General features: G+C 40.3%; 3 protein-coding genes across 12 annotated transcripts; 1 reads left to right on the top strand and 2 right to left on the bottom strand.

Annotated features, from left to right (window-relative positions):
* Positions 1–17,336: 17,336 nt before the first annotated feature.
* On the bottom strand, positions 17,337–58,439 carry HELQ (helicase, POLQ like). 7 transcript variants are annotated; one of them, XM_027544920.1, is made up of 18 exons: positions 57,899–58,438; positions 56,229–56,946; positions 52,309–52,487; positions 51,274–51,474; positions 50,773–50,845; positions 48,449–48,546; positions 47,190–47,288; positions 45,468–45,613; positions 39,628–39,867; positions 35,093–35,234; positions 34,635–34,739; positions 29,973–30,195; positions 28,743–28,900; positions 27,320–27,418; positions 24,045–24,218; positions 23,486–23,599; positions 21,899–22,033; positions 17,337–18,566 (listed from the first exon to the last, which is right to left on the bottom strand). In XM_027544920.1, exons 1-18 carry the CDS (start codon positions 58,082–58,084, stop codon positions 18,459–18,461), a joined length of 3,198 nt encoding a protein of 1,065 aa, XP_027400721.1. In that variant the 5' UTR covers positions 58,085–58,438; the 3' UTR covers positions 17,337–18,458. The 7 variants fall into 7 exon arrangements, 6 of the variants coding, with proteins under 6 accessions (XP_027400721.1, XP_027400722.1, XP_027400723.1 ...); XM_027544921.1 differs by lacking the exon at positions 34,635–34,739; XM_027544922.1 differs by lacking the exon at positions 51,274–51,474 and having other exon boundaries at positions 18,459–18,566; positions 57,899–58,439.
* Positions 58,440–58,466: 27 nt separating this feature from the next.
* MRPS18C (mitochondrial ribosomal protein S18C) lies at positions 58,467–75,932 on the top strand. Of its 2 annotated transcripts, none has more exons than XM_027544930.1 (6): positions 58,467–58,607; positions 59,356–59,408; positions 61,593–61,676; positions 62,645–62,702; positions 63,204–63,263; positions 75,570–75,932. In XM_027544930.1, the coding sequence occupies exons 1-6, from the start codon at positions 58,508–58,510 to the stop codon at positions 75,572–75,574; spliced, it is 360 nt and encodes a 119-aa protein (XP_027400731.1). In that variant the 5' UTR covers positions 58,467–58,507; the 3' UTR covers positions 75,575–75,932. The 2 variants fall into 2 exon arrangements, with proteins under 2 accessions (XP_027400731.1, XP_027400730.1); XM_027544929.1 differs by lacking the exon at positions 75,570–75,932 and adding an exon at positions 63,348–63,464.
* Positions 63,554–82,723, bottom strand: ABRAXAS1 (abraxas 1, BRCA1 A complex subunit). 3 transcript variants are annotated; one of them, XM_027544926.1, is made up of 10 exons: positions 82,599–82,711; positions 82,087–82,220; positions 78,964–79,054; positions 77,280–77,316; positions 74,537–74,603; positions 72,197–72,390; positions 71,207–71,326; positions 70,149–70,233; positions 66,691–66,805; positions 65,596–66,318 (listed from the first exon to the last, which is right to left on the bottom strand). In XM_027544926.1, the coding sequence occupies exons 2-10, from the start codon at positions 82,210–82,212 to the stop codon at positions 65,882–65,884; spliced, it is 1,272 nt and encodes a 423-aa protein (XP_027400727.1). In that variant the 5' UTR covers positions 82,213–82,220; positions 82,599–82,711; the 3' UTR covers positions 65,596–65,881. The 3 variants fall into 3 exon arrangements, with proteins under 3 accessions (XP_027400728.1, XP_027400727.1, XP_027400729.1); XM_027544927.1 differs by lacking the exon at positions 82,087–82,220 and having other exon boundaries at positions 63,554–66,318; positions 82,599–82,723; XM_027544928.1 differs by lacking the exons at positions 77,280–77,316; positions 78,964–79,054; positions 82,087–82,220; positions 82,599–82,711 and adding an exon at positions 74,720–74,870.
* Positions 82,724–118,995: the final 36,272 nt, after the last annotated feature.

A 118,995-nucleotide genomic window follows, 5' to 3' on the forward strand; every position in this document is an offset into this window, starting at 1 on the left:
ACAGTCTTTTGGACTCTGTGGGAGAGGGAGAGGGTGGGATGATTTGGGAGAATGGCATTGAAACATGTATAATATCATATATGAAATGAATCGCCAGTCCAGGTTTGATGCATGAGACAGGATGCTTGGGGCTGGTGCACTGGGATGACCCAGAGGGATGGTATGGGGAGGGAGGCTGGAGGGGGGTTCAGGATGGGGAACACGTGTATACCCGTGGTGGATTCATGTTGATGTATGGCAAAACCAATACAAAAAATTGTAAAGTAATTAGCCTCCAATTTAAATAAATAAATTTATATTAAAAATAAATAAAATTATAAGACAGGAACACATTATTTGAAATCGACTTTGGAGGTCAATTAACATAGACAAGAGAATATTTTAAAAAAAAATCTTACCTGTTTGGGGCTTTGCATGGTCTTCTCTATATTTTCTGGGGCTATCTATGACACTAGGTTCTCTTCATGACAATGAAAAAGGGCATTATTTGGAGAATATAATATTATTCTCTATTGTTATTTTTTGAAAATTTATTTTCAAATGTATTTTAATGTAAAATATAAACATATTTTATCAGAATGTACTACTAACATATTTGCATCATCACAATTTATGATCTTTGATCTCTTTTTCAGGCTGAAAGAGATACTGGCTACTTTTGAAGTCAGTTTTTGAAATTTTTGAAACCACTTTTAAATTAACTTTTAAAATTAATTTTATTTATTTATTTTTGGTTGCTCTGGGTCTTGGTTGCTGAGCATGTTTTCTCTAGTTGCAGCGTGTGGGCTTCTCATTGCAGTGGCTTCTCTTGTTGCTGCCCATGGGCTTCAGTAGTTTTGGCTCTGGGGCTCTGGAGCGTGGGCTCCAATAGTTGCAGCACACTGGCTTAATTGCACTGAGGCACGTGGGATCTTCCCGGACCAGGACTTGAACCTGTTTCCCCTGCCATGGCAGGCTGATTCTTATCCACAGTACCACCAGGGAAGTCTATTTTTTTTAATTAATTTTATTGGAGTATAGTTGCTTTACAGTGTTGTGTTAGTTTCTGCTGTACAGCAAAGTGAATCAGTATACATATAGCCCCTCTTTTCTGGATTTCCTTCACATTTAGGTCACCACAGAGCACTGAGTAAGACCCTATGTTATATACAACAGGTTCTCATCAGTTATCTAGTTTAGTAGTGTGTATATGTCGATCTCAGCCTTCCAATTCATCTCTTCCCCGCCTTTCCCCTTTCATGTCCCAGCTTTTGTTCCCTATGTCTGTGTCTCTATTTCTGTTTTGCAAACAAGATCATCTGTACCTTTTTTTCTAGATTCCACATGTATTTGTTAAGACATTGGCTACTTTGATAGGCTCAAAACAGGCTCCAGGAAAACCATCAACACCATAGCCTTTGAGGCCAAGCCCAACAACCTAACTTCATCATTTTCCTCAGTGCAGTTCGAGCAGCCATCTCTGCTTGGCCAGGCACCTGGCAGAATTTGGCTCTTTGGCTTTGACCGTACTTGTCCCAGCACCTCGGAGGTGCTGGCTGTCAGGGCTGTGCTATCTGGGTTTCCCTGTACTGTGTATCATGCCACTTCTGGTCCACTGGGTGGCTCAGAGCTTCTTGCCAACACTGCAGGACTGATCATGAGAGCAAGTAACACAGGCTGTTTTGTCAATCTAGGACTAAGTATTCAATTCAGTTCAGTATAGTCGCTCAGTCATGTCCGACTTTCTGCAACCCCACGAATTGCAGCACGCCAGGCCTCCCTGTCCATCACCAACTCCCGGAGTTCACTCAAACTCACATCCAGAGTTTTCTCCAATGGGTCACGCATGAGGTGGCCAAAGTATTGGAGTTTCAGCTTTAGCATCAGTCCTTCCAAAGAACACCCAGGACTGAGCCCCTTTAGAATGGACTGGTTGGATCTCCTTGCAGTCCAAGGGACTCTCAAGAGTCTTCTCCAACACCATAGTTCAAAAGCATCAATTCTTCAGTGCTCAGCCTTCTTCATAGTCCAACTCTCACATCCATGCATGACTACTGGAAAAACCATAGCCTTGACTAGACAGACCTCTGTTGGCAAAGTAATGTGTCTGCTTTTCAATATGCTGTCTAGGGTTGTCATAACTTTCCTTCCAAGGAGTAAGCATCTTTTAATTTCATGGCTACCATCACCATCTGCAGTGATTTTGGAGCCCAAAAAAATAAAGTCTGACACTGTTTCCCGTTTCCCTGTCTATTTGCCATGAAGTGATGGGACCAGATGCCATGATCTTCGTTTTCTGTATGTTGAGCTTTAAGCCAACTTTTTCATTCTCCTCTTTCACTTTCATCAAGAGGCTTTTTAGTTCCTCTTCACTTTCTGCCATAAGGGTGGTGTCATCTGCATATCTGAGGTTATTGATATTTCTCCTGGCAATCTTGATTCCAGCTTGTGCTTCTTCCAGTCCAGTGTTTCTCATGATGTACTCTGCATAGAAGTTAAATAAGCAGGGTGACAATATACAGCCTCGATGTGCTCCTTTTCCTGTTTGGAACCAGTCTGTTGTTCCATGTCCAGTTCTAACTGCTGCTTCCTGACCTGCATACAGGTTTCTCAAGCCCTAACAGAAGCAGAAGATATTAAGAAGAGGTGGCAAGAATACACAGAAGAACTGTACAAAAAAGATCTTCACGACCCAGATAATCACGATGGTGTGATCACTCACCTAGAGCCAGACATGCTGGAATGTGAAGTCAAGTGGGCCTTAGGAAGCATCACTATGAACAAAGCTAGTGGAGGTGATGGAATTCCAGTTGAGCTATTCCAAATCCTGAAAGATGATGCTGTGAAAGTGCTACACTCAATATGCCAGCAAATTTGGAAAACTCAGCAGTGGCCACAGGACTGGAAGAGGTCAGTTTTCATTCCAATCCCAAAGAAAGGCAATGCCAAAGAATGCTCAAACTACCACACAATTGCACTCATCTCACACGCTAGTAAAGTAATGCTCAAAATTCTCCAAGCCAGGCTTCAGCAATACGTGAACCATGAACTTCCAGATGTTCAAGCTGGTTTTAGAAAAGGCGGAGGAACCAGAGATCAAATTGCCAACATCCGCTGGATCATGGAAAAAGGAAGAGAGTTCCAGAAAAACATCTGCTCTTCTTTATTGATTATGCCAAAGCCTTTGACTGTGTGGATCACAATAAACTGTGGAAAATTCTGAAAGAGATGGGAATACCAGACCACCTGATCTGCCTGTTGGGCTAAGTATTATAAACACTCAAAAAGAATGGAGGAAAAGAAGAAAAGCCAAGGAAGGTTTGGTGTCTAAATGTGATCTCAGTGTGTGTGTCAGTTATCAACTTATTGCCCATCAGCTCAAAAATCTACTCTTTGTTATCTGCTCTGTGGTAATGGGTTAGACCCTCACATCACTTCTCATTTGTGGAGAGCACGTTGTTGGGGTTTGTTAAGAGAAGACACTGGAAGGACACGCAGGAGGAAAGGGCTGTTCCTGGGTCTGGTTCTTCCATTTTATTTCCCCCAGATACACACCCCACAACCCAGACTGAAGCAGTAGGACTGCAGCTGTTTCCCTGTGCTGGAGGCAGCTAGGGGGACCCGGGTCTGCTTTGCCATCAGATGTACCACTGCCACCCTAGTTTCTGGGAGTGGGGACTGATAGCATCCCACACGTGCTGCCTTTGCTGGAGAATGGCCCTCAGCTACATAGCGGCTGCCTCGGCCACCCAGGAGGCTCTGCTACCTTCTCACTCACCCTGGAGTTGTCCGGTTGTCCAGTGACCGATGAAGAAGGGTACAAACAGCTTCAAAACAACTAATTCTGCTTAATATATAAACCTCTGACTTTAACCATTTAACTAGCCAGCTGCTTCTTTTATTGGCTTCTGTGTGTATACCACTAAACTTTTTTCTCCTGTTAATCTTTTGTCAGTTTAATTCACAGGCCCCAGGGGACTAAACATAAGCGGGTGGAAGAAAAAGTTTTTCCTTCCCTATAAAGGCTTTGGAAAAGAACTGCTATTTCATTTGTGGTTGTGTGGCTTGACTATGTGCAAATGCAAACTTCCCAGCTCATTATCTTAACAAGGATGGATGATTCTTCCAAATAAGATGTGATCATTATTGCTCTCATCAGCTTCTAGCCACTGCTGGACCATGTCTGATCCACAGATGTTCACAGTGACCCTTCTCTCCCTGACACAGGACTAATAGGCAGCACATTCATAACCTTGTTAAAAATGTAGACGTTTGCAAGGGAAGAAGAAATGAATATATGCCAAAGTGTCAGTATGAGTTGTTTCTGGATGAGACTATTTTTTTACAACTCAAATTTTAATTTTTAATATTGATTTTTATTGGAGATTTTTTTTTTACAATGCTTTGTAGGATCAGACCATTTTAAATTTCCTTTTTGGGGCTTTTCTTTATTTTCTAAATTTTTAGCAGTAAATACTGGTATTATAGTATAAAAAAAGCTCTTTTCTCCACACTTAGTAATATTTAAAAAACAAAAGTAAGTCATTAATCATATAAGGGAGACAATGCCCTCTAGATCATTCTTGCCTGCTGATATTTTGTTGTGTTTGTTTTACCCTCTATCCTGAATTGACATTGCTTTTTAAGTATTTACCGCATACTCAGCACTCCTTGCTCTTTGGACAGTTACATAAGTAGCAGCAGAAAAGTCATTTCCTCTGGGATTTTGCCATCTATGCAGTGGTTCAACTTTTGCCTCCCAAACCTGAAACCAGAGCTCATTTTACTATACTTTTTTGCAAAATAAAAAAATACCCCAGCTAATCACTATTTCATTCTAGAGCTCAGTTACGGGAATTGTTTTTATTAAGCATAGCTCCCATTAATAAAGGAAAGGAGACAATTTTAAATGAGTAGAATGATTTCTTGGAAAGAAATATGAAACAGGAAATCTTTCTTTTGAAACAAACGTGATTTGAAGGTCACATACAAGTTGTTTGAAAACAGTACTAATATTTATTACAATTTGGTTAAGGACAGGTTATAAGAAAGTTGAAACAAACAGAACTTAAACTGAATCAAGATGAAAAGAAAATCACTGTAAATTGGTATGCAATATCTTTATTAGAGGGCTTCCCTTGTGGCTCAGCAGTGAAGAAGCCGCCTGGCAATGCAGCAGACGTGGGTTCAGTACCTGTATCAGAAAGATCCCCTGGAGGAGGAAATGGCAACCCACTCCAATATTCTTGCCAGGAAAATCTCATGGATGGAGGAATCTGGCAGGCTACAGGCCACGGGGTTGCAAAATGTTGGACACAACTGAGTGACTGAGCACATCCTTATTAGAAAACCATGGACAAATGTTAGCATCCACATCTCTGAGTTTTAAAGGGTTTGAGCTTTAATCTCACTAATCAATTAGCATTGAGGAGGGAAATATAATTAAAAACAAAATCTCTTCACAGCCCAGAAAAACCCTCTACAAAGAAGAGGAAGAAAACCATTGCAGTATTGAATAAGTGTAAACCAGAATGCAAAGTGCAGGTTAGGCCATCTGCTAAGAGATGGCAGAGATAGAAAGCCACCTCACGCACTCACAACAGAGAGGGTGCAACTGATGGCGTTAGGTCGGTTTTTCGATTTTCAGTTGGGGACAGCTGACGTTAGGTGCAGCTCCTCCTGGGAAAGTGGGGGAAGGGGTGAGGGCTTCCTTGATGCAAATTTTTCTTTTAAAAAATATTTATTTATTTATATTTATGTATTTATTTGACTGTGCTGGATCTTATTTGCAACATGAGGGACCTTCGATTTTTGTTGCAGCCTGCAGGATCTTTAGTTGCAGTATGAAGTTTCTTTTAGATGTGGCCTATGGGATCTAGTTCCCTGACCAGGATTTGAACCCAAGCCCCGTGCACTGGGAGCATGGAGTCTTAGCTACCAGACCACCAGGGAAGTCCCCATGCAACTTTCTAAACTATGGCTCCCAGGTCCTTGGGAAAGATCCCCAAGTTGTGAAACCAGCAAGAGGCTTATTTAGTCAATAAAAAAAAAAAAGTATATATATACAGAGCAAGAAATTCTGAAAGAAAAGGAAAAAGTAAGTGTTCTCTTTCCAGCAAAAATTAAACCTCTTATTTGTCCTTACACATACTGAGGGGTAATTTAACAACTCACTTGTGTCAAATAATGAGCAAAAAAATGAAAAATGTAATTCAGCAAATGTGAAGTTTAGTTCCCACCCCCCTTTTTTTTTTGTTCGACAAAATGCAGAAACAAACATACCCTTTTCTGATTGCCCAGACCAGGGTTTTTAAAGGGTGGCACTATCAACATCTGGGGGGCCAGATAATTCTTTGTGGCGGGAATTGTCTTGTGGACTCTAGGATGTTTAGCAGCATCCTTGGGCTCTAGCCACTAGATGGCAGCTGGGCATCCCCTCCTCACCCAACCCATGACAACAAAAAAATGTCTCCAGATGGTGGCAACTGTCCTGGGGCGTGGGGACGGGAACCATCCTCCATTAAGAAGCACTGGCCTAGATGAATTATCAAGACACGCAACCCAAACAGGTAGTTGAGTCTAAGACTGGGCTGGGATGCTAGTAAGCCTTCTGCTTTCACTCCATGAGCCACACCTGTATGACGCATGTTACAGTAATGTTTGCTCAAGTGTGGGCTGAGCACTGCTATTCTCAGAGGAACTCAGATTCAGTCTTCTTAGTGGAAGACATCTCTCTACTAGCCCACCACCATCCAGCTTCCTTTTAAAAAAATAATAATAAACACCTTGATTGTCTTTCTCAATCAGTCCAGAGGGGTGGGTTATGACCCAAATCATTGTAGCTTTAGGGGTGGTCTTGTATCTAAGGACTGGTCAATTGTTCATCATTCTAGCTACCATGGAAAACATGAAAGAGGAATTCTTTTTCTTAGCTGTGAGGATAAGCCTGACTGAGAATGGAGGCAATTTTAGGGGAAGCAGAATTAAAGAAAACAGAGACAGTGTCTTGAGGAGAAAATTTGATTCCCGGATCTAGCCATGCCTGAAGCCATCTTCTGAATTCTTTGTTCATGTAAGTCATCACAGTTGCAACTGGGAATTCAGCAAGCAAGTGGCACACAGCACTCAGACTCTTCACTCTTTCCTCTTTTCCCAAATAGATCAGGGAGGTGGAGAAGGAAGGGCTCGTGGTCTTAACATCTTCCTCTAATCTACCTCATCATTGTGTTCCTACCTCTACTCTGAAGTTCCTCTACTTATTTACTCCTGTTATGGTAAGCTGGAATCAAGATTGCTGGGAGAAATATCAATAACCTCAGATATGCAGATGACACCACCCTTATGGCAGAAAGTGAAGAGGAACTCAAAAGCCTCTTGATGAAAGTGAAAGTGGAGAGTGAAAAAGTTGGCTTAAAGCTCAACATTCAGAAAACGAAGATCATGGCATCTGGTCCCATCACTTTATGGCAAATAGATGGGGAAACAGTGGAAACAGTGTCAGACTTTATTTTTGGGGGCTCCAAAATCACTGCAGATGGTGTTTATAGCCATGAAATTAAAAGACACTTACTCCTTGGAAGGAAAGTTATGACCAACCTAGACAGCATATTAAAAAGAAGAGACATTACTTTGCCAACAAAGGTCTGTCTAGTCAAGGCTATGGTTTTTCCAGTGGTTATGTATGGATGTGAGAGTTGGACTATAAAGAAAGCTAAGTGCTGAAGAATTGATGCATTTGAACTATGATGTTGGAGAAGACTCTTGAGAGTCCCTTGGACAGAAAGGAGATCCAACCGGTCCATCCTAAAGGAGATCAGTCCTGAATATTCACTGGAAGGACTGATGTTGAAGCTGAAACTCCAATACTTTGGCCACCTGATGCGAAGAGCTGACTCATTTGAAAAGACCCTGATGCTGGCAAAGATTGAGGGCAGGAGTAGAAGGGGACGACAGAGGATGAGATGGTTGGATGGCATCACCGACTCAATAGACATGGGTTTGGGTGGACTCCGCGAGTTGGTGACGGACAGGGAGGCCTGGCGAGCTGCAGTTCATGGGGTCACAAAGAGTCGGACACAACTGAGCGACTGAACTGAACTGAATAGTTATAGTTCATAAACATGCCTTCTCTCTGCTACTAAGTTCTATATTTCTGAAGGACCAGGACCTATGAGATTCACCTTTACATCCTCTGCAGTGCACAGCTGGCCCTCAATAGAAAGTACAGGTTGCATAGAGCAACTTCAGCAGGTACCAGATGCTGTGATTGACTTGTATCTGAAATCAAGGCCCTTCTGATTTCCACAGTTAAGATTAGAGGAACATTTTCAGCAACGTTCTGATGCTGAAAGCTGGGCCTGTTTGTCCCCCCTTTGTCCACTGGATTCCATCTTTCCTTTCTCTCTGTCTTCTTTACTCGTAGTTATGGACAGATACTGTGGCCAAACAGCTCATTGTCACTTTCTTTGCCAATCACTTCCTGTTTTTTTTTTTTTTAACTTGAGATACCTCTACCGTGCCCCCAGCAGCCACATGCATGAAAACTATGATTTTATGTTGAAGCTGAAGCTCCAATACTTTGACCACCTGATTCAAATAGCTGACTCATGGGAAAAGACCCTGATGCTGGGAAAGACTGAAGGCAGAAGGAGAAGAGGGTGACAGAGGAGATAGTTGGCATCACTGATGCAATGGACATGAACTTGGGCAAGTCCTGGGGGATGGTGAGGGACAAGGAGGCCTGGCGTGCTGCAATCCATTGGGTAGAAGAGCCAGACATGACTTGGCGACTGAACAACAGCAGCAAATAAGCAACAGCAAACTTCAGCGCTTAAATAGAACACCAGAAAAGCACGTGGAAGTCTCTTAACTCACAGTATGGATGTGACAAGTGGCCCCAGAAAAAAAAGAACAGAGCTCATTCTCTTCCAAGCAATTTGAAGTCCCTATGGAACAGTTTCCTGTACAATTCCAGCAGAGACCAGCCAGGGCACCAGTTTTCAGGAGTTGAATTCAAGCTTCTGATTCAACAGAGATCACCAAAGTTCCTGCAGAGGAGTGGAAATGTGGGACGGGATGCTGTTAGGGAAATTAAAATGGAGGAGGTCTTGTTCAGGCTTCAGAAGCAGGAAAGCAGGCTTCCAACCTGCCTGAACACTGGATGTTTCCATGCCCGCCTGCAAGCACAGCCAGTCAGGTGGTACTGTATACAAGAAAGGGAGCAAGTCTTGGAATTCTTGAGTCCTGGGGAGTCTGACCAACTCCTCAGGGTCTAACGAAATCCTGCGGCTGCTCACAAGATGAAACAAAGGTGCAAAAAGGTGAAAGGAAAACCAGAGCTGCATTTTTCATGCAAACTGATGATGAAATCAGTTTGCAGCCTGGGATTATAAGCGAGAGCCCCTGAAACTGCAATTTGAAGTCTCACCTGTTGGGTGGACGCACTGCCCACGACCCTTTCCCAACTGGGACTCCAGATTGCTGTTAACCAGGGACTTACCAGTGCTGTTCAAGTCTGAATGTAGTTTGGCCCAATTTGGTGATCTACAGGTGGCGCTAGTGGTAAAGAATCTGCCAGCCAATGCAGAAGATGCAAGAGACAGTGGGTTCTCTCCCTGGGTGGTGAAGATTCCCCTGGAGAAGGGAATGGCAACCTGCTCCAGTATTCTTGCTGGAAAATCCCATGGACAGAGGAGCCTGGTGGGCTACAGTCCATGGGGTCACAAAGAGTCAGACAGGAGCATGCAGGCACATATGATGTTACTCTCTATTGTTTCCATTTTTTCTCTTTTAATGATTGTATATTGAAATTTAAGTCAAATAATCTTCTAGACAAATACTTTGGCCACCTGATGCAAAGAACTGATGCTGGGAAAGATTGAAGGCGGGAGGAAAAGAGGATGATAGAAGACTCGATGGACAGGAGTTTGAGCAAGCTCCAGGAGTTGGTGATGGACAGGGAAGCCTGGCATGCTGCAGTCCATGGGGTTGAAAAGAGTTGGACGTGACTGAATGACCGAACTGAACTGACTCTTCTAGAAAAACTGAAACTGTTTATGTGTGTACTGAGTGGTTTTTTTTGGTAATGAATCCTTTGAACCCAAAACAAAAGTAAAGCTTTTGGCAAAACAGACACCTAGATCCTAGCCTGCCTGGCAGCCTCTACAGACATAAGACCCAGTCAGTTCCTCACTATGTGAATGAAACCACTAGCCACTGTGAACCAGGAACATGCCAATCATGCATTTGGAATAAATAATGGGAAAGACGTTTTCTCTCTGATGAATCGACAAGAAAAAAAAAAAAAAAAAGATGTTTCAGCAGCATCTGCTAGGATCTGCTCTTTTCGAGGGAAACAGCAAAAAGGTCACTTCCTAGTCAGTTTCCACCAGAAGTAAACACTGCCCTTGGTAAGAGAAGGGCAGACGCAGCCACGGCGGAGCTTGATCTGTACGTGGGACCATCTGGTGAAGCATCATACCACACTCATCTTTTTCTACGTACGGATTCATGCCCTCCTTTTGTGCTTCTCTCAAGGACTTTCAGCCTCTCTGGTGAGAACACGTGTTTCTCCGGCCAACAGCTTGGCAAAGGCAAGTCTTTTTGGCAGCATTAATGATAATAGGTGCTGGCATAAATCTAGGAAGCCAGGGTGCCAGGGAAGGCGTGACCCAATTACTGACAGCTGTTAGAGCCTCGTTTCTCTGCATTTTAGTGTCCCCAGCAGAGTGGCACAGACACCACCGTCGTTAACATTTCATTTTGATTCAGTGAGTCTGCACAGGCCGGAACAGCTAACATGCAGCCTGTCGCCTGTAAAAGTCCAAGCCCCCTCGAGGTCGCTCTGGACTGCACCTGCTCAGGCATGAGTGATGGGCAGAGGGGCCTTTTCACGGTTGTTCCAGTTTCTGAAGGCTTCCTCCCGCTGCAGGAGTCTTGAGAGGTGAACACAAGAGCTTTGTGAAGACCTGGAATAACTCCTGCGAAACCCTCTCCTACTCCTCTGTGATCACACTGAGAAAAAGAACTAAAATTAAAGACCAAGGCCTAGGTTTCATAACATAGATGGAAGGAAACAAAATATCAGCCTTAGTGATAGCACACTGTTTTACATTTTATTTTTTAATTTTTTGGCTGTGCAGCATGTGGGATTTCAATTCCCCAAGCGGGGATCAAACCCACACCCCCTGCATTGGAAGCATAGAGTCTTAACCACTGGACCACCAGGGAAGTCCCAGTGATGACATGTTTTAAAGTGAGCCAAGTGGTCATCTGAACAAATTCTAGAAAGTGACAGATTCTCTTCTTGACCAAATTTTAGATGGACTCATCTGAGCCCTCTTTTTGACCAGCCCTTAAATCTGGCCTAGAAAAACTGCAGACTCTCAGCACAATCGATTCTACCCACTCCCTCCCAAGCCCCCTCTAAAAGATTCCCAAGCACCTCATAGCTCAAGGCTGCCACCTAGGATGACCCCAGTCTCCCTTTTTCTCAGTCAGCCTGAGAAAACCACCAGGAGGATTACTGTTTATTCCAACTTAGACCTGGTAATAGACAGATAGGCCCCTGCACACCTCATCCCTGTCTGAGGAGTTACTTTAGAAGGCTGTGCGTGGCTTGCTCTATCTTGCACCACTACCTCCTGTCATAAAGATACTAGAAGCTTGCTTCTCCTCTGGATAAGCATCAGTGAATAAACAGAGGCTCTGCTGGAGTGCCCGCTCGTTCCCCATTGCCCCCTCATTCTCCCATAAAAATGCCCGTCACCTCTGCCCTTGTTCTTGTTCATGCAACCCCATGGACTGCAGCACTATCTCCCAGAGTTTGCCCAAACTCATGTCCATTGAGTCAGTGATGGCATCTAACCACCTCATCCTCTGTCATCCCTTTCTCCTCTCATTTTCAATCTTTCCCAGCATCAGGGTCTTTTCCAATGAGTCGGCATCTTTGCATCAGGTGGCCAAAGTATTGGCACTTCAGCTTCAGCATCAGTCCTTCCAATGAATATTCAGGACTGATTTCCTTTAGGATTAACTGGTTTGATCTCCTTCTGTCCAAGGGACTCTTAAGAAGTCTTCAACACCACAGTTCAGAAGCATCAATTCTTTGGCACTCAGCCTTCTTTATGGTTCAACTCTCACATCCATACATGGCTACTGGGAAAACCATAGCTTAGACTATACTGACCTTTGTTGGCAAAGTGATATCTCTGCTTTTTAATATGCTGTCTAGGCTTGCCATAGCTTTTCTTCCAAGGAACAAGTGTCTTTTAATTTCATGGCTGTAGTCACCACCTGTAGTGATTTTGGAGCCCAAGAAAATAAAATCTGTCATTGCTTCCACTTTCCCCGCTATTTGCCGTGAAGCAACGTGCCTGGATGTCATTTTGATATTTGGCAAAACTAATACAATTATGTAAAGTTTAAAAATAAAATAAAATTAAAAATAAATAAAAATAAAAAAAAATAAAACTCAAAAAAAAAAAAAATGAATGTTGAGTTTTAAACCAGCTTTTTCACTCTCCTCTTTCGTCCTTATCAAGAGGCTCTTTATTTCTTATTCACTTTCTGCCATTAGAGTCATATCATCCACATATCTGAGGTTGTTGATGTTTCTCCAGGGAATCTTGATTCCAGTTTGCGATTCGTCCAGCCTGGCATTTTGCAAATGTGCTCTGCATATAAATTATATAAGCAAGGTGACAATACACAGCCTTGATGTACTCCTTTTCCAATTTTGAACCAGTCCGCTGTTCCATGTCCAGTTCTAACTGCTGCTTCTTGACCTGCATATAGGTTTCTCAGGAGGCAAGTAAGGCAGTCTGGTATTCCCATTAAAGAATTTTCCACAGTTTGTCGTGATCCACACAAAGGCTTCAGCGTAGTCACTCTGCACTTAGTTCTGAATAAATTCTATCCTTACCACTTTACCTAGTGTCCAGCTTATCTTTGACAAAGCTCAGACATTTCTGCCCTAGGGAGCAAGGACCGGACAGACAGATCACAGTGCCAACAAGGCCAAGGTTGTGAACTTGATCTCCATATGGCTCACGGTCACACGTGTCCACCTGTCAGGTAAAGTTTCACCAGGGCTTTTCATTGATCACAAGGTGATCCAGGTGAGAACGTAGTGATGGTTCAGCACAAGTCAACTGCTGCTGCTTTTGTGGTTTCTAGTTACTGCTTCAAGAGCGCAAATATACAGATGATGTGGCTTGCAGCCTTCCCTTCGAACAGCTCAAGAAGACAATCCTCCTGTCGTCTTTCATGTCCCCTCTTCCCTACCTGCCCTGCTCCCTCTGTTCAGACATTCCCAGCCCTCTCTCAGTCTGTGGTTGACCTCTTTCACCAGTTCTCCCTTCAAAGACACTGCCTCCTACTTCTGTCTCTAGTGCATGTTAAGCATCTGTTACGTGGTGCTTCATTATGTTACTTTCACACCAGCAGTGGCTCACGGTTCGTGTACTTATTCTAAGTCACTTCACTTGTGGCCAACTCTTTGCTACCCTATGGACGATAGCCCGCCAGGGTTCTATGTCCACGGGATTCTCCAGGTAAAAATACTGGAATGGGCTGTTGCCATTTCCTACTCCGGGGATCTTCCTGACCCAGGGATCGAACCCCCGTCTCTTGTATCTCCTGCACCGACAAGTGGGTTCTTTACTACCAGCACCACCTGGGAAGCCATTGATGCTCTACTGCTCCTGAAAGAAACAAGAAGCAGCTATTCTCCTCTTGTTTTCCACCTGTAACTAAGCACATCCACACTATTCAGTAAAATGCATGTACATGTTTTCGTTGAGTTTTTGAATGACTCTAACAAATTTCAGCAAAATGCTGAATTCCTTCATCATTTCCAGAATGGGCGTAGACTCTCAAAGTACTTACAAACTTACACAGAATTAAACTCGTGTTACTGTACTTCATGTAGAGTGAGTAGAATGTCTCCAATTTTGTGTGTGATCATACAGTAATATTATGTTTTATTATAAAAGACACTGATTTAGCACACAGCATTATAATAGCTGGTTCTTTATACTTACATTACTGGTAGCCTACATTTCCCTAGCTTTATGCATATCTCTTTATTATAATAACACACTTTATGCCTCTGTGAAGACAGAAAACAAACTTAGGGGAAATATCATGGAATACTATGGCTCATAAAACCCCTCAGAAATTAGGGATGCAAATTCCCAATCTCCATGATAATCGGATCTTTTTTGCTGTTGCTTTTTTTAGTCAAGTAGGGATAGAACTTCTACATTTTAGTGAAGTTGTTGAAGGGATAAATAAAAAATCTTTTCACTGGAGAAGATGCAATTAATAAAAATGGGAGGTATTTACCATAGTTAACTTCTATAAAGAAGGAACCCTCTCTGTGCATAAATCTCCTTTGGGGGAGGTTTAATGATCTAATACATTTGATTCAGCTAGAGTAAAATCATTCATTTCCTCTGGAGTGGCAGTGTTAATTCTAATAGCAAAATTTTTATACATTACATACATATGCTCCCCTTAAAGAGAATTATCATATCTTCAAGTACTCCAAGTGACCATATATCACTTGGGCAACCACTTACAGAAGAGAGAGATCAAAAGACGATTTTATAAATGAAGCATGCTAATTTATCGCATCATATTTGTCATTACTTCATGGCATTTTAGGCAGGAGGAAGGCCTATTATATATGCTGTCTGCATATGATGATATGATATCATATGATGATATGCATATATATGATCAAATCCTTTCCAAACACACATAGGTTAGCCTGTAATGCGAATTTGTGTGTGTGTGTGTGTGTTAGTCACTCAGTCGTGTCCAACTCTTGGCGATCCCAGACTGTAGCCCACCAGGCTCCTCTGTCCATGGGAATTCTCCAGGTAAGAACAGTGGAGAGGGTTGCCATTCCCATGCGAATAAACACAAAGAAAGAACTATCAGTCTAATCTAGCTGTGACCTAGGCTCTGTTCCTTATCAATGGAGTGATCCTGGGCAAGCCACACTTTCTTCATTTGTAACACAGGGTAGAAACGATAATGTACCTCAGATTCCTCAGTAAGGAATCTCTAAGCATACAAAACATTTAACATATTGTTGGCACAGGGTTAGCCCTCATTAAAGGTTGGTTTATTGTCATCCTTATTATTTGTCATTGACAGTAACAAAAGAAAATGCAAATTTATCAGTATGATTCTAAATTACTGGAAATTGTCAAAGAAAACTAAGTATAACAATGCTTACATGTCTTTGTACTACTTTTTATCATATTGGTATGGAATCCAAAAGCTGCGGCGATTCTTAGTTATTCCTGAAAAAAATGGCACTTTGGATATTTGTTGAGAGGATAGCTGCATTTGAAATGCTTAAACTTGATCAAAAATTTGCTGTACCCAATAGAAAAAAAAATTTTTTTTCTTTCATTGGTGGTTGTTTAAGCTCATAATGCAAATCCAAAAAAGCTAGGACATAAGAAAGGTCGTGGTGAAGTTAAGCACTCAAGAAATGGGCAATCTTGCTCATAGCTTGAAAAAAATCCAAAAAGGAAAACTGGACAGCTACACAGGAATTGCTAAAATTTTAATGTGTTGAAGCTCAATACAAGGGAACTACAGGTACCCTTCTTGATGCTTCAGAGAAGTCAGATGACACCACCAAGAAGTCCACATTCAAATCTTCTCATTTTACCTAAAAGTTAAGTTGGTTTAAGAACACAGGTGGAAATTGAGCTGAATATTTTCCTAAAACGTGATGCAGCCGTCGTTTGAACGCCATTCTTGGAACGATCCATCTTCTCCACTGTGACTTAAGTGTCCCCTGTACTTCTTTGCCCACCACTCCTTCCCTCCAACTTCTGAAAAAACTAGTACAAAGCAAAAACTCTAGATCTTGGCCTCAGAGGTGGGCAAGGACCAATTAGACCAAAGAGAATCTCTTCAGGGATTTCTCCACCTGGGATGGCAGCAGAAAGCTCTTTCTGCTTTCATCTTGAAGCCACTGGGTCAGTTGGTCTAGAGTTGCCTGACAAAGAACAGGTGGCAAGCCCTGAAATGCTAGTCTCTGGTTCCAGTTGCTTGGAAACCAGTGTTATTACTGTCATGGTTTAAGAATGTGGCCACTATATTTTCTTTTTTGTTTAAGCTAGATATACCTGGGTTTCTATCAATCAAAACTGAAAAACCATGCTTATTACACATTAAATTCTTAAATGTCTTTGAATCTATTTTTATTCTCTATTGTGTTCCCACTAATCTACTTTTCTTCTCTAGAGCTGAACTGTCATTTTCTTTATATTTTAAAATCTCTTAGGGCTGATCAGCCATCACTACCCTTGGTACACTTTCAGTGGCTCACCTTACTGACACACTGATTGGGGGCAGGGCAGATGGTCCCAAACTGCAGGCACAGGTTTTCTAGTTTCTGAAAAGGTATCCCTCTAACCTGCTGCCTCTAATCTTAATAAATTAATGAAATAAATTATACATCAGCCTCATAAATTGATTAGCAAGAATCAGGGCTTACTTATAGCCTTACTCACTTGGGCAAACTAATAGAGCTGGGGTGTCTCGATTTTAAAACGCTGAAGGTTCGACTGTGGACCAGTGGACTGTGGACAACCTCATGGCTGAGTCCAAGCAGCCAGCAGGCGGCCAGCTTCTCTCTTACAACTTTTTTAGCTGCAACAAATGGAATACATGCAGTGCAGCCCAGGACTCCACCAGGGCATTAGGATGCTGTCCTGTACCTCACACGAGGGCACGAGGTGTGGCGATGTGATGTCATGCTGGAGGCAAAATCAAGGTCAGGTGAAAGAGACACTCAGGAAGGACAAAATGGGGAAAATTCTACCAAGGCCAGACTGTATAATGGTTAAGTGCACAGACTTTGGCATCCCAGGCGGCTCAGTGGTAAAGAACCTGCCTGCCAATGCAGGAGATGCAGGTTTGATCCCTGAATCAGGAAGATCCCCTGTAGGAGGAAATGGCAATCCACTTCAGTATTCTTGCCTGGGAAATCCCATGGACGGTGGACGGAGGAGCCTGGTGGGCCACAGTCTGTGGGGTTGCAAAGAGTCGACGTGACTGAGCATGCATGCATGGACTTTAGATTGGGATTGTCCAGGTCCGAAGTCCCTGCTTTGCAACAAATATCAATAGTACACGACCTTGGTCCAATTACTCTAATTTTGTCAGCATCATTTTTCCAACGGCATCTGCTCACTTTGTATCTTTGTGTTACATTTTGGTAATTCTAATAATATTTCAAACTCTGTCATTATTCTTACATTTGTTAATGTCATCTTTGATGTTACTGTCGCAAAAAGATTACAACTCAGCAAAGGCTCAGATGATGGTTAGAGTTTTTCAACAATATTTTTTATTAAGGTATATATGTTGTTTTCTTTTAGGCATAATACTATTGCACACATAATAGATTTTGGTATAGTGTAAACATAACTTTATTGGGAAGCCAAAAAATTCATATGACCTGTTTTATTGCAACAATCACTTTTTTGTGGTGGTCTGGAACTGAACTCATAACATCTCTGAGGTGTGCCCATATTACAATGAGCTAAATGTTGAGGCACAGAGAACTGAGACTGTGGATCTATCTGCAAAGTTGCCAATGGGTGTCTCAGACATGTGAGGGAAGCTTTAACTAAACCAGTTTAGTACTTATAAATAATAATAGTTATTACTCTTTTCCCAGTTTAACCAGTCATCTACATTTGAGCTAAGAATCAGAAAAGGGAGGGGGAAGAAGTAATATTTAAGTTGTGTTTAAAGAGAATCTTTAAATTATCAATTTGAGTAAGAATTCATTTTTCACAGAGGTCCTTACTTTGTGCAGCAAATTGTGTAGGTGCTATGTGGCATACAAAGACCATAACACAGGTCTTGGCCCTCCAGGGGATTTCAGACATTATATAAAGCATTATGAAGACCTGGACATGAGTGAGGGGCTCACAATCATTAGAGGAGGGAAAGAACCCATGGATGGGGTGGGGATAAGGCTGAACTTGGACAATTTCATACAGGAGACAGTATTTGAGCATTTTTAGTTGAAACAAAGTATATAATCCATTTTAAAGATAATTTTCCATGCACTTGGAATAGTTTAAGGCAGATAGGAAACAGTGGGTTTGTGAATCCCAGGGAAAATTCTGGGACTGCAAATAGTTAAGTTTGATGAAAGAAATGGGTAGGAGGATAATGAAAGGTCTGGTTGCAAAGGTACGCTGGGGATATGCTGGGAAACTTGGGATTTCATTTTGTGGTGGATGCCAGACTTTTGATTAGAGAAATAATGCATAATTATTTATGTAAGTATGGATGAGAGGACTATTCAAACATCAGCCACAGTTCTTAATATATATAGTTAAAATATATTTTTTTCATTTATAACTTATAGGAGAGCTTTAATAAAATGCATGTACAATAAATAATTCATACTTAAAAATGCTCCTCAGATAGCTTCATGCCTTTTCAGTAGAAGAGGCCACAAGACCAGGGAAATCAGAAGGCAATCTCAATAATTCTTCTACTTCTTCTTGCAAAGCCTCTGCTTTCTCATGCAACAGCATCTACAATTAAAAAATCAAGATGTGAAGCAAAAATATGCATTGTTAGGGAACTGCTAACATTTTACCACCATCTATTCAATACCTGAATCCTTATGTATCAGCATAATCTAGACATTAAAATTAATAATGAGATTGAAAAATGGTCACTTAAGAACAGCAATTATAGTAAATGAAGCTGAGGCATTTAAAGCCATTTTAGCTGATCACTACATTTGGTATACCAAAAATAACGGAGCTTTAATACTCTCAAAGGTTTGTTTTATTGAAGACTCAGCCACTTAAAATTAACTTTTAACCTATAAAATTTAAGACAGGTTTGAAAAAATTTAATTGGTTCTTAAAAATGTTACCCTATATATATAGATTTTATTAATCCTCACAGTTTAGTATGCTATCTTTTAAAAACCTATTGAGAGAGTTAAAGCTTGGGGCCCTTTAGGGATCAAACCAGTCAATCCTAAAGGAAATCAGTCCTGAATATTCATCGGAAGCACTGATGCTGAAGCTGAAGCTCCAATACTTTGGCCACCTGATGCGAAGAACTGACTCATTGGAAAAGACTCTGATGCTGGGAAAGACTGAAGGCAGGAGGAGAAGGGGATGACAGAGGATGAGATGGTTGGATGGCATCATCGACTTGATGGACATGAGTTTGAGCGAGCTCTGGGAGTTGGTAATGGACAGGGAGGCCTGGCGAGCTACAGTTCATGGGGTCAAAGAGTCGGACATGACTGAGCAACTGAACTGAACTGAACTGAACTGAAGGAGGAGGTGAATATACTGGCTCATGCTTTCCTTAAGCCTTGTGTGACAACGTATCTTGCCATATACATTAGGCTTTCTATAGGTCCTGAACTAATGATCACACAGCACAATGTCTTACTCATGGAAATGCTTTTCTTAGGCTTTATGTTAAATGATTATAATTGTTAAAAATCCTGCCTGGGAACCTGTTTCTCAGACTTGTACCCCTGATTACACAGCAACAGTGTATCCAGCCCAGAGACCTGGCCCTGGACCTATTCTCCCTGGCTCATCTTGCGCCAAAGTCATCTCAGGATGCATGACTTGGGAAAGGGGCTGGTGGAACTCTTACAACCTTGAGGTATTCTTTTTATCTGTTCTCAGCAGCCAGTTGAGAAGTATATAAGGCCCCACTTAAACCAGTGAGGCAGGTACTCTTTCTACCCACTTCTGATGTCTATGTCAGAAGCTTTCTCTGTTCTGTCACCTTAAAATAAAGTTTTGCACACAAAGCTCTGAGTGACTGAGAATCTTCTTTGGTCCCGGAGTTAAATCTTCTCCTTCAAAGACCACAAATCCAGCGGCACCATTTACCATAAGCTGTCACTATCAGTGTTTCAAAGAAAACTTTTATTCAAGCTCCTAAAACTAATATGGTTAATTTCAAAAGGAGCATAATAAACAAAGAAACTATTTCTAACCTATTTCTAAACTGGTACATAGTAGATGTCAATGAATATTTGAATAATGATTTTTCTCCTTTCTTTAAAAACAATGGAAATCAAATGTTGGTATTTGTTGCAGCTGGGTTTGTGTATATTGGTGTGAAATACTTGCATTATTTCTCTTACAACATTTTATAACAAAAAGCTCAATAAAAATCAGAGAAGAGTAAAGTTTAAAAATAAAATAAAATTGGAAGAAAAAAAAAAAATCAGAGAAGAAAAAAAACCACTTTCTCTACCAATTTGATATAAAGCATAACACTATGCACATTATTGTGCCTGAAGTTGTCTAATACTTTTAACATTTAAAGTCACTTATTAAATATTTTGACCATCGATACTGCAGCTCCCTTTGTATACTTTTTTTTTTTTTTGATGTGGACCACTTTAAAAGTCTTTATTAAATTTGTTACAATATTGCTTACGTTTTATGTTTTGGTATTTTGGCTGTAAGGCATGTGACATCTTAGCTCTCAGACCAGGCATTGAACCCATACCCCCTGCATTGGAAGGCCAAGTCTTAACTCCCAGACCACCATGGAAGTTCCCCTTTGTATCTTTAATAATATATAGTCTAACACTATAGTCTTGCTCTACTACTTACTGACTAGCTATGTTTCCTTGGGTAAATCACTTCATTTCTTTAAATCTCATTTATTTATTTATTCAAATATTTGTTAAACATCTACTATAGGCTGAATACCGTGCTAGGTGCTCCAGCAATAAAATAACTACAATTTCAACCCTATCAACCCAAAGAACTTCTTATTTAATAGGACAAGTTGTAGTGTCCTGAGAGGGCTGTCACGCAGATCAATCACAGTAATACAAACAATGGGAGAGCCTTTCAAAAAAGTGAGCTGGAAACTTACTTTTCAGTCAGTTCGATTTATATATGACAATAGTATAACAATGAACTTAAAACACACACACACACACAACTATACAATTTCAGACCACAAGGATGGAAATATAGTTGAGATCAAGAAGGAAATAATCCCTTGCTATTGAGTTGTTAAATTGTGTCCAACTCTTAGACACGATGCCATGGACTGTAGCCTGCCAGGCTGCTCTGTGCATTGGATTTTCCAGGCAAGAATACTGGAGTGGGTTGCCTTTTCCTTCTCCAGAGGATGTTCCTGACCCAGGGATTGAACCTATGTCTCCTGCATTGGCAGGTGAATTCTTTACTGCTGAGCCACCTGGGCAGTCCAAATAACCCCTAACTGCTGCATAACGGATTTACCCACATGGGGCAGGAGGGTAGTGACAAACTGGGTTGCAACTAGCAAAGTGTAACCAGGAGAGTGAATAACCTAAAAGTAGACTGTTGACTACAGGTGAAAGAAACAGAAAAGAGAAACCTTTGGGGGCAACAAGAGCTGTTTTCAAGCATGTGAAAAACCACCAAACGAACAAAAAAAGAGCCTGGTTGCAGAGGGTAGTACTACGATACCATGGTAGGCATTTTAAGGCAGCTTCATTATACTGGGATGCTGTTTGTAACACTGAGTCCAAAAATAGAACTTAGTTCTCCAGGTTGTAAATTCCTTGTCAGCGGGGGTGTTTAAAGGTGAGAAGACCAGATGTTGAGGATGCTGAGGAAAGGACTTCTGTGACAAGAGTAGTAGGAGGCGGAATTTAATGAGTTCAGAGTTCCTTATATGTCAGTGAACTCTTAAAAGTGCCTTTATTTTTTGGGAGATCCTTTTTCTCTTTTTAACAAGCCTTGTATCATAACATGTGCACTATTTTTATCCACATATGTGAATATATATTTTTGTGCCTATAGTTAATATGTCTAAAGTATAAGGAGATAACTGTAAAATATCATAAAGATTAAAAAATGCCTTGTTGGCTTACCTTGGCTGATGAAACAATTTGCTTGGCCTGGCGTCTTGATAAATGATCAATTGTCCTTATCAGCACTTCAGGATTTGCATTAGCTAAGTGCGTTAGACTTTTATAACCTGCATTGTATAACTGTCTTGCTCGTCCCTGAAAAGTATTTATAAAAATCATTAGGATCAGAATTGGGGATTAGGAAAAAATAATTAAGGATTTCACTGAAGGGAAAAATTCACTTGCAAGAGATAGGAATAAACTAAGATAATAAAGTAAATATGAAAAGATGACACATCAGAATCTGAAGGAATTTTAAAAGTGTTTTAAAAGAATTTTAAAATAATTTGGGTGGCTCCAATCTGACTGCAAGAGAGCTAGCTTTCTGTGCAGGTGAAGTCAATTGATGTGTGCTGCAATCAGAAATCGGAGAAGGCAGTGGCAACTCACTCTAGTACTCTTGCCTGGAAAATCCCATGGGTGGAGAAGCCTGGTGGGCTGCAGTCCATGGGGTCGTGAAGAGTCAGACACAACTGAGCGACTTCACTTTCACTTTTCACTTTCATGCATTGGAGAAGGAAATGGCAACCCACTCCAGTGTTCTTGCCTGGAGAATCCCAGGGATGGGGGAGCCTGGTGGGTTGCCGTCTATTGGGTCGCACAGAGTCGGACACAACTGAAGCGACTTAGCAGCAGCAATCAGAAATTAGAAACCTGGGGACTTCCCTGGTGATCCAGTGGTTAAGAATCCACCTTCCAATGCAGAAGATGTGGGTTCAATCCCTGGTTAAGGTTAGGATCCCACATGCTGTGGGGCAACTAAGCCCACGTGCCACAGAGAGAAAGTCACGTGCCACGACAGGTCCCACGTGCCACAATGAAGATACCCCACGCCCCAAATAAGACCCAACACAGTAAAAATAAATAAATTAAATATTAAAAAAACAGAAATAAAAAACTCCTTAGGGCACTTGGGGAAGGGGCATTAGTTCAGATCCCCAATCAAATGTTTTAGTTCAGTATCCCTAGAATGTTCTCACTATCTACACTCTACTCCCTGGAGTGTGTGTGTGAGTGTGTGTATGTGTGTGCACGCTTTCCCAAGCAGAATTCCTCTGGTTTAAGAACTTAATAACAGAATAAACAGAAAACAAGGGTTGATCAAAAATAGAAAGCTGAGAAACCAGCTGAGGAAACCTTCATCTCATTCTCTTAGAAAATGAAAATGACTCTCACTGCCACTGAGTGGCCACCACCTTCCACAAGCACTTTCTAAACTCATAGCAGGTGAGTCTCTGCTGGAGAGGAGGAAGGCACGGCACACACGCATGCTTGGAGCAAAGAGGGGTGGCGCGTGCACTTGGGGAGAATCACCCTGTTTCTACCGTTACATTTATCCACAAATGTGATTTTTCATCAGGACTGCTTCTGGATTGACAGGGATTTCGGGGAGGCCATGGCAGCAATTTATTAAAAACAAATACAACAGATTCCCGTGATAAATGAGCAATATGGCTATTGTTGCCACTTACCCTGTGACACAAAAGTAAAACCTGATTTTTCTGTGAGCTGAAATCATCTCAGTTGGGGAGCTAAGAAGTTACTAACCTCTAAAACCCCAGTCACTTCCATGAGTGGGATTAGCTCTGCCTTTACACAGTAGGTCAGCTTCTTGGTGAGTTCTCCCAAAAGGGCCCTGTAAACCCAGAACTCCTCAAGCTCCTGCAAAACACAGAGATTTGCAGAATTGAAATGTTGTAAGTTATTTCAGAATCCAGTATGTGTGGTAGGGGGCTTAGAAAGGACTCACCCTTTGGTAAACTCTGGAAGTTGGGAAAGCAAGAGATGAACAATGACTCTGAGCAAAATTACTATGAGGAAACATGGCAGACGTGGAGGGATTTGAACAGGACGCTTTTAGGATGAGGACAAAGAGTGTAAACTAAAAAATAAGTCAACAGGAAGAATTCTAGGGAGAGGGGCTCGGGAGAGAGGGAACACATGTATACCCATGGCCGATTCATATTGATGGCAAAAAACATCACAATACTGTAATTATCCTCCAATTAAAATAAGTAAATAAATATTTTTAAAAAGAGTTCTGTTCACTTTGACCAAAGCATCAACAAGACATGCAAAGCGTGTATCCTCTAGTCAATGGAATTACCTCACAGAAATGTAACACACAGGAGGAGAATGCCGCAGCTGCGGAGAGAAGGCTTTGTATATATCCTCGAGGCATGTTAAACTTTTCAGACACACTCCAAATGTTGGTCTCTTTGAGCAAAGTATAAAGAATGAAAGACAGGTACAGTCTGTTGACAATGTTCTTGTCCACTTTCTAGAAAGACATAAATAAATTCATGTATTGGACCTGCTTAAAAGGTACATCACATTCAAACTGGATAAAAGGGAATGAGAATGACGCTGTACACAGCAGGGAGAGGACAGAGTGGTTCTACAGAAACAAATCGAAGTCAAAACAAATGTACTTTAGGTTAGTTCAAAGTATTAGTTTTTCCAAGTCTATAAAAAAAGAGATAAGTCAAACTGTTTCCAATTTAAATTTCCTTCTGTAGGGAGTGTAGTGTGTTGAACTGTCCCTCCTCAAAAGATATACTCAATTCCTAACCCTTGGTGCCTCTGAACGTGACCTGATTTGGAAACAGAATCTCTGCAGATGTAATTAGCAAAGGATCTTGAGATGAAGCCATCCTGGATATATAGGGGGCCCTTGAGCCCATTAGTCAATGACTGATATCCTTATAAGAGAGAGGATGTGAGTGACAGAGAAAGTGGTGTGAAGACGGAAGGAGGTAGACTGTGGTGAGATGGAGACTACAAGGATTGCTAACAACCACCAAAGGCCACGGGAGAGGCAAGATGGCTCTTCCTCAAGCCTCCAGAAGGACCAGCTCTGCCAGCATCTTGATTTCAGACTTCTGGCCTCCTGACCTGTAACAGAATAAAGCTCTGTTGTTTTAAGACACCTGGTTTGTGCTAATTTGTGACGGCAGCCTTAGGAAAAGAAGACGGGACGAGAAGGAGATGGGGAAACCTTTATGTTTTCTGTAGAATTTAGAGTGTTGAGTGTTAGTCGCTCGGTCGTGTCCAGCTCTTTGCGACCCCATGGACTGGAGCCCACCAGGCTCTGTCCATGGAATTCTCCAGGCAAGAATGCTGGAGTGGGTTGCCATGCCCTTCTCCAGGGGATCTTCCTGCTGGTCTCCTGTATTGCAGGCAGATTCTTTCACTGTCTGAGCCACTGAGCCACCAGGGAAGCCCCAGGTAGTACTTACAGGCTGGGTGTATATATATACACACACACACACACACATATATACACATATATATTACCATATGTATATATGACTGATTATAAATTAGACAAATGTGTTTATTTAGATAAATATGTTAATAAGCTTGTTTATATTGTAAACTAAGAGTAAATATTAGCTTCTATGACTTAAACCTGGTCATGGTAAATAATTAATGTTTCCAGAAGTTAAAACACTGAAAGGGAAATGCTTCCTGTAGTTGATAATTTCTATTCTGTATATCTGCTTTGGCCTGTGGTGCCTAGTGATTATTTTTTGTGTAAAGTATTTCATAGCTAATACCAAGTAACTCAGAAACTGAGTAATGCATGCTTGAAATCAGAGAAAAAAAAGAATGAACTTTAAAGAGAAAAGGGAGGATATAATTTTAAAATATAAAATTATATCCTCTACTATAGTAAAAGAATGTTTAAGATGAGAACTTAGAATGTTTGAGAACTTAGATGAGTACACTGAAGGACATAAGAGTTTTAGATTCTGTATGTTTGATACTAGATCACCCTTTTAAAAGCTTTAAGCTGAAAAAGCATGATAGTTGAATAACAACTAGGAAAAGATCACTTTTTAATTTCCCAACTTTAATGCACCTTCATTATTAACTATAAATTGAGTCAATGGAGATTTTTGCTTAGAATGTACTTTCTAAGCCAAGAAAAATGACATAATTGTATTACATGGCAAGATAAGTCACTTTATGCCAATTTCAAGACCTTTTACAAGAAATGTTTAAAGTAAAGGTCCTTTTCAATGTGGAGAAATCAAGTAGATATTAAGCAAATAAGTTCTCTAGAAATTTGTTTAAAAAGATACTTCTAAAGTATTAAACTAATAACTTGTTCATTTGTAATTAAGATAAATCCATGCTCATACAATTTTAAATAATTATAAATTGAACAAACATTTATTGACATGTTTTATAAAATGTAACAAAAATAAATTCTGATTCAAGTTTCAACAGATGCATTATTGTAACATGATTTTATAAGTGTTTATTACTTATGAGCTTATGGTAATGAGCTCCAGATTAATTTTTTTAAATATATTTGAGTTTGAAACAAAAGGTTTAAGAAATATTTTTATTCAACATTCTGAAGGTCTAAACAATAGTTACTTCTGAGGTAAAAGGTCCAATCTAAATATTGACAACAGGAATACTGAAGTACCATGCATTTATACTTTTATGATACCTCAATACAGGGGACAGCTTCACCATTCAATTCAAATGTAAGTAAAATATCTTCCATTTTTCAAAATGAAACAGTAATATCTATATAAATTTAAAAGATATACAGGGAAATGGTAGGTAAGATCATTAGGCTTCAATGAAGATTAGATTACCAAAGGAAATGAAAATTGAAAAAAAAAAGTGTAAGTATTATGAGGCAGAAAATTATGTTAATTAAGGAAATGAATGTGTGTTTGCCAAAGAAATATTTTTACTTCTTGTACAGTTAGTGGCACATTCAGCACTTGATTCTTGTTTGTTGACTTAACTTTAAAAAACAAAAATATGAGATATCACACAAGAGTACTTGACTTCTCTGCTTCAACCTTCTAAAATGCTTTATGTACTTCAAGTACATTGGTAGTTCTTTGGGACAACGAAAAGCACCAACAAAAACAAAAATCCAAAAACTCGTCTTATGTTATAAGACGAGTGGATGTGAAGTGGACGCTTAAGAAAAAGTTTCTAGAAAACTTTTCTCCCATGAACTGAACTTATTTCAGGATTCTTTTCTATAACATTGTGAAAATATTTTACAATTGTTATGATTTAAACCATAATAAGGAGCCTAAGAAAAATAGATTAATAAGGTTTACCTTTTCCTATGCTAAGAGCCTTAGACATGCATGACTATTTTAGGAATACAAAGGGACACAAAAAAGGGCCATCACAACCACCCAGAAATAACATTATTTTTAAAATATACCTAAATTTCTGGTTTGCAAATGTTTTGAATAGTAAAGTGGTAATTATTTTACTAAAGACAAAAAAGTGAACCGAAACGATCAAACCAACAAAGGAGATGAGATGACAGCATTAATTTCTGTTACCTGAACTTAGCTATTTAGGAAAGAAAAAAAAAAAAACTATGGTACGTACCTTCCTAATAGCTTGACCTGATGCTTTCTTCCCAATAAAGTTCTCAGAGACTCCAACCAGAGCAGCGACATTTTGTTCTGCTGGACTGAGTTGGTTAAACTACACAGAAAAAGAATATAGAGAAAAATTAAACTGTAACTTTAAAAAGTCTGCCATTAACCAAATCTAGTAGTCATATCACATTTTCATTATGATAAAATCTATGAAAAATAACACAAATTTTACTTACAAGTATTGCGAGTATTGTATTACAAGTAATACAAATAACACAAGTATTTACTTACAAGTATTTTACTTACAAGCTTGCAATACTGAATGAACTTAAAAGACATGGCCACAAATACTGTAACCATGGTCTATGATTTTCTTGGATTGTGTTTATGTTTCATACGGGAGATGTGTGGGGAGGGAGAGGAGGGAAAGCTTTTGGAAGTAACTGCACTGTTTATATACATGTGTTTGTGTGCATGTGCTCAGTCATGACCAACCCATGGACTATGACCTGCCAGGCTCCTCTGTCCATGGGATTCTCCAAGCAAGGATACTGGAACAGGTTGCCATTTCCTGCTCCAGGGGATCTTTCTGACCCAGAGATCAAACCTGCGTCTCCTGCATTGGCAGGTAGATTCGTTACCACTATGCCACCTGGGAAGACCTGCATACTGCCACTGCCTGTTCAGAGTAAAATCACAGTAGACTGTACTCTACCACTTGGTTTTGTAATAGGTACAGCCAGTTCCACCTTGATACTGGTGATAAAGATGATTATTCCTTCTCAGGTATCAACATCACTGGGCTTGGTGTGACAGGACATGACACCGTGTGTGACTCTGATAGAGCTTTCATGTAATTAAACTCTCAACCATCAGCAATGGTTTTCTTTACATTTCAGGCATTAGAAAATGTAGTGGTCCCCACATCGCAAGAGTAACCACCTTGAGGGGATAGGGACCAGACATGGTCCTTTCTTCTCTTCTGCACCTTACTTTATTTTTTTGACAATGAACATGTTTACATTTAACAGAAAATATTTAAGTGAAACAAACAAAAAATGCTCTTGCCATAAAAAGTATTAGTCGCTCAGTCATGTCTGACTCTTTGCAGTTTCCATGGACTAACCCACCAGGCTTCTCCATCCATGGAATTCTTGAGGCAAGAATACTGGACTGGGTTGCCATTCCCCTTCTCTGGGAGATCTTCCCGAGCCAGGGATCGAACCCAGGTCTCCTGCATTGCAGACAGATTCTTTATCGTCTGAGTCTTTTTTCTGGCTATGAAAATATACTTGAAATTGGTCTTTTCATCTTTCAAAAGGCCCGATTTCAAATATATTTTAGTAACAAAAAAAATGAATAATCACATGATAAAAAATCATATTGTGATTAATTATTTTAGCCTGTATTGCAAAATCTTATCTTCTCACCTGCCTGAAGTATATCATCCAATCAGGGTCACACTGAGAAGCCATATCATAGGGAGTTGTTAAGTAGATTAGATGAAGAAGGCTTTCGAGCATAAGTCCCTCAAGACCTTTCTTCAAGTCTCTGTAAAGAATGTCACAATAAGCCAAATCTATAGTTCCTAAAAGAAAGACACAAAGAGTTCATTTTTCATAACCACCAAAGGAGGAAAGAGGTGATTTTAAAGAAAATCTGGTTTACCTAAACATAGAAAAAGTCTTGAGGGACTTCCCTGGTGGTTCAGTGGCTAAGTCGCCATACTCCCAGTATAGGGGGCCCAGGTTCTACCCCTGGTCAGGGAACTAGATCCCACATGTCACAAATAAGAGTTTGAGTGCCACAACTAAAGATCCCTCATGGCCAAAAAAAAAAAAAAATTCTTTACAATTTCTTACTATGTAACTTAGCACATAGTTAGGAGGTCATTTTGATATTATAGTATCCATCAACATTTAATAAGTACATACCTTCTGACCTAATTAATCTATTCTTGGGAATCTAACCTAAAGAAACATCTCCACACATATCCAAAAATACAGGAACAGAGATGCCCTTGTTTATAACAGAGAAAAATCAGAAACGGTGTAAATGTCCATCAATAGGGGAGCGGTTGAATACATTACGGTATCCATAGTATGGATGACTGTTGTACTAAAAGAAAATGAGGTAAATTTAAAGGGACTGATGTGTGAAGATGCTCATGATATTTTATAAGTGAGGAAAGCAAGCTGCCTCCAAATACTTATACTATTCAATATATATGTGTGTGCATGTGTGTGTGCTATATATATAGTACATATCTATATATGCATACATACATGTAACACAAACATAAATATACATACACAAAATATTTAGGAGAATATATATCAAATTGTTATGAAATTTACAGAAAATGTCTAGAAATTGCTACTGCTATTCTTGGTAGGATATTAAGATTTGTATGATTGCTGGGGGAGGCGAGCATAAAGAAGGGAGGATCATCTTTTCCTCCATGTATTTCTACAGTATTCTAAATTACTTGCAATTCAAAACATTTTTCAACTTTTAAAAATTGAAGTAGTTTAACAGTTTGTAAGATAAGATTATTATTATTAATATGAAATTGCAAATCTAATTTAGAGTTACAGAAAATTTCTATTTTTTCTGATGCATTTCCTCAGATTCACAGTCAGAGTCAGGTAAGCTCTTACCTTTAAAAGAAGCTCGTCCCAACTTTGTGATATGAAAATTATTTTGGAACTCTTCTTTGGACCCACACATAGTATCCTTTTGTAGAAGTCCTTTTTCTGTCAAGTATCTAAGTGATTCCATAGTTATTTCCCAGAGACTTTTTTCTTTCAACAAAACCTTCTGCTGAACACCAAAAAATGTACCACTCATAAAACGATATATGTCATCCAGGTTTGTTGCAATCTGAAACAATTCAGGATACCATTAGAGCAGCTTCTCTAATTCAAGGCATCATTTTGAATGAATAATTCATCAACATGAGGACTCATTTCCATACCTCAAAGCTATTCAAATAAAAAATCAATATAAAATCTACATAGTTGCATAAAGGTACTTTTATAATATTTTAAAATGACAAGAAAAAAAATTGAAGGAAGAATATATTTATCATATTTATACTCTTAATGAAGACGTCTACACATTTCTGATTCAAAAACTCCTTAGGTTTTTGAGTAATTTTTCACAGTATCTCCAAAGTTGTGCCCTCTGCTCACTCCCCACTAGTTATCACTAATTCCCACTCGGCCTCCTTCAGAAATCCTCCCTCCGTCCCCTTCCAGTCACATGTGAAAATATTCTTTAGCTCTAAAAATCGTATTAAAAAAACCACATATGGAAAACACAACTGGAAGTCTGCACTAAAGCAGGATCTGGCAATACTCTCCCTGACATTTTACCTGAAAATAAACAGCAGTTTTCTACCTCTTTTTGTCTCTCGCATCCCCATCTCCTTTCCTTGTTATTTTGCTGCCTTTTTTTTCTCCCCCCAACTCACTGTTTAAAACTTATAATAGCAATGGTGGTATTCAGACGTAGAGCTGACTCTGAGTGTGCATAACTTACAATAGCCAATTTCAATGAGATCAGCATGTTATACTAAAATATAGTCAATCAATGAGCATATTTCTGTTTCAATTCTGATGATATTTCAGTGGGAAAACTTAAGTAGTAATTTCACAGTAAACCAATATAAAGGGTAACAAAAAATATTATGGAGCAGGGACATTTCCTATTGCTTTTTCTCCTTTTAATAAAAGTCCATCCTTAACATAATATTCATTCAGGCTAAAACTGCACTTTTAAGATATTCAAGAACTGATACTCAGTTTATAGATTATCAACATAGTTTCTATATTGTTTTTTAACTGAGTACAGTTACTACTGGGGATAAACAAACAAACAAACCCCTTTACTTGATCCTTCTAGCTACCATCACATTATCTTTGTATCCCTCTGTAAAAACTTTCAGACATAGTGATTTTAACCCCCTGGGATAGCTTCTATCTCTGGCTTCTCAAAGCTGAGTTCTCCACTGTTGCCCCAACCTGCAAGTTCAGCCATGACCAACTCCAAAGCCAGACCATAATTCAAGTATTTACTGAATGCCAACCACATACCAGGCACTATGCTAGTCACTGGGATTTGGTGATACAGGAGAATAAACGTGGACCTGTCCCAGGGCTTCATTCCAGGGGGGTAAAGTTATCAGCCAAAGAAAGTCACTAACAAGAATACAACGACAAACTGATGGGTGTTTGGAAAGGAAAGAAGGGTGTTTCTATAAATAGCATCCAAGAGACTGACTGCACCAGGCGGTAAAGGAAGGCTTCCCCAAGGAAGAGGTGGTGAAGCGCAAGTCTGACAGTGGAGTAGGAGTGGGTGAGGGTGAAACGAGACGGAGAGCTGAGATGAATGAGCCCCAGGCTTGCAGACCACCACGGTAGAAAGGGCAGAGAACGTGAAATGCACACAGAAGGACAGTGTGTCTGGAGTGCAGAGTATAAGAGCGTGTTGAGAGATGATAAGGATGCAGAGAGAGGTGAGGCCAAATCCACACAGTGCTGCTGCTGTTGTTCAGTTGCTCAGTCATGTCTGACTCTTTGCGACCCCATGGACTGCAGCATGCCAGGCTTCGCGATAAGGGCTTCCCAGGTGGCTCAGCAGTAAAGAATCTACCTGCCAATGCAGGAGATGAGGATCCGATTCCTGCGTCGGGAAGATCCCCTGGAAAAGGAAATGGTAACCCACTCCAGTATTCTTGCCTGGAGAATTCCATGGATAGAGGAGCCTGGTGGGCTACAGTACATGCGGTTGCAAACAAGTCGGACATGACTCAGTGACTAAACAAGACCGTGATAAGGGATCTGGACTCAATCCTAACAGCAGTGGGAAACAACCGCTAACAAACTTTAGGCAGAAAGGGATTTATATTTGGAGAAGATCGATCTATTGAAGAATAATATGGAGAGGGTGTGGGAAGGGAGGGCACAGCTGATGCCAGACCAGCTGGGCGAGCATCACAAGGATCTAGGCAGGACCTCAGCACCTGGAAAAGAGTGTGCAAGCAGCCTATGTGACCTCTTTTTGCCTCGGATTCTTTTTTGTGTGAAAGCAGAACTATACTATTTCATTCAAAGGTATAAAAACATTAGAGATAAAAACATATCAAGTGTCTAGCAGGGTGTCTGAAACATAGTCGTGAGAAATGATCACTGGAGGCTCCCTGCGTCCCAGGGCGCGACAAGTGTTGTGTCGAATTCCTGCAGTTTCCATCTCTCCCACCAAAACCTAGTGTCCCCAAGGATGCCCACCTCCACCCTCCTGCCTCTTGACCTCACCCTGCCCTTGACGCCTCTCACCCTATCCCACTGGTTGTTTCTGTCTGGAGGACTTGACTTCTTCAGTTCTAACCCCAAAGATTTTTCTGCCTCTCCACCCTGTCTGTAATTCCAGCCTCCTTCCAGAACTAGGGCCCTGTGGTGAAGCCCTACCTCAACGTGCAGGAAGAACCCCGATGGCCTGTTCTTCTCAGCACAGGGCCCAGGAGCCTCGTAAGGGCAGGTTTGGAACAACAGCTGCCTACCGGCTAATCTCCTGAGCTGACTCTGCCTGGTCTTCTTGCTGCTGTACTTCAATTGTTAACACAGAATTTAACTGAAACTGTTGAGCCCTATGGATCTGGCATCGCAGGCCCATAAAACCAACCCTTGTGGCCAAGTCGGTTCCCCCAGGATTCCTGTACCTGAGTGCACTCGTCTCAAGTGAAGCCTCAATTCCATTGCCTTGCATGGAGTCCTAACTCATGACATACACGTATTTGTCAGATGTATATTTTCTTCCTGCCTTTTCACTGCTTAAGTAGCATCTTTTGAAGAGAATTGTAAAAATATGAGGTCTATTTATTTTTTTCTTTCATGATTTATGTTTTTTGTTCTCCTTATAAGAAATCTTTCCCTACCCTAAGGCATTTCCAAATAGATTTCAGTATTGATCTGTAATTTCTTTAAAAAAAAAAAAAAAAGAACAAAACCTGTTGAGATTTTGATTGGGATTGCACAGAATTTATAGACCAATGTCGGAAGAAGTAACATCTGAACAAAAGTGAGTGCTCCAATTCATGAAGATGGTATCTCTCTCCGTTTCTTTAGGTCTTGTTTAATTTCTCTCAGCAGTGTTTTATAGTTTTCGGTGAGTTTTAAGTGAGAGTAATTTACACAGGGTAACAAGAGACAGAGCTGTGACCGGGACACAGGTATGTGTGACATGAGAGCCCTTGCTCTAAATCACCACAAAACACTTGGACGATTTCTCCACTGATACGTGACTGTGCTCCAAGTCTTCAGTCTAGTATTTAAGCACTCTCTCCCATCCTCTCCAACAATGGCACACAGTCTGGCCCAACTTTTTCCACCCAACTTTCTACTCTTAGGTTATCTTCAGCCTTTCTCTATAGCTACAATATCCAGTCTATTGACTGTTATTCCACATCATCTTAAGGTTTCTCATCTTTCCATTTAAGTACCTGGAATGGCTTATTCCTTCCCTCTGTTCATCTAAAACCTCTATCACCTTCAATACTCAGGACTAATTCCTTTCCTTTTCTGTAGCCTTTGGCTCTTATAAAATGCCAGGGGATAAAATATTACACCATTCATCTGTAAGGCGACCAAAATGGTCTCATGATATCTTTTACTTATCAATTACCTTTGGAACTTTCACTTACACCAATTTGGGATAATAAAGGTAGGCTATATGATAGATTAAGAGTCCTGGTTTTTAGTTAGATAAAGCTGAATTCAAACCCTGGCTTTACCAGTTTGGGACTGAGGGACCTTGGGCACAAGAGAATAAGCCTAAAAAAGAGGTTTTACTCAAGAATAACCTGAAGAAAGAGAGTCAATTTCTAATCTTAGGGAAAAGAGTGTTTTCCCATTGTGCCCCACCCAACTTTTTTTTTTTAATTTTCTGCCTGATAAAAGCTATACTGACTTCACAAATGTTTATTTGTGAAGGACTTACAGGGGATCTTTTCTTACTAAGGCAGAGATGCTGGATTATCTGTCATTAGGACCCATGCTTCTAAGGCTCCTTTATCCCCCACAGTATCCGCCAAAGTCTCTTACTTGTAATGGATGCCCAGTTATTATTTGTTCCATACAATTCAAAGGATTAAAAATCCACAAATAAATCCAGTTTTAGATTTATCATGTCATAGACTGCTCTTTCTCACATTATATAGAAGTGAACATTTTTTTCAACTTTCTTTACAGTTTTCAAAACTTTTCAACTGCCACTGTCTCAAATAATAGCAATAAGATATAAAAATATTAAAAAAAAAATACCTTCAAACCAATCAAAGAAAGAAACAAAGTCTGGATTCCCTTGGTGAATTCCTGAACAAGATGGCTATAGCAGTTTTCCAATGGTTTGCTTATTAACTGCAATACCTACAAGAGTTAAAGCAATACTATGTTTCACATTATTATAAAAAATAAATTGTGTTCCATATAAAATTTTATAATTGCATACATCTTGTGGAGGTTGGGAGAAAGAAAAAACAGAGAGACAAAAAAATAAGAATTTAGCAGGTATCCACAGGAAAATGGAAGAAGATAGGGAAAATACTTTTCATTGAAATACAGAAGTATTCAAGCTACTCTTTCTAATGCTTAATTGCAGAGAAGAAGGAAACATTATTCAAAGGAATATTATTAATTAATTTTTAAAAGATGATATCAAAGGGCGAAATTAAAGACTGAGAAAACACAACAAAACAACCAACTAACAACCAGATTATTACCTGTTGCTTGTCTTTTTCTTGCAATATAAGGATACTCTCCCCAACAGAATCTATTCCAGCACGGCCAGCTCTGCCAATCATCTGTTTATACTGATTCCTCTTTAAAAATTCCTTAGCAACATAGGGTGCTCTTAATATAACTCTATGGAATTGATAAAATTAATTAAAAGTGGTATTAGATCTATACCATTAGCATCTATTTTTAAACTCTTCATTTCATTATTTTTATATGATATTCAATTTAGTGACATATTAACTCAAAATAGTACGTAACTACCATTTACCAGTAGTCTATATGTTATGATGTTCTAGGTTCTTTATGTACATTATCTGTTATCTTACAAAACTTGTGGTGATATTCTTATGTACTTTAATTTTCCTTTACAAAATGGTTGACTGAAGCACAGATAAATAGCTTATAAAAACCAACAAGATTAGTAATTAACAGAACCATAATTTGAGCTTAAGTCTGCTTACCTGCAAAGCTTACGATCAATCCACTATAGCAATAATCTCAAAAGGTTTTTGATTTGATACTCCATAAATGAAAAATCTGACCACGGGCCACTAACATATGCATATTTATTTATGAATTTGTATTGTCAACTACATAAAATTGCAGATTTATGTATACAGACGTCTATAGCCAGCTTTCCTGTTCAAAGGTAAGAGAAAACCTGTGCTATTTACCTATTCAACCAATTCCTTTATTTATAAATCTCAGTGGACAGACAAGATTATCGAATACATGAAGAAAACAAATGACACAGAAGAAAAACAATGAGAACATATAGAATATACATCTGACAGAGACAGATAATACAGGGAACAGAAAAGAACTTTAAAAAATTGAATTAATATGCACAGAAAATTCTGGAGGGTACTGTATTTATAGAAGAACAGAGTACTATAAAGAAAGAACAATAAAAGAAGAGAGTTCTTAGAAATAAAAAATTAATTCATTTAAACAATTCAACTGAAGAACTGAATAATGAATGAATATAGTTAGTGGGATATAATTAAAAACTGATTTTGTAATATAGAAAGTAAAGGAGTTACATAACTCATATAGACTGAAAAACATGTAAGAAAAGTTATGAAAATGAATGACCAATTTAATTGTCTAACTGAAGTTATAAAAGCAGCGAAACAGAGAAAATGGAAGGAAAGAAATAATATAAGAAATAACTGAAAATAATTACTCTAAGATGAAGAAAGGCATAAAACTTTAGACTGAACATGTACCCAATGGCTAAGCCCTATGAAATCAGAAGTAGCTAGGGACTTCTTTGGTGATCCAGTGGTAAAGAATCTGCCTGCCAAGGCAGGAGACACAAGAGATGTGGGTTGATCCGAGTCAGGAAGATCCCCTGGAATAGGAAATGACAACCCACTCTGGTATCCTTGCCTGGGAAATCCCAAGGATAGAGGAGTCTGGTAGGCTACAGTCCACGTGGTTGTGAAGAATCGGATGCAACTGAGCACACACATTACAAAATGTTGAGGTAAAGGAGTTCGTCAAGGCTGCATATTGTCACCCTGCTTATTTAACTTATATGCAGAGTACATCATGAGAAACGCTGGGCTGGAAGAAGCACAAGCTGGAATCAAGACTGCCGGGAGAAATATCAATAACCTCAGGTATGCAGATGACACCACCCTTATGGCAGAAAGTGAAGAAGAACTAAAGAGCCTCTTGATGAAAGTGAAAGAAGAGAGTGAAAAAGTTGGCTTAAAGCCCAACATTCAGAAAACTAAGATCATGGCATCCAGTCCCATCACTTCATGGCAAATAGATAGGGAAACAGTGGAAACAGTGGTTGACTTTATTTTTTGGGGCTCCAAAATCAGTGCAGATGGTGATTGCAGCCATGAAATTAAAAGACGCTTATTCCTTGGAAGGAAAGTTATGACCAACCTAGACAGCATGTTAAAAAGCAGAGACATTACTTTGCCAGCAAAGGTCCATCTAGTCAAGATTTTTCCAGTGGTCATGTATGGATGTGAGAGTTGGACTATAAAGGAAGCTGAGAACCAAAGAATTGATGCTTTTGAACTGTGGTGTTGGAGAAGACTCTTGAGAGTCCCTTGGACTGCAAGGAGATCCAACCAGCCCATCCTAAAGGAGATCAGTCCTGGGTGTTCATTGGAAGGACTGATGTTGAAGCTGAAACTCCAATACTTTGGCCACCTGATGTGAAGAGCTGACTCATTTGGAAAGACCCTGATGCTGGGAAAGATTAAGGGCAGGAGGAAAGGGGGACGACAGAGGATGAGATGGTTGGATGGCATCACTGACTCAATGGACATGGGTTTGGGTGGATTCCAGGAGTTGGTGATGGACAGGGAGGCCTGGTGTGTTGTGGTTCATGGACACGACTGAGGAACTGAACTGAACTGAGGTTAAAGAGAAAAGCCTACAAGCTTCTGGAGAGGAAAGCTGCAAGCCTACGTAAAAACGAAAATGTCCACCACTAGTTCCTTCAAGACATAGAAGAATACTACAAAGGCTCCTAAGGGAAAACACTGAACCTAGAATTCTGTTCGCTGCGAGGTGTTCAAGTGTGAGGCTAAACTAAAGACAGCTTCAACTATGCAAAGGTTCAAAAAATTTTATTTTCAATGCATCATCTAAAAAGAATTACCCAAGGATGGCAAAATAAAAAATAGATCACAGAAGGAAGATGTTGGATACAAGGGGCAGTGATAGGCAAAACAAAACAAAAAACCCACACAAGTATGATTTATTGGTAAGTTTAAATAATTATTGATTATAAGATGAGAGAAGTTGTTTGGTAGAAATCAACACAACACTGTAATGCAATTGTCCTTCAATTAAAAATAAATACATTTTTTTTTTAAATGAGAGAAAATTAAATATACAGACCTAACATTTTAGGTAACCGCAACAATACACAAGACAGAGTAGAAAAAATATACACATGCTAAGACTCTTGTAATGTTGAGCAGAGGATACAGTTATCAATTCTAAAATCATAGAAAACACATTTGATTACCACTGTTAAATTTTTAAGAGTAACCATTGCTAACAAGAGAAATAAAATATGTAACTTCCTTTTTTATTTCAACGATTGTTTGAAAAAATGGAATACTTCCTAAGTGACAGAGTTTGAAAACAAAAGAATAGAAAAAGATATAGTTGGCAAAAAATATATAGTTCTAGTGTTCAAAATAAAGTCATTCTGAGGAAAACAAGGACCTATTCTATTGACAAAAGGTGTAATTCAGCCATAGGATATTTGGAGTAAACTTTTATAGTTGTAAAATACAAAGCAAAAAATTGTAAAAATGTAAAGAGGAGAAGTTGATAACTCCATAATTACAGTGGAAAACTAACATATGTCTCTGGAACTGATAGATCAAAGAATTACAGAGAAAACAGAGGAGCTGATAACATGACTAATAACTGCGATCTCATTGAGATACATAAAAGCGCACACCCAACATAAAATATATAGTTTAAAGCTCTTGGATGATTTATAAAAATTCACCATTTACTTGAAAAAAAAAAAAAAGTCACAAATTTTAGCATCATCAATAACTAAGAGTGGAAATCAACTCCACAGGCCCACAGCTTTGGTAATAACTAAAAAGGTAAACAAGGATCTGCTGTTGCTAAGTCGCTTCAGTCGCATCCGACTCTGTGCGACCCCATAGACGGCAACCCACCAGGCTCCCCCGTCCCTGGGATTCTCCAGGCAAGAACACTGGAGTGGGTTGCCATTTCCTTCTCCAATGCATGAAAGTGAAAAGTGAAAGTGAAGTCACTCAGTCGTGTCCGGCTCTTAGCGACCCCACGGACTGTAGCCTACCAGGCTCCTCCGCCCATGGTATTTTCCAGGCAAGAGTACTGGAGTGGGGTGCCATTGCCTTCTCCAAGGATCTACTCTGAAAAAAAAAGATACTATTAATAGACTCAAAAGTCTTCATAGATGAGTTCTCTAAGGTGTCAAGGAAATCTCTATGTTAAATAAACTCTTTCAGATTAAAAAAGAAAATGGTCAAAAGCTTGCCAACTGTTTCTACATAACTAGAATAATAAACCCTAATATCAAAACCAGATAAGGAGAGGACTAAAGAAAGAAGCAATAATACTAGCAAGAGATGTACTAAGGGAATTCCCTGGTGGTCCAGTGGTTAAGAATCTGTCTTCCAATGCAGGGGACACAGGTTGGAACCCTGGCTGGAGAACTAAGATCCCACCTGCCATGGGGCAACTAAACCTGCTCACAACTAGAGAGAAGCCCACGTGCTGCAACAAAGAGGCCATGAGGGGCAAGTAAGACCAGACACGGCCAAATATAAATTTAAAAAGAGAGAGAGATCTACTAATGCCATTTTTCATTAAGATATTAAAGGAAATAAACCAAACAATCAACTCAGCAAATGCTGAAGAAAACATTTGATAAATCTACATTCATTACTGAGAAAGAATAAAACAATTAAAAAAAAACCTGTTGGCAAGCTGGGAACTGAAAAGCTTGGAGCCTGAGCGACAATGACTTGTATCTTACCTTCTCGCTGGTAGGTTAACACCTGCTGCGAGGGTGGATGTGCAGGTGAACAGGCAGAGGACCCCTGTGGAGTAGGCCTCCTCCAAGAGCTTCCTTTCGTCACTGGTTAAGCCACTGTGGTGATAAGCAACTCCGAACGGGATGGTGTGCCTTAACACGCGACACAGGTTGCCACCGCTGACATTCTTCAAGTTCTGAATCACCTCCTGTTTTTCTTTCTCTTTGTGCTTCAGATATTCCCTAGGGAAAAGATCTGTTGGAACCCTTGATCTTATAGGGAAGGAGCACCTACCATTTTAACTTTAGTAGCTACATGCAAACATTCTCCTTTTAAAATCGTGTTACTTTTATTGACCTAAGTACATAAAATGTTCTTAGAATTGTAATTCCGATTTCGTTAACAGGCAGTTTCTCTCAGCCTATTTGGGGATCACAAAGTCCTATGAAAATCTGCTTAAAGCTAAGGGAAAAAACAGATATTCACATTAATACAACACTTTGCATATAATTTCAGAGGGTTTCTGTACTTCCTGAGGTTCAATCCTGTACTTCCTATGAATTCATGAATGCTGGGTTCAAACACCTGCTCTAGACGTTACAATTTTTTTTTTCACAAGAAAATGCATCTTCAGTGAAGATGAACTGCTTTGTCATACATTTTCTTCTCTGAAGATAAAAATTATATATACTATTAAAGCATATGAATTATATGTAAAACACTGTCTAAATATTAGCACTTCAGAAGCCTCAGTAATATCCTACAATGCCTCCTTACCTAGAAGCACCTATTTTTCTCAATTCCTTTCTAGAAAAGAAAAAAAGGAAAGACTAAGTACAACTAACTCCTAATTGACTGTAAAGCAACAACTTCTGAACACCAGTCGCAAACAAACACAGCCTGTGTGCGTGCTAAGTCGCGTCAGTCATGTCCAGCTCTCTGCGACCCTATGGACCGTAGCCCGCCAGTCTCCTCTGTCCATGGGATTCTCTGGGCAAGAATACTTGGGTGTGTTGTCATGCCCTCCTCCAGGGGATCTTCCCTACCCAGGGATGGAACCCGTGTTCTTTTACGTCTCCTGCTTTGGCAGCTGTGTTCTTTACCACTAGAGCCACCTGGGAAACCCAAAAAATAGTGTCTAAGATATAAATATAATACACGCAGCCCTTGTTGCAGCAAGCTTCATGGAAAGCACAGACAGCTCTGGCTGGTGCTAAATGCACAAGTTCAGTAATTTCATAAGAAGCTGAGAAATGGGTGGCAAGGAGACAATGAAGAATGGGGCAGAAAGTGGTTGAGAGTCAACAGTGTAAGAACCAAGTGACAGCTGGGTAGGGAGCTATTGACTTTATATTACTATTTTCCAGTCAAGAGTTTGAGGTCCTGAAAGGGACAAATTCTCAAGGAATTAAGTCTTAAGGACAATTACCCTATACTTTAAGAGAAGGGAGACATTATTTGTAAATGACCAGATAAGACATGGATCTATGGAGAAGGGTTTTGTGGGGGGTAGTTGAGAAGTGAGCTGGGTGCTGAAGAACAGGTTAGAGGTGGCAGTTGATAGCTAAGCAAGAGGTAAACAGTACCGCCAGATTCATCATCTCCGAAGAGGAAGATTTAACTCCGGGACCAAAGACAGTCTCAGTCACTCGCAGCTCTGTGCAGATTTTATTTAAAGTGAAAGTGACAGAAAAAGCTTCTGACAAAGACATCAGAAGACGGCAGGAGAGTACCCGCCTCACTAATTTAAGTGGGGCCTTATACACTGCTCACCTAGCTTCCGAAAATAGATAAAAAATACTTCAAGACTGTGAGAATTTTGCCCAGACCCTTTCCCGTAACATACACCCTGGGATGATATCAACACGAGATTAGCCAGAAGGAACAGGTTAACCCAGAGCTCAAGGCTGTGGAAGTTTTTACCCAGACCTTCTCCCACAGCATACATCCAAAGCTCAAAAAAAGGCATGTCCTTGAACAAGAGATACTGATGCCTACAAGGACTATTTGTCTACGTCAAAAGAATGCGAAAAAGAAAGAATGCTGACCTCCTCCTTAAAGGGGCCTTAGGCTTAGACTCCTTATCAACCTGCCTAAGTTAACTCTTTCACAGTGAGGGGGTGGGGAAGTACATCATTGGCAGAAGGTAAAGCATGATCGCAGGCATGGAAATGAGTGGTTCAAAACATAAACAAAGAAGACAAGTAGGGACGTCCCTGGTGGTTCTGTGGCTAAGAATCTGCCTGCCAATGCAGGGGACATGGGTTCAATCTCTGGTTAGGGAAGATTCCATACGCTGTGGAGCAACTAAGCCTGTACGCCACAACTACTGAGCTTTAGAGCCCATGATCTGCAGCAAGAGAAACCACTGCAATGAGAAGCCTGAGCACCACAGCCAAGAGTAGCTCCTGCTCGCTGCAACCAGAGAAAGCCTGCAACAAAGGCCCAGCACAACCAGAAATAAATGAATAAAAGAAGACAAGAAGTTCAACTGGATGATGTGCAGGGTGGATAAAGAGTAGAAGAAATAAAGGTGAAAAACTAAACTGGGTCCGATTTTAGCCTGAATCTAGGCTAAGAAGCACTGTGGTATCACTATTAGGGAGACTTTTAGGGAAAGTAATACAATCAGAGCTTTGGCCATTGTCAGGAAATAGTGTTTAAAAGACATTCTTGACTTAGAAGTCCAAAGCACTAACAGCCATAAAAAATATAATTTTCCTTGAGGTTGACACAATCACTTGGGGAAAACTCTGCTTTAGTCTTTGCACATAAACACACATAATAAGCATATTCTAGGAGATTGCACTGTACCTGCTTCCTGTGAAAGTTATGATTAGGAGGCAAATAATTAAGGGTTGATACTCCATGACTTTCAAGAAATTATCTTTCGAAGATACTACTGAGATCAGAAACCATTTAGCCCTAGATTATATTCATCTATGTATAAATTACAGAAAAACAGAAAAAAGTATGCTCTAAATACGACAACATTTTCGTTAACAGCCACCAAGATGGGAGCTAAACTATTTTACTGTTTGTTGTTCAGTTGCGCAGTCGTGTCTGACTTTGCGACCCCACGGACTGCAGAACGCCAGGCTTCCCTGTCTTCACCAACTCCCACAGCTTGTTCAAACTCACGTCCATTGAGTCAATGATGCCATCCAACCATCTTGTCCTCTGTTGTCCCCTTCTCCTCTTGTCTTCAATCTTTCCCAGCATCAGGGTCTTTTCCAATGGGTTGGCTTTTCGGATCAGGTGGCCAAAGTACTGGAGCTTCAGCTTCAGCATCAGTCCTTCCAATGAACATTCTGAGTTGATTTTCTTTAGGATTGACTGGTTTGATCTCCTTGCAGTCCAAGAGAATCTCAAGAGTCTTCTCCAGCACCACAGTTCAAAGGCATCAATTCTTCGGCACTTAGCCTTCTTAATGGTCCAGCTCACATCCATACATGACTAATGGAAAAACCACAGCACTATATGGACCTTTGTAGGCAAAGCAATTTCTCTGCTTTTTAATATGCTGTCTAGATTTATCATTGCTTTTCTTCCAAGGAGTATCTTTTCATTTCAAGGCTGCAGTCACCATCCACAGTGATTCTGGAGCCCAAGAAAATAAAGTCTGTCACTGTTTCCATTCTTTCCCCATTTATTTTCCATGAAGCGATGAGACTAGATGGCCTGATCTTCATTTTTAAAGTGTTGAGTTTTAAGCCAGCTTTTTCACTCTCCTCTTTCACTTTCATCAAGAGGCTTTTTAGTTCCTCTTCACTTTCTGCCATAAGGGTGGTGTCATCTGCATATCTGAGGTTATTGATATTTCTCCCGGCAAACTTGATTCCAGCTTGTGCTTCATCTAGCCCAGCATTTCTCATGATGCACTCTGCATAGATGTTAAATAAGCAGGGTGATAATATACAGCCTTAATGTATTTCTTTCCCAATTTCGAACCAGGCCGTTGTTCCACGTCCAGTTCTAACTGTTGCTTCTTGATGTGCATACAGATTTCTCAGGAAGCAGGTAAGGTGGTATTCCCATCTCCTTAAGAATTTCCCACAGTTTGTTGTAATCTACACAGTTAAAGGCTTTAGTGTAGTCAATGAAGCAGAAGTAGGTATTTTTCTGGAATTTTCTAAGGATTTTGAGCATTATTTTGCTAGCATGTGAAATGAGTGCAATGTGCAGTAGTTTGAGCATTCTTTGGCAGTGCCCTTTTTTGGGACTGGAATGAAAACTGGCCTTTTCCAGTCCTGTGGCCTCTGCTGAGTATACTCAGGACATTTACCTTAAGAAAGCAGCAAGTAATATGGAAAATGTATTTTAGAGGAAATTTTCCTTCAGAAAGAGTTAAGTCCTATCTCTTTACAAAAGTATCAAGGGTCCATTACAATTCACTAACTAAAGGTTCCGGGGAACCAAATCAGTATGTCAATATTAAACATCAACATTTATGACCCAAATAAACTATTACCCCTGAAAAGCAAAATAAGTCAAGGGTATGACTTGACCAACAATTAATCTCATTTCACACAGTCAAAAGTCTGTCTTTAAATTTCCCCATCACTTAGTCAGGACTATATTACCTTATTCTAAGAAAACAAATGACTCACTGAGCATCCTTCAATGATAATTTAATTTCCTTAGGTTTTTATACTCTACATCATCATTTTAAAGTCAGACTCTGTTACTGAAATGGGAAACACTCCTTGACTTTATCCCAAACAGCGGCATCTTTGTGCTAGCCAATGAGTTTAACTCTGTATTAGGCCAATCTACAGCAATGGGATTGTGGGGGCAAGTGGAGGAGGGCTGGGTGAGAATCCAGGGTACTGATCTGTGTGTAGTCACATAGCACCAGCTCAGGGGCCCATAAGAAATCTGAAAAATATGCTAAAACAACACGTGGGACAAAAAGGTACAGAAAAAACTAAAACTGCTCATACTTAAGGTCATTTTATACTTACCTCTATAACAGAGTCAGTGCTAAGATATTATACAATTACAAAGCAGTACATTTCTTTATTATTTAGCAAATTCAATTCCAATGTCCACACAATCCAAGTGTGAAGCTTACTAAGAAAACAAAGGCTACAGTATTTAATTACAGAGAAAGTTAAGCTAAAGATACGATTAATCCCTACACTGGTAAGTCCTCTGATCACATAGCCCTTCATCCCTACAGTGATTATTGATTAGTCCTCTGATCACATGGGGCTTCCCTGGTAGCTCAGATGGTAAAGAATCTGCCTGCAATGCAGGAGACCTGGGTTTGATCCCTGGGTTGGGAAGATCCCCTGGAGAAGGGAATGGCAACCCACTCCAGTATTCTGGCTTGAATTCCATGGATAGACCATGGGGTCGCAAAGAGTCAGACACGACTGAGTGACTGTAACACTGATCACACAGGCCTTCGTCCCTACAGTGATTATTGATTAGTCCTCTGATGACATAGGCCAGGGGTTGACCTCGGCTGTATGTTGCACTTGCTTAGAAGCTTTACAGAAGAGTAGTACCTAGGTCCCACTCCCAAATATTCTGATTTGTCTTGGAGGTAGCTTGGGCGCTGAGATTTTAAAAAGGCCTCAAGGTGACTCACTGTGGAGCCAAGCTGCTGTATTAGTCAGCATTCTCTACATGTACCCTTAGACTTTTTCTCTGGCCATTTCACATCTGTGAATTTCACAGTTCAGCTCTTTTCCCTCAAGGCCAGGACCCTTAGAATCTAGTATAATAACTTAGCATAATGTCTGCAAAAAGTAATCAGTGCTTGTTAAATAAACAGAATACAGGCATGTAGATCATGATAAAAATGAAACAGAATATTTTTAAAAGATTAACATACTTGCTTAAACTTTTGCATATCATTTCTGCTACGTTTTCACAGTTCTTCTTAGTGGGACAAAAAACTAAGCAGGAATAACTGGGAATAACTTCTGTCACCAGTGCTACCAAGTGATCAGGGTCCATCTTTTTCAGAGTATCGGAATACTGCACAACAAGATTTAGGAACAAGGTAGTTAGCAACCATGAAAGCCTTTCACTTTACCAGTGTGCTCTGAAAGGTAAGTAAATCAACCATAACTTTGAACTTCTCATTTAATAAATATGACCATTTTTAAAAAAAGATGCAACTTATATTACAGAGCAAAATGTTAAGTCCCACTTTTGTTATTAGGGTTTTGTTAGGTGCATTTAATTTTAAATAAAGGAAGTGAAAATAATAAATTGTATTAATAACTCTATGGCCCGCCCATCTTCACCAAAGCAGAAAAAGTCCACAGAGAGAAACACAAATTGATCCTAATAATAGTCAAAGAACTGCATAAATAAGTTAAACCTCTTGCTATTGCTAACGGTTTTCAAAAACATATTCAATCATACCATAGGATATGTTTTCAGAAATACAAAATATATTTATCAAACAGACATAAAGAACTCAAAGAACAAAGAAAAATGTAAAGTTATTTAAAATCTTCTCACTTTATTTAACTTTACTTTACTGAAAACTAATTAAGATACAGATTTAGAATAATATATATTATTATAATTATACCTTTATACCTAATATACCTAATTATTATAATTATAATATTCCTTTATGTTATTGTTTAGTTGCTCAGTCGTGTCTGACTCTTTTGCAACCCCATGGGCTGTAGCCCGCCAGGGTCCTGTATCCATGGGATTTCCCAGGCAAGAATACTGGAGTGGGTTGCCATTTCTTTCTCCAGGGGGTCTTCCTGACCCAGGGATCAAACCCCTGTCTCCTGCATTGGCAGGTGGATTCTTTACCACTGAGCCACCAGGGAAGCCCAATATACCTTCATGGAATAATAAAACTGATGTAAAATTTCTTTCTCCCCTTTTAAATGTCCTCCACATGAAAACCACAGAACATTAGCACAGTAGACATCCATATTTTCATACGCCAATATCTGAGCTATAGAGTCCACAAATATTTCTTCTTGTATTACTGTTGCTGCTGAATGAATAAACATTTATGGGAAAGGTCTCCAAGCTTTCTTGGTCCATGGAGCCCCAAGGTCAAAAGAAGTATCTAACAGTTTGATTATTAGGTAGTCAGGTCCAAATAACAAGTATGCATTTCTTCACAAATAAGTAGACATCTGAATAACAACAAATGTCAGTTGAAAAAAAAATTTTCATTTCATTCTTAAATAACTATCATAACCCACTAAATGAGAAGTATGCACACCTGGGCCCTGCAGTCTTTCAAACCATGAAACCCTCATTTCCTGTTCCATATTGATTTTCACATGGTATTTGCTTACAGTAAGTGCAAAAAAAAAAAAAAAGAGAGGAAAAAAAAAGTCACCAACTTCACAAAGATATACTATCCTAGAAAGGAATGTAGTATGATCTAATATTGACATTGGAAACTGTCTTGAACCAGTCATTTGTATGGTGTCCAACAGATGTCCAGCATCAGCTTTTTTTCTCTGAAATACCTAAACTTTCCTATGGTACCCATGTGACTCCTTGTGGTGTGCCAGGGCAGCTGGGCACAAAGTCTAGGAACCTCACCATCAGGGATTATCAAGGTTACCTTGTAATTAAGGAGGCGTGAAAAAGTCATGCCATTCTCAGCTCTGCTGTTAACTTCATATATTGTGTCATTTATTTTCAGATATTCTTTTAATTCAACCTTGAATTAAAAGGACATTTGCAATTAATATCATATACAAATTCCTTTTTCTAGAGTTTCAAATTTTGTAAAATATGTTATAAAACAGTACAAACAGTTTAGCTTTCCTAAGGTATGCAGAATGCTTCAACTTAAATTTATTTCTTTCCCATTTAAGTTTCTTTTTCCTTTTAAATCAAAATAGGGATTACTATCCTTGAGGAAATACTTTTGAATTAAATAGCCACATATCTAAAAGGAAAATCAGACACTTGTATTTGTCACAAGAGGAAGTAAAGGTGAGCCAAGTATTCACACTCTTATCTTTTATTAAGGAGTTATTTGTGTTACTCCTCCAGATTTAAAACTTTATTAGTCACCAGTTTTAATGTGAATACCACCAAATTATTTTCAACTTAAGTATCTGTAGACAAAACAAGTTTGTAAATAGAGCTTACTGAATTTTTTAAAAAAATAGCATTGAGAAGCTCAGTGTACTATCCGCTGTACCACACAGCCACCCACAGAACGCCATCTAACTTGACAACTAAGGTCAGGAACTATCTCGTGAAAATTCTCACATTTGGTGCAAATGTAAAAACACCAAATTTAAAGATAAAATTTTGTGATTCTAAACAATTATTTTCTGAAAACCTATTTAGACACAGAGACTATGGAGTACATGTACATTATAAGCTTCTTTCAAATAACTATGAATAACATGTACTTATTTTCTTCAAGCCTTTTGGGAATACTGTTATTGGGGAATTTAAATTTATATCCATGTGAGGTCTTAATTTATTTTAAAAAAGCATTATAACTATCAAAACTTTTAATTTTTAAGGTAAACTTTTTTATGTGTTAATAACTCAAAACGTGAATCACTAAATTCTTACCAGATGAAAAAATTTACCTTACAGAATATAAAGTGGAAAAGCAGAATGGGTCTGAAAATTTTCATTCAGTAACTATTCACTGAAGGTCCGTGAGCTAGGCACCCATCTTGGCCAAGCTCCCTGACCCTACAGTGTATGCTCCCTACATACAGACTTGTTAGCATTTAGACACAGGGAGTGGCATTATGCGCCTTCATCATTCTCAGAATTTTTATATAGTACGTTTGCTACAAATATGATATGTAGCAAAAATGACAGATAACAAATCAAACCTTAGGTACATACGGGTCTAAACTGACTGGTGTAATATTCTGCTTGCAGGAACTTTTGTAGGTCTTCAACATTGTTTAACGTTGCACTCATACCAATAATTTGAGTCGTTTCTAAAAAAAAAAAAAGTATTGAGAAAAATGTGTTATTTAGTATATCATAACAGTAATTTTAGCAACCTTTTTATGTTTGTAATTTTTCCCGAGTGATGTGCGAAAGAGGGGGCAGGTAAGACAAACAGTTGACCGTGAACTAAATGAGGGTTAGGGATACCACCCCTCTGTACAGTTGAAAATCCATGTAAAACCTGTACCCGGCCTTCCTTATCTTCAGTTCTGCATCTCTGGATTCAACCAACCACAGGTCCTGTGGTACTGCAGCACTTACTACTGAAAAAACCCACTTACAAGTGAACCCATGCAATTCAAACTTGTGTTGTTCAACAATCAACTCTATAAAACCAGATGATTAATCTGGCAGATGATATTACTCAGATGATATTACTCAGAAGAGAGGTATAAGCTGGTCACACAAATTGGGAGCCATCAGAACACAGGAAGACTTTGAATTCATGAGTATGGATGAGAATTAGCAGAAACTGTATGAAGAAGGAAACAAGGGATGAATCTATGGTAACACCAATGTATACAATGAACACACTTAGCAAGTAGTGTCACAAAGGAGAACAAAAGGAGAAACTGAAGAGAGCCCTTTTGTTCAAATATCTATTAAGTGCAAGGCATTGGTGACAGAAAGACACATAAATATGTATCAGTATACTTACATAAATAAGTATATAGCAGCAGTGTACATAAGTATACATGTAAGTACACCGCATCAGTGTACGTAAGTATACAGCAGCAGTGTACATAAGTATACACATAAGTACAGAGTAGTAGTGTACATAAGTACACAGCAGCAGTATACATAAATATTCATGTCAGTACCCAGCAGCAGTGTACATAGTATACACATAAGTACCCAGCAGCAGTGTACATAGTATACACATAAGTACACAGCAGCAGTGTACATAAGTATACACATAAGTACACAGCAGCAGTGTACATAAGTGTATAGCAAACACATGTCCATTATGTGCAGGTACTATGTGAGATGCTTTACAAAGACTGACTCACACTGTCTCCACAGCAAGTCAGTGAGAAAGGTTCTATTACTATCCTCCATTTTTGATGCACAAGGAAAAAGAGGCACAGTTACTATACTATATACTGTACCTGCCCAAGGTCACATACAAAGTTAAAGTGAGCTAGGATTTGAATCCAGCTGCAGAGTCTGCCCTTAGCCATTACGCTGTTCTACCTCTCAGTGTTAACACATGATTGGTCTTACAGAAAGACAATAGGGAAACGAAGAGATAATGGTGTTTCAGCACCCAAAGGAAAAAAGAATGATGAATACTCAAAGATTGAAAAGAAATTAAGACAAGAACTATCAGTGTACACTGGATGTGACAAGTAGATGATCATTCTCCTTTCTTCCTCTGCTTTATATTTTGTCACTATCTGACACACTGTTTTCTTGTTTATCTGCTTATTATCTGTTCACTTTCATTAAAATATAGGTTTGATAAAGGCAGGGACTTTGTTTTATTCACTGCTACATCCCTAGCACTTAAAATAGGGCCTGACATGCAGTGGGTACTCAGTAAACATTTTTTAATCAATGATTATAAAGTGCTACAATCTGCCTAAATACCACTGTTATCAGAATTTTAAAAATAATTCTTAAAATCTGACCTTTAAGATTAATAATTTTCTATAAACTATTATAATACATAATAAGCTATTGCAATAGTATATAAAAATAGAGAAGACATTTAGAATAAATATTTCATATACATTTAGAGACTATCTGATGTTGCAAAATAACTCCTTAAAGTGACTATTTACAGACATTGTTCTACATGATATTGATGCTGGCAACAGCAGCAAACCTCCACTGTGCTCTGTCTGAGCATGGCTGAATGTGTTGGTCACAAGTGTTACCTCATGTGATTCTTACCATCCCATCATGCGGGTACCATTATTGTGCGCATTTTACAGATGAGGAAAGAGCGGTTAAGTCACATGCCAAGCACACAGAGCTAGTAAGTGGAGGATACTGATGGGGACATCTTCAAATGCTAACTTCATTTATCTTCATGATTCTACTCATGCATCCAACAAAAATGTATAAACTTATTTTAGAAATAGAAAACTAAGACAGAAAGCTTAAGCATCTTACTTTAGGTTACATAATCTAGCTAGTGATAGGATTAAGTCTTTCATAGGTCTCTTGATTATAAATCAACTAGTGACCACATCTGGAAAAAAACTTACTGCTGGTGTAGAGGATTTTGGCCAGAGTCATTTCCAGTATAGCCCCACGGGTTCCTTCACCAATCATGTGCAACTTCGAGATTAAAAAAAAAAGGATAAAAGTAAATCTGCATATAATACCTATATAAAACAAGCATATATTTGATGAAATGAAGAAGCAATGTATGCTTTATAACTCAAGCATTTTAGTTATGTACCAACTAGAGTACATATACATTATTTCACTGATATTTTAAGTTATTGAAGTTATCCCTAGGACAATGTCCTGGGATTAGGAATTCATCAGTACTACCATAAAACTGAACATATGGACATATATTCACTCTTCAAGAAACAACTGACAAAAAACTGAATTTAAGATTACCAAGCATGAAATGCCTTCATCTACATACTGTCTATATACTAAAATAAATTACTCATCCTCATAAGGTATCAAACAGATACACATAATAAGTGTTAGTATAATAAAAATGTTAATAATCAACAAACACAGTAACCAACCTCATCTACAACAACCAGACCCAGACTGCTAATTCTTCCAGTTTCAATCAAGGAGTTCACCAGACTATGTCCTTTTTCAATAGTGGCAATATATAATGATTTCTTTTCCCTTCTTTTAATTGGAGGAAATTTTCCTTTGCTTCCAGCATATTCCTCAACAAAGAAACCCAGTTCTATACCAAAACTTGACAAACCTGAAATCTAGAACATTAAAATAAACAAAAAAAGTCAGATAAATAAGAACTCTAATTATTAAATGTTCACAGGGATTTAAAAAAATCTAAAATAGTGTTTTGGAGAAGGCAATGGCAAGCCACTCCAGTACTCTTGCCTAGAAAATCCCATGGACGGAGGAGCCTGGTAGGCTGCAGTCCATGGGGTCGCTAAGAGTCGGACACAACTGAGCAACTTCACTTTCAATTTCACACAACGGAGAAGGCAATAGCAACCCACTCGTGTTCTTGCCTGGAGAATCCCAGGGACAGAAGAGCCTGGTGGGCTGCCATCTATGGGGTCGCACAGAGTCGGACACGACTGAAGCAACTTGGCAGCAGCAGCAGCAGCAAAATAGTGTTTAATATAAATCAATGGGAATAAGGTTACAGTTAAAACATACACATCTAAGAAATGTCATAATGTATTGACCCTTGCAAATGCCATTTTTAAACTATGTAATAAATAAATTTTAATTGTCTTTTCTGATATTAAAAAACATCAGAATAACTCATTTATTTTGATAGAATAATTGGTTAGTTTCTGCTTGAAAAAGCATGCTAAATATCAGCAGAACATTTGAAATGGAGTTTAATTCACAAGTTTAGGGAAAAAAAAACTCTTTCTTAAACAGGTAATTAGTATTAGAAGAGATTTTTAGTAACTACACCACACTGCTTCTGCATACCCTAAAAATAATTCTCCATCAATAAGGCTACCTCTTCTCAGTCAATAAAAAGTTCTTACATTTATTCTAGTTTTCATATCTGAACATCAAAATAACATTAACAAATACCATTTTCTTTAAAAAAAAAATCACACCTTTTCTTGAACAATTGCCACATATGGTAGGATCATTAAAACATCTCTTCGCCGGCATAGTAGTTCTTGTAGCATTAAAATCTCAGCCACGAGGGTTTTTCCACCACTTGTTGGCAAGGAATATATTAAATTTTTTCTTTCTTGCACAGATTTCAATGTTAAGCAAGTATGTTGCCATTCTGTGGAATTGAAAAAAAGAAGCTTTATTTTTCCCTTCTACAAAGTCTTCTAAAAAGAAAAAAGTCAAATCCTACCCTGTGTAGCATCTTCTCATAGTAATAAATGTAACTATATATAAATATAAAAAATCTACAATGCATGGTGTGTATACTTGTTCAGGCCTGGTTGGTGGGGTGGGCAACTAGTTTACCCAATTGCCAGCTGCAGACTGAGGTCTAAGATGCCACCAGGCACGTAGGCCTGCTGGACAAGAGGTACTGCCTGGGACATCAGAGGGGCTAAGGGGCATTTCAAGAATCTGTGTGAATTCTAAGGTCTTTCTCTTATATTCGGTAAGGACACCATGTAAGCTTCCCTTCCTCATTCACCCAACAGAGAAACAGAGCCAAGAGGGAAAAAAAAAAAAGAATTTACACAAACTTAGACCAGCTTTCACAGGGTGCTGGTTTGAATGGTCTGAATACTATTTTAAACCGATGAGAGGGACTTCCCTGGTGGCCCAGTGGTTAAGATTCCACACTCCCAGTGCAAGGGGACTGAGTTTGATCCCTGATGAGGGGATAAGATCTGGTGCAGCCAAAAAAAAAAAAAAAAAAAAAAATCCTTAAATTGATGAGATTGCTTAAACCATTAAAGACTAGGGTTATTAACCACGACATCTAAGGTTTCCCTGGTGGCTCAGTGGTAAAGAATCCACCTGTCAATGTAGAAGACACAAAGAGACATGGGTTTGATCCCTGAGTTGGGAAGATCCCGTGGAGAAGGAAATGGCAACTCACTCCAGTACTCTTGCCTGGGAAATTCCATGGACAGAGGAGCCCGGCGAGCTATAGTCCACAGAGTTCCAAGAGTCAGACATGATTGTGAATAAACAACAAAATCTAGTTTCCACAAGTTAGCAAGGTGGAATTCATGAAAAGGATTATATTAGATCCAAAACAAAATGTGAAAACTAGTATAAGTACTTTGTAGGAAAAGTGGACAATGTGGACCATCAAAAGTCTTCAAAATGTGCATTATATTTACCTCTAGAAAAATGGGCAAAAGATATGATAAGACATTTCACAGTATAGAGAAACGCAGATGGTTTATGAATACACAGAAAAATGCTCTACTGTTACCTATCAAGCTTGGCAAAAGAAATAAACCAATAAAAAGCATTAAATAACTACCTAAACAAAAAGCCCCCCACATGTAAAATAGAGTTGACTAGAGCAGGAAGAAACAGGCACTTCTGTGTATGGTTGATGAAAGTATAAACTGCTAGTCTTTTGGGGAAGCAATCAGCAACAAACATAAAACTGCATGCTGCCTTTGATCTAGCAGTATTGCTTACAGAACTCTACACTGACTGAAATAAAAAGCAAGTACATGTGTAAAGGTTGTGTGCAAGATGTTCACCATAGCATTGTTTATATAACAAAGAGCCAATAACAGGGTATAGACTGAATGATTACACAAGCATATGAACTAATTATTTGCAGCCTGAAATACATGCAAATGATTATGTATTTTTTACTTTAAAAGTATTTCAGGATTTTACAGTACGGGGAAATAATAGCCATTATTTTGTAATAACTTTAAATGGAGTATATAACCTATAACAATATTGAATCACTATGATGTATACCTGAAAACTAATATGTTGAGGAGGCTGCAAAGTTCATTTTGGTTTTTCCACAAGCTGCTATAATGCTGTAAATCAACTATGCTTTGATAAAAAATTTTTCAGAATTATTTAAATACATTGAATATTTAATACCTAAATATTAGAAAATACTTTAGGCTAGTATCACCCATTAGTTATCAAACTGCAGATGTTTATGTTAAACTACACGTCCACATTTTATCCAACTCAAGAGTTTTAAAGTATAAAATGACCAAAATAATAAATATTTAGAAATAACATTTATCTTCACATACTAAAAAAAAATTACATTAATTTAGTTCCCAATATTTTTATAAAATACTAAGAATGTAATTCTATGCCTAAAAGGCAAAAACAACAGTACTGTTTAAGGCTGATGTTCTCTAGCTCAGGAGCTCTCAAACTTTCTGCACATCAGGATCAGGAGGGCTTATCCGAGCAGAATGCCAGATCCCAGCCCAAGGTGCTGACTCAGGAGGGCTGTGGTGGGACTTGGGAATGTGTATTGCAACAGATTTCCAGGTGATGCTGATGCTGCAGTTAGGAACTGCACTTTGAGAAGCACTGTTTTAGCTCAATGAAAAGTAACACACATATTCATGCTTTAAATTGGTCGTATTGTCATCAGATTTACCAATATTGAGATTTTAAAAATTATTTACTAAAGTTCTTACTTTAAAGCAGTCACAACTAAAGTCCAACTTGGCAAGTTCTTGACACAACATAACTGGCAAAAAAATTATCATCCCTTTTTAAGGAACTAAGGCTCAGAGTACAAAACCAGTGGTTAAGCGACAGCGCCAGAACTCATCATCAGGTGCACAATCCCCAAGATCCCACATGTCGTGCGACAACTAAGTCCATGTGCACAACTACTGAGCCTGTGCTCTAGAGCCCGTGGGCCCTAGAGCCTGTGCTCTGCAACGAGAGAAACCACTGCAGTGAGAAGCCTGCACACCGCAACTAGGGAGTAGCCCCAGCTCACTGCAACTAGAGACAGCCGTGCTCAGCAATGAAGACCCAGTGCAGCCAAAGATAAATAAATTTTAAAAAATCTTAAAAAAAGAAAAAGATGAGTTAGGTAAGAGTCTTGTCCTGAGGGTAGGAGATGCAGATGAAACAGAACAAGGTGCTGGGAAAAAAAAATAGAGGGCATAAAAGTAACATCTACTTCAAGGACAATACACACCTTTAGCTCTTGAACTGCAAACCTCACAATTTAGTTTGTTAGACTCCTGCAAAGCCTTGTATTAGACTTTGTTTCCTGTAGTCCTACTTCTCCAACCTCAATGTCTTCCCCCTGAGATAAGAACCTATGTTTTCAGGTGGTTCATGTTACTTAGGAGTTTCAGAAGTAATTATGAAGCGATTTGTTGATAGCATGCTCTTTCAGGATGGCAGCAAGTATCCCTTCTTTGTCTAAAATGACACATATTTGAAAATATGCAAGGAGCCAGGGTTTTTGAAAAAATGTTACAAATCAGCTATTATTATTACTATTTCTCTGCATTTAAACCCTAATTTAAGCTGTCTTTAAAGATGTTTATTTTTAATTCATGATATCAATACTGACTCACTCAAGACATATGAGTAGTCAGAGGAATTTCAGCAACTACGTTTTGGTAGCAAAGTAACAGTCAGCCAAGGAAGCTAAGAAGACTGAGGAGCAGCCAGTCTAATTAGAAAAAAAAAAAAAGCCAGGAGTGGAATGCCAAGAAATGGGTGTTTCAGGAAGGGTCTGGTCAGTCATGTTAGGTAAGAAACTGAGAAGTCAGGGAAGAACTAAAGTCTCACTGGGTTTACACTCCAGTCATTATATAATAAGGGACAACACAGAACCCAGAGGCAGAATGGGCTGGGAATTATCTGAGGTGAGGAAAAGGAGACAGCAAGGATAACAGGTTGGAGGAGTGTGGCCACGAAGGGAAGAAAAGAAGTTCAATAGCAGCAGGATATGGATGGAAAGCTGAGAGGACTGAGTTTTTGATTTAAGGTGAGAAATAGGACCATGGATGCATATTTTTTCTACTGATTTGCACCAATATTATGGTAATGAGGGTAAATGTTTTTTAATTCTAGCAAAAAACATTACCATATAATTTTTCAATTCCCTTGAACTGAACATAAAGATCTCTCACTTTGCTGGGTAATGAATAAAAAGGACCAAGGTCATCTGATGATGACTCAATTGTTTTCTTAGCAACATTAATTTCTTCAGATAGGAGAGTCTCTTTGAGCTGTTTAGTCCTAGAAAATATTGGTGTTTGGGCTTTGGCATTTCCAGTCATGGTACTTTTTAGATGATCTTTCAGACTTTTTCCCCTATTTGCATCTGAACTAGTTCTGATTTTAGAAGAGGATTCAACAGTCTGCTGGGGCTGCTCTCTGCTATTAACGGGCAATTCCTCATTCACAGTCTTAGGAAAGGATGAGTTCCAATCTTTTTCTTCAGTAGATGGACCACCCAAATCACTGGAAGAGTTATGCAAATTTTCAAAGAATAAAACCTGAGAAGAAGGTACATCATACAAAATATCAGCTTCAGGTTCAATAGAGACATCTTCATGCCTGCTCTGGTTCTTTGTGTGGTCACCTATATTTAATTCTGTACAGTCACCTACAACAGTAACGTTGAGCGTGTTATGTTTATCACTTTCTGAACAAAGATCTTCATTCGCATGGTCTGTAGCATGGTTCCTATGTTCAGGAAGTTGCAAATACTTTTGTTCCAAGTCATCAACTTGAGCTAAAAAAGAGTTCTCAGCAAAACTATCATAGTCACCAAACATGTCCTCTTCACTGTCAATAATCTGGAAAGAAAACGAAAAGATTTATCGTGGAGTCCAGCTTCATTAAGAATAAAAGTTTCAGCTGAAAGCTCTCTTAGGTATATAATTGTATGGTCACATACGGATCACAAACCTAAATGTAAATAATCCTATAAAATAGATACTATTGTCCCATTTTACAGATGGAGATACAGAGGCCCAGAGACATTAAGTGACTGACATCAACTGCACTCCTAGGGATGCTGGGATCCTAATTCTTAAGCGACCGTTAAATCCTTTAAAATGGTAGCAAAACCAACGGCCATCTACTGGGAAGGATATTATCTCACTAGGAGTTTCTGATAATCACAGTACTGTTTCCCGTCCCATCTGCAGACACTGGCCTGCAATAAAATCATGCTTGTGTCACTGGGCACTCCAAGAAGATTGTTCTTAGAATAGAACTGAAATGGAAAGTCTGACTTGGGACAGTCTATAAACAGAAGAGATATAATTTGGGGGTTAATTTGGGGGTAGCAACATAGTGAAGGGATTAAGAACACAAGATTTCTTAACTTCTCGGTCTAATTTCTGTTGTAAAACCTGGATAAAGCAAATAGCTTAACAAAGCCCATAACAGGTCTGGGTACTTTGAGTACAAGGAGAAGCAAAAACTTGGAAGTATAGAAAGTATAGGACTTCGTGTCATGCCATTCCTTTTAAGTCTCAAGGTCTATGTTTCACAATTATATATATCTACGGGGGCTAACAGTGAGGATTAAGAGCGATAACAAAGATGAAGTAATAAGCCCAAGAAGGCTAGTAGACGACCTGTCAATTGCTTGCACCTGAGACAGGAACGGCCAAACTCGGGAGTTTCAAGGGTCCCGCCTTTCAGTGAGCATGCGCAGTGGGGACCTGGGTATATACCATCACTTCAAAGGTGGGAAATAGAACGAGGAACTCGGGAATCTGAGAGGTGATGGGGCTGTACCTCGACCGGCTGCACGTCCACGGTTTTCCGCCGCCGGCTCCCGGCCACCATCTCCTCGTCGTCCTTCTCTTCATCGCTGTGTTTAAGCTCTGTCGCGGGGGAGGCGGCAAAAACGCTGTCTAGACTAGGACGGTTTCTTTTGCGGACGGACACCCGCCTGCGGATGCGGGAACCACCTTCGTCCATGGCAGGGCCTGAGAGTCCAGCCCCAACTTCTTTTCCCGTGACCCAGCCGCCAACCCCCTAGTGGAGGGGTAAGTGCAGCAACAAGGGGAGGGTAGCAACAGGTGGAAGCTGCGATCCCCTCTCCATCCACCTTGGGGAAGGACCGCTTTGAGACCGGAAGCGGAGGCACCAACCTGGGAGCCCGCCCTCTCCTCCTCCAATCGTTAAGTGTGCTGGGCTGGCGGCTCGCCAAGCGGTGGGGGGCGGGGGTGAGGAGAAAGGGAAGGTACTGCGCGGGCGTATTGAAAACCCCACCCACTCTTTGAGTCCCAGCAAACTGCGGAACCTGTGAACCGAGTCCGCGGGCCTCTGGGGGAAGAACACCGGAAGGGACTTGTCAGGACGTTTTTGGAAACAGGAAAGGAAGGGGAGGAGCAAGGAACCATGGCTGCTGTGCTAGGTCTTTGCGGTGGGCTAGGGAAGAGAAAGTTTACGCGTTTCCCAACGGCTTTTGTCTGCCTCACAAATTCCGGGACTCGTGCAGGTAAAGTCTCCATATCCTATGCTCTTCTGTAGCACTGCAGCGGTTGGTTTAGGTCTAGTTAGGTCGTTGGAGTCGTCGCTGTTAGCTAAAGGACGCTGGTGTTTAGGCGATTGTTTCGCCAATAGAAGTGGGCATCAGTAATGGCCCGTATTTAAATGACTAGTATTTTAAAGCTGAAGAGGGCACGAGATGTCGTCCAGTACAGTGTTTTAACGTACGAGGAGCGATTCCCAAAAAGAGGCAAGGACTTGCCCAAGATCTTCAGGTAGACTTAGTAAGGAAGGAGCATTTTCAGAGTCACCTAGCAGCAAATCGCAGATATCCGAGAGCCCCAGATCAGGGCGAAATTGTGACATAGGCCACGGAATATATCACTTCTGCACTTTTATCTGCTTTGTGCTTTTTTTTGTAGAGTCTGTTTTCACTCTCCCTTTGGCATGACAATGCCTTTCAGTTTGCATTAAAATCTGTGTTTACCCACGGAGAGAAGGGAAAATAAATTTCAAGAACAGGTGAGAGGTTGTATGGCTAGGGGTATATATGCCGTTTTCCCAACGCCCCAGAAAACATTTTTATCCTAAGTCTACCACTGTCTCAAACCTAAAGGCCCTTTATTTTACTTTGTTAGTAATAATGATATAAACCTTTTACATTGTGTCCCTTAGTGCATCTTGCCTCAACAGAAACACAATCTTTCCTCAGCTGCTGAGCTAACAAAAAGTTTGTTGCTGTTTCTGTTTAATTGCAGTGCTGTGGAGAAGTTGTTCACAATGTAAACAGGTAACCAGCAGTGAGGACCTGGTAAGAATTTTTCTTCTTCCTTTTAATAAGGCATTTGCAACTAAGACCAGATTATGTCTTAGCTGTTTGAATAGAGTTCAGCTGAAGGACAAAGATGATAATTAATCTGAGTTTGAAAATTGTAATTTATTGATGAGTAGTCACTTAAGTGAACTTTGAAGTAAGAGAATTCCTAGATTCTTAGCAAGAAGCATGACTTCTGTAACACCGTATTTTCCTTTCTAGATACGTGCTTTGGGAATTTATAAAGGTAGTTGTGATGCATGCTGTACTTGCAGGAAGCCCAACAAAGGGGTTCTACAAACTTTACCCATACCTTGACTCCCTGTCCTCATTTCAAATTCAATTCTATTTTTATCTTAGTCATTAAAGGTTTATGTCAGGACGTTAAATAGTTTCTTCTAAACTGTAGATGTATGTTTTTTTATGGATTTCAAGTAGTAGCATTGGATTTAGGCCGTATAGCTTTTCTTGCTACATACAAAGACAATTTGATACTAGTTAGACCACGTAAGGGAGAAGGCAATGGCACCCCACTCCAGTACTTTTGCCTGGAAAATCCCATGGACGGAGGAGCCTGGTAGGCTGCAGTCCATGGGGTCGCTACAGTCGGACACAACTGAGCAACTTCACTTTCACTTTTCACTTTCATGCACTGGAGAAGGAAATGGCAACCCACTCCAGTATTCTTGCCTGGAGAATGCCAGGGACGGGGAAGCCTGGTGGGCTGCCATCTATGGGGTCGCACAGAGTCGGACACGACTGCAGTGACTTAGCAGCAGCAGCAGACCACATAAAGGAGAAGGAAATGGCAACCCACTCCAGTATTCTTGCCTGGAGAATCCCAGGGATGGGGGAGCCTGGTGGGCTGCCGTCTATGGGGTCACAGAGTCAGACACGACTGAAGCGACTTAGCAGCAGCAGACCACATTAAACACATAGAGAAGGGATAGTCATTACACGTGAGTTGAATGTAAGTTGAATTAGGAACATTTGAGGAATTGGAAGAAACGAAGGAACTCCTCTAGTCCCTTTGAGCATCCATCTTGGTCATCTAATTCACACCATAGTTAAGAGAGTAAATGAAATTACTAGAGCTTCTCTTTGGGTCCTTAAATCCCAGTGAGACTCATGAAAGCTAAGGGTTCCTCAGAAAAAGGCACAAAGCCCCATTTATTTGAAGTTTTGCATACAACTACAGGGGTTCAAGACTTCAAAGCCATTTCTAGATTCAGAATCTGTATACTGGAGACACCTAAAGTGATTTTAGGACTGAGGCTTTGTGATGGAAGCTTTAGAAGCAGTAGTGAACAAAGAAAAACCAAAAAGGCTGACACAAACTTATAAAACAGCCTGGGACTGTTTTAAATTGTTATAAAACAATTTTACACTACTATAAAATTGCAGTAAAAGAATAAACTTGTAGTATTACAGTAGGCTGTGGGCATACTGGGCCTCCCAGGCGGTGACAGAGGCAAAGAACCCGCCGGCCAGTGCAGGAGACAGAGAGAGATGTGGGTTCCATCCCTGGGTCAGGAAGACCCGCTGGAGGAGGACATGGCAACCCACTCCAGTATTCTTGCGTGGAGAATCCCATGGGCAGAGGAGCCCTGCAGACTACAGTCCATGGGTCACAAAGAGTTGGACATGATTGCAGTAACTTAGCACACACATGGAGGCATTGTCTTTTTGTAACACAAAAATAATCAGTAAAACATCTAGAGAAATATAGGGATGGATTTAGAGATACTATACTAGTTTAAGAATTGCATATGTTATCTGTTGTGCTGTTTTTCTTAAGTATAAGGATTTTTAGTCACCTAACAATCTGGGCAAAGCATTTTTAATCACTTATTGAAGATTTTTTTGCCTCCGATAAACCCTTTCCCCCCCAGATTGTATTTTTCACAGAATTGTCCTCAGTCAATTAATCCCTCCTTCGCCAAACTAAAACAAGATACTTGTACAAAATATATATGAATACTCTCAAACTTTAAAATGGTCTTTTTCAGAAATAACTGCTTTTCTTTTGTAAGCCAAACTGTTGTTATTTATTCATTTTAACAGTAAGAAAGGTACAACTAATCCCTTGGAGAGATTTAAATGTGGTACCCTAAGATTATTTTGATTCAAAGTTAACACAAAAAACATTTTCAGATTTTTGTTTTTTTTCCTTTATGCTAGCCTATTCCAATGGAAAATCCTTACAAGGAGCCTCTGAAAAAATGTATCTTGTGTGAAAAACGTGTAGATTATAAGAATGTACAGGTGAGATCTGGTTTTACTTCACTGTGATACTTGATTTGGGACTTTTGCTCTTTTATTAATACAGTAGAGAAGCAGGTCAGTTTTTATAATAGGCTTTGTGTAGGGGTGACTGTTTCAGCAGCTTTGTAACTTCAAATCTGGTTATACTTGCGTGGATAAGGCATCTGTTTTATTCAAATCGGAACCTCTGGGCTGTCCTTCATTGACTCTTAATCATCTCAGTGTGTCTTGTTTTTTCTTCGCCCCAAACCTCTGAACAGTAGCTCCCTGTGGCAGTGATTCTCAGTCGGTGGGGTTGAGTAGTTAGGGAAAAGCTCCTGTGTTGAAGTTGATATCTTACCTCACCACCAGTATCGCTATTTTGAATTCATTTTATCTGTGGTCGAGCGCTCAGCAGATTAAAAGTGGCAAATGTGGGGGAGGAGATGGTGTCGGAGTTAAGTGTACTGACAGTAGTATACAGTGATAGCTTCTTTGGTGGGAGAAAGCCCAAGAAACTGTAAAATGCAAGTGTTAGGATTAATCAAACAGAAGTAGCAGCAAATGGCCTGATACACCTGTACATCTTGAAGACCTCACTGTAGTCTGATATTATGGGATAGTCTATCACGACAGATGGAATGTTCTGTACCTTGTTGTAAGCAGCAGTGGTTTAGAAAAGTTATCTGTGGAAAAGTGAAGAAAACAGTTTTAGCACTGAAAGAACATGCTCATTAATCTGTTGTATAGACTTTTTTTTGACACACTGAGGAAGAGATGTTAATTTTCACAATTACTTTGGTTATTTTAAATAGAATGAACATAGTTCAGTGTTTTTATTCATATTTTTGAAGTTTGTCTAAAATTTATTAATCAGCCTTTTATAGCTTGAAGGTGATATAAGTTTTGTGTTTTGAAATTTATACAAGGTTGAATAACAAGTGTATTAACATAAAATGTTTTTCCTTTCCAAATATACCTCAAACCAGCTTTTATCCCAGTTTATTTCTCCATTTACTGGATGCATTTATGGAAGGCACATAACAGGTATTTTGTTTTCTATTACAGCAACTTAAATGTAGATGTCTACTCCTGTTATTCAAAAAAAAAACTGGCAGATTTTCAAATATTGCCACAAATTACTATTAGACCAAAAACTATGGGTACTTTGAGAAAGTCTCGTCTGAGGCCAAAAGGGTAATTATTTTGCATATCTTCTTATACTCAGTTAACTACAGGGTGACAACATGTAGAGAACTCGGGCTTTGCTGTTTGGGAAGACGTTGTAGTCATCCTCAGGCTCTCATTTAAACCAGGGGCCTACTGCCTGCAGGCCAAATCAGATCTGCCACTTGCTAAATGGCTAAGTTTCCACAATTTCTGAGCTACAAGAGCAGAATTGATGATGACAGAGACTGTGTGGCCCACAAAGCCCAAGATACTTACTCTCAGGCTCTATACAGTTTTCCAGTCCTTCTGTGACATTAATTGTCATGCATTTTGAATATTGGTATTTTTTTATGAATAAGAAAGTATTTTCTTTTATAGGTCTTTGTGGGAAGAAACAAAGAGAAATCACAAAAGCAATTAAGAGAGCTCAAATATTGGGTAAGAGCATCTGAAAAGCTGAATTATGCTAAACAAGATTTTCCTCATTGTCTTTTGTGAAGAACTTTCATTCTCTCTTCACAGGGTTTATGCCAGTTACATACAAGGATCCTGCCTATCTCAAAGACCCTAAAGTTTGTAACATCAGATATAGGGAGTAAATTATATGAAGTTATCATCAATAAATGTATTTTGCAGTAAGTGGTTGTGTGGTGCTAATACTGGCTCAAACTACTTAAACTATAAGATTTAATAACCACTGAGTAGAAAAACTAACAGGCTAAATCTTGTCAAACTATAAAGTATTAAGTTTTTAATTCTTATAGTAATTTGGAATAATGAGGAAAGCGTTTCAGGAGGGAAGCTTCCTCTTCATATCAGAATGTTCACTAGGTAAAACAGATTATTTAAAATGTTAATACTTGTCACATTTACATACACATATATTTTAAAATGTTAACACTTGTTACATTTAACATACACATACACTTAAAAAATTGTTACTGTGGGGTCTTCACTTAAATCTGGCCCCCCAGACAGTTCATACAACAGACTGCAGACAATGCGATGTCACACACGGCAGGGCTGACTTGCACTGGACTTGACTTTATGCCCAGACTCCGTGTTGTAAACAGGATTGTAGAGTATGGGTGCAGGACAGTGGAATGCTTACGTCATGGACAAATCCCACAGGACAGGGTGTAGGTTTGAAATTGTTAAGATTTCCTAACAAGCAGATAAGCCTGAGTAGGACCAGGCGTCTTCTCTCTGCAGAGATGTCACTTGGGGATGGACAGTGGTGCAGTCCATCACAGGACCCAACACTCAGCTCTGGACTAGTCTATCATAAACTAGAAGTGTCCTCTAAATAAGCCGATCCATAGGCATCTGTGCTATGTCTCATTCCAGTAATACAAACAAATCCCCAAATGACAGAGAATAATGAGAAAAAAATGTCTTACAAGCATTCTTTTTCTCCTTTTCATTCCCTGAAGGATGGGACATCAAGCTTATTTTAAAATTAGGGTTCAGACAGAACCCTATTTCCTCTGTCCTGCGCTTCTTATGTAACCAGTAAAGCAAACCCAGCAACTCATGATTTGCACACATCATCCCAGGTACTATGTGGATTCCATAAACACCCCACAGCAACTAATGTATGTTAGCACATAAATAAAAGATGACAGCACATTCATAGCTAATATAGAAAAACCATCACTTAGGAGTCACTGATGGAAGAGCAATGGTCAATGTGTGGGTTCAGCATTTCAGCCAGAGAGTAAAACATGAAGGCTTCATGTGATATGTCTTCATGGGAAATTCTGTTACAGAAAAGACATACAAAAACCAAACCATAAGAGTGCTCTTAACCAACCTCCACTAACCAACTCACTGAACAGGGGCTTTGCTGCTGCTGCTAAGTCACTTCAGTCGTGTCCGACTCTGTGCGACCCCATAGATGGCAACCCACCAGGCTCCGCCGTCCCTGGGATTCTCCAGGCAAGAACACTGGAGTGGGCTGCCATTTCCTTCTCCAATGCATGAAAGTGAAGTCGCTCAGTCGTGCCCGACTCTTAGCGACCCCATGGACTGCAGCCTACCAGGCTCCTCCATCCATGGGATTTTCCAGGCAAGAGTACTGGAGTGGGGTGCCACTGCCTTCTCGAACACGGGCTTTACATCCTCTTTAAAAACCACAAAGAAGCCTACAACTCTCTTTTATTTGTTGAGATCTGTATTACCAAGATTTTTTTTTGTTCCCAGACCTGTGTCAGTTCTGTTTTTGTACTGATGAATACAAGCATTAAAAAGAAGTTATTATTAAAATGAAAACCAACTAAAATGCTTTGAGACCTGATTAAAGACAACTAGCTTTAAGAAAGTCAAATCAGGTATGGTTAAGACAAATAAGATTGGGAATGGGAAATGAAAAACCCTAGTAGCATTTTGTACTTAGGCTGCTTTGCAAATTTCGTTCAAGAATCTAAAACTGGGACTTACATAAGTAATGGGTGTGATTTACATAGGAACTCCAATAGTGTTAGTTGCTCAGTTGTGTTCAATTCTTTGTGACCCCATGGACTGGAGAATGCCAGGCTTCTCTGTGCATGTAATTCTCCAGGCAAGAATACTAGAATGGGTACTCTTCCCTTCTCCAGGGGATCTTCCCAACCCAGGGACTGAACCCAGGTCTCTTGTACTGCAGGCACATTCTTTATCATTTGAGCCACCAGGGAAGCCCAGGAATTCCAATACATCCATTAAAATGTTCCTGGCCCTATAAAAGTTTGACAAATGAATATATACTTCTGCTTTATGTTAAAATGAAATCTCTGATAGACATCATCCATATTTATTTATATGTATCATTTGAGTCCCACCTAATGGGCTTTTTCACCTAACTGAACAAGTGCTGATCCAAACACACTGCATTACCAGGCTTGTTCTGTACTCAAATTCTGGACTGATTCAATTTAAAGTATTTTATAAAATAAATGCACTAGAACTTCCCTATGTGTTACTGCAAAGAGCTGAACACAGTAAAACAAACAAACAAACAAACAAACATTTGGCTTTCCCCTTCAGCTAATCAAAAATCTCCTTTGGGCCCAAAAGAATCAGAAGGTAGGAGACTGTGGATATTCACCAGAACCCTTCATTCTCTCAATCTCTTCATCTGTTTCTGGGCTGCTCACTGTGGATGCTTGTTCTTGGTTACTACTATTGGTATCTGTTTTAGAGGGTCTGTTCTGTATCCCTCCCAGCCGTGACTTCTTGAACTGCCACCCATCATCCGTGTCTGAGGCTTTCCTCTTGGTCACCAGCAGGGCACTACGAGCTGGACTAGCTTCAGGAAAGTCTGTGTATTCCACCATTAGGGTTAGATTGTCGACCCCACTGAGAGGGTGGGTGGTAGTACAGCTACTTCCAGAAATGCGCCTATTTTTCAAGGAGATAACACATGAATGAAGAAGTTCACAATCCGGAAAAAAGGTCCGTAAAGCTTGACAAAGCAAAATGTTCTCCTGAGGGTCTTTTTGGACATTCTTCTCTCCTAAACAAGGAAACAAACAGTTCAGCATACGGGATCTGTACTACAAAGCTCTTGTATTTATTTATAAGTAAAGTCAAAACGACTTTAAAGAATTCTACCAGATTACCTAAATTAAGAAAAATGATAATCCCAAATTTGTATGTCACACTATCCTAACAGGAAATTAAAGTTATATTTCTTAATATCAAGATAGCATAGCTACAGTAGCACCATGTTCTTTGTTGGGTGGGATTTAAGAGTATTAATATAAGTTATTTTTAATCCTCAGGTGGCAAGTTCATCATTTAGTGCAGTCACCTCATCCATAATTCAATCAGGGAGAATTTTCCTTTGAAGCAAAGATAGTAGTGATAACGTGAACTTTTTACTTACGTGTTGCTTGCATCTGTGCTTGTTTTCTTTTTTTAATTTCTCCTTTTAATCTGTTTACATCATTTAGTAGTTTTTCTACAGCTCTCTCACTGTGTTCTACTTTTTCACATATACTCTGCAGAATAAAATAAGGGCACAGCCAAAGTTCCAAATTGTTACTACAGTCTAGGTTCACAAACAATACAAAATCCTTCATGGTATATAACATCGATTATTTCTCTTTAACATTTTATTTTGCAGTTTTCTGAAGGAATAAGTTCCCACTTATACAGTTTTATCATTCAAGTTACTTCCTAGATAATACACAAAAGATATTTAACTTGCTTTGAAACAAATTATTTTGAGATGCATAGTTACTGCAAACGTAACATTAAGAAACTAACAATAAGTATGAAAAAAAGTAAATTGACAATTACAAAATAAAACTGATGATTTTAATTCCTGTAAAACTATTTTTGAAATGCAGAATGGTCTTAATGTGTCATTTGACTCAGTGATTTCATTTTGGGAATATAGATAAGAAACATTTATATATGATGATGGTTCTCAGTATCAGATCAAAAACAACTAATTTCCAATTATAGTGTAGTAAGCAAGAGAGTTCCAGAAAAACATCTATTTCTGCTTTATTGACTATGCCAAAGCCTTTGACTGTGTGGATCACAATAAACTGGAAAATTCTGAAAGAGATGGGAATACCAGACCACCTGACCTGCCTCTTGAGAAATCTGTATGCAGGTCAGGAAGCAACAGTTAGAACTGGACATGGAACAACAGACTGGTTCCAAATAGGAAAAGGAGTACATCAAGGCTGTATATTATCACCCTGCTTATTTAACTTATATGCAGAGTACATCATGAGAAACGCTGGGCTGGAAGAAACACAAGCTGGAATCAAGATTTCCGAGAGAAATATCAATCACCTCAGATATGCAGATGACACCACCCTTATGGCAGAAAGTGAAGAGGAACTAAAAAGCCTCTTGATGAAGGTGAAAGAGGAGAGTGAAAAAGTTGGCTTAAAATTCAACATTCAGAAAACGAAGATCATGGCATCTGGTCCCATCACTTCATGGGAAATAGATGTGGAAACAGTGTCAGACTTTTTTTGGGGGGGGGCTCCAAAATCACTGCAGATGGTGATTGCAGCCATGAAATTAAAAGACGCTTACTCCTTGGCCATGAAATTAAAAGACGCTTACTCCTTGGAAGAAAAGTTATGACCAACCTAGATAGCATATTCAAAAGCAGAGACATTGCCAACAAAGGTCCATCTAGTCAAGGCTATGGTTTTTCCAGTGGTCATGTATGGATGTGAGAGTTGGACTGTGAAGAAAGCTGAGTGCTGAAGAATTGATGCTTTTGAACTGTTGTGCTGGAGAAGACTCTTGAGAGTTCCCTGGACTGCAAGGAGATCCAACCAGTCCATTCTGAAGGAGATCAGCCCTGAGATTTCTTTGGAAGGAATGATACTAAAGCTGAAACTCTAGTACTCTGGCCACCTCATGCAAAGAGTTGACTCATTGGAAAAGATTCTGATGCTGGGAGGGATTGGGGGCAGGAAGAGAAGGGGATGACAAAAGATGAGATGGCTGGATGGCATCACTGACTCGATGGACGTGAGTTTGAGTGAACTCCAGGAGTTGGTGATGGACAGGGAGGCCTGGCATGCTTCGATTCATGGGGTTGCAAAGAGTTGGACATGACTGAGCGACTGAACTGAACTGAACTGAAGCCTGTTTTAGTGCATACTTTAGGACACTTCTACCCAGCCTATTTCTCATGAACTTACACACCCTGCCCTAAAAGTTCACTAGTAACCTTTCACCAACCTGACCCAAGCAGAAATACTACAACAGCCAACTGGCAAGTCCTAATCTCTCAAGCAGAAGAGATCTAAATGCAGAAGCTATAGGTTAGCTGCTTTCTGGTCAGCCAGTGGGTAAGTAAACAAGATCCACAGAGACTATGAAGGAAACCAGCGTGCAGACACAGGAAGTCCAGATGGCATTCGAGCTCCTGGTTCTAGTTGCTTCCTAGGCTCAGTGACCTGTCGTCTCTTCCTCTCACAGACCTCTCCATTCCCTAAATTAGCCCAAGTTGGTACTTTTAATGTAAGAGTTCTAATATACCACTCTAAGAAATATACTATTAAAAGGAACTAAAATATGATAAATGAATGATACATCAAATAAAAATCATGGTACAAATTTCTGTGTCCCGTCCCTGTGCACAGTATGCAGGTGTGTGTGTTAGGGGAGAACAAGAATGTGACCAAGTGCAAACAGTGCAGTTACAGTGGTAAGACTCCTGACGCTTCTCTATTTATGAGAGCTGACCGATGGCTCCTGCTGCTATCCTTTTAGTTCTGCTGCTGTGTGCACTTAGCTCATGCTCCCCCTGGGCCTCTCTTAGCCAATGACTGAGCACAGTGAGGATATGAGAGTCTATTCCTATAGGACACCTTTGCTCAGACTGCATCATCTGGCTCAAGTTTTTCTAGCCATGTAGTCCACAGCTCTTCCTACCCCCTCATCCTCCTTCCCCTGTCTCCTCTCTCAGGTGTTAGACTTAACATGGCAAGTCTCCCTGCCACTCTTGGGCTCTCCCCTTTATTCTTCAAAGGTCTAACAAACCACCTGCATGTCTCAATGCCCATGTTGATGTCTACTTCTCAAGGGACCTGAGTGGACACAGTGAGACAACTCAGTACTGTGGCAGACTGTTTTGTTCTCAAATATTTGCTTCTCTTTTTATCCTGTAAAAGGGTCATATATCCCTGCCTACCACCATGGCATCCTCTGGCCAGTAAAATGTGAGTGGAGGTAGGTGATATGCCAGCTCTGAGCAGAAGTTCTAAGAGCTGCTGTGAATTTCCACCAGTTTTACTGCTCTTTTCCCTTTGTCATGAGATGAACATGTCCCACATAAGGGCTGGACCCCAGAATGAAGATGACATTTAGAACAGAAGCAGAGATGCAGCCAAGACACAGTATTTCTGTCGATCACTGAGATGGTGGTCTTCATTAATGAACCTAAACTAATACAAAAACTTATGTCTAGGCAACCATGAAGCTGTCCCTGAGTATATATTCAGTGATCAATGTGATATGAACTCTGTAAGAGATTTTTAACATTTTTTAATTGGAGGATAATTAATTGGTTTACAATGTTGTGTTGGTTTCTGCCATACAACAACGTGAATCGGCCGTAAGTACATGCATGTCCCTTCCCTCTTGAATCTCCCTCCCACCTCTCCACCCCCATCCTGCCCCTCTAGGTTCTCCCAGAGCACTGGGTTGAGCTCCCTGTTAGATAGCAACTTCCCACTAGCCATCTGTTTTACATATGGTAATGTGTGTATTTGAGTGCTACTTTGTCAATTCGTCCCACCCCTCTCCTTCCCCCACTGTGTCCACAAGTCTGTTCTATAAGAGACCTTTAAATGTTTAACTTACCTTTAATTCATCTTGTAAAGAAGTATACATTTCATTTATCTTCTGCACCTCCTTTAAAGATCCATCTTCTTTAAAAAATTCAGAGCTATAAAAAAATTACCATTTCTTCCAGGCAAATGTACATAACTGATTTTAATAATACAATAAAAAAACTTCTTTGTAGTTGAGGAACAATAGAAGATTGTTTTTATTGGCTTTGCAGGGACCACAATTTTGTTAACCTATTGTATACAATAAAACCAACCAGAAAACCTAGTTCATCTATCTTCACCTCAGCAAACTTTTTAGCCTCCTAAATACTATTTCCAGGACTCAAAGGAGAGGTTAAGTGAAAGTAGATAAAGACTGAAGGAGAAGGGTAGAGGACGGATCTGTCTTGGCAATGCCATCAGTCAGTTATCTTACTAAGTTCAAGGCATCATGGATTGAAAAAAGCAACATTATAAAAGAAAAACAATTCTAAGGCATGTTTTATAAAACTCCCAACTGAGATAAATATAAAACTTTGTGTCTTAAAATCAATGAAACACGGTATTCAATTTCAATAAGGCACTGTTAAGCACTGTGGGAACACAAACATAAATAAAATCGAGTTCATGAGTCTCATAAAATTTACATTTAGGAAGTACCCTACAGTACCAGTGTTGTGATTTCTGACATTCATTATCCCCTTACTGCTCACAAAACTTAACAGCTCCACAGTGTGAGTCTTGACTAAAGCCTCATTTTTTTTTTAATATACAATCTAATTTTTTTGCCTTTATAATCTGAACTGCTGCCTTAGAAAATTATTATTTTGAGGCTAGCTCCTTATTCTAAGAGTAAATATGTCATAATATGTAGGCTGTACACTACCACCCCCTTTCGTATTTGACAAATGGACAGATGCTGGAAGGAAATACAGAGAAGTCGTTTACTTAAGTAAACTTGAGTAATGTGGCCATTAGTCAGTTTTCCTTTTATTTTTATTCCTTGTGTAATAAAAAATTAACTTCAAAAAATGAATAGGAGTTTAGTGGGAAAGCAGTTGAGTTGGGAAAACAGTTGAGGAATCTCACCTGTGTGTTTTTACTGCTCGACTGAAACCAGCAGACGTACAGGAACCAGATGTAGTTTTATAACCCAGCTGTTCGGACATACCCAGATTGGCCACCACTAAAGGTATCCTATGAAAAAGTCTGAAGAAATAAACATTTTTAAAATAAAGTTAAAATAAAGTGAAAAGCTAGCATCTAGTTATTAGTATAGACTACCTTTTCCTATAAGATTAAAACACAAACAAAAACCCCATTCCTTACTATTTACGCAAGAAAAAATTATTGATTTAAGGCAAATAGCTTTTAAAAATTGAGATGTGCATAGTGTAAGATTATTGTGTGAAAAAATACTTTAATGGCTATTTTAACTGATCACCACATGTGAAAAGAAGGTATTACCACTGCGATTCATCCTATCTTTCATGAACGATAGAATTACTCTTCATTGGTACTCTCTGAACTTCATTTTCATACTCTATGAAAATGCTGTCTGTATTTCCTGTGGAGAGTCCTATTAACTCATTTTGGTGGATCAACAAGAAACACTTGTTTCCTGGCAGAGGTTAAGAGAAAAACTGCTCAGGTACACAGGCTTCAGTTCTACATTATATTCCTTAGCAACTGATACCTAAAGCATGCATATTTTTTCCACCTTATGGCAGATAACAGCAAATTCTCAGTGTCAGGAATGCAAGCATCATTCCACTGTTGTTTAGTTGCTAAGTCATGTCCAACTCTTATGACCCCAGGGACTGCAGCCCACCAGGCTCCTCTGTCCATGGGATTCTCCAGACAAGAATACTGGTGTGGGTTGCCATACTGGACTTCTAATTTCCTTATCTGAACTTCATTTTCCCATCTATAAAGAACCAATGTTAAAACAGACCAAAAAGAATTACAGTGACAATCTAATGCCAATATACGAGAACAGTAAGCCATAAAAAGTACAATGAAAATACTAAGCACATTTTTTTCTTATCTGAAAATAGCCAGTAACTGGTCAACATTTACCCTTTCTGAGGTTTATATAAGGCATGCTCCAGTCGATGAGTAGAGCAGCTTTCTGTTATTATACTTGGTGTTAATAACAGAAAAACAAGTTCCCGGCTTGAAAGATGCTGCTGTAAGTTTCTGTGAAGCAGTCTCTCTCTAAATGTCATGATCTGGTCTGAATGACGTCGCAATTTGTACCAACCAACCACATCCTGAAAGAAATAGTATATCAGGTGTATACCTTCATGGTTACAATTATTATCTGTTTTACTGTCATAAGTAATGAAACTGACAATCTTGAAAATGGCTTAACATTCAGCAAGATTTGAGGCCTAAATAATCAAAACATACATTTAATATTGCTTTAACCTTATATATAGTGTGCAAACTGACTTGCAGTTAAATTACTTCCCATTCAGTTAACAGCACTACAATTTTATTCAATATGGATTAAAGGAAAAATTCTTAACTTCCTCTAGTTCTCTTATGGCATTTTCTATCTTAAATCTTAATCTTTAGACAAAATTTAAATGAAGAAAATGTCAATGAAAACCAATTAACTTCCTGTCTGGATCTTTGGTTTGCTAAGGAAGTAAACTGAAGCCAATAGCTTTTAACTGAAATTTATACAACAGGCATGTTATCAGACTTTGTTGCAAGATTAAGATCATATGAAAGGGTTCTGTAAATTATAACACGCTAAACAAATGTGTTGTTAGTATCACTAAACCTTTTTCTTCAAACTGGAGAAAATCACATTTACTGGAAACTTAGTACTAAGAGAAAAACAACCACTTTGGAGATCTCTGACAGTTTCAACAACTAATTTTAATGTTTGCATGTTTAAATTGAGGAAAATAAAATTACTTTTATTTTAAAACTAAAACATTTTTACAAGTACATTTTAAAAAATTTATTTTTAATTGAAGGCTAATTGCTTTACAATATTGTGCTGTTTTCTGCCATACATCAACATCAATCAGCCACAGTTACACATATACCCCCTCTCTCTTGAAGCTCCCTCCCACCTCCCACCCCATCCCACCCCTCTAGGTTGTTACAGAGCCTGGGTATGAGTTTGCAGAGTCATACAGCAAATTCCCATTGGTTATCTATTTTCAGTACGGCAGTGTATGTTTCCATGTGACTGTCTCCATTCATCCTACCCTCTCTTTCCTCCCCTCACCTCCGTGTCCATTAGTCTGTTCTCTATGTCTGTGTCTCCACTGCAGCCCTGCAAATAGGTTCATCCGTACCATCTTTCTAGATTCCATATATATGCATTAACATGTGATATTTGTTTTTCTCTTTCTGACTTACGTCATTCTGTATCATAGGTTCTAGGTTCATCCTGACTCAAATGCATTCGTTTTTATGGCTGAATAATACTGCACTGTATATATGTATCACAGCTGCTTTATCCATTCATCTGTTGATGGACATCTAGGGTTCCTCCATGTCCTAGCTAGTTACAAGTACATTTTTAAATACCCAAATAAAATTGGAGGAAAAGCTCAAGCACTTTCAACAGGGATGGTTTTGGAAAGAAACTTCTTTTACTAAATCTACTTTTATTCTCGACTAAGAGATGGAGAAGTTTTAAGGGGAAATAAGTATTAAGAAAAAATGCTGTCTTTGGACAAAAATTCAACAAGTTTTAACTGAACACCAAGCAGGCTGGGGAGGATCCAGATTAGGTGCTGTGTGGGAAACCATACCTGCAACAGGAGAAACTAACTGTAGCCATGGCAAAGGACGGCAGTGGAGTAAGTCCCTAGTGATAAGTGGTGTGGGAAGGGGCAAGGTGGAGATGGAGAGAAGGGAGACACTATGTAAGCCACAACAGCCAGGAGAAGGAGAGAACAAGATGAAGATTCTTAGTGACTAGCTTTGCTTTCCGGAGAAGGCAATGGCACCCCACTCCAGTACTCTTGCCTGGAAAATCCCACAGACAGAGGAGCCTGGAAGGCTGCAGTCCATGGGGTCGCTGAGGACTGGACATGACTGAGCGACTTCGCTTTCACTTTTCACTTTCATGCATTAGAGAAGGAAATGGCAACCCACTCCAGTGTTCTTGCCTGGAGAATCCCAGGGATGGGGGAGTCTGGTGGGCTGCCGTCTATGGGGTCGCACAGAGTCGGACACGACTGACGTGACTTAGCAGCAGCAGCAGCAGGAGCTTTGCTTTCAGAGAAACCCCTCTGAATTTCTGGAAAGAACAAGTCTTTCCTTACCTGCTTTACAGAAAACTTTGTGAAGACAAATGCTGCTTGAAAGTTCTGTCAAAGTATTACACATTTTCAGGAGCTTAAAATAATACATATAATACAAAAAGAGAAAGGGTAAATCAGGGAATACCTTCTTGACATTTGATAATATTTTCTTCAGCGCCTGCTCATTTACTTCACCAGAAGAATTATAAAAGCTGTAAAAGACAAAATTAAAGGCATTTGAAATAAACTAAAAATATGATGATTTTATTGGCACTTTTAATTTTAGTTACTCCTAGCCCAACAACCCAACATTCATAGACTTACTTACCTGTTAGATGAAGTTCTAAAATAAATAGGAGAAAAAGTTCTCAAATGAACAGACTTAAAAGTGGTAGAAATATGTGGTCCATAAGCAATTAAAAAGGAAAAGGAATGGAGAAACTTCAAGGCATAAGTATGGGCACCACATTTTTTTTAACCTAAAACAAAACAAACTATCCATTAAATACAGGTGTTTTTAAGTTCACATAGCTAGTTCACAATTTACATACTAAAACTTTTTTTTACAATAATGACACATACAAAAGAATGTGTAATGAAGCAAAACAAAAAGAAAACAATTTATTCATTGCTAATTCCAAAAGCTATACTTAAATTAAGAGAAGTGCTTTAGGAGCTGGTTGATTTTTGGGGGAGTCAGGGAGGGGATAGGTATTAGTTTAGTGATCTCTGTTCTGTAGCTGGAATGTTAAATATAGATAGGAAATGTAGGGAGAAGTGAAAAGTATTTCTACAAGATTCTAAAGCATTGACTTCCAGCTTTCTTTCCCCTCCAGGGCTGGCAAATATTTTCCTCCTTTTTAACTTCCAAGATCAACAATATTCTTTTCGATGATGAGGTATCTGTTATGCCAAATTCCTGACAAATACTATTCACTGTAATAGGCTTTTACTGGTAACTCTAATCTGCACACTGAAAAAATTCAGCTACATGAAAGTGAAAAAATATATCCTAATAGGCAATATTCTTTTTCTTTTTAACTTACAAAATAGACAAAATAAAGTGTTCTACCTCTAAAGGGGAACAGTTCAACTCACTGAACAGACTCTTTCATCTCACCTATTCATTCCAACATGAAAAATCTAAATGCAAGAGTTTATTCCTGTGTTTTTTCTAGGATGATCCACTTCTGAGCTTCTCAAACTGGGGAACAAGGCAACATACCAGAGTGTAAAAGAAACAGCAGGACAACCCAGTACATCTTCTGTGCAAGCACCAATTTATGTGAAGCTTTTGGGAAACGGGGCTTTTTTTAATAGAAATACATTGTGCAGTAGAATTCAAGTTAAACTGCTTTATTTTTTTTAGTGACTTTGAGTTTTAGGCTTCAATGGGCTGTTTTCCAGATTTCTGAGGTGAGAGAATCAGTATATTTCAGTAGAAAACATTAAGAAACAATGTATCAAAGCAGTGTTGAGAAACTTTTGCTGTAAAAGCCAGAAAAGTAAATATCTTAGGCTTTGTGAAATGGTCTCTGTTACATATTTGTCAGTCATTTTAACTCTTAAAAAACATGTTATTTATTGAGGGCCACATAAAAACAGGTCATGGGGCCACAGTTTGCCACCTTGCGTATTAGAATACAAAACTGAGTACTAAGGCTCATCCAGCTCGGATTCCATGAAGTATGGTATTGAAAGACGGATTTTAATACGTGCACCTGTATCATTTAAAACGAGAGAGAAACAGGACAGCATGCTGTAGGATTAGGACTTAAGAAATCTGGATTCTTCTAGTTTTGCCCTACTGCTGACCAGTTAGTTATTCCGTCCCCTGCCCCACAATTCTGTAAACCTAAAAGGCTGAGGCATGGCTGCCTTATCACTGGACCAGACGGCGTCCTCAGCTCTAAGACTCTATTAAAAGCTGGTCTAATTATGCAAAGTGGTTGCCAGGAGATACTGAATGACTTATTTTTTTTTATTCTCCCTCCTTAATCCATTCCTGCCCCAGAGTTCCTCAAGAAAGTACTCTTTATGAATCTCCACCAAGAATCCCTCATTCAAAAGGTATTTTCTCATACCCATTGTATATTAGGCAGCACAGAGGAACTGTGCCCCTTTCTAGTACAGCAGTTTAAGACCACACTAAGCCTCCTTAACACTCTGCTCCACCACAACTCTCACACAACCTCGGAAATGGTGCATACAATGTGACTCTAAGACATTCACATACCATTTACATAAACCATAAAGCTATTTCACCAGAACCACACCATATTGTTTTATGGTTATGGTTGCTTACTGTATGGAAGTTCACTGATTTGTGTACTTTTCTATGTATTATAAACCTCAATGAAAAGTTTTTAACAATATCACAGCCTATCAGGGCTAAGAGTACTACTACTATCTGTAGGTTAATAGTGTAGGTTTCTACCCTTGAAAAACAACAGGAAGCAGGTTAGATAAAGAACCTAACCAGTTAATAGACAAAAGGTAACAATAAAAAAACAGAAGTGAGGCAACAGATGATAAAATAAACCGGAATAAAAAGATAGGAAAAAAGGGCTGCTGCTGATGCACGAGAGTGTGTCACTGAGTTTACAGTATGTGATGAGGTGATGGGTGGGAGAAGGAAAAGCAATTCTCAAGGTAAACTGGTGCCTGGGAGAGGCAGTGAGGACCAACTGAACGAAGCAGATAAACACAGAGAAAGAACTATTAGACAGGGCCGAAATGAAGAGGTGAAGTATCAGGTATTTTAAAAGTCTTTATCTTCATCTGTACCACCATGTATAACTTGTAACTAAGATACTTTGTTAGTTATAAAGATTCACTTGCAGATAATAGTTTTCACAATGGATTTCTGACTTGCTCTTACTACTCACCTAAAAAGCTGATAGCATGAAATGTATTTCTGAATGTCTGGGGGGAAAAAACAAAGAATGTTTAGTTATGATTACATTAATGATCACTTGAATAACGTATATCAAGTATATCAAGCATTCCATGCCAGGATTTATGTTACTGTTATCTCATTTAATCCTGACCACAAACCCATGTGATAGATGTAATTATTCCTTCCATTTTAAAGATGAGACAACAGGCAGAGAGATGGTTTACCCAAGCCACTGGTGGAGCCAGAATTTCAACCCAGAGCCTCACTCGTGACTAAAATGCTATGTTCTTTCTAACTAGGTTTAACAATGGCTACACAAAAGACAAAGTCATAGTCACTATATTCACTGAGTTCTGAAACAGTTATGCTCCAATTTTACCCAACTGATAAAAGCAGTTGTTAAAGGAATTATCTGTTTTTCCAACTGATTGTTTCATAAAGGATTTGTCAGTGTTAATTGTAGACTAGAGAAAAAATGTTCAACATCTCTTAAGAGGTGAATTTTATTCTCCTGTCTGTAGAAATACTACATCTAAAAACATCTAAATTCTGGTAGTTGCAGATGCTGTGCAAACATTAAATTCTATCATATGAGACAGCATTACAGATCACATAGGAAGCAATTCATGTAAGAAGTATCAAGATGAATATGGTGTTTCCTCTATCATTCCAAACTTTCAGATCCCTCAAGATTCAGTAGGGAACAGTGAAAAGAGCGAAAAGACTCACATATGATCACACAGAAAGTCATCAAGACAATACAAGCTCTTCTAGGCACCCCGTCTTTCTGTGTTTGTCAGACAGCCTTTACAGGATCACTGTTAACACTCATTACCCAACTCTCAGACAGTTCCTGTGACAGGTCTTCTCCTCGGGGAGATCCTAGCCAAACTACCCGAAATTTCCTTAGTCACTTCAAAAACATCAGTTTGATTAGTGAGTCTTCATCTATATGAGAAAACCCAACACCAAACTGCTGTAGAAGAATCTTTCAAGTAAATATCTGCAGGTTGTACTTTTTTCACTTATCAAACTGGCAAAGACTGAAAGATCTGATAATACCTAATGGTGATAAGGCCCAACCTTTGGGCTTCCCTGGTGGCTCAGACAGTACAGAATCTGCCTGCAGTGCAGGGGACCTCAGTTCGATCCCTGGGTCGGGAAGATCCCCTGGAGAATGGAATGGCAACCCACTCCAGTATTCTTGCCTGGGAAATCCCATGGACAGAGGAGTCTGGTGGGCTACAATCCAGGAGGTTACAAAGAGGACTGAGTGACTAACACTTCAGTTATTTAACCACTAAGTTTTTTTAGTTCTCATCTTCCAAATTTTCTGCACCATTTTACGTTTTACTCCCACCTGCTTTACCTTTTTTCTCTTGGTCTTGCTTATTCGTTCCTTCTTTTGCTGGACCATCTTCCTGCCACTTACATATATGCAGGAACTATGTTTCATCCTTTTCTCCCGACAGTAATCTTAATCTGCTTCCTATGTCTCACACTGTTTTTTGCTTTAGGGTATAGCCATAACTTTAAGAAATGAGTGTGATATATTGTTTTAAAATTTGCCTTTAAAAATTCTTATCTATTCCTTAACAACTTAAAAGTAACTTATGCTGATCCCTTTCAGCATAAACTATCAAAATAGGAAGACACAGAAATAAGTGACTCACCAATTGTATAAATAACTTCAACATCATCCATCTGGGAATCAGTGATGCTGTTCTTGGCTTCACCTTTCACTTCCCCGAGGAGAAAACCTTCCTAGGAGGATAAGAATAAGCAGTATATGGAAAACACCAATAGGATTACCATTCAGTCACTTAATTCACCGGTATTTCCCAAGACTTTTACAACATGTACAAGTGTGTGCTACCAACTGGGGCATACTCAAAAGACCAGGTGCACTCCAGTTTACATGGGAAAACGTGGGTAGAAGAGACTGTAAATACCACGTGACTTGAGCACTCTTGGAAGCACAAAAGGCTTAAAGCCAGAAATGAGAGCACAATGTTTGAGGAAGGAGGAGCAGCACAGTTAGCCTTAAAAAGAAGACTCCCATTTGTAAGTGAAAGTCGCTCAGCTGTGTCTGACCAGCTGCATCTGACACTTTGCGACCCCATGGACTGTAGCCCACCAGGCTCCTCTGTCTGAATTCTTCAGGACAGGATACTGAAGTGGGTAGCTGTTTCCTTCTCCAGGAGATCTTCCCAACCTAGGGATCGAACCCAGATCTCCCGCATTGCAGGTGGATCCTTTACTGGCTGATCCACCAGGGAAGCTCCATTTGTAAGGAAAGCTTACAAAGAGTCTGCCTGCCAATGCCAGAGACATGGGTTTGATCCCTGGGTTGGGAAGATTCCCTGGAGAAGGAAAAAGGCAACCGGCTCAAGTATTCTTGCCTGGGAAATCCCATGGACAGAGGAGCCAGGTGGGCTACAGTCCATGGGGTCGCAAGAGTTGGACACAACTTAGCGACTAATCCACCACCCATCTATAAGGAAATCATCATAGGTAGAAGGAACAGTGCCAATAATCGACCATCCCAAATGACCGTGGGCATCAATGGCACGGGCTTCTGAGAGACAGTGGTGGCTTCTGTGCTATGAAATGACACAGGATGGGCTTTTTAGTATTAAGAACTGTGCTCATAATTAATGATTTGGAAATATCAGAGTCTACTTTATAAAAGAAGAGCCTGGTTCTTTTTAAGATGTAGGGATTTTGCCACAACAGCAGTGACTTCTGTGAATTTCAGAGAATTCAATTATTTCTCTTGGTACATTTAGAGACAAAATGTGCTTAACAATGAATTTTTAATCTTTATAGTCAGTTAAGACTACTTTTAAAAATTCATTAGAGGAACGCAAAGCAATGTTTCCACAATGTGAGTCTTCATTAGAATCAAACAGGAACAATCCAGAACTCTACCCTCTAGTGTTCTAGGCAAAGCCCTGGAAAAGAGACAGCAGAAGACAATACAACTACCCAGAAAACCACCTTTTAAAGGCTTTAGGAAAAAGATCTGAGAAGCAAAGCCCTAACAGTATGGTACTTTGCAAATGCTAATCCTTTAAGCTACACAGGATTAGACCCATTCTGTTTATATTTACACTAACATATTTGAAGATAATTTCCACAACCACACGTATTTTAAATCATCATATATTTGCTCTATGCTAGGTGTTAAGCTACAATGTAATTTAAATTTGCATACATAGGCTAGGCTAGGCTAAGTCACTTCAGTCGTGTCCGACTCTCTGTGACCCCATAGATGGCAGCCTACCAGGCTCCCCCGTCCCTGGGATTCTCCAGGCAAGAACACTGGAGTGGGTTGCCATTTCCTTCTCCAATGCATGAAAGTGGAAAGTGAAAGTGAAGTCGCTCAGTCGTGTCCGACCCTCAGCGACCCCATGGACTGCAGCCTTCCAGGTTCCTCCATCCATGGGATTTTCCAGGCAAGAGTACTGGAATGGGGTGCCATTGCCTTCTCTGAAATTTGCATACATGAAAGCTATCAATTCCAACCTTATGAGTTAGTTAAGTCACTCAGTCATGTCTGACTCTTTGCGACCCCATGAATCGCAGCACACCAGGCCTCCCTGTCCATCACCAACTCCTAGAGTTCACTCAAACTCACGTCCATTGAGTTGGTGATGCCATTCAGCCATCTCACCCTCTGTCCTCCCCTTCTCCTGCCCCCAATCCCTCCCAGCATCAGGGTCTTTTCCAATGAGTCAACTCTTGACATGAGGTGGCCAAAGTATTGGAGTTTCAGCTTCAGCATCAGTCCTTCCAATGAACACCCAGGACGATCTCCTTTAGGATGGACTGGCTGGATCTCCTTGGAGTCCAAGGGACTCTCCAAGAGTCTTCTCCAACACCATAGTTCAAAACATCAATTCTTTGGCACTCAGCTTTCTTCACAGTCCAACTCTCACATCCATACATGACCACAGGAAAAACCATAGCCTTGCCTAGATGGACCTTTGTTGGCAAAGTAATATCTCTGCTTTTCAATATGCTATCTAGGTTGGTCATAACTTTCCCTCCAAGGAGTAAGCGTCTTTTAATTTCATGGCAATCACCATCTGCAGTGATTTTGGAGCCCCCAAAAATAAAGTCTGACACTGTTTCCACTGTTTCCCCATCTATCTTCCATGAAGTGATTTTTAGGATTGTGCCAAAAAACTATTTTGGAAAAGACAAGCCTTTATTACAAAATGAAAGACACAAAATTTAGCGGAAATCACAAGGCTCAGAATAGTAGGATATTCTCTAAACCCTATTAGCAAGTTACTAAACACCTCCTTGGTGGCTCAGACGGCCAAGAATCTGCCTGCAATGCAGGAGGCCTAGGTTCGATTCCTGGGTCAGTAAGATCCCCTGGAGAAGGGAATAGCAACCCACTTCAGTATTCTTGCCTGGAGAATACCAAGGACAGAGGAGCCTGGCAGGCTATACAGCCCATAGGGTCGCAGAGAGTCGGACACCACTAACGACTCTTTGTGAACGACTAACACAAAGCACTTAGTCTCTATGACACTACTTCTCGGGCTCAAAGTTTTACAGTGGTTTTTAGTTTCATAAATATAAAAGTTTTAAAAATAGGCTCTACTAAAAAAAAAAAAACCAAACTACTTCACTACTTAACTTTATCTAGAGATTTTCAACCTAGGCAAAGTGTGAAATCAGCATTTAAATATTTAATATTGGAGGTTATACTTAAATGTTTATAAGCGAAAGCTGAGGCTATAGCTTAATAAATTTGACACAAATGCAAATAAGTCAGATACCCGATATACATCTTCTCCGCGTACTAAGACTGACGCCAAAATAGCCACCGGTGGATCATCCATCTTCCCTTTACAAGCCATCCATCTGAGCAAACGTGCCCAGCTGCGGCTCCGCAAGGGAAACATCGAGTTGTCTGCGAAAACCACGATCGGGAGCGAGAAGCAAGTTAACCCGCAACGTTCCGAGCCGCGGGGGGAACGCTGTGTGAACTTTCTATTCCTTCACGACCGACTTCGACAAGAAAAGGGGACTCCCAACAGACACGGGAGCGAGCAAGGCACGGAAACGCACTGGTTGCGAGAGGGCAGCTGACCCTAGTGAAGGCATCTGGCATCTCTAGGACCTCTCGGGAGCGAGAGAAGGCAGCTCCGACGGCAGAGAGCCTGGGCGTCGGCGGCGGGGAGCCCACGGGCTGGACCCGAGCAGCGGCGGCCCGGAGGTCGCCCAAGCGCAGGGGGTTGGGAGGGCCCTTCCGAGGCGACGCCGGATCCCGCCCCAGCCCTCGGCTCACCGTGTCCGAGTCGGTGTTGAGGTGCTGGAAGGCGAGCGCGCCGAGCACAAATCCTGAGACCACCGCCGTCGTGCTCTCGCCCTCCATGCTTCCGTCGCCGCCGTGCGGCCCCAGGGGGCGGGGAGTGGGCGGGGCCGAGTGAGGAGGCGGGCCTGCGCCTGCGCACTGGCCACGGCGCGCTCCGCGGTGCAGCGGGCCGGCAGGCGACGCTCGGGCGCCCTCTGGTGGGGAGGCCGCGGCGAAGAGGTTGTAACTAGTGCTCAGGTCCGTCTTTCTGGGTGTTGGGCGACTACTCTGCCCAGGGCCAGGAATAGCGCCTCAGTAGCTAGCTAAGTGCTACTCAGGGGCCCTGGCATACAAGCGAAAGTATGGAAGATGAAAACAGCTGACAGAATAGAAGCATTGCCTAGTGGCATAATATCACAATGGAAATGCCACGTTTGGAGTTTTCACAGAGTCAGATGCTGCGCTTTACCATTTGAAACTTCTAGAATACTAACGACAATGTCAGAGAATGTCTCTAATAGACCTCTCTAGCGATGTTCCATCTCGTGGAGTGAGGGAGAGGGATGGATTTCTTTGAATGTTTGCTTTTAGAAAATTGAGGACTCAATTCAAAGAATATACAGGCTGTTTAACCTTGTTCTGACAAGTTCAGTTCAGTTCAGTTCAGTCGCTCAGTCGTGTCCGACTCTTTGCCACCTCATGAATCGCAGCACGCCAGGCCTCCCTGTCCATCACCATCTCCCGGAGTTCACTCAAACTCACGTCCATCGAGTCAGTGATGCCATCCAGCCATCTCATCCTCTGTCGTCCCCTTTTCCTCCTGCCCCCAATCCCTCCCAGCATCAGAGTCTTTTCCAGTGAGTCAACTCTTTGCATGAGGTGGCCAAAGTACTGGAGTTTCAGCTTTAGCATCATTCCTTCCAAAGAACACCCAGGGCTGATCTCCTTTAGAATGGACTGGTTGGATCTCCTTGCAGTCCAAGGGACTCTCAGGAGTCTTCTCCAACACCACAGTTCAAAAGAATCAATTCTTTGGCACTCAGCTTTCTTCATAGTCCAACTCTCACATCCATACATGATCACTGAAAAAACCATAGCCTTGACTAGATGGACCTTTGTTGGCAAAGTAATGTCTCTGCTTTTCAATATGCTATCTAGGTTGGTCGTGACTTTTCTTCCAAGGAATAAGCATCTTTTAATTTCATGGCTGCAATCACCATCCGCAGTGATTTTGGAGCCCAGAAAAATAAAGTCAGCCACTGTTTCCCCTGTTTCCCCATCTATTTGCCATGAAGTGATGGGACTGGATGCCATGATCTTAGTTTTCTGAGTGTTGAGCTTTAAGCCAACTTTTTCATTCTCCTCTTTCACTTTCATCAACAGGCTTTTTAGTTCTTCTTCACTTTCTGCCATAAGGGTGGTGTCATCTGCATATCTGAGGTTATTGATATTTCTCCTGGCAATCTTGATTCCAGCCTGTGCTTTTTCCACCCCAGCATTTCTCATGATGTACTCTGCATAGAAGTTAAATAAGCAGGGTTAAATATACAGCTGTCAATGCCATTCTTTGGCATTGCCTTTCTTTGGGATTGGAATGAAAACTGACCTTTTCCAGTCCTGTGGCCACTGCTGAGTTTTCCAAATTTGCTGGTATACTGAGTGCAGCACTTTCACAGCATCATCTTTCAGGATTTGGAAGTTATAAACATGCTGATGATCATTTGATAAGGGTGCTGCAGAAACCAGTAATCAATAAATCAAGCACCACAGTCAGAGAGTTGGAGAACTCAGGTTTATTACGCTGGCAGGCCCAGAGGAGTTAACACTTCAAATTCTGAGCCCTGAACAAAGGGATTACAGAGTTTTTATACACAAACTATAGTGGGCATCACTAGCTGCTAATAGGCTGGTTTAAACTAAGGGGTTTTGCACACACAGGAATAGTGGTCAAGATAGGGAGGGGGATACCTGACCTTTCCACAGAAGGCATGATTAAGCAGGTTTGCAGGGGCTGGACAATTGGGAAGAGCAAACAAGGATGAGTGAGATAAGCTCCAGTTCCTAGTATTGCAGGTCCCCACTTTCTGAGACTACATGACCTACATGATCCAGACTGCAAGGAGCAAGCTGAGTTACAGAGGCAGAATGAACAGGAGGTTATTTAAAATTTTAACTTGCCATCTTCAAGGGGAGTAGGAAGATTGTGAATTAACAATTTTCCACACATGATATGTAAAGCTATGGTTTTTAAATGAAAGCTAGCTATATATCAGACTACTGAATTAAACTAATATTGCTTGTTTCTGGGTTTTGTTGTGTAGTAGCCATATTTGACTAACATATTGAAGACATCTATAGCATTAAAAGTTATGTTTTTTTCTCTAAAATTAAGTTTCTTGCTGTCATTTCAGCAAAGTCACTGTTAATACAAAAAGATTTTCACTTAAGTTGTGTTTTATAGGTAGTAATGATCTAAAGGATTAAAAACTTTTTTAAAAGTTTGTCCAAGAGAATGAAAGTAATGTAATTAAACATTAATTTTCAATAAATGCAAAAGAATGTAATTAAACCCTCACATACAAGAGCGAATGATTTTTGACATGGTTGCCAAGACACTTCATTGGGGAAGGACAGGCTTTTCAATAAATGCAAAACAATGTAGTTAAGCCCTTACTTTTTGCCATATACAATAATTAGCTCAAAATGAATGAAATATCTAAATGAAAGACCTAAAACTAGCATTCTTAGAAGAAAACATGGGGGAATCTTCATGACAGTGGATTTGGCTGTGATTTTTTTTTGTAGGTAACACCAAAGTAAAAAAAAGATGAATTTTATTTACTCATCAAATTAAAAACTTTTGTCTGTCAAATGACACTATCAGAGTGAAAAGGCAACCCACAGAATAGGAGTATTTGTGAATCATGTATCCGATAAGGGATTACTATCCAGAATATATATAAAGAGCTATAATTCAATGACAGCAGAAAAAAAATTAGCAAAGGACTTGAGTAGACTTTTCTGTAAAGAAGATGCACAGGTTTCCCAGGTGGTGCTGCTACTGCTGCTGCTGCTGCTAAGTCGCTTCAGTCGTGTCCGACTCTGTGCAACCCCATAGACGGCAGCCCACCAGGCTCCCCCGTCCCTGGGATTCTCCAGGCAAGAACACTGGAGTGGGTTGCCATTTCCTTCTCCAATGCATGAAAGTGAAAAGTGAAAGTGAAGTCGCTCAGTTGTATCCGACTCTTTGCGACCCCATGGACTGCAGCCTTCCAGGCTCCTCCGTCCATGGGATTTTCCAGGCAAGAGTACTGGAGTGGGTGCCATTGCCTTCTCTGGAGTGGTGGGCTAGATAGCTTTAAGGATGGGAGATAGTTTCCAGAAAGAGGAAGCCCTGATTAGAGAACTGAAACTTTTAGCCCCACTCCCGACTTCTTCTCTGGAGAAGGGAATGGCAACCCACTCCAGTAGTCTTGCTTGGAGAATTCCAAGAACAGAGGAGCCTGGTGGGCTACAATCCATGGGGTCGCAGAGAGGTGGATATGACTGAGTGACTAACACTGACTTCTTAAGTGAGAGGGGCTGGAAGTTGAGTTTAAATCACTACTAGGTGACAATTTAATCAACTGTGCCTAAGTAACGAAGCTACCGTTAAAACTAAAGAATGGGGTTCCAGATTAAAGACTTGAATGCCAGGCCTAAAACAATTAAACTCATAGGAGAAAACATAAGCGGTGCACTCTTCGACATCAATCTCAGCAATACCTTTCTAGATACTTTTCCTCAGGTAAGGGAAACAAAAGCCAAATTAAACAATGGGCTCCCTCATCCCCAGACTGTTTTACCCACTCCTGTGCATTAGATTTTGGGTCTCCAGCCTAAGGAAGGATACCGTTTTGTCAAATTTTCATGTTAATTTGTCTGCCTGACTATTGATTGCCCCGGGCCATGCTAGGTCAGGTTTCCCATTCCATTCTTTGCTTTCCAGCTTTTAAAAAGTTCGTCCAAACTGGGCTAAATAGAACAGACTTGTTGGGGGCATTTTAATGTTTCGGGACCATCAGAGGGTCCATCTGGTCCACCCAAGCTCGGACAGTGTTCCTTTTCTCAGCTCTATCAACGTACATTTTATTCATCCCACTTCTTAATAACCACCTGAAGATTTCCACCTTATGGAGTCCCTTGGCTCTTCCCTCTGCCTTCCTCCATTTTCTTCTTCACTAATTTAAAGTCTCTGAGATGCCTTGGTACAGGAGCCTCATGCACTGCAGCACCAACATCTTGGTGAAGCCCTAATATGGGCTGCAGTTAGATTCAGAGAATTATCGTATAGAAATGGAAGAGTTGATGCCTTCTCATTTATATCTTATTGCTTTAAAAATGCTTATATATTAAAGGTATCGACCTTGTCTGTCAAATACTGAAACTATTTTTTTTCCCAGATTGCTTCTAACTTTTACATGCATTTAAGGTAAACTATTTTAATATGGAAGCTTTAAAGCTTTTATTCATATCCTTAATCTTTCTGTCTAAGGTATCATGTTTAGGAAGACCTCCCTGTGTCATGATTAATAACCATTACTCTTGAATAAGAGGCAATTACTGATTAAGACTAATGCCATTTGCTGAATGGAACCCTAGCAGAGATCATTTACCAAAAGTCTAAGCCCTGAATCAATACAAACAATAGAATTGCTTTAAAAAGATTTTTAATGGTCATTTGTTTCTTTCTTCACTAACTGAAAGCTGGAGCAAAAGAAAATACAAGATGAGCCTGAAACATTTATTTAGTGCCAGAAAATAAAGATGGATTCAAAGATGAGATAAACATGTTGATCTGACATAGAAGTCAGGTGGAAAGGGCTGATACTGACCACATCTGAGGTGAAATATCAAAATGAATAACAAGAGTAATACATTATGTCCCATTGAAAAAAATAAGAATCTTTCAGTCCATACTGATACAAATGAGTTGATGAACAAATAAATGGGCTAAGAGAAAGCTCTTCCTTACAGTTGCAAACCAACTGAAAAATGGAAAAGAAATCAGAAAATTAGAAAATCCCTTTTAGCAACTATTATCATCATCATCATCATAATTGATACAAGGCAACAGATAGTAAAACTAGTGGATTAAGTTTGACTAACCGCTATTTATGTAGTGTCTGAGTAGGAAATGTAAACCCACTCCAAAATTCTTGTCTGGGAAATCCCATGGAGAGAGGAGCCTGATGGGCTACAGACCACGTGGTTGCAAAGGAGTTGGACACAACTTAGTGACTAAACAACAACAGCGATGAGTATTTCCACAAAAGATATTTATGAATGACAGGAGGAAAAATACCTTTACAAACACCATCTTAATCAAATAGTTGAAGTTAACGTCACCAGTAAAGAGGCCAATCAGCATCAGATGCCTCCTGGTACAAAGCTCTGATAAGACATCTGTTCAGCCATATTCTTGCTAAAAGTGAATTTTTCCATGAGACATCAAACTTAAACAGAAGAGAATTTTATAAAAAAACGGACCTGTATTCTTTATAAATGTCAATGGCATGAAATACAAAGACTGAGAAAACATTCTAGGTTAAAGAAAAACAAAGAAACAGGCAACCAAATGCTGCAAGGAATAACCTGAAATGACAGGGACAACTTGGCTCAAACAATGTTGAAGTACTGATGAAAAGAATTTTACCTGATTTTATTCTGCCTTCTTTATAATTATCATGGGCTTCCCTGGTGGCTCATATGGTAAAGAATCCATCTGCAATGCAGGAGACCTGGGTTCAATCCGTGGATTAGGAAGATCTCCTGGAGGAGAGCATGGGAACCCACTCCAGTATTCTGGCCTAGACAGAGAAGCCTGGTAGGCTCCAGTCCATGGAGTTGCAAAGAGTCGAATACAACTGAAGCGAGTAAGCACAGCACATAAATAGCATATGATAACTCAGGAAACTTTAAGTAATAGAGCAACTCTGAAACTGCCACTTCAAGAGCTATTTTTAGAATTTACAAATAGATTTCCTCATTACCTAGATTGCTTAGCACTGAACACACTTGAATAATAGTTTGTAAATGTTCTGGTCAAATTGAAACTTTCCCTGTCTTGAAATTTTGCTTTAAAAAAAAAGCATGGATTTTATTTTTCTCAGTCTGAGGATTTCTTTAATATACTCTATAAATTTTCAAAAAACTCATTTTACAGGTGAAGTACTTAAAGAACTATACAAGATATATTCATGACATTTCATGGATCAGAAATATCATCCATATCATTCTGAGTCCCCAAACTTAGAAGATAAGATGATCTATTATAATACCAGAATAGGCTAAAATTTCTATAAAAAGCACTCTCCTTTCAGCTCAAGTTTTAGCTCCGTATAACTCAGATTGTAAAGAATCCACCTGCAATGTGGGAGACCTGGGTTCGATCTCTGGGTCTAGAAGATACTTGAAGAAGGGAATGGCTACCCACTCCAGTATTCTTGCCTGGAGAATTCCATGGACAGAGGAGCCTAGTGGGCTACAGTTCTTGAGGTTGCAAAGAGTTGGAGAAGATGGAGTGAATAACACACACACACACACTGATATTATAATTTTTACATCTGAAATCCCCATCAAGTCTTTAAAATTCTTATAGTAAGGCTCATAAAGCTTGGCATGATTCCTACTCTGATGGATTCCTCCTAGATGCTTTCCAATCTTGTCAAGTATTTTCAAAGTATCATTTTGTTAGGTAGTTAGAATAGGAAAAAGGAGTCCAAAATGGCAGTGGCTAAAAGACAAAGAAGGGAAAAGCCCACAAATATAGAACAAAGGAAGGTCTGAGGACCGTAGTGAGGACCTCAGGTAAAACAAACAGCCCTCCTGGCTAGCCCAGTTTACATAGGGCAGTCTCAGCGGGAGGAGAAAAAACGCATAAACAGAGGAGCCAAAATTGAACTGGGGGCGAGTCTTCTCTTCACATATTTTGGGTCGACCCACCCTCATGCCTCATGCCTCGAAAATGTATTTTCTTTTGCTTGCCAAAAAAAGCTGAGCTGTAACACGGAGATGTTACACTGGTTTGTTCATTGCTTCAAATTTTTGCTGCGGCAAGACAGAACTGAGGAAATTACACACTCCCCCTACAATTTCAACAATATATGTCCAATAGGTACACAAACATATATGCTCAACAGGTACACAATATGTTTCCAAAAAGAACGTTACCATTACCTTACCCTTCCTTGGTGTACCACCAGGAGATATAAGAAAAGATACCAGCAGAAGTCAGCCTTAGAACATACTAGGAAAGAACATAGATCCTAATTACGTTTCCTAGCACCAACACACACTCTTGCTTCCCAGTTGTATTTGTTGGCTAGGGCTACCATAACAAAATACCACAAGACTGGGTGGCTTAAATGACAGAAATTATTTCCAGTTCTGGAGGTTAGAAATGCAAAGTCAAGGTGTCAGCAGGATTTTTCTGTTCTGAGGTCTCTCTCCTTAGTTTGTAAATGGGTGTCTTCTTGCTCTGTTTTCTCATGGTCCGTCTTTTGTGCATGAACATCCCTGGTGTCTGTGTATCCAAACTGTCTCTTCTTGTAAGGACATCAGTCATTTAGATTAGAGCCCACCCACCCTAATGAACACATTTTAACTTAATACAGTCACAGTCTTGAAGTACTGGTTTTTAGGGTGTCAATATAAGCATTGGGGGGACGTAATTCACCCCACACCACCAGCCTGATGCATTTAGGACCCCAGATATCTAGTTCACTGGAGATCTGATTCTTAGGCTCCTTAAACAGTCTCCATGAGCAGATGACTTCCAGAAGTAGAAAGCTTTCTCCTGTAAAAAAATTAGTAAACAGAAGCCTCAGTTAAATATAATCCGGAGACCAGGAGGGGGAGCTCTCACATCCTGTGACAATAGGCAAGCTCAACAAGAGGAAGAAAGACCTTTCTTTCATATGGGAAAGACTCAGAATATGAAAAGCCCTGGGTGCCTTGTTTAATGATTGCCCTCCAAACTGCCTTTTCCTCTTGATAAAAATGTTCTCCTTCTCTTGCTGTGTTGAATTGCAATTGTCTACTGATCTCAAATAAATACATCTTTGCTGGAGAAATATCTGGCAGTCTGTTTGTTCTATGCCAAATATTTTATGTATCAAGAAGATGGCATTGGCTATTGTCAAAGATAAACAAAGCTGGACATTCATTAAAGGAGTAAAAACGGACTTTATGTAGTAATTACTATCGTAGGAGAAGATCCCCTAGAGAAGGAAGTGGCAACCCACTCCAGTATTCTTGCCAGTGAAATCCCATGGACAGAGGAACCTGGTGGGCTACAGTCCATGGGGTCAGAAGACTCAGACATGGCTTATTGACTAAACCACCACCACCACCACCACCATAGAAAAAAAGACCTGAGCTCCACTCCAATTTGTGCAGAGGAAGAATGAGGAAGTACAAAGGGCTGAGAGGGGGCTGAAGCAAAGGCAGGAAAGTGAAAAATTACTGGAAAAGGGTAAGAAGATTGGTTAATATAAATATGATTTGACCTGGACTGCTAACTGGCATTTTCTTGAAATGAGGCCTCTACCCTTCCAAAGGAGGCTTCTCTGGTAGTACAGCTGGTAAAGAATCCACCTGCAATACTGGAGACCCCGGTTTGATTCCTGGGTTGGGCAGATCCCCTGGAGGAGGCATGGCAACCCACTCTAGTATTCTTGCCTGGAGAATCCCCATGGAGAGAGGAGCCTGGTGGACTACAGTCCATGGAGTCACAAATAGTCAGGCACGACTGAGTGACTGAGCACATAGCACCCTTCCAAAGAGACTGGGAGACAGATCAGTTCAGTTCAGTCACTCAGTCATGTCCAACTCTGCAACCTCATGAACTGCAGCACAGCAGGCTTCCCTGTCCATCACCAACTCCCGGAGTCTACCCAAACCCATGTCCATTGAGTTGGTGATGCCATCCAGCCATCTCATCCTCTGTCGTCCCCTTCTCCTCCTGCCCTCAATCTTTCCCAGCCTCAGGGTCTTTTCAAATGAGTCAGCTCTTCACATCAGGTGGCCAAAGTATTGGAATTTCAGCTTTAAAATCAGTCCTGCCAATGAACAGCCAGGACTGATCTCCTTTAGGATGGACTGGTTGGATCTCCTTTCTGTCCAAGGGACTCTCAAGAGTCTTCTCCAACACCACAGTTCAAAAGCATCAATTCTTCGGTTCTCAGTTTTCTTTATAGTCCAACTCTCACATGACCCTATCTTTCCTGATGATTACATTTTAAAGGAACAGTTTTCAGGTCCTTGAGAAAGATACTCAGATTGTAGGAAACACAAATACGTCTAAAAGGGATAGAGGAAGGATTTATAATTGTAAGCCCTTTTAAGTAAATGCTCAAGAAAGGGAGGTCACTCCTCAGCTTTTCAAGACAGAAATTCAAGGGCAGCTGGGGGGCATCCCAGGGACATGGCCTTAATCTGGTAGAAGCTATGAAGTTTGTTCAAGTGTCCTAGTGCATGAGTTTGGATGGAGCCTTTTGTGCCAAGAGTTTTTGCAGTTCTCAGTATAATTATCTTTCTCTCGTGACCTTTGGATCAAGACCCATGATCTGACGATGGACTTTAACATCCTTAAATATCATTCTTAAACAATCAAAGTGACTGCAAATCTTTCCAACAAATGGATTTTCCAACCACTGGACTTGGCAACTATTGAATTAACTGACCCTAGAACCCTCTAGAATGTTATCAGCTCCCCCTATCTGCACACCTCAAGTGTACTCCAGGTCTCCATTAATTAGCTCCTATTACTGTTATCTTCCAGAGCCTTAAAGAAACCCAAGAGACATCAAGAATAGAAAGAGACAAGGGACTAATAATGGAAGCTATTATCTAATTATTTTCTCACAAAGTCATATAGAGACCATTATGTGATTTATTTAACACCATTCAGGGCATTTATCCTCCACAATCAGACGGAAAAATCAGACAGCAACTTATACCTTAAACTGGACATTTTTGTCTCCTCCGTGAGAATTCCTGGGACATTTCTTCCTGTGATGACCTCATCAAAATGCAACTTCTAATTTAGACATAATTCTGGAGAACAAGACTTCCTATTTCAGCTGCCAAGGTTTCTTTTAGCTCCAGGAAGCTACCTTGTCCAAGGACCTGCCCTTTCTAGGGTGGCTGACATTTAACTGATTGTGCAGGGTTATAAGGGCCATTCTGGCTCATTGAGGGATAACTCTTGTGGGTCATATATGCCCCAGAGCTCCCTGTGGCTTTGGTTGGGCTGAGGCTTTGCCAAGTCTGCATGACTGTTGGATTTCACCTTCTGCCCAATCCTTTTCCCCTGCATCGCTCTCCAGCCTCCCAGGTGTTGGTGTTACTGAGCCAAACTTGGGTTTACTCCCCCATGGCTTTTAGGGAAGGATTTTTAAAGGCAACAATAGGGGTGAGGGTCAAAAGTATCTGATCAGTTTGTGGACATTCTTCTGATTAACTGGTGGTAAAGTAACAGGGTGATGTTTTGGGAAACTTTTATCATTAGTTTTCTGCTTTCAACCAGTCTGGGATCTACATGGGTCAGCTTGTAGTCACCATTTGCCACCAGGTGGGGGGAATCTCAGTTTCTGCAGAACAGCTCCAAGGTATGCCTCAGATTATTATCTACATCCCTTCCAGAGGAACTAGGGGTCCTGTGACTCTGTTGTGTCCTGACTGCTTTTCCTTTGTTTCTCTATTCCCTTGATTCTCTAATTATTAACTGCTTGAGTCTGCTCTTTGGAACTTGGGGAAGGCCTAGGAAGCTAAGAGTTTTCTACAAACAAGAAGTGGGGGACATGGAGGAGCTTTTGTACCCAAGAAGGCCCTGCAGGGTCCTGCTTGGTTTCACTGATCCTTAATAAATGCCCTATAGACCAAACTTCATCTCAGTGGTGGCTGTCAAAGAACCCACCATATATCAGTGGTCAGTTGGACTTTCCAAAAATACTCAAGCAAATCCATTTTATCAGGATGATAAACTACCAGGAGAGGTCTGAAACACTGGTTTGTGCAAAGATTTTTGACCTGACTACAAGTTTTTGAACAAAAATCTGCAATACATAGTTTAACCCTGACTGTGACTCAAACTGGCTAGTCCTAGGCTGACTAGAGAATTGGTTATAAAAGTAGGTTCAAAGTAATTCTTATGATAGTCATGATTGCCATTACACTTTTTGCCTTTCTCTGTTGTCTGATGTACAGATACTTAATGTTCCTATAAAGTCATTATCCCAGCTCAGTTCAGTTCAGTTCATTTGGTCAGTCGTGTCTGACTCTTTGCGACCCCATGAACCTCAGCACACCAGGCCCCTCTGTTCATCACCAACTCCCAGAGTTCACCCAAACCCATGTTCATCGAGTCAGTGATGCCATCCAACTATCTCATCCTCTGTCGTCCTCTTCTCCTCCTGCCCTCAATCTTTCCCAACATCAGGGTCTTTTCAAATGAGTCAGCTCTTTGCATCAGTTGGCCAAAGTATTGGAGTTTCAGCTTCAAAATCAGTCCTGCCAATGAACAGCCAGGACTGATCTCCTTTAGGATGGACTGGTTGGATCTCCTTTCTGTCCAAGGGACTCTCAAGAGTCTTCTCCAACACCACAGTTCAAAAGCGTCAATTCTTCCGCACTCAGCTTTCTTTTTGGTCCAACTCTCACATCCACACATGACCACTGGAAAGACCATAGCCTTGACTAGACGGACCTTTGTTGGCAAAGTAATGTCTCTGCTTTTTAACACGCTGTCTAGGTTGGTCATAACTTTCCTTCCAAGGAATAAGTGTCTTTTAATTTCATGGCTGCGGTCACCATCTGCAGTGATTTTGGAGCTCAAAAAAATAAAATCTGACACTGTTTCCACTGTTTCCCCATCTATTTCCCATGAAGTGATGAGACCAGATGCCATGATCTTAGTTTTCTGAATGATGAGCTTTAAGCCAATTTTTTCATTCTCCTCTTTTACTTTCATCAAGAGGCTCTTTAGTTCTTCTTCACTTTCTGCCATAAGGGTGGTGTCATCAGCATATCTGAGGTTATTGATATTTCTCCCAGCAATCTTGATTCCAGCTTGTGCTTCCTCCAGCCTAGCATTTCTCATGATGTACTCTGCATATAAGTTAAATAAGCAGGGTGACAATATACAGCCTTGATGTACTCCTTTTCCTATTTGGAACCAGTCTGTTGTTCCATGTCCAGTCCTAACTGTTGCTTCCTGACCTGCATATAGGTTTCTCAAGAGGCAGGTCAGGTGGTCTGGTATTCCCATCTCTTTCAGAATTTTCCACAGTTTATTGTGATCCACACAGTCAAAGGCTTTGGCATAGTCAATAAAACAGAAATAGATGTTTTTCTGGAACTCTCTTGCTTTTTCCATGATCCAGCGGATGTTGGCAATTTGATCTCTGGTTCCTCTGCTTTTTCTAAAACCAGCTTGAACATCAGGAAGTTCACAGTTCACGTATTGCTGAAGCCTGGCTTGGAGAATTTTGAGCATTACTTTACTAGTGTGTGAGATGAATGCAATTGTGTGGTAGTTTGAGCATTCTTTGTCATTGCCTTTCTTTGGGATTGGAATGAAAACAGACCTTTTCCAGTGCTGTGGCCACTGCTGAGTTTTCCAAATTTGCTGGCATATTGAGTGCAGCACTTTCACAGCATCATCTTCCAGGATTGTGTCAAAAAGCAGCCCTTACAGACAATTTGTTTCCTTTAGAAGCTGACATTGACCAAAAGGGTGAAATGGAGAATTTCTGATGAGGAAAGGGTACAATCCTGGTTTACCCAAAATAGAGGTGCCAACAGAAAAACAGCAGGTGTTTCACACTACAGAGAAAGCTCTCATGGTTTTTCAGAGCAATGATTCTCCAAATGCTGGAGCAGAAGCATCTTGGACACTGTTAGATATGCAAATTCTCCGGCCCCACCTCAAACCTAAGACATCAGAATTTCAGATGGTGGAGCACAGCACTCAGAGCCTTAACAACATCTCCAAGTGCTTACAGTAACATTTACAAACTGCTCTTCAAAAGAATCTGCAAGTAACTGAAATTGTTTCCCCCCTCAGGACTCAGTCAGCATGTCCCAGGGTAGACTCCTGGATGGGCCCTCAGTGATGCTTTCCACTCAGATGACTTAAATAAAAGAAACTTTGTTGTTGTTTTGCTGTTTAGTTGCTAAGTCATGTCTGACTCTTTGTGATCCCATGTCCACCAGGCTTCTCTGTCCATGGGATTTCCCAGGCAAGAATACTGGAGAGGGTTGCCATTTCCTTTTCCAGAGGATCCTCCCAACCTATGGATTGAACCTGCATCTCCTGCATTGGCAGGTGGATTCTTTACCATGGAGCCACTAGGGAAACTCTAATAAAAGAAAATAGAGCCCATTATTTCTAGACTATCTTTTTTCTTCCCATCTTGTCTCCCCCTTTATATATTCGCTTTTTACCTTTGTTTAATTGTAACCAAGAATGAACTCCTAATATGCCAATTAAGTGAAAGTCTCTGAATTAGTCCCAAGAATTATTTATTGATCTCTCTGAAGTTACCATTTTGAGCCTGAAAGAGCTAAACTGGGATTGCCAGACTGATAATATAACCTGGACCAGCTTGCAACCTTCCAATGGTGAGTTTAATGTATTTGATACTAGGAGCAACCATGTCATTTTTTTAATTTTTAAAATTTATTTGTTTATTTATTTTGCTGTTCTGGGTCTTGGTTGTAGCATGCAGGATCTTCAGTTGCAGCATGCAGGATTTAGTTCACTGACCAGGGGTATGAAACGTGGGCCTCCTGCATTGGGAACACAGAGTCTTACTTACTGGACTACCAGGGAAGTCACTTCCTTGACTCTAACCATAGTCTATGGTTAAACTTTTATCGTTTTGTATTGCTTGACTGCTTTCCTTTCTGCATTTTTTCATTTTTCTGATTAAATTTGCTCTTAGGAATTCAGGGAAGGCGTAGGAGTCTGAAGCTTTTCTGCAAACAAGAGGCAGGTGATGAGGAAGGAGGAGGAGTCTGTCCCCTGGAAGACCCCTGCCGGGCCCTGCTCGGGTTTCAACTGGGCATTTAGGAGGGAGAGTAAGAGAGTACCGAGGGGTAGTCACCAGGGGGCTCAAGTGGAGTCAGCAAAGTGAAAAATTACAAAAGGTTGATCAGCATAAATATGATTAGGCAAGTCATGCCTGTTAGCTTGCCAGTATCCGAAGTTGAGTTCTACCTTTCCACAGAGACTAGGAGACAGTCCCTTCCTTTCTGATAATTACATTTCAAAGGAGTGGCTTTCAGGTCCTAGAAGAAGATACTCCTGAGTTGTGGGAAATACAAATATGTCTCAAAGGGACAGAGGAAGGCTTTACAACTGTAAACCATTTTTAGTAAACTCTCTAAGAAAGGTAGGTCAGGAGTCTATCATCAAGTATTGTTGGGACGGGGACTGAGTTGCCTCAGGGAGCGATCTTAGGGAGCTTTGTTGTTATTGAGTCACTCAGTCATGTACGACTCTTTGCAACACCATGAACTGCAGCATGCCAGGCTTCCCTGTCTGTCACCATCTCCTGGAGCTTGCTCAAACTCATGTCCATTAAGTCGGGGATGCCATCCAACCATGTCATGGTCTGTCGCCCCCTTCTCCTGCCTTCAATTAGGTTGCTAAAAGCTGTGTAAAAGTTTGGTGGAGTTTCCTCCTGCAGGAGTTTGAATGGAGTGCTCCAGGCCAAGAGTTTTTGCAGTTCTCAAAGGTTTTAGTCAACCAAGTCCTTTTTTCCTAGAGATGCAGTGTTGTCAATTGGAATTTCATTCCTGGGAACCTATTTCACACTGCAAATATATCAGAACTAATGAAAACATGAAGTAGAAGTAAACAAATGGAAAGGTTTGCTTTTATAAACATGAATTAACAAAATACACTATTTAATTTATAATCACAGAAAATGTTTTGAAGCACTTACCTGTGAGGCATACTGTTGAGAAGCTCCCACATCAGTGGTTCTCAAATCACTTAAGAATCACCTAAGATTTAGATTTATTTCATTTAGATTTTGCTTATTATTTTAAGTAATGAATACATCATTTGATAGAAATTTAACCATGTACATAAGTAGTGCTTCGTCTTTTTACTATTCCTGTCCCCCGAGACTCCCTGCATCCCTTGAGCATCGTTTAGAGATTGGTTCCTAGGCCTCAGGACAGAGCTAATGAATTGAAATCATCAGAGATGAGGCCCAGGCAGGGGCAGTTTTGAAGAGGTCATTCTGATTGTCCTCAAGTTTGTAAACCTCTGCTTTACAGAAGATTATATGTGATTTATTTTTACTTTTTAAAGGGTACTCTTTAAAAAACATATATTTATTCATCTGGCTGGGTCTTAGTTGTGGCATGTAGGATCTAGTTCCCTGACAAGGAATTGAACTCAGGGCCCCCCGCATTTGGAGTGTGGTGTCTTAGCCACTGGCCCACCGGGGAAGTCTCAGATAAGTGCTTTTATTATCCACATTTTAGAGCTGAGGGAACTGAAGTTACCTCAGAGGGGGGAACCCTACTTCAGTATGCCTGGTGTTCTTGACAAAAGAATGCCATGGGAACAGACATACACACACGGGTAGAATGCCATGTGACCCTGAAGGAGGAATGGGATGATACAAACATAAGCCAGACAAGCAGATTGCAGGCAAAGCGCCAAAGCTAGGAAAGAGGCACAGACAGGCTTTCCCTCCTGACTATCAGAAGGAACCAGCCCTGCCCTGCTGAGTCTGGACTTCTAGCCTCCAGAACTGTGAGACAGAGAGTTTCTGTTATTTAAGCCAACTGGTTTGAGGCCATTTGTTAAGGCAGTCCTAGCACATTAATACACTTCCTAAAGCAGAAGATTACTCTGCTGTTAAAAAGCCTCCCTGTGTAAGCCACCTCATCTCCTACTGCCCTAAAGCACAATCTTTCCTCCAATCTCTGCCAAGATCATGCTGTTTCTCTATAAAATTTTATTTTCTTATATCCCTGCTTTAGTCTGTTCAGGCTGTTATGGCAAAAATACAATCAACTAGGTAGTTTATGGACAATAAACATTTATTTCTCACAGTTCTAGAGGCTAGGGAGTCCAAGATCACAGTGCCAACAGATTTGGTGTCTGATGAGTTCTTCTCACTGTAACCTCACATGGCACAAGAGGTGAGCTGGCTTTGTGGGGTCCCTCTTGTAAGGGCTCTAATCTCAGTCTTGAGGGCTCTGCTCTCCTGATTCAATCAACTCCCAAAGGCCCCACCTCTTAATGCCATCACCTAGGGGTTAGGATTAAAAATATGAACTGGCTGGGGCACACAAGCATTGAGTCCATAGCAATCCCTTTCACGTTTTCTCTCCTGTCTACAATTTGTATTCCACCTATTGGAGCTCTGTGTTCTTCTTGACTCTTTCCATTGTAGAAAGTTATTTTTCTTTTCTTTTTTTTGGCATGCAGAATCTTAGTTCCCTGACCAGGGATCAAATCTGTGCCTCCTGGCATGGGCGTGTGGAGTCTTAACCACTGGACCAGCAGGGAAGTCAGAAAGCTGTTTTTACTCTTCTAGAACTTTTTAATCAATATCAATCACTTTGCTTAAATGTGAGCATCCTACACATAGGGATTATGTATCTCTCTGCCTAACCCCACTTTATTTTCCATCTCTAGAATAGGTCTAGATCAAAGTTGACACTAAATAAATATATGTGGGAATAAATACTTTGGTACTTAATTATTGACTGTTGGGCTAGTTAGGTGTTTCTTATTGTTTTTTTCTTTCCTCTGTAAGAGTTTAAGTTCTTGGAGGGCAAGAATCTTGCCTTATATTTATACTTTCTTTGTATTCATGAATTCACTCTTATGGAGAGTGTGTGTGTGTGTGTGTGTGTGTGTGTGTGTGTGTCTGTGCACATGCACTCACTCAGTTATGTCTGACTCTCGGCAGCCCCATGGACGGTAGCCCACCAGGCTCCCCTGTCCCTGGGATTCTCCAGGCAAGAATACTGGAGTGGGTTGCCATTGCCTTCTTCAGGGGTTCTTCCCAACCCAGAGACTGAACCCCCATCTCCTTCATCTTCTGCATTGGCAAGCAGATTCTTTACCACTGGTGCCCCCTGGGAAGCCCTCAGTCTTATTGATACCTGCGTTAAGTCAGGTACCATGCTAACTTCCAGTATTCTTGCCTGAAAAATCCCATGGACAGAAGAGCCTGGCAGGCTACAGTCCAAAGGGCTGCAAAGAGTTGGACATAACTAAGCACACACATGCTAACATGCTAACACACATGCTAACTACTGAAGGTCATTGAATAATAAAACACAGTGTCTGCTCTAATGGAATTTATAATCTAGTTGGATACAGAAACATCAAAGACATAATCTCCTATCAGTTCAGTTCAGTTCATTTGCTCAGTCGTGTCCGACTCTTTGCCACCCCGTGAATCGCAGCACATCAGGCCTCCCTGTCCATCACCAACTCCCAGAGTTCACTCAAACTCATGTCCTTCAAGTCGGTGATGCCATCCAGCCATCTCATCCTCTGTTGTCCCCTTCTCCTCCTGCCCCTAATCCCTCCCAGCATCAGAGTCTTTTCCAATGAGTCAACTCTTCGCATGAGGAGGCCAAAGTACTGGAGTTTTGGCTTTAGCATCATCCCTTCCAAAGAACACCCAGGGCTGATCTCCTTTAGAATGGACTGGTTGGATCTCCTTGCAGTCCAAGGGACTCTCAAGAGCCTTCTCCAATACCACAGTTCAAAAGCATCAATTCTTCGGTGCTCAGCCTTCTTCACAGTCCAACTCTCACATCCATACATGACCACTGGTAAAACCATAGCCTCGACTAGACGGAACTTTGTTGGCAAAGTAATGTCTCTGCTTTTGATTATGCTATCTAGGTTGGTCATAACTTTTCTTCCAAGGAGTAAGCATCTTTTAATTTCATGGCTGCAGTCACCATCTGTAGTGATTTTGGAGCCCAGAAAAATAAAGCCTGACACTGTTTCCACTGTTTCCCCATCTATTTGCCATGAAGTGATGGGACCAGATGCCATGATCTTCGTTTTCTGAATGTTGAGCTTTAAGCCAACTTTTTCACTCTCCTCTTTCACTTTCCTCAAGAGGCTCCTTAGTTCCTCTTCACTTTCTGCCGTAAGGGTGGTGTCATCTGCATATCTGAGGTTATTGATATTTCTCCCCGCAGTCTTGATTCCAGCTTGTGCTTCTTTCAGCCCAGCATTTCTCATGATGTAGTCTGCATATAAGTTAAATAAGCAGGGTGACAGTATACAGTCTTGACGTACTCCTTTTCCTATTTGGAACAAGTCTGTTGTTCCATGTCCAGTTCTAACTGTTGCTTCCTGACCTGCATACAGGTTTCTCAAGAGGCAGGTCAGATGGTCTGGTATTCCCATCTCTTTCAGAATTTTCCACAGTTTATTGTGATCCACACAGTCAAAGGCCTTGACATAGTCAATAAAGCAGAAATAGATGTTTTTCTGGAACTCTCTTGCTTTTTCCATGATCCAGCGGATGTTGGCAATTTGATCTCTGGTTCCTCTGCCTTTTCTAAATCCAGCTTGAACATCTGGAAGTTCATGGTTCACGTATTGCTGAAGCCTGGCTTGGAGAATTTTGAGCATTACTTTACTAGCGTGTGAGATGAGTGCAATTGTGTGGTAGTTTGAGCATTCTTTGGCATTGCCTTTCTTTGGGATTGGAATGAAAACTGACCTTTTCCAGTCCTGTGGCCACTGCTGAGTTTTCCAAATTTGCTGGCATATTGAGTGCGGCACTTTCACAGCATCATCTTTCAGGATTTGGAATAGCTCAACTGGAATTCCATCCCCTCCAGTAGCTTTGTTCATAGTGATGCTTTCTAAGGCCCACTTGACTTCACATTTCAGGATGTCTGGCTCTAGGTGAGTGATCACACCATCGTGATTATCTGGGTCGTGAAGATCTTTTTTGTACAGTTCTTCTGTGTATTCTTGCCACGTCTTCTTAATATCTTGTGCTTCTATTAGGTCCATACCATTTCTGTCCTTTATCGAGCCCATCTTTGCATGAAATGTTCCCTTGGTATCTCTAAGTTTCTTGAAGTGATCTCCTATGTGATGACATAATTACAATTCTGATCAACACTTTGTAGGAAAAATATAGAAAGCTAGAAGCAGGATAACTAAGGTATCTACTCCCCCTAGTACTGGGATTTGGAAAAATCTTCTCAAGGATTTAGAAGGGAGGAAAGGAGTCAGGGAAAGAATCAGTGCCCAGACAAATATCAGAGGTAGAAGTCCTGACCAAAACTTAGGGAAAAGATTATGTGAACTGAGAGAGAAAACAAATATGTATTTCAGAAACTTATTTTGACTCATCTGAGATGAGTGTCTTTATTCTGGAAAATCACCTGAATGAACCCTTTGATTACACAAATTTTAAACAAGTAGTTACCCTTTGTTGAAAGAAGAAAACTGAAAGAAAAACAAGCATGTAGATTTTTATTTTGTATTGGGTTAGAGCCGATTAACAAACAATATTGTGATGGTTTCAGATGAACAGTTGAAGGGACTCACCCATACGTAGTATACATGTATCCCTTCTCCCCAAAACTCCCCTCCCAAGGGATACAGATGTTTTAGACATAAGTCTTAATCAGTACTTGGACTCTAAGTAGATGTAGATAACTGAATCTGCATACTGAGGCTCTTTTGCTTCGGTGGTGAGAAATGTTTCTTGATTTTATTTATACCTAGAGTTCATGGTTACAGCAAAGGGGGCTTATCTTGGGGAGATGGGTGTGGGCTTATTAAAGAATTGCTTGCAGGAGATCCAGAGCTTTTGCCCCAGGGTAGAGGAGTCAGAGTTTTCACTTTATACTGGAAGAGACAGTAATGAGGAACAGGACTGAACTTGGCACAACCCAATCTGTACTGGAATGTTGATATTATACACATGACTCTAAGACTGCTGCTGCTGCTAAGTCGCTTCAGTCGTGTCCGACTCTGTGGGACCCCATAGACGGCAGCCCACCAGGCTCCCCCTCCCTGGGATTCTCCAGGCAAGAACACTGGAGTGGGTTGCCATTTCCTTCTCCAATGCATGAAAGTGAAAAGTGAAAGTGAAGTCGCTCAGTCGTGTCCGACTCCTAGCAACCCCATGGACTGCAGCCCACCAGGCCCCTCCATCCATGGGATTTTCCAGGCAAGAGTACTGTAGTGGGGTGCCATTGCCTTCTCTGGACTCTAAGACTACATAACCCCAAATATGCTGATGCTTGCTTTCAAAATGACTGCTCCAATAGCAAAGTGGAAAATGGATTGGGAGGGGCCAAACAGGATTCTTTCTGTGTTATTCTGTGTTTATGGACCTCCTTAGTTAATTTCTTCACATGCACTGGATCATTTTACTCTTCTTTAAATTTCCAAAATTCATCATAATATCTGGCATATACATAGTAATACCTCCATATTTGTTATTGAATGAATGGACTTTTTCATTAGGAGATTATTTTAAAAGTCACTGTGTAGAATATGGAGTAAGACATCCTCAGATTATCAGAACTCAGAAATAAGAACATCCTTTGAGAATGAAAATAATGTACATGTATATATTTCTTTGCTAGCCTTTTTTTCCCCCCCTTGAGTACTTATTCCCATTTTTTCCCCCACAATGCTTTGAGGGGATGAATGAAACTATGCAGAGTCATTGGTAGTGGGAAAAAATAACATACATCTGGAAGAAAAAAAAAAAAAAAAACTGGTCAATGTGTTACCAAAGAGATGTGAGGAATGTCCATGAAGGTGACTAGAATAAATTTCCTAGAAGAACGACTAGAAAATGACTAACATGAAAGGAACCTGTGACCTCGCTGACTATTAAGAAACCTGTTTAAATAAAGAAGGCAGGGAGTCCACGTGGGACCAGGAAAAGGAAAGAAACCAGAGAGGCTGACTTGGGTGTCAATGTGTAGCTTGACCAGAGGAGGGAATGGATGGTTGTCACTCATCTTTCAGCCCGCAGCAGTGATTCTACTCCAGGTTTCTCCTGGCCCTGGATGAAAAAACTTTCTATACTCTACAGCTCTCATTTCTTTTGCTTGTGAATTTGGCCTTCTATCTCTTTGACACAGTGAAGGAAGAGGCACTAGATTTTGAAGATGTTCTGTCTTCTAGAAAAATACATACAAGACCATACATGGCCTTTGGCATTCTGAGTCATAGCTCAGTCTCCTATGAATTTGATTGTTATGAACAGGCCACAAAAGCCTAACCAAATCAAGCTTTTGATTTTAAAGCCAAGGGTCATTTTAGCTATCTCAAAAAGATATGATCAATGTTAAGGTGGTGGTGGGTCCCACATTTTGATATTCTGACTCATCCTCTCTAACCCCATTGGAGTCCTAAGGAGGAACCTTACTCCTCAGGGTAGTCATTCCTAGACACTCTTGCAAAATCTCTGCTGTGGAATCATTGGTGTGGCTTTGACTTTAGGAGGGCTGGGGAGACTGGTATTTTCTCCAGTCGAGGTATATTCATGGAAAAACATGGTATTTTCTAAATAGGAGTCATGGAGAAAATGCCCTCTGGATACACTTTTGTAAAGGCAGGTCAATAGGAAAATCTAGGAGGCTGAAGCTTCAGTCAACAGTAAGCAAGCTGTTGGTTAGTAAAAGAGTTTGTGGGGTCCAGTTGCTTTCTGTGCAAAAGCCAATAAACAGGCCAGGTTGGTGGAAAGTTTTCTTTATTTCAGATGGTGGCAACTGGAGGGGGAGGGTGGCAGACATCCGTCTGAAGGAAGGCTGACTCCCCTACACTGCTGACAAGCAGGGGGTGAGAGCTTTTATAGACAGAGTGGGAGCGGTGGTATTGGGGGGCGGGCATTTGCTACATGCAGAAATAGCACAGTCATCTCTAACAGTCATCTTCAAATGGGCCTGACCAGCGTTATCTTGATTGTGTTAGGTACAGTTAATCTTCAGTTCCAGGGTCCATTTGTTCCTGCTTCTTTGAGGTCAGTTCTCAGAATTGTGGCAACTCATGTCCTGAGTACAGTCTGGTCATCATGTAGTTAACTTCTCCACCTGATTTTTAGTACGTGTAAGACAGCTCATAGGATATGGCTCAGAATATTCTCTATAACCCTTGAGAAAGAACCAAAGGTCCTTGACTCTGCTTAATGACAGCATTATTATTCTTTAGTCTCCTTTGACTGTTTCCATTTGTCTCAGCATTTCTAATTTCTCTGATTAAACTTACTCTTTGACTAAAGCTTTCCACTGACAAAAGACAGGCAGAAGACATGGTGGGGGGTAAGGACGAGAGGGTCCTGCTCTAGTTCATGATGTTCTCTTTAATTCATTCAACACACATATGTAGGTGAACCATCTGCTTTTTAAGGTCTTTAGAGACAGATTCAGAGGCTGGGTTTTCCCTGGTTCCAAAGAATACTTCCTCTGGCTTTAAGCTCATCAGATTCAGAATCATATCACCATCTTCTTGGGCTGCTCAAACCAGAGAATTCTCAGGTGGCTAGCATGCTTGTTTATGCTAACTTAAGAAATATTAAGTAAAAGAGTGGATGACCACTACTTACTCACAGAGGATGTATGGACCCCAGAGAATACGTCTATGTCCCCTGTGGGTTTCAGGGACTCCAATTTGAGAAGCACTGGGGAGATGATGGTCTCCACCTGACTGTTGACTGACTTACGGACAAGGTTGGGTTACCAGTTTTCTTTGTGTTTATGTTGAGGTTCTGCTCAATGTGTTGTTAGACTTCTAACAAGGAAAAAAGAATATATATGATGGACTTAAATGTAAGTAAAACAAAAGTGTTTTTGTTTGTTAAATAACAATGAGAATTGCAGAAATAATTGAAGCTAAAAATCAACTAGAAGGTGCTTGGCATCGCTATCTCTTTCAAGTTTTGCTCAACTAAACTTTGGCTTGATCAGGGGGATGGGTGTTTTTCTGCAGGACTATAGCAAGGAGATACCAATAGGGGATAAATAAAGAGTAATGGGTGAAGCATTATATAATGATCAGACTGTGTTATAACAGCCATCATGGTACTTGAAGAGATTTTATTTTTAACAGAGGTCAGAGTGCATTGAAATTATTAATTAGTCAGCAGGTCCTTTTCTTTTTAATTATTGTTGGCAGGCAGTTGCCATCTGCTCAAAATGCAGAAGTGAACTTTAGCACTATATATTGCAGGGTGGTGGCAGCAATTCATTAATTAAAGGAAACTTTCCTGATTTGAGAAGACGTTAACTTATGAACTTGCAGAATGAAGACTTCAAGACTAATTCTGGATAAAATTGATTATTGTCTTTAACTACTAATCTACTTATTTTTATTCTGTCTTAGTGAAGGGAAAGTATGATCCTGAATAATATTTAAAATACTAGTTTCCTTTTAATACCACTTCCTCAAATATATAATTCAGAGCTGCACTTGGTTTTTCAAATTTTTAATTTAAATCTGTTAACAATTTTTCCCTGAAATGTGAATCCTTTAATGACAGAGACAGAAAATCAGTCTCTCTGACAGGTTTTCCAGCCAAGTATAAATTTTAGAGTGGGACTGATTGTACTACTACAGAACTATAAACCATGCCTGAAATCACCAAGACCTAGGTACATGCATACATGTGTAAGCGTGTAGATACGGTGCAATACCTGCAGACATGAGGTCTTGACCCACTGTCTCTAGAATGCAGAATGGTGCTATTGCCAGGAAAATTGAAATATATAGCCAATTTAAAAAATCTGTTAAAAGTTTAGTGGTTATTAAAATAATGTAATGATTCTTACAAATTTGGAGAGATATTTTGGGAAGATTGATAGAATATGAATGCTACTGGGGATAAAAGTGATTACAACTGCCTGAGGAATAAGACCTTCCCTTAATAAGTCAGGTGTTTCTTAATGGAAACCTTTGCCAACATTCTTGTAACTTCCACTTGTATTTTCCTTTGCTCTCACCTCTCCCCCCTTCCCCAGCATTGCCAAACTCTATGTTGAGGTCTTCTGTCTTAATACTTTTCTGGAGACACAGGGCACTTGGTCATTAAACTTTTTCTCTAATCTTTCTAACAAAAAGTAAAATGAGAAAGAATGGAAGAAAGAAGGGAAAAGAAAAAAAAATAATGAAACCTAAAAAAATAATGAATAATGAAATTGAAAACTTTGGTAGTAAGGGGTAGCATTCCTAGTGGAAGAAATTCTGACTAACCAAGACGAGCTGAAATATATCTATATTCAAATTTGAATATCTACTGAAAGAAGCTGGGCAGGTAACAAAAATGAGGAAGCAGACTGGGATTAAGAAAAGTTTTGATAAGTACTTAAGTACAAAGTACATGCCATTTCCCCCTTATGTCTATACCACTATAAAAAATACACCAGTGCTGTGGTGATGAAAAAAGACAGACCATGAGGGGGTGAACACAGAGTACACAGGAGACGGTATGTCCTGTAGGAATGGGCGCTCAGTGCTGCCGATTCTAAGAGAACCCAGAATTCTAATCTTAGTGTGAATATTTTAATATGTGGGCAATCAATTCAAATTTTCTAAAAAATATGTATGGATCATTGTGAAGGCCCTCTAGTTTCTGACTGCTGATTTACATATACCCAGTGAATAAATGGATTGGGAAGACAGCCTGGACTTCCTGATCAGAGATTTTTCCCCGCTCAATGTACATAACCCTTGAAGCTGCATTCTTGCCCTTTGAGGGCATTCTGTTCAATTTTGCAAGTGTATATTGAGTGTATCACTATATCATAACAGTATGCCTTGGGATGAAAAATTTTCACCACTAGTTTATACCACAACTTTGGAGATTTGATATAGTAAGTTTGATATCATCTCCTATGATAGTGATTCCCAATCAGACTCTAGATTAGAATCCAAGGAGTCACATCCTGATCCAAGAATTAGGTTCTAAACCTATCCATAAAGAAAAAGTTCTGTGTGTCCAAATTATTCTTGAAAAATTGCCTGGGAATGCTCCATCATGAGGACAGACTCCATTACCACATCAGTTTTCCCTTTGATATTGGAATAGATTCATTGCTTCCTGGACTGAGCACAGAGGAAATAAATGATGTGACTTTCAGGACTAAGCTTTTGAAACTATGCCCTCAACCATTAAACACCAGAATCACATTCAGTGGAGGAAATCTCACACTTTGAGGGTCCTCCCTGGAACTGATACCTCCAGAAGGAAAAGCAGATTTATATTCTCCATCTCAACATGCTACCAACCATTCAGTTCTGTCCCTTTTTATTATTTAATTTGATTTGCTTATTAAAAAGAACTTTTTTGGTTGTGCTTTGCAGCTTGCGAGATCTTAGTTTCCTGACCAGGGATTGAACCCTGGGCCCCAGCAGTGAAAGCACTGAGTCCTAACCACTGGATCACCAGGGAATTCCCTCTTTTCATTATTTTCATCATCTAATTTACTTCAGGGCTTCCCTGGTGGCTTAGATGGTAAAAGAAACTGCCTGCAGGAAGATCCCCTGGAGAATGGAATGGATACCCATTCCAGTATTCTTCCTGAAGAATTCCATGGACAAAGGATCCTGGCTGGCTACAGTCCATGGGGTCGCAAAGAATCAGATGTGACTGAGTGATTAACACGTTCACTTTCATAATTTATTTCAAATAAATGAAATGAAGCATGAGGTATTAGGCAGCTCCACGTAAGTGATGTGCCTCTATGTGCTATCATGGTTTTGTTGGAGAAACACTTTTATGTTGGTAAGTAGTTCATAAATGTTAGCCCAGGGACTCCTGGAGGCCCCTGAAACCCTTTCAGGAGTATGAGGTCACAGCTGTTTTTATAGTGATACTTGGAGATTATTTTCCTTTGGTGGTGGGGGATGGCGCTTCCCTGGTGGCTCAGTGGTAAAGAATCCGCCTGCAATGCAGGAGACGTGAGCTCCCTGGGTTGGGAAGATCCCCTGGAGAATGAAATGGCAACTTACTCCAGTATTTTTGTCTGGGAAATCCCATGGACAGAGCAGTCTGGTGGGCAATAGCCCATGGGGTCGCAAAAGAATCGGACAAAACTTAGTAACTAAACAACAATATTTTCCTTTTTCACCCTGATTTTCTTACCCATGTGATTGACAGTCTTTTCATGTCTACGCCTGGCCAGGCTCCTCAGTGACTCAGTCAAATGCAAATCTAGGTGCTGCTGTGACACTACTTTGTATAAGGGATTAAAGTCCATAGTTGACATGGGGAGATTATCCCAGGTAACCTGGGTGGGCCTGAGTCAATCAGTCCAAAAGTTAAAAGCAGAACTGATGCTTCGCTAAAGGAGAAATTCCACCTGTGACTGCAGCTTCCTGCGCCTGAGATTTTCAGCCTGCCCTTCCTGACAGTTTGTCCGATGTGTTTCACACTTGTTTAGCCAACTCCCATAACCATGTAAGTAATTTGCAGGAAATCTCTTCATATATAATCTCCTTCTGTTCTGTTTCTCTGATTTAATTTTGGTAGCAAAAGTGGTTAAGAAGAACAAAATATTAAGGATGAGTTTTCCGGAGTTGGTTTTCTAATCTGTAAGTGTGTGCTAAATCACTTGAGTCATGTCTGACTCTTTGCAATCCTATGGACTGTAGCTTGCCAGGCTTCTCTGTCCATGGGATTCTCCAGGCAGGAATACTGGAGTGGGTTGCCATGCCCTCCTCCAGGGGATCTTCCCGACCCAGGGATCTAGCTCCTGCAACGCAGGCGGATTCTCTACCACTGAGCCACCGGGGAAGCCCTTTTCTAATCTAACTAGACTTACAGGCACTAATGCTTCTCTTTTCCATGCTAGAAAGGGCTACTTGGTAAGGGTTAGTCTACTTGGTAATATGTAAAGAGATATCCAAAATATGGCCATTGGATACTTCTAGTCAATAGAAGGCCAAGGTTCTAGGTGACCACGTTTAGTCAAACTGAGGAATACAGTAAGTCGCCTACATCTGAACAAGTTCCATTCTGAAAGCACATTTGTAAATCCAACAAAGTTAGCCTAGGTACCGAGCTAACACAATTAGCTATATAGTACTGTATGCTTTCATAGGTTTATAATACTTTTCATACAGATAATACATAAAAAACAGACAAACAAAAAATAAAGAGAACATTTAAAATCCTATACTAAAGTATCTTGAAAAGTACAGTGGTACAATGACTGGCATACAGGGGCACCTTCTCATCTTTGAAAGCTCGAAACTTCATATGTAGGGGACTTACTGTATAATGAGATTGGCTAGTTGCTCCTAATTGCCCTTCTTCGGTAGAGAAAATAAAAAGGCTAGTTGAGGGCTTCAAATTCATTATGACGGTTGAGCTCTACATAATGGTCTGAAAGCTTCTATATCTACCCAGAAGGACAATCTTATCTCCTAAAGCTATGAGCCAACATTTCTGAAAACCGAACCTAGAGTCTCATGCTTCAGAGGCTGAACTAATGACACAAAAGTGAGGGTGTTGCTTGGGAAGAGAGATCATCCTGAAAATTCACATGGGGATGTCTATGGGCAGATCTCGAAGCTAGGGACATTGAAGCCCAAAATTCTGCTGAGTCATTTTTGCCGGTAGAGGCAGCTTTCTACCTCTGTCTGGAAAACCTGTAATGAATGCCCTCCCCTGAAGTACCTGCCCTGCAACACACTGCTGATCCTTCTCAGGACCTGCCTCTATCACTCTCTGCTTCTAGACCTATAACTAAACTTAAGTCCTGGCAGGCCAGAGGTGAGGTACAAAGTGTGAGGTATCTCCATGAGAAGGTGCGCTATACTCCAAAAGAACTGTGTGATTTTTCTAATTTTTACAGGCAGAAATCTAGGGGATATGCGTGGGAATGCATATTAAGGGTGTGAGAGCATGGTGGAAGGAATAGAAAGTTGGGTCAGGTGGAATTTATTGAAATGATCCATTAAGCAGAAATTCTAGAATTGTTTTTGGCTCAAGGGGTTAGAAAGGACGCTAACAGTTTGACTTGTTATCTGAAACATGCATCCACATGCATCGATCAGTGGTCTCCACTGAATAAGTTCTGTGCTAGAACTTCATTGGTATGCTATGGAAGAAAGTGTCTAGAGGCTTAGGGGGATGGAATGCTAGCATGCATTGTAAGACCTGCTCATTCACCCTCAGTTCAGTTCAGTCACTTAGTCACGTCCAACTCTTTGCGACCCCGCGAATCGCAGCACGCCAGGCCTTCCTGTGCATCACCAACTCCCGGAGCTCACTCAGACTCACGTCTATCGAGTCAGTGATGCCATCCAGCCATCTCATCCTCTGTCGTTCCCTTCTCCTCCTGCCCCCAATCCCTCCCAGCATCAGAGTCTTTTCCAATGAGTCAACTCTTCACATGAGGTGGCCAAAGTACTGGAGTTTCAGCTTTAGCATCATTCCTTCCAAAGAAAGAAATCCCAGGGCTGATCTCCTTCCAAATGGACTGGTTGGATCTCCTTGCAGTCCAAAGGACTCTCAAGAATCTTCTCCAACACCACAGTTCAAAAGCATCCATTCTTTGGCACTCTGCTTTCCTCATAGTCCAACTCTCACATCCATACATGACCACTGGAAAAACCATAGCCTTGACTAGATGGACCTTTGTTGACAAAGTAATGTCTCTGCTTTTGAACATGCTATCTAGGTGGGTCATAACTTTCCTTCCAAGGAGTAAGCGTCTTTTAATTTCATGGCTGCAATCACCATCTGCAGTCATTTTGAAGCCCCCCAAAATAAAGTCTGACACTGTTTCCACTGTTTCCCCATCTATTTGCCATGAAGTGATGGGACCAGATGCAATGATCTTCGTTTTCTGAATGTTGAGCTTTAAGCCAACTTTTTCACTCTCCTCTTTCACTTTCGTCAAGAGGCTCCTTAGTTCCTCTTCACTTTCTGCCATAAGGGTGGTGTCATCTGCATATCTGAGGTTATTGATATTTCTCCTGGCAATCTTGATTCCAGCTTGTGCTTCCTCCAGCCCAGTGTTTCTCATGAAGTACTCTGCATTGAAGTTAAATAAGCAGGGTGACAATATACAGCCTTGTCGTACTCCTTTTCCTATTTGGAACCAGTCTGTTGTTCCATGTCCAGTTCTAACTGTTGCTTCCTGACCTGCATACAGGTTTCTCAAGAGGCAGGTCAGGTGGTCTGGTATTCCCATCTCTTTCAGAATTTTCCACAGTTTATTGTGATCCACACAGTGAAAGCATTTGGCAGAGTCAATAAAGCAGAAATAGATGTTTTTCTGGAACTCTCTTGCTTTTTCCATGATCCAGCGAATGTTGGCAATTTGATCTCTGGTTCCTCTGCCTTTTCTAAAACCAGCTTGAACATCTGGAAGTTCATGGTTCACGTATTGCTGAAGCCTGGCTTGGAGATTTTGAGCATTACTTTATTAGCGTGTGAGATGAGTGCAATTGTGTGGTAGTTTGAATTGAATTGAATGCATTCTTTGGCATTGCCTTTCTTTGGGATTGGAATGAAAATGGACCTTTTCCAGTCCTGTGGCCACTGCTGAGTTTTCCAAATTTGCTGGCATATTGAGTGCAGCACTTTCATAGCATCATCTTTCAGGATTTGAAATAGCTCAACTGGAATTCCATCACCTCCACTAGCTTTGTTCGTAGTGATGCTTTCTAAGGCCCATTCTCCCTGGGAGGGTCCAAAGGTGTGCCTTTTACCTCAACTCTGAGAAATAAATTTGTGGGAGGAGCCCCAGCATTTTTGAAGAGTTCTGCGGTTGCTCTCCTCTGTAGATCAGAATTTACAGAGGGAACAGCTACCATTCAACTACAATCCCTATAGGCATTGGGGATAATGGGACTCCAGGAAGGCAGGTGCCAAGTGGCTGCATTTAATCACCAAAGACAGAGGGAGTATAATGATTGTAATGGACAAAAGAGTCAAAGTAGTAATCAGCATGGTCTGACTCAAAGAAATCTGTTTTGTTGAATAATTGATCAAGTGAAATAGATGGACAGTCAACTAAACTCTCAGTTGTACAAGTGGGAAAGTTCTAGATTAGTAAACAGAAGTCTAACTAGAATCACAGAACAGTCACAATCTCTCAATCAATTCCCAAACTTTAGCTAATTTATAGAATTTGAACCACTTGAAAGAAGGGAAGGCTGGGTCCCTTGAAGACTGGCAAAGTTTTATACTGTTGATCTGTCTTCCAATCTTCTGCAAAGGGATCTATAGCCATTTATCAGGGTGACTGTGCATTGAAGAAAGGAAAATAATTGGACTTTTCAGGGACTACTGGACACTATTTCTAAAAAGACACTAACTCCTAGAGACTTAAAATGTCACTCTGGAGTATAAGTGGAGTCTTTTAAGATCTAGCCTAAGATATTTGAGATGTTTGCACTTTAATATGTGGCCATTAGGGGATAACTGCTGGCTTTGAGCAATAGTACGGCATGTGGTAAAATTTTGTGCCAGTGAAAGGGGTGGAATAATTGGAGGGAGTCACAGAGAAATGATATGGTTCCTGGAATTAAGCAGTTGACAGTGTCATGATGAAGCAAACACACACGTCAAGGCGGGTTATGATGAAGGCCCAAGAAAAGCGTGAAATTAGAGAAAAGAGAGGTCTCACACAGAGACTGAGGCAAGAAATGCATGCAAGACTTACCTGATAAATAAAATGCTTCAGCAATCTCCTTGACCCCCAGATTTCTCCTTTGCCAGTGTGGATTCCTTCCTCTTAAATCAATATTTGCCATTTGGCTCCAACTATGATATCTTATTTGCCATAGGCATCTATTCATGAGTGTATTGACATTTGTTCAAAGCTTTTTAGCCTAAATTACTCTGTTCGAAATTGCCCACAATTGCTGTCAAAGCAGGGGTATGAAGAAGGTGCAGATAATACAATAAATCCTCAAATAAGAAGGTGTTTTTCAGAATCAGTTCTTCCTGCATTGGCTCCTGGAGCCTTACCTGGACTCACTCGGCCTTTTCCTGTTTTGTTTATTTATATAGTATTATTTGAGAACCCCATGAACAGTATGAAAAGGCAAAATGATAGGATATTGAAAGAGGAACTCCCCAGGTTGGTAGTGCCCAATATGCTGCTGGAGATCAGTGGAGAAATAACTGCAGAAAGAATGAAGGGATGGAGCCAAAGCAAAAACAATACCCAGCTGTGAATGTGACTGGTGATAGAAGCAAGGTCTGATGCTGTAAAGAGCAATATTGCATAGGAACCTGGAATGTTAGGTCCATGAATCAAGGCAAATTGGAAGTGGTCAAACAGGAGATGGCAAGAGTGAACGTTGACATTCTAGGAATCAGCAAACTAAAATGGACTGGAATGGGTGAATTTAACTCAGATGACCATTATATCTACTACTGTGTGCAGGAATCCCTTAGAAGAAATGGAGTAGCCATCATGGTCAACAAAAGAGTCTGAAATGCAGTACTTGGATGCAATCTCAAAAATGACAGAATGGTCTCTGTTCATTTCCAAGGCAAACCATTCAATATCACAGTAATCCAAGTCTATGCCCCAACCAGTAATGCTGAAGAAGCTGAAGTTGAATGGTTCTTTGAAGACCTACAAGACCTTTTAGAACTAACACCCAAAAAAGATGTCCTTTTCATTATAGGGGACTGGAATGCAAAAGTAGGAAGTCAAGAAACACCTGGGGTAACAGGCAAATTTGGCCTTGCAATACGGAATGAAGCAGGGCAAAGGCTAATAGAGTTTTGCCAAGAGAATGCACTGGTCATAGCAAACATCCTCTTTCAACAACACAAGAGAAGACTCTACACATGGACATTACCAGATGGTCAACACGGAAATCAGATTGATTATATTCCTTGCAGCCAAAGATGGAGAAGCTCTATACAGTCAGCAAAAACAAGACTGGGAGCTGACTGTGGCTCAGATCATGAACTCCTTATTGCCAAATTCAGACTTAAATTGAAGAAAGTAGGGAAAACCACTAGACCTTTCAGGTATGACCTAAATCAAATTCCTTATGATTATACAGTGGAAGTGAGAAATAGATTTAAGGGACTAGATCTGATAGACAGAGTGCCTGATGAACTATGGATGGAGGTTCGTGACATTGTACAGGAGACAGGGATCAAGACCATCCCCATGGAAAAGAAATGCAAAAAAAGCAAAATGGCTGTCTTAGGAGGCCTTACAAATAGCTGTGAAAAGAAGAGAAGCAAAAAGCAAAGGAGAAAAGGAAAGATATAAGCATCTGAATGCAGAGTTCCAAAGAATAGCAAGAAGAGATAAGACAGCCCTCCTCAGCAATCAATGCAAAGAAATAGAGGAAAACAACAGAGTGGGAAAGACTAGAGATCTCTTCAAGAAAATTAGAGATATCAAGGGAACATTTCATGCAAAGATGGGCTCGACAAAGGACAGAAATTGTATGGACCTAACAGAAGCAGAAGATATTAAGAAGAGGTGCCAAAAATACACAGAAAAAGTGTAAAAAAAGATCTTCACGACCCAGGTAATCACGATTGTGTGATCACTCACCTAGAGCCAGACATCCTGGAATGTGAAGTCAAGTGGGCCTTAGAAAGCATCACTATGAACAAAGCTAGTGGAGGTGATGGAATTCCAGTTGAGCTCTTTCAAATCCTGAAAGATGATGCTGTGAAAGTGCTGCACTCAATATGCCAGCAAATTTGGAAAACTCAGCAGTGGCCACAGGACTGGAAAAGGTCAGTTTTCATTCCAATCCCAAAGAAAGGCAATGCCAAAGAATGCTCAAACTACCACACAATTGCACTCATCTCACACACTAGTAAAGTAATGCTCAAAATTCTCCAAGCTAGGCCTCAGCAGTACATGAACCGTGAGCTTCCAGATGTTCAAGCTGGTTTTAGAAAAGGCAGAGGAACCAGAGATCAAATTGCCAACATCCGCTGGATCATGGAAAAAGCAAAAGAGTTCCAGAAAAACATCTATTTCTGCTTTATTGACTATGCCAAAGCCTTTGACTGTGTGGATCACAATAAACTGTGGAAAATTCTTCAGGAGATGGGAATACCAGACCACCTGACCTGCCTCTTGAGAAACCTGTATGCAGGTCAGGAAGGAACAGTTAGAACTGGACATGGAACAACAGACTGGTTCCAAATAGGAAAAGGAGTACGTTAAGGCTGTATATCGTCACCCTGCTTATTTAACTTCTATGCAGAGTACATCATGAGAAACGCTGGGCTGGAAGAAGCATAAGCTGGAATCAAGATTGCCAGGAGAAATATCAATAACCTCAGATATGCAGATGACACCACCCTTATGGCAGAAAGTGAAGAGGAACTAAAGAGCCTGTTGATGAAAGTGAAAGTGGACAGTGAAAAAGTTGGCTTAAAGCTCAACATTCAGAAAACGATCATGGCATCTGGTCCCATCACTTCATGGCAAATAGATGGGGAAACAGTGGAAGCAGTGTCCGACTTTATTTTTTTTGGGGGTCCCAAATCACTGCAGATGGTGATTGCAGCCATGAAATTAAAAGACGCTTACTCCTTGGAAGGGAAGTTATGACCAACCTAGATAGCATATTCAAAAGCAGAGACATTACTTTGTCAACAAAGGTCCATCTAGTCAAGGCTATAGTTTTTCCAGTGGTCATGTATAGATGTGAAAGTTGGACTGTGAAGAAAGCTGAGCGCTGAAGAATTGATGCTTTTGAACTGTGGTGTTGGAGAAGACTCTTGAGAGTCCCTTGGACTGCAAGGAGATCCAACCAGTCCATTCTAAAGGAGATGAGTCCTGGACGTTCTTTGGAAGGATGGATGTTGAAGCTGAAACTCCAACACTTTGGCCACCTCATGTGAAGAGTTGACTCATTGGAAAAGACTCTGATGCTGAGAGGGATTGGGGGCAGGAGGAGAAGGGGACGACAGAGGATGAGATGGTTGGATGGCATCACCGACTCGATGGATGTGAGTCTGAGTGAACTCCAGGAGTTGGTGATGGACAGAGAAGCCTGGCTTGCTGCGATTCATGGGGTGGCAAAGAGTCAGACAGGACTGAGCGACTGAACTGAATAACTAATTAACAATGTCGTGTTTGTTTCAGGTACAGAGCAAAGTGGTTCAATTATACATATATTTGTGTATATATATTCTTTTTCAGATTCTTTTCCATTATAGGTTATTACAAGATATTGCATATTGTTTACTGTAGTATACAGTAGGTTTTTTATCTGTTTTATGTATAGTAGTGTGTGTCTGTTAATCCCAAACTCCTAATTCATCCCTCCTTCCACCTTTCCCCTTTGATAACTGTATGTTTGTTTTTCCCCATGACCTTTTGCCATCAGTTAAATATAAAAATCTCTCCTCTTTGTCCACACTCTAAGGGCTTGCTGCTCAAAGTGTGTCTGTACACCAACAATATCAGCATCACCTGGGAGCTCCTAGAAATGCAGAATCTCAGGCCCCATCCCAGCCCTAGGAAGAATCTTCACTCTCAGGAGCCCCAGGGATTCCTACCCACTTTAAAGTTTGAGGAGCTCTGGACTATATGCTAACCCTTTTCTTCATTCTCCTATACAACTTCCTTTGGCCTCAGGTGTTGACAAGGGGTCATGCATGGACTTGACAGTTTCATCAAAAAGTTTAATATTTTAGGACTGGAAGGGATCTTAGAAATTACATAATAATAAGGGAACCATGGGATTTATCACTCAAACCAGGACATTTTTTGAGAGTGAAAGGAAGTGTTATTAAAAATGTATGGCAGAAGAACAGGTGAAAACAGGATTGTCCTAAACAACCTCATTATTGAGTATTTACTATCAGCTAAAGTTTAATGCTAAAGCTGAAACTCCAGTACTTTGGCCACCTCATGTGAAGAGTTGACTCATTGGAAAAGACTCTGATGCTGGGAGGGATTGGGGGCAAGAGGAGAAGGGGATGACAGAGGATGAGATGGCTGGATGGCATCACTGACTCGATGGATGTGAGTCTGAGTGAACTCCGGGAGTTGGTGATGGACAGGGAGGCCTGGCGTGCTGCGATTCATGGGGTTGCAAAGAGTTGGACACGACTGAGCTACTGAACTGAACTGAAAGTTTAAATGTATTATCTCAAATCCCAATAACAACCTGCCCAGGTAGGTGTTATTAACCCTGGTTTACAGATATGGTAGGTGTAGTGGGTTGAACTGTAGCCTCCCAGAAGATATGCCCAAATTCTAACCTGTGAACATGAACTCATTTGGAAAAAAAGTTCTTTGCAGATTAAATATAATCAAGTAAAGAATCTCAAGATGAAATTGTTCTGGGGACTTTCCTGGTGGTCCAGTGGCTGACTCTGAGCTCTCAATGCAGGAGGCCTAGGTTCAATAACTGATCACGGAACTAGATCTCACATGCTGCAACTAAAGATCCCACGTGGTGGAACTGAAGATAGAAAATCCAGAGTGCTGCAACTAAGACCCATAGTAGTCAAATAAATAAATAATAAAATATTTTTTAAAAAGAAATCATCCTGCATTAGAGTGAGCCTTAAATCTGGGGTGATGGGTGTCTTTATAAGAGAAGAAAAGGCCATTTGAAGACTGAGGCAGCAGGTATGCTGCCACAAGCCAAGGAACACTAAGTAACCCACGAAGCTGGAAGATGTAAGAACAATTTGCCCCTGGAGCCTTTGGAGGGAGCTTGGCTCTGCAGACACATTGATTTCAGACTTCTGGCCTTTAGAATTGAGAGAATAAATTTATGTTTAGTCACTAGGGGGCTTCCTTGGTGGCTCAGTCAGTAAAGAATCTGCCTGCAGTGCAGGAGACCTAGGTTCAATCCCTAGGTTGTTAAGATCCCCTGAAAAAGGAAATGGCAACCCACTCCAGTATTCTTGCCTGGAGAACCCCATGGACGAAGGAACTAGGTGGGCTACAGTCCATGCGGTGGCAAGAGTTGGACATGACTTAGCGACTAAACTACCACCAAAGTCACTATGTTTGTGGTAATTTGTTATGGCAGCCCTAAGACAGTGAAGGGAGTCTTAAGCGTAGCACAGGAGGGAGTATCCTTCCTAGGTTTAAATGATAGAGCCTTAGGGTGGGCAAGGAAAGGAGTGAAGTGAGAAGGCTGAAGAAAGCATGGAGACCCCCTGCTATGTCTTGTCTCCCCTCTCCCTCCCCCATCACTGCAAAAGTGAGTCTATCTTGGTTCCTGTGTTTCAGGCAAGAAAAAGATGGTCTTTTAACTCTCTCATTGAAGCCCCCTTCAATGTCTACACAGACCTTTGTTGTTACTAAATGATTTCAAACTCATCATCACATTTGACCCTAAAAAGAATCCATTTTACTGATGAGAAAACTGAAGCACAGAAGACTAAATGAA

Source organism: Bos indicus x Bos taurus, chromosome 6, assembly GCF_003369695.1.
Source record: "Bos indicus x Bos taurus breed Angus x Brahman F1 hybrid chromosome 6, Bos_hybrid_MaternalHap_v2.0, whole genome shotgun sequence".
Classification (NCBI taxonomy): Eukaryota; Metazoa; Chordata; class Mammalia; order Artiodactyla; family Bovidae; genus Bos; species Bos indicus x Bos taurus.

Excerpts from the sequence above, each read along its gene's own strand:
- HELQ (XM_027544920.1), bottom strand. The coding sequence starts at position 58,084 with ATGGACGAAGGTGGTTCCCGCATCCGCAGGCGGGTGTCCGTCCGCAAA. Across the intron at positions 30,196-34,634 it reads TTTCTTTGATTGGTTTGAAG|ATTGCAACAAACCTGGATGA; the intron begins GTATTTTTTTTT and ends GAATTGTTTCAG. Across the intron at positions 24,219-27,319 it reads CAGGTCAAGCTATTAGGAAG|AAAGTGGACAAGAACATTGT; the intron begins GTACGTACCATA and ends ATGTCTTTCTAG.
- MRPS18C (XM_027544929.1), top strand. The coding sequence starts at position 58,508 with ATGGCTGCTGTGCTAGGTCTTTGCGGTGGGCTAGGGAAGAGAAAGTTT. Across the intron at positions 62,703-63,203 it reads TTATGGAAGGCACATAACAG|GTCTTTGTGGGAAGAAACAA; the intron begins GTATTTTGTTTT and ends TTTCTTTTATAG. Across the intron at positions 63,264-63,347 it reads TAAGAGAGCTCAAATATTGG|GGTTTATGCCAGTTACATAC; the intron begins GTAAGAGCATCT and ends CTCTCTTCACAG.
- ABRAXAS1 (XM_027544926.1), bottom strand. The coding sequence starts at position 82,212 with ATGTTTCCCTTGCGGAGCCGCAGCTGGGCACGTTTGCTCAGATGGATG. Across the intron at positions 71,327-72,196 it reads TTATATAAACCTCAGAAAGG|ACTTTTTCATAGGATACCTT; the intron begins GTAAATGTTGAC and ends TTATTTCTTCAG. Across the intron at positions 70,234-71,206 it reads CGAGCAGTAAAAACACACAG|CTCTGAATTTTTTAAAGAAG; the intron begins GTGAGATTCCTC and ends ATTTTTTTATAG.